General features: G+C 35.6%; 3 protein-coding genes, 7 long non-coding RNA genes and 3 pseudogenes across 21 annotated transcripts; 8 read left to right on the top strand and 5 right to left on the bottom strand.

Moving 5' to 3' along the window:
* Positions 1 to 32,375: 32,375 nt before the first annotated feature.
* Positions 32,376 to 33,319, bottom strand: LOC147483318 (pentatricopeptide repeat-containing protein At1g59720, chloroplastic/mitochondrial pseudogene; annotated as a pseudogene).
* A 5,116-nt stretch (positions 33,320 to 38,435) lies between these two features.
* LOC147483319 (protein FAR1-RELATED SEQUENCE 5-like) lies at positions 38,436 to 40,079 on the top strand. Its single transcript, XM_086579534.1, has 3 exons — positions 38,436 to 38,695; positions 38,970 to 39,739; positions 39,997 to 40,079. The coding sequence occupies exons 1-3, from the start codon at positions 38,436 to 38,438 to the stop codon at positions 40,077 to 40,079; spliced, it is 1,113 nt and encodes a 370-aa protein (XP_086435660.1).
* Positions 40,080 to 45,923: 5,844 nt separating this feature from the next.
* On the top strand, positions 45,924 to 49,480 carry LOC147483320 (uncharacterized). Its single transcript, XR_015206473.1, has 5 exons — positions 45,924 to 46,060; positions 46,213 to 46,251; positions 46,702 to 46,758; positions 47,945 to 48,229; positions 49,189 to 49,480. It is a non-coding gene; the product is annotated as an uncharacterized LOC147483320 (long non-coding RNA).
* A 10,803-nt stretch (positions 49,481 to 60,283) lies between these two features.
* On the top strand, positions 60,284 to 64,075 carry LOC147483321 (acyl carrier protein 1, mitochondrial-like). Its single transcript, XM_086578031.1, has 2 exons — positions 60,284 to 60,520; positions 63,646 to 64,075. The coding sequence occupies exons 1-2, from the start codon at positions 60,338 to 60,340 to the stop codon at positions 63,820 to 63,822; spliced, it is 360 nt and encodes a 119-aa protein (XP_086434157.1). The 5' UTR covers positions 60,284 to 60,337; the 3' UTR covers positions 63,823 to 64,075.
* A 4,301-nt stretch (positions 64,076 to 68,376) lies between these two features.
* Positions 68,377 to 72,322, top strand: LOC147483322 (uncharacterized). Its single transcript, XR_015204599.1, has 2 exons — positions 68,377 to 68,564; positions 71,560 to 72,322. It is a non-coding gene; the product is annotated as an uncharacterized LOC147483322 (long non-coding RNA).
* A 6,891-nt stretch (positions 72,323 to 79,213) lies between these two features.
* Positions 79,214 to 80,222, bottom strand: LOC147483323 (splicing factor U2af small subunit B pseudogene; annotated as a pseudogene).
* Positions 80,223 to 85,922: 5,700 nt separating this feature from the next.
* On the top strand, positions 85,923 to 90,798 carry LOC147483324 (uncharacterized). Of its 5 annotated transcripts, XR_015204969.1 has the most exons (6): positions 85,923 to 86,778; positions 87,821 to 87,949; positions 88,164 to 88,290; positions 89,230 to 89,408; positions 89,650 to 89,728; positions 90,698 to 90,798. It is a non-coding gene; the product is annotated as an uncharacterized LOC147483324 (long non-coding RNA). The 5 variants fall into 5 exon arrangements; XR_015204970.1 differs by lacking the exon at positions 89,230 to 89,408 and having other exon boundaries at positions 90,698 to 90,797; XR_015204968.1 differs by lacking the exon at positions 90,698 to 90,798 and having other exon boundaries at positions 89,650 to 89,779.
* A 452-nt stretch (positions 90,799 to 91,250) lies between these two features.
* LOC147483325 (uncharacterized) lies at positions 91,251 to 95,514 on the top strand. 3 transcript variants are annotated; one of them, XR_015204696.1, is made up of 4 exons: positions 91,988 to 92,987; positions 93,151 to 93,230; positions 93,384 to 93,574; positions 95,400 to 95,514. It is a non-coding gene; the product is annotated as an uncharacterized LOC147483325 (long non-coding RNA). The 3 variants fall into 3 exon arrangements; XR_015204695.1 differs by lacking the exon at positions 91,988 to 92,987 and adding an exon at positions 91,251 to 91,981 and having other exon boundaries at positions 93,384 to 95,471; XR_015204694.1 differs by having other exon boundaries at positions 93,384 to 95,471.
* A 194-nt stretch (positions 95,515 to 95,708) lies between these two features.
* Positions 95,709 to 96,718, top strand: LOC147483326 (uncharacterized). The gene is made up of 2 exons (XR_015204697.1): positions 95,709 to 96,373; positions 96,492 to 96,718. It is a non-coding gene; the product is annotated as an uncharacterized LOC147483326 (long non-coding RNA).
* A 9,393-nt stretch (positions 96,719 to 106,111) lies between these two features.
* On the bottom strand, positions 106,112 to 107,775 carry LOC147483327 (enolase pseudogene; annotated as a pseudogene).
* A 284-nt stretch (positions 107,776 to 108,059) lies between these two features.
* On the top strand, positions 108,060 to 116,204 carry LOC147483328 (protein TRIGALACTOSYLDIACYLGLYCEROL 4, chloroplastic-like). Of its 4 annotated transcripts, none has more exons than XM_086580105.1 (6): positions 108,060 to 108,428; positions 108,508 to 108,757; positions 111,286 to 111,667; positions 112,488 to 112,825; positions 114,165 to 114,384; positions 115,849 to 116,204. In XM_086580105.1, exons 1-5 carry the CDS (start codon positions 108,154 to 108,156, stop codon positions 114,360 to 114,362), a joined length of 1,443 nt encoding a protein of 480 aa, XP_086436231.1. In that variant the 5' UTR covers positions 108,060 to 108,153; the 3' UTR covers positions 114,363 to 114,384; positions 115,849 to 116,204. The 4 variants fall into 4 exon arrangements, with proteins under 4 accessions (XP_086436231.1, XP_086436230.1, XP_086436229.1 ...); XM_086580104.1 differs by having other exon boundaries at positions 115,735 to 115,885; XM_086580103.1 differs by lacking the exon at positions 115,849 to 116,204 and adding an exon at positions 114,494 to 114,599 and having other exon boundaries at positions 108,061 to 108,428.
* A 22,831-nt stretch (positions 116,205 to 139,035) lies between these two features.
* On the bottom strand, positions 139,036 to 140,788 carry LOC147483329 (uncharacterized). 3 transcript variants are annotated; one of them, XR_015205239.1, is made up of 5 exons: positions 140,662 to 140,788; positions 140,242 to 140,294; positions 140,062 to 140,158; positions 139,862 to 139,973; positions 139,036 to 139,199 (listed from the first exon to the last, which is right to left on the bottom strand). It is a non-coding gene; the product is annotated as an uncharacterized LOC147483329 (long non-coding RNA). The 3 variants fall into 3 exon arrangements; XR_015205237.1 differs by lacking the exon at positions 140,662 to 140,788 and having other exon boundaries at positions 140,242 to 140,654; XR_015205238.1 differs by lacking the exons at positions 139,036 to 139,199; positions 140,662 to 140,788 and adding an exon at positions 139,278 to 139,346 and having other exon boundaries at positions 140,242 to 140,654.
* Positions 140,789 to 142,332: 1,544 nt separating this feature from the next.
* LOC147483330 (uncharacterized) lies at positions 142,333 to 143,566 on the bottom strand. Its single transcript, XR_015203548.1, has 3 exons — positions 143,448 to 143,566; positions 143,119 to 143,343; positions 142,333 to 142,435 (listed from the first exon to the last, which is right to left on the bottom strand). It is a non-coding gene; the product is annotated as an uncharacterized LOC147483330 (long non-coding RNA).
* Positions 143,567 to 144,179: the final 613 nt, after the last annotated feature.

Consider the following 144,179-nt stretch of genomic DNA (forward strand, 5'->3'; position numbering starts at 1 on the left):
TGTTACATAGAACCTGACTTTTGCACTCCTACCAGGGTATGAATAAGAACAAATAAAATCATATACCATTCCTGAAGTAACAAAAACTTACCTAACGATTACTTGAAAGCATCTACTCAAATAGAAATTTTAATAGCATTGAATTCATCGACGTCTGATCAGCTCCCAAATGTGTTTTATTATTTGTATATTGCTGCATTACAGCCCTTCTTACGCTTAACGAAAAGACAACTCATAGCTTTTATTGCCTTTTTCAGGTTATGGAGTATTTCAGACCACTTATCATAAAAGCAACGTCTTAACACCAAAATGAGCCTTAATCACACTTATTATGAAAACCAGAAGCTGCTATGAAAAAGAGCTGCAAAAGTCAAAGTCAACAGTCAAAGTCAAAAGTCAAGGTCAAAGGTCAAAGCCCTCAACTCAGAAGACCAGAGATGGATGCCCTTATCTCAAAATAAGACATTCTCCCAAAACCTACCTTGGTCAAGAAGAAATTAATAAAGCAAAAGCAAAAGTGAAGTGTGAGGTGTCTGATTTGTAATGGAGAAAGGCAAATATGTAAAAGGCAAAAGTAGGGGTATATAATCCAAAAGTTAGGGAGAAAGAAAGCATCTATTGTTTTAGGGTCCAAGTCCAAACCATTTGGTTTGTTTAATTTCTTGTATAGTTTTTCAATTAAGTTTTTACTTTATTGTTCTTCATTTCCTTTTAATTAAAACTTAATATTTTCCTTTGTTCTTATTTCAATCTTCAATCTTATCTTGTTGTTCTTATTTCAAGCTTCAATCAATCTTTCTTTCAATTAATGTTTTCATGTCTTTTCAATACCAACAACTAAAGCTTTCATGTTTTCATTAGCTTAAAACCAATCTAATCTATACCAAGAGTCTACCTTTCTTCTTCACAACTCCCACACTCAAACTCTAAACAATTTATGATGAATCTCACTTCCAAACAAACTCTTTTGAAGTTACACACCACTTACACAGCTTCAAATGGTGCCGCCATCATGGATTGAAGGAGCAAAAGTGCTTGGTTGAGAATCTAAGAAGGAAGTATCATTCTCATCTTTCTATTTCTATTTTTTTTTTCAATTTTTCATTATTTTATTTTATTGTTTTTCAGTACTGATCTACTTTCTTGCAAATCAGGGTGCAGGACCAACAAGTTGGAGAGGAGCTAAAGACATAGCCAAAAGATGACCAAACTTCACTCGTGCTGGCGGGCGACCGCGAGCTAGCTAGGGGGCGACCGCCTAGTCACCTCCAGACACGTGGGTCCAATTTTTTGGCAGCTCAGTTGGTTTTTTATGAATAGTTGCACTCCGAGCCTAGATTTTGTAATAGAGTCAGATAAATAAGTAGAACTTGTGTGTAATAGTTAAAGATAAAAACAAAAACAAAAAAAAATTAGGAAAAATTGGTTTTTGATTGTATACTTACCAAAAAAATTAGGAAAAATTGAGTTAAACTCGGTTTAAGTTGTATAATTACCAAGGGATTAGAGTTTTAATTGCCTTGAGAAGTTCAAGTGTGTGAGGCAAGTTGTGGATCATAGCTCCAACACTATGAATCAACTTGGTAATCAACACTCTCAATCCATTTGACTCTTGTTAATCTAGCTTATCAATCTAAAACTAGTTAATCTATTAGATTAGTATAATATTAGTTTAGTTTTAAGTTTGGGCCCTTGAAGGCAAAGTTGTATAAATTATCAAAAACCTAACTTGTGGCCTTTTTGAGTGGGCCTTTATTGTAACTTAAAACAGGATAAAGCTCGAAAGGTTGGGCTGATTCTCGATCACGCTACCAACCGACGCGTCGCTTTCTCAAGCGAAGATGTAAAGCACAGGTTTGAGAGGTAAATTCTAAACCTCTTCGAAGCCCAAGTAAGATAATACCTTGTGTGTTCAAGCATGCTTACGTGATTATTTAAAATTTAATTTCTGCACTGCAATTTACATTCGTGCATAAGGTTGAACCCGAGCCACATAACAACCATTGAGAAGTCATTAAAGTCATTACCCAATATAGGTAAATTGGACATTGCTTGATTCTTGAAAGCCCTATACCAAAAAAAAAAATTAAAATCAATCAACTAGAGCCCAAAGTACTCACGCTCCTCTAGAAAATGACAAAAATATAGCCATGAGGATTTAGAGTAATCAGTTACTATATTTCGGTGGACCAACTACCTTCCTCACTCCCCTCCCCCAGATTCAACGTGAGTGAGATTCTTGGTAGCACACCACTTGGTGAAGTGACTGCCTAATTTTCTGAGACGTGTAGTAGAACCATCCTAGTCTCACTCCTAATTGTTCCTCTGAACAGGGCATAGTAAAATATAAACCAAAAGCAAAATTTTCAAAACTCCATACTTGCAGAAACGAATTTCAAATTCTTGAGCATAAATTGCACTGTTTGCGCATATTAGGATAATTTTGGGGTCTTGCTAAAAGTGTATGATACTTCGTTCAGGCACTTCTAGTATTAGTAAGACTAAAACTTACTCACGTATGAGAGCTTGTCGCTCCTGTTTCTAGTCTTCCATCTCATAAGATGGCTGATGAAGTAGTGCAAGCCGAAGAGCCTCTCTCTAACTTTTACACACCGTTGCAAGATGGGCCTCCATCTTGTATACGACTCACACCGCTCACGAGCGATTTTTGCATTCCACCGAACGTGTTCAATCTTCTATCCATCTTCCACGGGTTAGAACACGTGAGTTACCATACGAGCATTTATGCCGGATACATAAAGTATGTAATACTTTTCATCATCTGGGCGTCACCGACAATCAGGTTAAGTTAATAGTGTTTCCTTTCACTCTAGCTGGTAAGAATCACGCTTGGCTTCTCTCACAGAAGGCCGACTCTTTTGATACATGGGAAAAGGTTGTGTTCTCCTTCATGAAGAAGTACTTTCCACCGAAGAAAACAAAAGAAATAAGAAGCAAGATACAGTTCTTCATACAGAGTCCGAGTGAGACATTTTCCAAAGCATGGGATAGATTCTCCGACCTACTCCATTCATGTCCTCACCATAAACTAGAAAAATCCACTCTTGTCCAATGTTTCTTCAAATGCCTTCTCCCAGAACACAAAGTAACCCTCGACATCATGAGTAATGGTAATTTTTTAGATAGAGGTGCAACTGAAGCCTTAATCTTTCTAGAAAACCAAGATGAAAAGAGTACCCATTGGGGCAATATAAACAATTCCAGAATAGCCCAACTCAGTACATCTAAGGCTAGTGGTATTTTTAAGGTGAAATCAGATCCAGAAATCAAAACCTTAATCAAAACCCTCACAAGAAAGATAGATGCCCTCACAACTAAACAAAAAGACCAAGCCCCTCATCCTGTCATGAACGTAAATACCTCACAATACAATTTTTGTCTAAGCTTAAATCATATAGATGCCACTTGTCCCTTGATCACAAATCTATCATCACTTCAGCCAGAAGAAGTATGTGCTTTCAATGTACCAAATGCATCGTGGAGACAACATCCAAACTTCACATGGACCAACATTCCACAAAACCAAACACCACCAGGTTTCAACAAACCAACAAATACATTCCGACAAGGTCAAGGGCAAGGTACCTATAACAATCAGAACATGGCATTGATTCCATCCCAGTTTAACCAGAACTATCAAAACCTACCTATCAACAACCAAAGAGACCTAATTCCCGTTACACCATCAACTAGTGTCCAAACAGATAAGCCCACCGAAATAATGCTATCTGTCATGCAACAACAAACCAAAATCCTAGCATCCATGCAACAATCTCTGAACTTGTTAGCCCAAGATAAAACCTAGAAAAGTTCATTGCCATGCCATAAAGTTCAAAACCTTAAAACCCAAAAGATTAAAGCAGTCACAACCTTGTAATCTGGCAAAACTGTTGACAACAAAGTAGTCTTACCTGAAGACCTTACACCTGTAGAGGTAACCATTCCAGTACTAGAACCGAAAATTGAAAACCAAATACTTTCACATATCCCTAGCAATGTTCCAATCCCTAAATCATTAATGCTTCTACCTAACCCAGTTAGACAATACAAACCAAATGCACCTTTTCTAGCTCGCCTAATGACATCCAAGGAGGATGAAAATTTTGATGAAATCAGAGAAACATTCAAAAGTCTAACTATAAACCTGGCATTTCTCGATGTCATTAAGCATTTATCCAAGCATGCCAAGTTTCTTAAGGATATGTGCACCAACAAAAGGAAAACTAACATTCTAAAAGATGTCTTCCTTATAGAACAATTTCCATCCCTCATAGAGACCAACGGAATCGTCAAATATAAAGATTCTGGTCGTCCTACCATCCCTTACACTATAGGAGACAAGTACACTACACTGCCTTGCTCGATTTGAGGGCAAGTGATAACCTCCTTCTATACTACCTATTTAAACAACTCGGTTTCCATAAGTGATAACCCATAAAAACTCTACTAGATTTCTCTAACTTTATTCTTACGTTATCAATTATTTTATTTCCCACTCTCACATATATATTTATACAATATATAGAGTACGGATTCATTCCACTCCTAAACTACCAAGACATAAAAGAATCCAACTAATCAAACACAAGGAAACAATGGTGAGAGCAATAATTATGGATGTGAATTTATACTACGAGATAATAATATCAATTGATCTTATACTAATATTAACTAAAGTAATTATTTATAGATGAATCAAATATGGAGAAAACTAGGGAGAGATTGAAATCCAATTTTAATTTCTTAACATGCTAGCATAGATTTGTATAGAAAACCCTAGTCTAGATATTCTCACACAAGGTTAAAATATAAAGACTAGACCTTTAATGATCCCTAATTACTTTATACTATCTCTAGTCATAAACTAATTAGCACGAGAGAAAGCTTGTTCTCATTCTCATGGCAAACTCACTATTATCTAGTTTAATAGGTTAAACTCTTCTTATCTCTAAGTCAAGAAAAACCTAAACTTAAAACCCTAAACAACAAATCTATACTAACAAATCAAGTCCTCTCAAAGCTTCATTCAAACTCCCTCTAATGAGAGTTTAGCTTTGATTTATTGAACTATTATGAACAAAAGAATGAAAGGAAGACATAATAAAAAGAAGAAGTAATTGAATTGAATAAACTAAAGCTTTTATTAATAGGTTCTAATGGAGGCTACAAACTAAACTCATAAACTCAAACTAAAAAAAAGAGAGAAAGAGAGAGAGAGAGAAAACCCTAATTTATTCTAACTAATGGAAGGGAGAGTGAAAGTTTAGGGTTTTAATTCTCTTATATAATGATACAAAATCGTGCATAGGTTTTAAGGTTAGGTTATGGACCTATAAATCAAGTCCATAACCCAATTGGTTGAATCCAAGACTTCTAATTTTGGTTGTATTACTGTAGCACGTGTTTTCACTAACTTATACTACTCTGATCGAGTCAAGGCCTAGACCATTGGAAAGAGCTTTCTGAGTTGGTCATTTTGATATAAAATGGGCCCAAATCTGATGCCTGAGTCGAAAGATATGACCTTTTGAAGTTCTATTGACTTTTCTTCAGCTCTCTAATCCGGTTTGACTTTCACTTAACAGTGTTGACTTGGGCTTTTTAAGGGCTTTTTCTCCATTAAACTTGGGTTTTCTTCATGGAACTTCTCTAGCAATCACTTTAGCTCCTTTTAGCACCTAATTAGTAACGAATTGACATTTATTCAACTCCGAAGCCTGAAATACTCAAAAGCACATAATTAGTGAGAAACATATATTATTAATAACATAATTGGTTAAATAGAAATACTATTAAAGGGTTTAAACTACAATTTTGGGCTCTTATCAACGAGCTTATACCTACCACCATGACATTGCAATTAGCCGACCGATCCATCAAATACCCAAAATGAGTGATCGAAAATATGCTTGTCAAGGTTAAGGATTTTTACTACCCTGTTAAGTTGCTTTTGTCATCCTTGACACTGAAGTAGCTCATGATGCCATACCCATCATTCTAGGGCGCCCATTCTTGGCAACTGCCAACGCCTTCATAAATTGCCGTAATAGATCTATGATCATGTCTTTCGGGAACCTCTTAGTAGAAGTCAATGTTTTCAAGATGATATAGCAACAGATGGAAGAAGAGTTGGATGACAAAGTTAGTATGATAGATAGTGTAATGCAAGAGTACTGTGACTGAATGTTCCCATAAAATGAGGTGCATCAGTTCTTATTCTTTAGAGATTCAGAGTTCGATATGGGTCAGCATAAAGAAGATACCTTGGTAACTTTGGAATCAGTTCCCTTATGCACTTTAAATGATGAGTTACTTGAACATAAAAAGACATCACCAGCCCAGGTGTTTTCAATGGAAGAACAGAATCCTGTAGAGATATTGTTACCCACAACACCTACTCTTGCTATTAAGCCTCTCCCTCCTGACCTAAAATATATCTATCTTGATACAGATGGTACACATCCCATCATCATTTCATCCCAATTGTCAAAAGAGGAAAAAGAGCGCTTAATTAGAGTGATTCAAGAACACCGTTCTGCCATTGGTTGGTCTCTTGATGATATAAAAGGAATTGGTCCAAAGATTTGCACCCACCGGATTCACTTGGAGGAGAATGCGAAGACCTCTAGAGAGCTACATCACCGATTAATTCTAGCTATAAAAGAAGTAGTAAGGGTGGAGATTTTAAGATTACTAGATGCTAGAATTTAACCCATATCTGATAGCGAATGGGTCAGCCCTATTCATGTGGTGCCAAAGAAATCTGGGATTACAATGGTTCGTAATGATGAAGGAGAGTTAATACCAGCACGTGTTCCCATCATGTGGAGGATTTGTATTGATTATCAGAAGCTGAATGCCGTCACAAGAAAATATCATTTTCCCCTGCCATTTGTAGATCAGATGCTTAAACGTTTAGCAGGACATGCTTATTACTATTTCATGGATGGGTATTCAGGGTACTTTCAGATTTTAATTGATGAAGTAGATCAAGAAAAGACTACCATCACTTGCCCTTTTGGAACACATGCTTATGCATGTATGCCCTTCGGTCTCTGCAATGCACCTGCCACATTTCAACATTGCATATTACACATTTTTAGTGATATGGTGGAGAGATTCATGGAAGTGTTTATGGATGATTTTTCCCTCTATGGAGATTCTTTCGACGATTCCTTATCCAAAGTATTGGCGCATTGTCAGGAAAAGAATCTGGTCATTAATTGGGAAAAGTGTCACTTCATGGTAAAAAAGATAATAGTTAAAGTTGTAGATTGTAGAAAGTATACTTCAAAGATTTGTAAGAAGTTGAGGTTCATCCTAGATTGTTTAGAGTTGAGAGATTGGAAGTTTAGGGAAGAAGGTAGACTCTTAGTTTAGGACTTAGCTAGTTTAGTTATGAATGAAAACATTGAAAAGCAAGTTGTTGAAGATTGAAATGACTCAAAACATTGAAAGCAAATGATTGAATGAAAGATTGAAACAAGAAGAACAAGAAAATATTGATTGATTGAAATAAACAAGATAAAATAACAAGATTGAAATACAAGAAAATGAAGAACAATAAAGTAAAACTTGAATTGAAAAATAGGACTAGAAAAGTAAAGCAAACCAAATGGTTTGGATCCTAATACAATGGATGAGTTCTCTCTCTTTTGCATTTTGATTATATACCCCTCCTTTTGCCAATTACATATTTGCCCTCATACATTCTAAACTAGACACCTCACCCCTTTCACTTTTGCTTTTGCTTTATGAGTGCCTTCTTGACCAAGATAGGTTTAGGGATAAGCCTTTATAATTTGAGATAAGGGTCTCCTTCTTTGGTCTTCTGATTTGAGTCCTTTGACTGTTGACTTTGACCGTTTGACTTGACTTTTTTAGCACTTTTCCATAGCAGCTACTGGTCTTCATAATAAGCGTGATTAATGCTCCTTTTGGTGCTAAGACGCAGCTTTTATGATAAGTGGTATGAAATACTCCTTAACTTGAAAAGGGCAGTAAAAGCTATGAGTTGTATTTTTGTTAAACGTAAGAGGGACTGTAATGCATTAATAAAGAGGTAATAAAACGCATATTTGGGAGCTGATCACCACCCCCAAATAGCATCTTGTTTGTCCTCAAGCAAGGATAAGAGAAAAAACTAAGATCACAAATGTGTGATTTATTATCAACTAAACATCTCGTTTCGCAAAGTGCGATTGCATTGACCATATGCAACAAGGCCTTAAACCACTAAGAATTCATTAGTGGACGAGTTTTAAGCCTCGTGAGAGTTTTAATTTCCAGTGAAAGTACTCACAAACTTCTTCTATTTAATACAAAGAGTCTTGTTTTCTTATTTATTCTCAGATGTCCATACATCTCATTAGCGGTGAATAAGGAAAAGCTCCTTTGAACTTAGAATAATATATGTACAGTAATTTAATAATCTAAAGATAAATGTGCAAAACATGAGCAATGAAATGCAAAAGCAGAGTTGTTTTCGAGACTTTTGGAGAGTGTTCTTAAGGTGGGTTCTCACAGGGGTGTGTTGCAATAACAACTCTCTGAGAGATTCACTCAAGTTTTGTTCTCTCAAGTGCAACATGCACTTATATTCCTCACATACTCAAATGACATCCAAAGGAACCAGGGTCGATTGATCACGCTTGCCACTTACTATCACACCATCATATTCCTAATTGAGCTAGAGGTCTTTTATTAGGAGTTACGGGGCTAGGGTGATAGCCTAGAAAGAAAAAAGAATGGAAAAACAAATTTTTATAAGTTGAGAAATTGGGTCTTCATGATACTTGGAGAGCAACCTCGTTTTGTTCTTTGCTTCCGAATTGTGATTAATTCTTTTGGCCCTTTGGCTTTGTGACTCCATATGAATTTGAATTTTCGGAGTTCTATCCTTGCTTTTGTTTCTTTTTGTTTTTGTTTTTCATATCGTCTCCTTTTGATTTTGAACTTTAGGAGATTCTATTTTTGACTATTTTGAATTTTTTTTGGAGTTTTTGGTTTTTGATGGGTCTTTCTTTCTTTTCTTTTAGAAGCAACTAACTGATCTATTTTTGTACAAGGTCTTCTCTTCTCCTTTTCTAATATCTATCCAATTCTCAACTCGTCAGCTGGGTAAGCTTTTTATTGGGTTTTGTAACGGGTTAGGATTTTATGGTGAAGAATAAAATGGCCTTTAGAAAAAGGTGAAGGCTCAAAAAGGGGTAACTAAAGGAAATATCTATCCTTTTGGGTTTTTAACGTTTATTTGGCTATATCGATCCAAAAGAACCTAAATTCTCTCCTAGGATATGGCGTGGTGATCAAGCAAGTGGACGTGTGGTCTTTTTATCCGGACATCCTTTGTGTCATCACTCAATAATCATTCAGATGAGGCTTTTGGATAGATTCTCACAGGATATGGAGCTTAACTGTTCTAACCTTGGTCTCAGAAACTCACTGCTATATACATACAAATATCGATGCATGCCATTCATGAAAATATGAAGAAACTATTGTGCATATATTAATCTAAGTTCGAAGAACAAATCCTTACTCTATTGCTATAATGAGACTTCTAGACTATTTATTCATCATAGAAAAAGGAAACAAGACTTTTAATACTAAAAAGAAAAATATTTTTGGTCTTTTTCAAAAACGTTTTAGGAAGGGAGAAATATACTATTATATATTATATAGAAAATGCCTAGTTTTTGCAAAATATTACTGTACCATCCCCAAAGAAAAATATGCTTTGTCCTCAAAGTATAAAGAGATAAGAAAAGAGATTACCATAGAAACATAAGCAAAAATGGTGATACCTTTACATTTTGTTTTTCATGATGAAAATGTACCACCCCCAAATAGGTTTGGGGTATGGGTTGTTTGATATAGAATGAGAAATACATGGTTTATTATACTAAAGATAATTATTCTACTATGAAAATCTTTTTGGGTTTTTGTATTTTTGAAAATTTATGCAAATGCAGAAAAATATGAAAAAAAAATAGAAAATTTTAGCATGATGTATCTGTATTACCTTCTACTCATATACCAAATTCCTCAAAAGAAATGAAACAAACAGATAATAATATATATAATCTAACTTATACAACGTCATACATGTGAAAAGAAAAATACAAATAAATATATCCAACTATACGGACACTAGAGAGATTTTATAGTCAAAATCCGTGCGTGACTGGTCACGACGTCTAGAAAATCCTTCTCCTTGACGGCGGGTCCTAGCATGTCTATCACTCCGCAGAAGCACATCTCGAATGCTCTGCAGTATTCTAGTGACACTGTGTTGGAAGTGATAGGTTATACACTAAAAGCATTACTTTTGTATTAACTTTAATTCTTCATATTTTGAATGAGAATCATATGGGCAAATGTTATGCATATTATATATGTTATTAGTTATATGTGTGCATCTAATACTTTATGTTGTAGATGATATGGTGTGTGGTGACACACAGAAAATCATATCATCAGTACCTTATAAAGTATAAGTAAACGTTCACAACCTAGATGGATTTGGACAAACCATTGGTATGGTTGTAGTATAATTTGGTATTAGTCTATCTTGACTACAGGATTACACTAGTGCACTTTGTGTGTATTGAACAGGACCAAGTGAGGTTGTTTCTCTTTATACTGACTATATAAGAAAACAAACACCTCTGTTATTATAGATGCTTGTCCTTTTAATCCGGATATAATAACAGGCACTTACGTATATTGTACATTGCTTTAAATCATCAATGAGTGAGATTCATTTGTGAATCAACAAACTCAATGGATTGGATAATGACATTGTATGTAAGGTGTGCTGTTGATTATAGAAGGAATCTGTGACCTGAGGAAGTCGGGTTGATGATGTCCCCGAGGAGCTCATAAAGATTGTCATGTAAACCCTGCAGGTGGATTTAATCCGACATGACAATGAGGTTGAGTGGTACTACTCAAGGACATAAGAAGTTGATTAATGTAGTTGTCAGTAACTTGACTTAATCAATGGGAATTCGATATCTTAACACGGGGAGATCAACAAGCATATAATATGGAGCCCATAAACGTAATACACGTAATTTGGGATTAGGGCGGTAGTGCAACAATGGCCTTTAGTGGAATAAGTCATTTGTTGACGAACTTGGGTCGTGTGTTCTGGGCGAACCTGGGAAACCCAATCCCGTCAGGAGACCTAACCCTAATTTCTCCTCATGGTCCCTGTTGTAGCCTATATAATGAAACCCTTCTTTCCTGGCCAAAAGACTGAGTGATTGCTCAAGAACAATTAGTCCCAAAAATTTGGCCAAGAGAGAAAGAAAGGGCTGGTAGATCGTTGCCCACACAACGTCCATTCCAAGGATAGGAATACAACAGAAGATCAAGAGGTTGCTGATTCGTATTCTCAGAGATATCACAGCTGATCAAAGGTATGATTCTAAACAAAGTCGTGAACACCCTTATTCCGCTGCGCATTGGTTTTCACGGTTTGTAGTCAATGACATGAAACCATAACGGTTCCTATAGGAAATGTCTCTACTCCTGCTGGAAAGACTGATGCTTCTCCCTGATGTTCTACTGAGCTGCCATGATATCTTGCTGTGTATGCCTGAGCTGGCTAACGTGTTGAGTCAGAATCCTCTGGCTTCCATGGAGGAAGTGAATTCCATCCATGGGCTGGGTGAGCACTCGGGTGGCACCTTCAGCGAAGTAGTCCACTCACTCTGTAGGCTGCGCTTGCTCGGCTGCTCTAGCGGCAGGGGGATATCAAAACTTCTGGACATAGTGGGCATAGATATGATGGGATCTAAGGTAGATCCCTGACCTCCACTAAGGCATCTGGTACTTCAAAGCCCCAGTGTTGCATGATCTTCATGACCAACACTGGTAAAGGGGCTGTTTACTTCTTGGGTTTGTAGAGTTGCTCGGAAAGGAAGGAAACGATGCAAAAACCATTCTTATGCTCTTGAAGAATCCATAAAAGATGGAGCATCGCCATACATATATCCAAAGGTTTGGCTGAGCCTAGTAGGTTGTAGGCTATCCACTGAGATATTGGTAGCGTGTTCTTTCGTAGCGAACTCTGGAACGCATAGTGAGACTTGGGGTTCGAGAAGAGTCTCAGCCATGGGCACGTCAACTGTCTTGTTATCTAGGGACTATTCCATCTGAACATAAGCATTCAGAGGAATCCCCAGAACAACACTCACCACCTCCTTGGTGAGCTCCATCATTCTGCCATCTTTAACAACCTCGACACATTCATTCTCCCCTCTAACCATGAAATTATAGAACGAAAGCATAAGAGAAGGAGAATAAACCACTTTTTCCATCATAACCAAAGATTCCCATCCTCTTCTCCTTATCTCTGCCCTGAAGTGCACTTTAAATAGGTCGGAATAGAAGAGGTCTTGAAAATTTTGCTCCGGCACGATTTTTAGAACTCGAGCCATTTTAGAGTAGGAATTGGTTAAATTAGGGTTGTGATTTGGAATGCGGGTTGAAAATGGAGCAGGCTGTGAAAAAATTGAGTGGTGGTGTGTTGAGGCGAGGTCGCAATCGTGAGTTGAATAGGGCGATCACGAGTTGGTGTGGGTGGCTAGGGTTGGGGATTTTTCAATCGAAAAGATGACTATGGGTGGTCGCGAGTTATATATATGGGTTGTTGGCACATGCAAGGCACGTGCCTTTTTAAGAATCTCAAAATGTTGGCCCAAGCCCATATGAATTGAAGAAATTCCAGTCATGTCCTTAGTGCCTTGCCACCTTCAGGAGTCAATCCACACTTTGTTACTCGTTCGATCTTGACCTGTGAGGTACCAAAATGATCAGCATAAAAAATGCAACGTAACAGTATAAGGTACACTCACATCTAACGGTGGAAAAAGAACAAATAAAGGAAGGAAATGTACTGGAACTATGGGGAAATATGTACAGATAATGGAAAGAAAATTTTAATTAATTTTTTTTGGGTTTTGAATAAGTTTGATGAAAATTTAAAAAGGTGGGTCGTTTTAAGTCAGATCCCCAAGACTTGGAAGTTTTTGAAAACTTGAGTCAATCCTAACCAAATGGTTGAATTACTCTCTTAGACTGAGCGTAGTGCACTGGATGATAACACGTGTAGACTTTATAAACAGAATTGTTATGAGGTTGAAGACCAGGCAAGTTGGTGTTTGACAATTCAAGCACCAGCCTTCTCTCATAGCGTATCTCTTACGTGCGTATGAACTCTTACCTAAACTAGGAATGATTTTTGGTATATGTGTCCATATCATAAGCTGTTGTTCTCTAGGAAGTGCTTGCACACGATCATTGAAACTGATCCATCTAGTCTTGCTAGGTAGAGGGTTTTTGTTTGCTACAGAAGACATTTTTGAAAAGTTTTTCAGAAACGAGAGAGATTTAGAAGGGGGAAAGATTTAAATGAGGGGGGAAAGATTTTTAAGAAAGGAAATTTTTGAAATTTTTGGAAACTTTCGAGTCATTTAACGTCAGATCCTCGAGACAAAATAGAGAGGTGGAGGCGAAAAGATAGAATTAAACAGAGAATAGTATCACTTTAGGTTACTCTATTTGTTTAATTCTCGTTTGGAGACACCTCGTCTCTTTTTTTCATTCAAAATATATCTCTATCCATATAAAGGTTTTGCCAAGAAGATAAAATTATACGTTAACCCGGTATCATTTTGGTTACTCTGGACGTATAACATTCATTTTTTATATCTTCTGGTTTTGAAAACTATGGAGAGATATTTAAAGAAACTTGTACTCAAAAGCAATGATTCTATATGTTACTAGTTTAAAACAAATCATAACATATATTCTTAGGCAACTTTCGTGTCGGCTCTGTGGCAAACCCAATCTAGACAGACAGAGCTTCAGCTACGCGAGTTGGGATATTTACTGCACAAAACATGGAATGTCCTGACCCGGGCGAATAGCTCGGTGATATAGGCGACCCTTAGTAAGCAACGCTGATCTCAAACTACCCCTAGATTGCGTAGTTCTAGGGGCTGGTCTGTGTAAAATCCATTACCCGTTTTTGAAAAACCACTTAACTATTGATGTATCGAGAATCTATCATTAATAGCACAAAGAAATCAAATAGTTTTGAAAAAGAAATGTAAAATAAAGAAAAGAAAAATTGTATACTCGCTCCACAGGTTCACACTTACTCAAATGACGAGTAAAAAGTGTTTTACAAAGAATATGCGAGATATACTGTGGACTAAGGCTTTGGCACTTACATCCACGCCTTCCAAATGGAGAGATCCAGTTACCTTATTGATGTATCCCCTTAAAGAAAAAGATGGAATGGAATAGGAAAGGAATACATCAGAAAAGAGGATTCAATCCTCGTAGATGGGATGACTAAGAAAGAGTTTTTAGTGCTCTAGCTTCGTTCACGTCACTTGTTGCTTCAAAAGTTGTGTTTGTTGCTTTAGGGTTCGGGATAGCTTGACCTAGGAACACACCTTTCTGGTTTTTGTCTTGGGCTAACAAGTTTAGAGACTGTTGCATGGATGGTAGGATTTAGTTTTGTTGTTACATGACAAATAGCATTATTTCAGTGGGCTTATCTGTTTGGACAGTAGTTGATGGTGTGATTGGAACTGGGTCTCTTTGGTTGTTGATAGGTGGGTTTTGATAGTTCTAGTTAAACTGGGATGGAACCAATGCTTTGTTTTGATTGTTATAGGTACCTTGTCCTTGTCTGAATACATTTGGTGGTTTGTTGAAACCTTGTGGGTGTTTGGTTTTGTGGAATGTTGGTCCATGCGAAGTTTGGATGTTGTCTCCATGGTGCATTTGGTACATTGAAAGCACACACTTCTTCTGGTTGAAGTGATGATAGGTTTGTGATCAAGGGACAGGTGGCATCTATATGATTTAGGCTTAAACAGAAATTGTGTGGTGAGGTATTTATGTTCATGACATGCTGAGAAGTTTGGTCTTTTAGTTTGGTTGTGAGGGCATCTATATTTCTTGTGAGGGTTTCGATTAAGGTCTTGATCTCAGGATCTAATTTCACCTAAAAAATACCACTAGCCTTAGATGTACTGGGTTGGGCTGTTATAGACTTGTTTATGTCTCCCCAATGCGTACTCTTTTTGGCTTGGTTTTCAAGAAAGGTTAAAGCTTCGGTTGCACCTCTATCCAAAAAATTACCATTACTCATGATGTCGAGGGTTACTTTGTGTTATGGGAGAAGGCCTTTGAAGAAACATTGGACAAGAGTTTGTTTTTCTCGTTTATGGTGAGGACATGAATGGAGTAGGTCAGAGAATCTATCCCATGCTTTAGAAAATGTCTCACTCGGACTCTGTCTGGAGAACTATATCTTGCTTCTTATCTCTTCTATTTTCTTCGGCAGAAAGTATTTCTTCATGAAGGAGAACACAACCTTTTCCCATGTATCGAAAGAGTCGAGCTTCTGTAAGAGAAGCCAAGTGTAACTCTTACTAGCTAGAGTGAAGGGAAACACTCGTAACTTAACCTAATCGTCGGTGACACCCGGATGATGAAAGGTATTACATACTTCATGTATCCGGCATAGATGCTCGTACGGTAACTCGTGTTCTAACCCATGAAAGATGGGTAGAAGATTGAACACGTTCGGTGGAATCCTAAAATCACTCATAAGCGGTGTGAGTCGTATACAAGATGGAGGTCCATCTTGCAACTGTGTGTAGAAGTTGGAGAGAGGCTCTTCAGGTTGCACTACCTCGTCTGCCATCTTATGAGATGGAAGACTAGAAACATGAGATTGTCTAGATTGATGAACTATCCTACGTGAGTATGTTTTATTCTTGCTAATACTAGAAGTGCCTGAATGCAGTATCATACACTTTTAGCCAAAACTTTCCTAACATACGCAAACGGTGCAATGTATGCTCAAGAAATTGAAATTCGTTTTTGCAAGAATGGAGTTTTGAAAATTCATCTTTTAGTCTATATTTTACTATGCCTTGTTCAGAGGAACAGTTGGGAACGAAACTAGGATTTTTGCTCTACACACGTCGAGGGAAAATATCGCTACTTCACCAGATGGTGTGCCACCAAGAATCTCACCCACGGTATTTCTTTATGAAGGAGGGGAGTGAGGAAGGTGGTTGGTCCACTGGAATCTGATAGTTAACTACTCTCTTTGTTCCTGCTAGATGTTTGTCCTGATGGACGTGACTAAATTGGCTCTGCTTTGTTGATTTTATAGTTTTAATTTGGTTTATGTAACACACATTTCACGCAACGTCCGTTCTAAAGTGGGTCTTAACCCTACTTTTTGTTCTTTTAGGGCTCGGGTTCAGCTTTAGCATTAAATGTAAAGACGAGACTGAAATGTAAATCACACAATCATCCAAGCATGCTTAGTAACACACAAGTATCCTCTACACTTTGTAGCGAGGAGGTTTAGAAATTACTGCCCAAGGTGTGCGTACATGACCCTTGGGGTGAAGGCGATGTTGGTTGGCGCTTGATCTGATAATCAAGCCAAACCTTTCGAGCTTTACCCATTTTAAGTTACAATAAAGGTTCACTTAAAAAGCCCACAAGTTGGGTTTTTGACAATTTATACAACTTTGCCTTCAAGGGCCCAAACTTAAAACTAAACTAATATTATACTAATATAATTAACTAGTTTTAGATTAATACCTATATTAACTAGAGTCAAATGGACTTAGAGTGTTGATTACCAAGTTGATCCATAGTGTGTGAGCTATGATTCTCTCCTTGCCTCACACACTTGAACTTCCCAAGGCAATTAAAACTCTAACCCCTTAGTAAGTGTATAACTTAAACCAAGTTTAACTCATGTTCATCATAAGAAATCAATCAAAAACCACTTTTCCTAATTTGTTTTTCATTTTTCTTTTTATCTCTAACTATTACAAACAAGTTCCACTAATTTATCCTACTATATTACACAATCTGGGCTCGGTGTACCAATGTTCATCACAATCCAACCACGCAGCCAAAAAACTGGACCCACATCATTAGAGGTGACTGGGCGGTCGCCCCTTGGCTAGCCAGCGGCCTCCCACGTGGACGTTTGTTGACTACGGCCAAAGTCGATCATCTTCTAGCTACTTCTTCAAATCCTCTTAAGCTTCTTGGTTCAACACCCTGATTTGTAAGAAAATAGATCAATAACAAAATAACAGCGAAATAAAATGACGAAAAATAAAAGAAATAGAAATGAAAGGGTGAGAAGGGTGCTTCCTCCTTAGGTGCTCAACCAAGCTCTTCTCCTCCTTCAATCCATGATGGCGACACCATTTGAAGTTGTAGATTGTAGAAAGTATACTTCAAAGATTTGTAAGACGTTGAGGTTCATCCTAGATTGTTTAGAGGTGAGAGATTAAGAGTTGAGGGAAAAAGGTAGACTCGTAGTTTAGGACTTAGCTAGTTTAGCTGTGAATAGAAACATTGAAAAGCAAGTTGTTGAAGATTGAAATGACTCAAAACATTGAAAGCGAATGATTGAATGAAAGATTGAAATAAGAAGAACAAGGAAATATTGATTGTTTGAAATAAACAAGATAAAATAACAAGATTGAAATACAAGAAAATGAAGAAAAATAAAGTAAAACTTGAATTGAAAAACAATACTAGAAAAGTAAAGCAAACCAAATGGTTTGGATCCTAATACAATGGATGAGTTCTCTCTCCTCTGCTTTTTGATTATATACCCCTCCTTTTGTCAATTACAGATTTGCCCTCATCCATTCTAAACTAGGCACCTCACCCCTTTCACTTTTGCTTTTGCTTTTGCTTTATGGGTGCCTTCTTGACCAAGATAGGTTTAGGGATAAGTCTTCATAATTTGAGATAATGGCTTCCTTCTTTGGTCTTCTGATTTGAGTCCTTTGATTGTTGACTTTGACTGTTGACTTTAACCGTTGACTTTGACTATTTGACTTGACTTTTTCAGCACTTTTCCATAGCAGCTACTGGTCTTCATAATAAGTGTGATTAATGCTCCTTTAGGTACTAAGATGTAGCTTTTATGATAACTGGTCTAAAATACTCCTTAATCTGAAAAGGGTAGTAAAAGCTATGAGTTGTCTTTTCGTTAAGCGTAAGAAGGACTGTAATGCATTAATAAAGGGGTAATAAAATGCATATTTGGGAGCTGATCAATAGTGTTAGGTCACATTGTGTCTAAAAATGGTATAGAAGTAGATAAAGCTAAAATAGACAAAATTTCTACTCTACCTATTCCACGGAACATACGTGACATATGAGCCTTCCTAGGCCATGCTGGATTTTATCGAAGATTAATCCAAGATTTCTCAAAAATTGTTAAACCTTTAACTAATCTTCTTATAAAAGATGCACCCTTTGAGTTTAACTCGGAATGCATGCAGGCTTTTGAAAAGTTGAAAGCCGCCTTAATAACTGCACCTATAATTCAACCCCCTGATTGGTCAAAACCGTTTGAGCTCATGTGTGATGCCAGCGACTACGCTGTTGGTGCTGTATTCTAGGTCAAAAACATGATAAGGGACCTACAGTTGTTTACAATGCAAGTAAAACACTAAATGAGGCTCAACGAAATTATACGACCACTGAAAATGAATTCTTAGCCATTGTCTATGCTTTAGACAAATTTCGTCCCTATTTAATGGGTTCAAAAATCTTAATCTACACTGATCATGCAGCACCTAGGTATCCTCTTGCGAAGAAGGAAGTTAAGCAGAGGTTGATCCGATGGATTCTCCTCCTGCAAGAATTCACCTTGGAAATAAAAGATAAAAAAGGAGTTGAAAATGTAATGGCTGACCATTTGTCTAGGTTAACTGATGATAGTGACAGTGATTCCGAGCCCATTTTAGATTCTTTTCCTAATGAGCACCTTTACATAATCCTCTCTACACCCTAGTATGTTGATATTGTGAATTATCTGGTGACTGAATAGACTCCGCCATTGTGGAATAGAAATCAGAGGAAGAAGTTCCTGGCTCAAGTAAAGTACTATCATTGGGATGACCCATATCTTTTCAAATACTGCCTAGATCATATTATCTGACGTTGCATTCCATAATGGGAACAATCTTATGTTCTTTCCTTTTACCATGAGCAGGCTTGTGGAGGGCATTTTTGTGCCAATAAAACCGCTACTAAGGTCTTACAATGTGGATTCTGCTGGTCAACACTCTTTTGTGATACATTTCTTCATTGCAAGGCATGTGCTCATTGCCAACATCTCGATCGTATTTCTGCACGTAACATGATGTCCTTAAATCCCATTCTCATAGTGGAGATTTTCGACGTCTGGGGCATCGATTTCATGGGACCTTTCCCAAGTTCTAATGGTTTCATCGACATCCTAGTAGCTGATAATCGGGAAAATGATAGTTTTACCTATGAATAAGTGATGAAACTCAAATGTAAGTAAAACTAAAACTATTTTTGTGCTTATATATCAAAGTTATCTACTCTCATTATCAATGCAATATATTTAAAGTAGAGAATTCGTTCCACTCCTAGCTTGTTTAGATGTAAGGTTTCCTAGTTTGTGTAAGCTAACAAAGTCATGAGAGTAATGGAATTGAATTTAACTACGATAGTGAATTAACTAATCAAGATGTGATAAATGAAATGATGACAATTCAATACTAAATTGGCAATATGAGGAGGAATTAAGGGAATTTGATTCCACCTTAATTCAACTTAATAAACTAGCATAGAATACGTTGTAATCCTAATCTTTATGTTTTCACGTAAATATAAGGTGTTTCTAATCCCTAATTATTCATGGTAATCTCTACCAACTAATAACTAGCGGGTGAAGTAATCAAACCCATTCTCATGGTGAACTAATTACCTTCTAGAGTAGAATAGAACATTACAGGTCTAGATATCGAATTGCCTATTTGATAAATGCAAATTTATGTGTAAATTAACTATCTATGCATAAACACAAATAATTAATTAACTAAATAAGTATTTAGATCAATATTCCTACTCTCAATTCATTATGCAATATATAAAGAGTACGGATTCGTTCCACTCATAAACTATCAAGACATAAATAGAATTCAACTAATCAAACAAAAGAAACAATGATGAGAGTAATATGTGATGTAAAAACAGTAAATAAGATGTCAAAACAGTAGATATAATGATGATAAAAGGGTATAGAGAAGATTCAATCCACCACGCAATTCGATTGACCATTAGGTTGATTATCGAATTGCCTATTGATCCCTAGTGAACACCAAGTCCTCTCGGATCAAGGCTTCACTAGCATGAGAGTTTAGCTCCACCACAAATCTCTTTGGTGGTGACTCTAAACTTTAGTTCAACTCTTATGATCTTTATCTCTAAACAATTATAAGAATCAAACTTAAAACGCTAATACAAATCCACAACCATACTAATTACCAATCATCCTTACATGGCTTCATAAACATCCTCTAATGGAGGTTTAGCCTTGTATCATAGGAATCATCTTAACTGAAGATTGAATAGAAGATATAATTTAAAGATACTTGAATTGAAAGTAAACTAAAGCTTTTATTAATAACTCTAATGGAGGCTACAAACTAAACTTATAAACTAAAACTAAAAAGGATAGAGAGAGAGAGAGAGAGAGAGAGAACCCTAATTTATTCTAAACTAAAGAGGAAGTAGCCCAGTTTTGTTTTAGCCTTAACCCTCTTTATATAGGAGATGGTTAGGTTACAATTTCGTGTATGAGCTTTGGAGCCATGTTTTGGACCATGAAATCAAGCCCAAAACCTAATTACTTAAGTACAAAAAGGGTTTCTCTGCTGGAAATTATTGTAATAGACTTTTTGTCTACTTTTGCTCCTCTGATTGGGTCAACACCTAGACCATTAGAAAGCTCTTTCCGAGCCGGTCATTTTGACATATAATAGGCCCAATTCCGAGGTTTTAGTCCAAAGATACGGCCTGCGGAAGTTTTGTTGACTTTTATGCTCTTTTTCTACCCGCGTTGACTTTGACTTTTCAGCTTTGACTGGGTTTTAAAAAGGCTTTTTCTCCTTGAAAGTTGGGCTTTAACCATAGAACTTCTTAGCAACCAACCTTTGCTCCATTCTAGTGTAAATGTGACATGTTTCTTCACATATTTGACTTCATGACCTGAAATACACAAAAGTACGTAAACAGTACTAACTCTTATTTATTATACACATAATTAATCTAAATCTAATATTATTAAGAGGTTAAAACTACAGTTTTGGGGTCTTATCAGTAGCCGTAGACTATGTCTCTAAATGGATTGAGACCATACCATGTCGTAACAATGATAACAAAATAGTCATCGGGTTCATAAAAGAAAACATTTTTTCAAGATTCGGTGTTCCAAAAGCTATCATCAGTGGTGGTGGATCACATTTTTGCAATCGAGTTTTTGAACATATCATGAAAAAATATGGAGTAACCCATAAGGTTGCAACTCCATATAATCCTCAAACAAGTGGTCAAGTAGAAGTCTTTAATCAAAAGATTAAACGTATCTCGGAGAAAACAGTTAATCCAAATAGGAAATACTAGTCTCTCCATCTGAACGATGCACTATGGGCATACATAACTACTTTTAAAACACCTATAGGGATGTCCCCTTATAGGCTTGTGTTTGGAAAACCTTGTCATCTGCCAATTGAACTAGAGCATCGTGCCCTATGGGCAATAAAAACCCTTAATTATAATCTTGATGCGGCAGGTGAAAAGCGTAAACTACCAATAAACAAGCTCGAAGAGATTCGAAATGATGCTTATGACCTTTCAAAAGATTACAAAACCAACATAAAAAGGATTCATGACAAGCATATTTTACGAAAATAATTCGAAGTTGGTCAAAAAGTTTTGCTTTATAACTCTAGATTACATCTTTTTCCAGGAAAACTAAATACTCAATGGATTAGTCCTTTTAATATAATTGAAGTCACCCCTTATGGGACTATTACTTTAAAGAACCATAAGGATAACAGTACCCTTAAAGTCAATGGTCAGTGCCTCAAACATTTTCATGAGTTACGGTCTACGGATGTCGAAGAAATCCTTCTCCAAGATCCTATCTACGAGGATTGACTCCTCTTTTCCAATGTATTCCTTTCCCACTCCATCTTTTCCTTTAAAGATATGCATCAATAAGGTAACCGGACCTCTCCACTTGGAGGGTGTGGTTGTAAGTGCCAGAGCCTTAGTCCACACAGTATATCTCACATATTCTTTGTAAAACACTTTTTACTCGTCATTAGAGTAAGTGTGAACCTATGGAGCAAATATATAATTTTTCTTTTCTTTATTTTACACATCTTTTTCAAAAATGTTTGTTTTCTTTGTGATGTTAATGATAAATTCTCGATACATCAATAGTTAAGTGATTTTTCAAAACGGGCAATGGATTTTACACAGACCAACCCCTAGAACAACGCAATATAGGGGCGGTTTGAAATCAGCTTTGCTTACTAAGGGTCACCTATATCACCGAGCTATTCGCTCGAGTCAGGACATTCAATGTCTTGCACAGTAAATCCCCCAACTCGCGTAGCTGAAGCTATGTCTGTCTAGATTGGGTTCGCCACAGAGCCGACACGAAAGTTGCCTAAGATTATCTGTTATGATTTGTTTTCAAGTAGTAACATCTAGAATCACAGCTTTTGAGTACGATTGTCTTAAAATATCTCCCCATAGTTTTCAAAACCAGAGGATATAAAAATGAAAGTTATATATCCGGAGTAACCGAAATGATACCGGATTAACGTATAATTTTATCTTCTTGGCAAAACCTCTATATGGATAGAGATATATTTTGAATGAGAAAACGAACTAAAAAAAAAATTGATTAGATGCTTATGGGGACCAAGCTACACATTGTAGACATTTTTCGGATTTTAAATACCGACATGATCATGTTAGAGACATTTTTCGGATTTTAAATACCGACATGATCATGTTAGAGACATTTTATGTGATGCATTTTGGAGGGCTGGAGTACAAGTGAAGAAAGAAGCTCCTATTAACTTTCTCACTGATCCGAATTATGGCAGATCAACACTTCGGCCTGCGGATGTCTTGATTTACAGTTGGTCTGAGAGAAAACATGCATGTCTTGATGTAACTGGAGTCTCTCCGTTGGTAGGGTTTGGGAATGGTGACTTTGAGGTGGGAGAAGCAGCTAAGAAAGTAGCGATAGGAAAGATGGAGAAGCATGAGGAAGCTTGCAGGGCTATCCAGCATTGTTTCATTCCGTTTAGTTTCAACACTTTTAGTTTCTTAGAACAACAGTCTGTTGAGCTCCTCAAGAAACTTCAGAAAGTTATGGATAGTAATGTTATGACAGCTGGTTCTAACGAGTTTGTTTTTAGAATGATAGGATTTGTTATTCAGAAAGGACTTGCAACGCAGCTTGTTGCACGTTTGTCTTAATTATTTATAAAATTCGTTATCGGTATCAATAAAATTTCCACTTAAAAAAAAAATAGACGAGGCGTCTCCAAACAAGAATTAAACAAATAGAGTAACCCAAAGTGATACCATTCTATGTTTAATTCTATCTTTTTTGCCCCTCTATTTTTGTCTCGAGAGTCTGACGTTAAAAGACTCAAAAAATTTCAAAATTTCAAAATTTTCCTTTCTTAAAAATATTTCCCCTCTCGTTTAAATCTTTTCCCTTTCTAAATCTCTCTCGTTTCTAAAAAACTTTTTAAACATGTCTTCTATAGCAAATAAAAACCCTATACCTAGCACGACTAGATGGATCAGTTTTAATGATTGTGTGTAAGCACTTCCTAGAGAACTGCAGCTTAAGATATGGACACATATACCGAAAATTATTCCTGGTTTAGGTAAGAGTTCATACGCACATAAGAGACGAGCTATGAGAGAAGGTTGGTGCTCGAACTGTCTAACATCAGCTTACCCCGATCTACAATCTCATAGTGAAAATTCAGTTTTTACGGTTTTCATGTGCCAGCCACCTGCTCATCGAACATAGCTGAGGAGAATAATCCAGCCATCTGGTTAGGATTGACTCATTTTTTCAAAAACTTCCAAGTCTTGGGGATCTGACTTAAAACGACCAACCTTTTAAAAAAAATCAGTCAAACTTATTCAAAACCCAAAAAAATTAATTAAAATTTTCCTTTTGTTATCTGTACATATTTCCCTACAGTTCTTTCCATCATTTTTTTTCATCCACCATTGGATGTGAGTGTACCCTGCACCGTTACGTTGAATTTTTTATGATGATCATTTTGGTACCTCACGTTTCAAGATCGGCCGAGTAACGAAGTGCGGATCAGCTCTTGAAGTTGGCAAGGCACTGAGGACAAGATCGGAATTTCCTGATTTCATTTGGGCTTGGGCCAAAATTTCAAATTCATTAAAGAGGCACGTGCGAGGCCCATATTCCATCTTCTCCATCACGAAAATCCCCAACCCTAGCCACCCAAACCAACTCGCGGTCGCCTCTATCCAGCTTGCGACCGCGACCTCACCTCAACACAGCTCCACCCAAATTTTTTTTTATAGCCTGCTCCATTTTCAACCCCCATTCCAACTCAAAACCCCAATTTTATCAATCCATATTCTAAATGGCTTGAGTTCTTAAAATTGTGCCGGAGCAAATTTTTTAAAACTTTTTCAATTCCGATCTATTTGAAGTGCATTTCAGGGCTGAAGTTAGAAGAAGAGGATGGGAACCCTTGGTTTTGTTGGAAGGTGCAGCTTATTCTCCCTCTCTTACTCTTTCATTTTATAACTACATGCTTAGAGGGGAGGATGACTGCATCACGGTTGTCAAGGATGGCCGCTCGCTAGAGCTCACCAAGGAGGTGGTGAGTGGAGTTTTGGGGATTCCTCTGAAGAAATCCCCAAGTCTCACTACACGTTTCATAGCTCGCCATGAAGGAACCAGCTAGCAGTATCTCAGTGGACAACCTATAACCTGCTAAGCTTAGCTAAGCCTTCGGATATAGGTAAGGTGATGCTTCATCTTTTATGGATTCTTCAAGAGCAGAAGAACAGCTTCTGCATCGTCTCCTTTATCTTTGAGCAACTCTGCAAACCGAAGAAATCAACCACCCCTTTACCAGTGCTGGTCACCAGGATCATGCAACACTGGGGTTTCCAGGCCACAGATTGTAGGAACCGTTATGGTTGCATCGAATGGTTTACAATACGTGAAAACCCATACACAGTGGAATAAGGGTGTTCACGATTTGGTTAGGAATCATACCTTTGAACAGCTGTGATATCTCTGAGAATCCAAGCTCTACGAATCAGCAACCTCTTGATCTTCTGTTATATTCCTATCCTTGGAATGGACGTTATGTGGGCAACGATCTACCAGCCCCTTCTTTCTCTCTTGGCCGAATTCTTTTAGACTAATTGTGCTTGAACAATAACTCAGTGTTTTGCTAGGAAAGAAGGGTTTCTTTATATATGCTACAATAGGAACCATGAGGAGAAATTAGGGTTAGGTCTCCTGACGGGCTTGGGCTTTCCATGTTCGCCCAGAACACACAGCCCAAGTCCGTCAACAAATGTCTAATTCCACTAAAGGCCATTGTTGCACTACCGCCCTGATCCCAAATTACGTGTATTACGTTTATGGACTCCATATTATATGCTTGTTGATCTTCTCGTGTTAGGATATCGAATGCCCATTGATTAAGTCAAGTTACTGACAACTACATTAATCAATTTCTTTTGTCCTTGAGTAGTACCACTCAACCTTATTGTCATGTTGGATTAAATCCACCTGCAGGGTTTACATGACAATCCTTATGAGCTCCTGAAGGGGACATCATCAACCCGACTTCTTGCGGGTCACGGATTCCTTCTATAATCAATAGCATACCTTACATACAATGTCATTACCTAATCTATCGAGTTTGTTGATTCACAAATGAATCTCACTTTTTGATGATTTAAAGCAATGTACAATGCATGTAAGTGCCCGTTATTATATCCGGATTAAGAAGACAAGCATCCATAATAATAGAGGTGTTTGTTCTCTTATATAGTCAGTATAAAGAGAAACAACCTCACTTGGTCCTGTTCAATACACACAAAGTGTACTAGTGTAATCCTGTAGTCAAGATAAAGACTAATACCAGATTATACTATAACCATACCAATGGTTTGTCCAAATCCATCTAGGTTGTGAACGTTTACTTATACTTTATAAGGTACTAATGATATGATCTTCTGTGTGTCACTACACACCATATCATCTACAACATAAAGTATTAGACACATGCATATAACTAATAACATATATAATATGCATAACATTTGCCCATATGATTCTCATTCAAAATATAAAGAATTAGAGTTAATACAAAAGTAATGATTTTAGTATATAACCCTATCACAGACGCCCTAGTGGAGGTCAAGGACGCTATAATAGTTCCTATCTATGCCCACTGCCTCCAGAAGTTATGGCTTCCACCTGAAGCCAGAGCTGCAGAGCAAGCACACCCGACTGAGAAGGTGGATTACTTCACTGAATATGCCACTCGACAGTTCACTCAACCCATGGACGGAATTCACTTCCTCCATGGAGGCCAGAGGATTCTGCATGCGTATCTCCACCAGCTCAGGGAAACTCAAGGGAACATTATAGCGGAACAGCGGACCATCAGAGAGGAGCAGCGGTCCTTCCAGCCCCTTCAGCAATGTTTTCAGCACAGTGTCACTAGAACACTGTAGAGCATCATAGACGTGCTCTCACGTAGTGATAGACATGCTAGGCCCAAACATCAGCAAGGAGAAGGATCTTCTAGACATCGAGATAAGTCACGCACGAATTCTGACTAGGATTCTCCCTAGTATTCGTATAGTTGGATTTATTTATTTTTCTATTTCTTTCTTATGAGTATGATGAAGTACAAGTTTAATTATATGCTTAATATTGTTTGCTTGTTTTATTTTGCTTTTCTTGTGGAATTTGGTATATGAGTAGAAGGCAAAACAGACACATCATACCAAAATTTTCCATTTTTTTTTCTTTCATGCATTTCATATATGTTTTCAAAAAAATACAAAACCCAAACAGATTTTATAGTAGAATAAATATCCCTAGTATAATAAACCATGTATTTCTCGTTCTATATCAAACAACCCACGCCCCAAACTTATTTGGGGGTGGCGTATTTTCATCATGAAGAACAGAATACATGTGAATCGCCGTTTTTGCTCATGTTTATATGGTAATCTATTTTCTTATCTCTTCATACTTTGAGGACAAAACATAATTCTATTTGGAGGTGGTATAGTAACATTTTGCAAAAACTAGGCATTTTCTATATAGTAGATATAATAGTATATTTCTTCCTTTTTAAAAGTTTTTCGAAAAAGACCAAAAATATTTTTCCGTTTAGTATTAAAAAGTCTTGTTTTCTTTTTCTCTGATGAATAAAAAGTTTAGAAGTCTAATTATAGCAATAGAGTAAGGACTCGTTCTTCGTACTTAAACTAATAACGTACAATAGTTTCTGTATCTTTTCATGAATGGCATGCATCAGCATTTGTTTGTATATAACAGTGAGTTTCCGAAACCAAGGTTAGAACAATTAAGTTCCATATCATGTGAGAATCTAGTCCAAAGCCTCATCTAAATTATTATTGAGTGATGACACAAAGGATGTCCGGATAGAAAGACCACACGTCCACTTGTTTGATCACCACGCCATATCCTAATAAGAGAGAATTTAGGCCCTTTTTGGATCAATATAGCCAAATAAACGTTAAAACCCCAAAAATATAGTTTTCCTTTAGTTTCTTGAGCCTTCACCCTTTCTAAAAGCCTTTTTATTCTTAACCAAAAATTCCTAACCTGTTACAACACATAATAAAAAGCTTACCCAGCTGATGAGTTGAGAACTGGATGGATATCAGAAAAAAAAAAGAATAGAAGACCTTGTACAAAAACAGAACAATTATTTTCTTTAAAAAGAAAAGAAAAGAAAGACCCAACAAAAACCATAACTCTAAAAAAAATAATAATAATAAAATAAAGGAGTCAAAAAAATTAAATCTCCCAAAAGTTCAAAATCAAAAGGAGATGATATCAGAAACAAAAAGAAACAAAGGCAAAGTCAGAACTCCCAAAAATTCAAAACCATATGGAGTCACAAAGCCAAAGGGCTAAAAGAATGTATCACAATTCGGAAGCAAAAGAACAAAACGAGGTTCTTCTCTGGTTACAAGTATCTTGAAGACCCAGTTTCTTGAATTATGAAATTTTGTTTTTCCCTTCCTTTTTCTTTCTAAACCATAACCCTAGCCTCGTAACTCTTAATAAAATACCCCTAGCTCGATTAGGAATAGGATGGTGTGATAGTAAGTGGCAAGAGTGATCAATCGACCCTGGTTTCTTTAGATGTCATTTGAGTATGTGAGGAATATAAGTGACCACTGCACTTGAGAGAATGAACCTTGGGTGAATCTATTAGAGAGTTGTGATTGCAACACACCTATCGCACCCATTTACGCTAACATTCACTTTACTTGTATTAGAGCTCTATTTTTTATCGGCTGTACCAACATCTTAGGTTGCCTATGTACCCATTTCGGGATCAAGCCGTCATAGTTCACTCTTTTCTCCTCCCTCTCTCCTCCTCTCTTATGAGCTGCCTCTCTCCCTTCTTTTCGTCCTCCTCTTTTCCTTTTCTCTCCCCCCTTTCTTTAAGTTTACCTCATGGGCTATAGCATGGCCTTGGGCCTATCTCTTGGTCCAATACCTATATGATCCATCTATGAATATGACTACTACATTTGCCCCCTCTCGGGTTCGGCTGCGATAAAGACGGCGGACCCAAAAAGTCCTTGAACGTCCTTGTCTCTCTATTTGAACTTTAGATATCCTCAGTATCCTAAGACTGTATGCAGTCCGATCTTCTCCTCAGGACGTTTCATATCCATGTACTCTGCTACTAGATCATATGTCTGTGAAGTACTCAGTCCCTATTCTCTTTGTCCAGGAACTCTTGAACTTTGCGCTATTATCTTTCTTGACCCTGTGACTTTGTTGGCCTCGAATTGTATTATAATCCTCCACTCGTCTCGCTCTTCTTTCATCACTACTTACCTGAGTTCTTCAACCTCAGCCGATAAACTATGTGTATCACAGATCTCCTTAAGTTTCTGTTATATGTATGTGCACTACATCTCTTCTAACCTCTTTCCTTGATTACGCTTTCTCTATCTTTCTAGCATCTTTGCTATGGTTCTTTCTGGAAATCTCCAATGATTCCACGAGCATCAATAATAAATAATCTCTACTCCGCGATCCCTCTTTCGATAGTCTGGGACTAAAGAAGTCTTACTTCCGCATTGGTTTCTTTGCTAAACGTCCTTGGTCGCGTGACCTGAAATTCTCATTCTCTCTTTACTATTGGCTCTCCTTCATAGAATTCACTACCATTCCATGAAGGGCCTTTTTCCCTTAGCACTCACTCTTCACAATCAATTATCCGTGAAGTGTCTCAATCCATCAGCTCTCGTTCATATAACTCATTAGCATATCCACGAAGGGTCTCATCCACTTCTCTCTCACTTTTCAAAAGCAAAATCTTGTTCGCGAAGGGTCTCATCTCCTCCGTTTCTCTTTCGTAGAACTCATTATTATATCCACGAAGGATCGAAGAATCATCAGTTTGACAACTATCTGTATCTCGAATTCCACGACCTTCCTTGTCTGCCAAATCCTCAATCTATCAATTGTCTGTATCTCGAATTCCACGACCTCTGCTCTCATTCAACTTGTCCTCGGTGCTTTGCATCACATATCTAACTTCCACAGACTCAGTGACCCCTTCTACATAGTTAATTTTCCACCATATTATTCTCGAGTGTGCTCATCTCCTTCGTGATTTGGAATATGTTTTCTATGGCTGCCCCTTGTACTTTCGTGGACAAGTCTCGATCGGCGTATCCTTATTCGTCTCCATCCTTTTGCTCACATATCCACGAATGGTTTCTTCCCATGTATTCTTATTTGTAAAACCCAACATCATATCCGCGAAGGGTCTTATCCCCTTCGCTCTCACTCTTCAAACGCAATCCTCATGCCTACGAAGTGTCTTAACCCCGCTATCAACTCTCCTTTATATAACTCATTACCATGTCCGCGATGCGTTTCAACCCAGCCAACAACTCTCCTTCATGAAACTCATTACTGTGCCCGCGGAGGGTCTATTCCCTTTTGCTCTCACTCTTCAAACTCAATACCATGCTTGGGATGTGTCTAAACCCAGCCATCAGCTCTCCCTCACGGAACTCACTACCATCTCTGCGAAGGATCTCATCCCCTTCGCTCTCACTCTTTAACCTCCATCATCATGCCCGTGAAGTGTCTTAACCCTGCCATCAGCACTCCTTCATAGAACTCACCACTACCCCCACGGAGTGTCTCAACTTAGCCATAAGCTCTCCTTCATAGAACTCACTAGCATCTTTGTGAAAGGTCTCATCCCCTTCGCTCTTACTCCTCAAACTCAACATTGCATGTCCACGAAGGGTCTCAGCCCCTCCGTAGAATGTGGTCTTCAGAAATACGATACTGGAAATTTGATCAAACTCCGTAGAATATCCAATAACAACTTAGTCTGCCCCCAAGTTTGATTCAGACACGAGGGCCCATGGAAAGCTCTTCCCCCTCGCACTCATTTGGATAGCCCCACGACATATCCGCGAAGGGTCTTCTTGATTCCCTCCACTCTCTTTCAGAATGCACATCTAGGAATAGCTCAGCCTGCCGCATGTTTGATTCGAACACGAGGGTCCGCGAAGGGCTCATCCCCCCGCACTCATTTGGATAGCCCCACAGCATATCCACGAAGGTTCTTCTCGAACCCCTCCGCTCTCCTACGGAATGGACATCTAGGAATAGCTCAGCCTGCCCCATGTTTGATTCGGACACAAGGGTCTGCGGAGGGCTCATCCCCCCCACTCATTCGGATAGCCCCATGACATATCCATGAAGGGTCTTCTCGAACCCCTCCTCTCTCCTTCAGAAAGTGTAGCAGGATATCCATTCACGTACATTTGTTGTAGTTTTGTTGTGGTACCACAGGTCTTTCTCTTTCTCTATAACCTAAAACTTTCATGTTTAAGTGTTGTACAAATAACGCGTGAGTTATAATGTAGAACATTAATTCTGCATAAGTATTTGTATGCAAATATAACGTCGGTCATATGCTCAAGACAATGTACAATTCGTCTTACCCTGAAGTGTACGACCATGTTTCTCATTCATGGTCTGTGGCCTCCCAGAGCGAATAGGTTCACGGGAAACCACAAGGTCTAGGGACAATCCCAATCTATCCCGACATACACCTCTGCCAAGGACAGGGACAAGGCTTGCTTGCCCAGTGTAACTCTGGTTGACGGCCGAGTCATTACTCATCCGTCTATTATGTACATGGCGGTAAAAGAAACAAGTTACCTACCGCGGTGTATGTCTCTCCACCTTTTTTTGTAATCATCTTACCATTCGTATTCGGACGCTCCAAGCTGTTGAACTCAGTCCCAACCTCTGTGAACTTCATGATTTTAAGCAGTAAAAGCATTGAAGAACTTTTCTGAGAAGTATGTCCAACTTATGCATTTTCTATGACCCACCCATCCACCATGCTCCAGAGACAATAAGCTTAATCAAATGGCAAGATTTGGCTCTTGTATACTAAAACATCTTCACTAGAAATAAATTTGTTGGTGTTTAAAGAAAATGGATAACAAAAGACTTGTCTGTCCATAGCTCTTCATGCGCATTTCGTTGAACACTCTTTGTGCACTGACTTTCGTTTTGAAGAAAGCTTGGATCTCTCTATCTTATACCTATCTGTGTCGCGGTACGACCTCAGTGTCCTACACTATTAAGGACGTTACTTTTTCGATTCTGTCATTTCCGTTTCTCCATCGTCGATGACCTACAGTGTTCGCTGCCACTTCGATCTTTGCTCCATTTCGCTACCCTTTGTCAAACACCTCCTGTTCCTATCTTGATAATCGCAGAAAAACACCTTTGAATATTCTACAAAAACTCAAGCTATCAAGTCAAATTCCCCAAACAGTGGAAATCAAGTTAACGATTGATCAAAATATATATATATCATGTTCCCTAAACACGGAATTAAGTTCCTCATAGAAGCCCATTAAATAAAACTTCATGGTGACTTATATTCAAGGGAAAAGTGAGACTTATCTTGTTGAATAGAAGTGACACCTCCATCTTCACCAGTCGACCACTAGCCACACAAAGACAACTCTCTACTCACTCACTTGCTTCATCTCAAGCACACACAACACATCACTTTTACCGCACACTTTGGGAGATGTATAAGCAAGCACACGTCACTATTCTAGAACTTCTACACACGAGCACTAACACCACTCAAAATGACTTCAACAGACGGCAGTACCACCACACTTCTAAGTGTCACCATCGTCTACAGACAACAAAGATAGCACCACCTCCATCAGTCACCACTTACACCAAACCAACAGTCAACACACCATTTCTTCCTCCACCACCGACAGATAACATCACATGTTGACCACCACACCACAACAATAGACTGCATCCGAATTCAGAGAGAACCAGTCAAGATCACCACCCTTCTTCAGTCAGCACTACCAGTCAATCACACCACTCATATCCACCATCGAAACTGACCTCTGTATAATGGCAGCAGTACAAGCGTACAATAACTACATAACAATATATAGCACACCCTACTCTGTCGTCACACCGGACTTCCGAAACCATTGCCATGCACTGAACTCGTAAGCACCGCGACCCTCTGTTATTTTGGACCGATCCACCGCTCTAACATTTCGAACTTGAAGCACCATAGCTTTTTGTTGCATTTCTAGAGTGTTTATCTCTTTCAAGCAATTCATCAACCACCTACTGTGGAACTTTGTAACTTTGTAGAACACCTCATTTGCTTACCCGCCAAATGATTAAATAAGATTTCTGCCTCAGCAATGCCACCCTCGATAACCACAGTACTAGTCCAACATCATTCCAACGGTTAGCTGATGCATACACTCTGGACAAGAGCACATAAACACCACTACTTGCACCTCCGTTTGTATCAAGAATCCGTTTAGCAACCTCTTCACTGAGCTCAATACTAACATTTTGCTTGCAACAAGCATCCAAAAGACTCCTCCAAATCACCACATCGGGTTTCACAGACATGAGGGAAATATGATCTAATGCTTCCTTGATAATTCCAGCAAGAGCAAAAAGATCAACAATGCACCCATAGTGATCCACTTCAGGTTCAATCTGGTACTCTTTAACCATCAAGTCAAAATACCTACTACCCTCACTCACTAGACCTCCGTGTTTACACACACTTAAAACACCCACAAATGTAATTGAGTTAGGGCATCAAACCATCAATATTTGACATAGAGGCAAAGGTGTCTAACATTTCCTTGACCTGGCCATGCATTCTGAAACCCAATATCATCAAATTCCAAGAAGTTACATCTCGTTTACTCATCCTTCTAAAAACTTGATGAGCCAAGTCCCGAGACCCACATTTGTAATACATATCCAACACCGAATTGTTCACTAACACATCATTATTCACACTCAGCTCACAATTTCTCAACACATACCCATGAGCCCACACTATGCCATAGCCCACACTCCATAAGTCCACACACTACTTCACCAACCTATACACTTCATCACCAGTTCAATTCCCACACATGATCCACTTAAAGTGATAAGGGCCCAGCCTACAACAACTTAAAAATTGGCCCTACAACTAAACCAAGCCCAACTGCCTAAAAATGTTACTCAACATCTGAGAGCACTAGATAGCAGTCTCTTTCTCCTTCCTCAACAACTTCTGCCACCACCCAATTGGTCACTACCGAACTAGCCACCACACACTACCAATCAGTTGGTTTTTATCACCACTGAAAACCCTATAACTTTAATGAACTCAACATCCCCACATATGTAGGGGTGTAATACGGGGCGGGCCGAGACAATCGCGGGTCAAATAGTGATGGGTCGGGTCAGGTCGGGTCTAGGGGATACAAACCCAGTGGTCACCAATGGAGCGGGTTGAAGTGTCATGTCTTAGTACCATCACCCGACCTGTTGGGTCAACTTACTGGGCGGGTTTTGGGCTGGTCATCCGGGTCGGGTGGAAATTATCATTTTAACCCAATTTCACCCAGAAAGAAACTTTCTAATTCTGCAATTAATATATTTCCAATTCACAACATAGAGAAAAAAAATATAATCAATCGATTAAAAATAAACGAAAATAAAAAAAAACTTGAACTAAAATCTAAAACCATATCTGTAAATTTGAAATTTTTTTCTCGTGATTTATTATCATTTGTAAATTGATTATTTTCCATATCATGATAAAATAAATATGGGAGCAAGGATCTATAGTACAAAATAATAAAATATAAACTAAAAGAATTCGAAATTAATACAAAGATGAATGATTAATCTTCTCCAAAATTCGAAAGTTGAATTTAAACTTTTGTTATTTGCCTAATGTTCAAACTTGAATATTTGAAATTGATGTTGAACTCATAAGTTTGTGTTCATATCTCCCAAATTCCTACAAAAGTTAAAAGAAAATATAAACAAAATACAAAAATATTAGAGTTAGAGTCTTGAAATTGTGCGGGTCAACGGGGTTGGGTCAACGGCTTTTGACACGGTGTGGGTCGAGAGGCTTGACGGGTCGGGTTTGAGCATAGAACCTACACCCATAGCCCGACCATGTAAAAATGGTGGCAAGTCTATTTTCGGGTCGGTGTGGGTTTGGGTGGCGGGTAAAGACCGGATACCCTACCAGATGATGGGTCAACGGTTTTTTTTTACACTCCTACATATATGTATCATCAAATCACTCGGTTTTCATCACCACTGATACACTTGTTGAGGGGAAAGCAAATGCGACTTAATTACCACATAACACCAAAAGACAATCAATCGCAATGTACAATTAGTCCCCACAACATGAATGCTACTTAATTACCACAACACCAAAAGACGATAAAATGCAATGTACAATTAGTTCCATAACATGAATGAGTGTTAAAATCGTTCACGAATGAGGCAATGTCTCTAATCAAAGGCTCATGGACATGAGATATAAAATTGAATTCACCTCTTAATGCATCCTAGTCGATGCATTAAAATGCATCAAAGACAACAACAACAACAACAACAAAACCATAGTTCTGTAAGCATGCTCTGTAACACAATTAAAAAAGGTGAATCCCTTGGCCATAGTTTTGTAATCATATTCTATAACAGCGGCAACTTTATGTATTATTATTAGAATATTTTCGAACTTTAAAATTTTGTCATCTAGATGAAATGGTTAGTCCAAGGCACCTCAGTGACAAGGCATAAGTGTGCTTACTCAAGGTGATAAGCAATTGCTTTGTAGTCTATAAGAACTCCTCCAGCAACAATAACCAAAAGAGCACCCGAAATAAGGCAGAAATAAACATACAAATATACTCTCAAGTCATTACAATCAAACGGACCCAATGCATGTTTAGGACCAATTGCATTTAGAATTTTAAGCATTTTGTTAGTAGATAGGTAAGCAGTATCATATATTCATGTGTTTAGATGAGATTACTCTTTTGTGAAGTTATTTGTACTTCTTGAGTTCTTGTACCTTGAGGATACATTCAGCCATCTAAAAAATGATATCACATCAATGATTTGTATGAAACAATCAAGTAGGCATATATAAAGCAATAAAAAGGTTTTCATAATTGAGTCATACCTTGGTGAATGATCGGCATATTACCCGTTTCCCTCATATCCTTTACCCTGGCCTGGGCTTAACAACGGAAGGATGCATTTTACGTTGGCATAGCTAAAAATAGTTTCTGCGCATGGTACAGTAGTATTAATTAATTAATGTTTCTTCTTATGCAAATTTTAGGAGATATATATTACTCCACTTAATTATTCCCTCAGAGGTCTTTTTCCTGCTGGAGTGTGCTCAGGGCTATGGCGAGATGCAAATGTTCACATATCCAAACATATATAGGATCCCCCAATGCCTTGCCAAACTTCCCATCACCTTTAGCCATAAAGGTAACTGCATGTCTGAAATATCAAGAAAGTGATATATATATTCATGGGTGGAACATATTCATTCAAACCTATAAGAACGAAGAGGATTGGAGGAGTGTAGGTCTACAAATTCAAACTGTTTATTTCAATCCAGTTATTGAAAACTTGAAATGCAAGAACACAATTAGCATGACAAAACCAATGATTCTCATTTGACAATTTTGAATGTCATTATTGTAGCAGGAGTGTATTAGCATTTTGTAAATGTTTTGCATGACACTATTAGTATAAATGATGACTTGGACCTGGGAAAACAATAAGAGGTTAATGGTGCACCTCTTTATCGATGTTTTGGGCTCACTTTTGCAATCACAAAAAATAAATAAATAAATAAATAAATAAAACTATCATTCATCGGGATATTAATTAAAAACGTGTACTATTATAATTCATTTTTTAAAAATGTATGAATTAATAATTCATTTATAATAACTTTCTTAAGTCGACATAGATGCGTATAATAAGATTTCATTTGGTCTATTCTATATAAACAACCATCTCAACGTTAAGATTTATAGGTGAGATGCAAACCTCCACATTGACAAAGATATCAATATGTAAACTCATCAATGAATAAGACTACAGGAGCATTGACGAAATTGGTTCTAGGAAGGGTATGGAAACTAGGTATATTATAGCTCAACTCGCATTTCATGTAGATTATTAATTTTTCAGTATGTTCAATCAAGAAAAGAAAACAATGTTGTGCCAATGTAATCTTACTCACACGAAGGAAATTGTTTAAAATTTTGTTATGCATACAATTTTAAGTAGGGGAGGGATAGACCCACTCCCAGCCCACTTCCAATCTCACCCACTCAACTCCCGAGATCATCTCAAAATCTAACGATCTAGTTTAAAACAAAAGAAAGAACGAACCAACCCTTCGTTCTCCATTTCGCCCCAAAAAATAAATAAATAAATAATTAATTGAACCAAAAAAAATCACATAACAAACAATCACATAGCAAACAATCAATATTATTGGATTCATCTGAAACCCTTAACTAAAAACTAAGAATAAACTCTCTCCACTAAACCAGCAAACCAATTCTTACTAATTCTCTTCTCCAACAAACCTTTAAACTTTGTCTAGAGTTTCACTCAGTCCAGTTTCCCGCCAACTAGAAAGAGAGATAGAATCGACGGCAACATTGAATGATTCAGGTGAGCAAACATTGATTTTTGCATACTTATATTGAATTGACAAAGTTGTTTGCACCCTACTTATATTGCCAAGTTATATTTCGAAATTACTTGATGTTGATTCCGAACTTGTTTTGATGTTGGGGGTTTTCAACTTATATATTCAACTTGTTTTTAACTGGCAGATGAAAATCCTGAAAGATGATTTTGTTTTTTTTTCCTTCTCTAGCTTTCAATTAATTATCTATTGTGTTTTCTATAGAATCAATTGATAACGTCTTTCTTCATAATGGAGTATCTGAGGAAAATGAAAATGAGGCCGCTTCGTCTTCTCATCCAACTCGAGACAACATAGACATAGTCAATAGTGAAAAGATTCCGTATTTTGGGATGAATTTTACAAGTCTAGAAGGTGCGAAACATTTTTATATAGACTACGGAAAAGCATTAGGATTTAGTGCCGTTACTCGAAGTACCCAAAAAAGAATTTCACATTCAGACGAAGTCAGTACTTGTAAAATGACTTGCGAGAGTTTTGGGACTTACATAGAATGAGTGGAAAAAAAAAAGTAGATGAGGGGTCCGAGAAAGAAGTAGGGTCCGAGAAAGAAGTAATAAACAAGAGGAGAAACACGAATACAGTGAAATGTGGGTGTTTAGCAACAATGAGAGTGACAAAATAAGACAGTAGATTATGGAAAGTGGTGAAGTATGTTGGTACGCACAATCACAACCTTGTTAGTCTGGCGAAAAGGATGTGCATGCCTACTTGCAAAAATTTGTCTGTTGCAGCTAAGATGTTGATTGACTCGTTCCGTGATTAAGGCATACCTGTGAATAAAGTTGTTGATATACTTGATGGACCACAAAATGGTTTTTTTGACAGAGATTGTTGGAACCACTTAGGTCCATTGAAGGAGTATAAGAAACCTATCAAAGGTGATGCTACCGCAGTGCTAAATTTTTTTAAGAAGAAGAGTATAGAAGACCCTAATTTCTTCTACACAATACAGATGGATAGCGAAGCACGGGCAATAAATTTTTTCTGGGTAGATGGTCGCTCCACGATGCGGTTTCCAGATATTTTGGTGAGGTTCTTTTCTTTGATACCACATATCGCAAGAACGTATATGAAATGCCATTTGCACCGTTTACTGGAGTAAACCACCACATGCAGTCAATCCAGTTTGGTTGTGCACCCCTATTGGATGAGACAGAAGAATCTTTTGAGTGGGTTTTTCAGACTTGGCTTGCAGCCATGGGCGGGCATGCCCCATCTTCAATTATCACAGATCAAGACATAGCTATGACGGCGGCTGTTGCGAAGGTTTTCCCAAATACACGACATAGATTTTGCCTATGGCACATTTTGAAGAAATTCCCTGACTTCCACATGTTTATTTCAAGAGGTCATCTTTCAAAAAAACTATCAAAATGTGTATTCGGGAAACTTATATTCCTAGTGTTTTCGAAACGAAGTGGAAGGAATTGATGTCTACAAATGAGTTGGTGGAGAATGAATGGCTCATAGGACTATATGAGATTCGAGAAAAATGGGCACCGGTTTATCACTTGGATACTTTCTATGCTGGCACTAATACTACTGGGCGTTCCGAAGGCATGAATTCTTTTTACAAGAATTGTTTCTGTTGAACTACAACTGTGTTAGAGAGTTTGTGTTAAAGAATGATAGGTGTTTGAGTAGAATTTTTCAAAGAGAAAAAAGAGAGGATTATACTACAGAACACTCGGATCGCATCGTCGATAGTAATGCCTTTCTTTTGAAGAGTGCATCAAAAGTGTATACGAGGAATGCGTATGATAGTTTCAAGAAAGAATGTGAGAAAGCTCGAGCTAAGTATGTCTTGGATGATGATGAAAAGGGTAGTGATGGCTACACGACCTACACTTACAAGTCTCGAGTGGAAGGTGATCACCGTGAGTGGAAGGTGAAGTTCAACTCAGCCACAAAACAAGGTAACTGTGAATGCAAACTTTTCGAGTTCCTAGGGATACCCTGTGGGCACCTTATAAAGGTTTTTCAGTGTCGTGATATAGAGATACCCGGTCACTTTATTCTAAAGAGATGGATGAAAGGGGCAAACAAATATAGAGCTGAGTATGACAGTGGACTAGTAAGTGGCCATGAGAGTTCTGAGGTACTGAGAACTACCCAACTTCATATGGTTGCCAATCAATTAGTCTATGAAGCGGCTGAAGCAGATGAGACTTACCAATTGATGTTAAAAAGATTACAAGCACTATCACTAGAGCTCAAGAAAATGAAGAAGACTAACGATGGGATCAAGATTTCAGTTGTCGATTCATACACTGTCAATGAAAACTCACAACCTGCAATTGATGTCTCACAAGTTTTACTTATGAATCCTAACATCTCACAAACTAAAGGAAAGAAAAAGAAAGTGAAGGTTTACAAAAGTAGTACTAGAATAAAATGAGGTTTGGAGAAAGGCATTGCAAAAGCTACCAAAGGGAAGACAGGCAGGAGATGTACTAGTTGTAACCAGGTTAATGTTAATCATGACAAACGAAATTGTCCTCAAAATCCAAATAGGAAGAAGGGGATAAGTAAGTAAAGTGATTTCCATAGTTTTCATTCATTCCTAGTATACTAAATTTTCTTGTTTGGAGTTCACTGTAAAATTGACATTTGTCATCACTTTCTTACTTAACAGTTATTGATGAGGAGATTGAGGATGTGGACGATCATAGAGATCATGACTACGATGAAGATAGAGGTGCCACTACAAGAGATTAGCATTAGCAACGCTTTCAAGCGCGCGTAGCTAACCTTTTCTAGAGGTACAAGATAATTTGCAGTATTGACAACGTTTTTTGGTGCAGTTGAAGGTATTTCATATTTAACATAAAAAAATATATGGTATTAATTTCTTTTTAATAGTATCGGCCACGCTTTGAAACGTAGCTAAAGGTATTTCATGTTTAAAAGAAAAAAAAATGGTATAAATTTATTATTAATAGTATCGGGCACGCTTTGAAACGTAGCAAATAGTGACTAGTTTTTTGCTATGGGCAAATGCGCGGCCAGTACTTCCCCATTTAAGTGTTAGATCTTTTCTACAATAGGTTCGGCCACACTTCATTGTTTTGTTGCAAATGATAAGTCCAAGGAAATTATATTTAATTCATTTTAATAGTATCCGCCATGCTTTGAAACATAGCAAATAGTGACTAGTTTTTTTATGCTTTCTACAGTAGCTTCGGCCACACTTTGTTGTTGTTTCGTTGCAAATGATAGGCCTTTTGCTACGCATTAGTGAGTAGCAAATACTATGCTATATAATTATTTGTTGATTTACAAATAAAGTAGCTTCAGCCACGCTTTATTATTCATTGTTAACTAGTATTTGTTGCAAAAAATCCAGCCCAAGTCCACCAACTTAAAAAGCCCAAAAGGTGTAAAAAGGCCTAACATAAAAGGCCCATCCCAAATAGTTATAGTGTCCATTCACGAAGTGTAAAGGGCCCAATGTTAAAAGCCCAGCCCATGTAGCCTTTGTTGACCAAATGGTTATGGAGTGACTTAACAAAGTTGCACACACCCACCCCACCCCATCATATCATCATTTAGATCCTCCATGTCATAAATTAATCCAAAGGTTAGGGGGAGGTGTGGTTGGTCCGACACCACCCTATTTTGTTATATAGATATAGATATAGATGTTAAATTTAATAAACTCATATCTTTTTATCATGTAGGGTTAAGTTGGTCATCGATCTACTCGAGTCTAGTTTTAGGGTGTTCAAGCTTGGCTCGAGTCAAGCTCAAATTTTGTTCGAGTTTTATTTTGTGCTCAAGCTTGACTCATCGAGTATTCGAATAGTTTAACGAGTCTAGATTTCTTACAATTTAGAATTTGATCATATGTACGTTATTCCAGAGTTTGATTCGACTTGTTTTGCATATAGCTCAACCAGAAGCTACATATTAGTGTGCACAAATAAACACATAATTTTATCTCAAGACCAAAATAACTTGGTAAACCTATCTAACGAAATACTAAAATGCAACTACAATCCACTAATACCACAATAAACCACTATCTAGCAACTATTACAAGGTGTACACATAAGATTATAATAATCAATGTGTTGATTAACTATAATTCAACACACTAACATAAATAATTATTCTAATTAAGTGTTAACATAACTATGAAAAATATAATCTACGAGTAGCTTGCGCGCGGGGTCTAGAGTTCAAGCTCGAGTTTTAAAATGTGATCAAACCCAACTCATATTATATTATTGAACAAGTGAGTTCGAGTCGAGCCCAGAACAAGCTGAGTGAGTTGCTCGATCGGCCATCTACCCGGTTTGATGACTAGCCGTTTATGGACACCTTTAGGGATGTCTAAACAGGTACCCGACTCGGCCCGAACTTGACTTTTCGGGTTTTGAGACCGGTTTTCAAAGGGTCGGGTTCGGAGTCGGGTATATTTGTTGAGAAGTGTGACCAAACCCTACCCTAACCCTATATTTCGGGTAGGTTAAAGCCCGGTATAAATGAAGAAAAAAGACAATAAGAAACTTTATTTGAAATATATATCTATATTTTATTCTTTCTTCGGCTATCCACCAATCCTTCAAACAAAATAAAACTTCTAATGAACTTGGAAGTAATTATCACCTATACACGGACATAATTATTTGATATGATTTAAAAATAGATGGACTCAGAATGAACTATAGACACATGATCACGTGCAATTACTAAAAAAATTAGAAATTCCGACATCAATTTTTTCATAATCCAATATATTAAATAACTCATCATTGTAAACATGAATGAGATCATAATCCAAATATTTATCTAACTCATTCTTTCAGTAATTGAAACTGGATTTGGGGTTCGATTTCGGTTTGATTTCGGTTTCGAGGTTTTTAGCCCTTTTAACGGGTTTAGGGCTAAATTATCGGGTCGGGCTCGGGTCAATTCGGGTTTAGAGAGTGTGACCAAATCCTATCCTATATATTTTGGTTTGGGTTCGGGTTTGGATTTTGTCGGGTTCGATAGGGTATTTTGTTCGGGTTTTGGGCGGGTTTCGGGCTAGATGGACATCCCGCACCTTTCCTTGCGTTGTAAATGATATTATGCAACCTTTGTTTTCCTTCGGCGCTCCATTGCCTTGCTACTTCCCGCTTAGTTTTCATTTGTGTGCTCTTTTTTTTTACGAAAAATCAAAAAAAATAAGGGAATTGCTATATACAGACCCCATATATCTCAAGGCAGACCCCATTTAAAAAAAAATTAATACCAAATATGTCCCCAAATAATCTCTTAGGGCAGACTCCACTTAAAAAGTGAAAACACATAAATTTCAACTTTTGTCTTTTTACTCAAGTTTTGTCTTTTTACTCTCTCTCAAGAAACCTTCCTTAAACCCACACTTTTTTTTTCCACTCCTCTCATTTTCCAATCCAAATAAACTTAACCCACACATATCTTCTTTCTCTACACATATTCATCTTCTTTTTCAAATTCTTTTGTTATATTTCTATTTACAACCCATCTTTTTGTTTTTCATATTTTTTTTTTATGACATTGAGTGAAATGGAATGGGCATATGATGTTTTTAATGTGAAAAATGAACTATTTAATGAAGAGAAATTTCAATCAAGTGACCAAGACGGCGACCAAGACGAGGTAACTCCATATACAACTATTGTTCATAATGATTCCAATATCAATTTATTATGAAATCATTATGAGGACGACTTGTACAAAATGTGATTACAAAGTATTTATGCAAACTCAATCTATAAGGACGATCTCTTCCGTTTAATGGTTGATTTGAATAGTGAGTGTTGGGAAATGAGAATAGTCTTACGTTCGAGACGTCCTAGGCCAACTAACTTTCTAAGACTTTGGTGCCCCAACTGGAGCGACTTATGAAGCATTAGACAGTCTAATTTGGCCGTCTCTTAGTTACTTTGATAGATATCCCATATTTTTCTTGTGACAAATTTTTAGCTAAAATTATAATTCACTGTAAATGTTATAGGATCCTCTATACAGTCACAATGAGGTACCAATTGATGCACTTCGGACTTCACAAAATTCAAATGCATCTTCGGAGGAGCACTACATAGATCAAACCCCAACATTTTAACACCAACATGGTATGCATGGATGAATATATGTTTTGAAACTTACTTTTTGATTTAATACATTCTTACCCATGGATTAATGAATACTTAAATTGATTTATAGGTATTTGATAGTCGCCAAGATTTGATTGATTGGACACAACATAAAAGGAAGTGAAGTGGGAGCTATTATCGCCACCGGAAATCTCAAAATGCAATTGGTGGAAAGGCTCCTAGACTTATTTTGATATGTGAGCATGGTGGTAAATTTCGATCTCATAAAAAGGTAGAAGCAAACGAGAAGGCAAAGTGAAAAGACCGAACAAAAAGATGAATTGTCCTTTTAAATTAAAAGCATGTTTTGAACGTGGTAGTTTAGATAGATGGACACTAAGAGTTGATTGTGGTCGCCATAATCATGGGATGGCAAAACTATGGAAGGTCACTCTTATATGGGAAGGTTTAATAAGATGGAAATGATTCTTGTATCTGAGATGAGTAGAGTTGGAGTCAAACCAAAAGAGGTCATGAATGCCACAAAGCAAGAGATATATTAAACTCGTCCCTCCATGAGACAAATGTATAACGCAAGACACGAATTAGACTTGATGAAATGGAAAATAGAACACAGCTTGCAAGAGTTGGGTAGATTGTTAAGGAAATGGATATGTGGAGTACAAGAACGCTTCGAGAAGGTAGCAATGAGGTTTGCGAATTGTTTTGGTCCCATCCGGGTTCGATCCAAATGGCTAAGACTTTTAACCAAAATTTTCTCATGGATTGTACATATAGGACAAACAAGTTACCCTAGCTATATGCATTAGGCACTTAGGATAATACGAATATGGCTTGATAATTTTAACATAGAAGAGAATACTGTGTCTAAGGATTAACATTCTCACAAAAGAGTCTGCAGAATGCAAGTGCATTTGAAAAAAAATAAATTCTGGTCACCCCATTTGCTTCTAGCCTCAGGCTAACTATAATAATATAGATGACCACTACTAACCAAAATAAGAACCTATAAAATTATCAAAATGAGGGCCGGACTCGTTAATCCATTGTCGAAAGCATGTCCAATTTCCTTCAACAAATGGGTGGGTACGCCTTTGATTGATGGAGGACTAACAACCAAACTTGAACGACATGGTGTCGATCTTAATGACCCTCTTTGGAGTGCCAAGTGTCTTATCGGTTCTCCTCATTTAATCCAAACTGTAATGTCTCTTTATTCCATTGCCATTCACATATGAATAGTTTCGCTTGTAATTATGACCTCTTATGTTACTGGTACACCTTGATTACCTCAAGCAAAGCGGTGCGGATATTATTCTCCACGGCATCTTATCGTAGTTGGGCTAGCTTTGTCTATTTTTTTTTTTCAGTTATGTAAGTAATATATTTTTAAGAAGAAGATTCCATCATCTTTTGTGTGTGACACAGCTACTATTCGGGGGTTTGAATCTAAAGGCTTGTCAAAAGAAGATAGTGAAGCATTGCTTGCAGAGAAGTGTTAAAATTGTATGTGAGGCACGAGATACATACTATGAGAGATGTGCGCGAGCATTTGTCCGGTAGAACAAAAATGGTAAGATTCTCAAGCACCGCCTATTTTGGTTCTGCGACCTCTGTAGGAAGCTATGGGGCATATTTGGCCGATGGGTCTGAATATGAGTATGTTACTCTGTCTTTTTTTAAAAGGTCTAAAACGTTTTCTTCACAAATTCGTAAACACAAACAAGAACTCGAGTAAAAAACTAACTACATAGCTATGAATCAAGTATGAAGATTATACCCATTACCCAAATCTTAAAAACAAAGAATCAAACCATAAGATAGCACAGTTAAACAAAAGTTAAGTTAAAATGGGTAATAAAAAAGTTCTTATTATCTTAAACACTTTGTTTCCTCAAATTATCAAGAGTCTCCTGGTGGTAATGGTCATTCAATGAAGAAAATTCAAATCTTGCAATTGCCAATAAAACATTACCACATATCAGCTAAACACGTTAAAAACTTATATATTACAACGTTGAAATAAACATAACATTACCAGATAACCCAGCCTTTAAACATGATTCAAGGACTTCCACAGATCGCGATTTGGGCCCAAGTGTTCCAACGATTTTAGTCAAATATGGTAAAAAGCTTAACACGTTTTAAAACTCATTTTTCATCATTATAACGTCTTAAACATAGGAAGAAGAATTTTTTTAAAAAAAAGGTGGCTCACAATGTTGTATTTTAGAGGAGGAAGAAAGAGAATAGCGGGAGGTAGAAAGAGAACAGTGAAAAGAGAAAATAAAGTTTTTAGTTTTTGAAGCCCTGGGAGGTGTGCCCAACGATAATTTTAAATTTGGGGTCTGATTTGAGAAAAACTGGGTCTGTATTGATATGGAGTCTGACTTGAGAGATAATGGGTCTGTATATAGTCCTTCCCAAAAATAAACCAGCCGCCTCTCTCTAACTTAAAATAGCAAAAACCAAAAAACCAACTAACTAAAAATACAAGCGCCTCTCTCTCTCTCTCTCTCTTCCAGCCCACCCCTCTCCGTCTCTCTCTCTTCCAACTCTATTCTCTTCCATCATCGCTCTCTATTTTCAGTGTGTGCTTCGGTCCCTTCACTCGTAAGTCAATTGTATCTCTTCTTTTTTTGGTTTGCCACCTAAAGTCCAAAGGTTCATATTTTTCTAATGTTGAAGAATTTTGAGTTTATATATCTAAAGTCTAAAGCTTTTGTATTTGGCATGATTCTAATTTTGTAAAATTTTCTTGATAGGTGGGTTAGTTGGATCCCAGGCTAAGCTTTTGATTTGAGGTATGCATTTCTTTCATTTTATTTAGTTGACTTGTAGGTTGGTGATGAAGTGGGACATTATTATTATGAGAGCGATGATGATGAGGGTCTTGAACTTCACCTCGTCCAAAATCACTAAGAGCAGCACCAGTGTTCTTTAAAGACATTGTGTATATGCAGAATGAGCAACAACAAATGCAGTGCGTGTTGTAACATCTTGATACTGCTTCTCCATTCTCGATTTGATTGGGTATCTCCCATTTTATTTTATTTGGAAATCTGGATTAGCAGCAGCTCAACATTTAAGAAAAAAAATGAAATTTTTATCCTTTTTTTTCCTGTCTGAAATAACTAAACCCTGCTTGACACACTTCCAGCAAAAAAAAAAGACGCTTAACTCAGCACAGCAAAACTGGGTTGCAAACTTGCTGCACTTTTTTTAAACTTTTACATTGCGGGGTTTGATTTCAGGAAGCAAAAGCTGATTTTGGGTTATCTAAGTTGCTCGAGAACTACAAAGAAGATCAGGTTTTGTGTCTTCTTCCTTTTCCCATTAACTTTTTTCTGAAATTTAAATTGATTGCTTTAATGGGATTTGTTTGAAGTTTTAATGGGTTTGGTATGAATTTCTTTTGGAACTGTTTTGATTTAAAAGCATCAAATTTTATAAGTAGTTTGGGATTTTATTATGAATAATGTCGGTACTGATTTCGTAAGTAGTTTGTGATTTAAAAGGACTGAGTTTGTGTGTTGATGACATTTATTTGTTAGACTACAATTATCTATATATGCGGGTATTGCTGATGAAGAAAGGGATGTGTAGAAAATGCATGGTGTTCATCCCCATGGATTGTTTTTCTTTATTTTCATTTCAATATCTGTGCTGTGCCATGATGTTGTTTGCTACACTATGTCATCTGATGAATACACTCATTTTGATGTTTTGAAGAATACAATGTGTTAGATTTAATGGTTGTTAATGTGATGCAAACTTACATGGAAATAATTGCTAGTGTTTTGTGTTTCATCCAATTTCAAGTGGACCTTAGTTACTTAATAAATTGTTTCTTTAGATCTTTCTCAAGCAAAATAGATTTCTTATGGGTAATTAAGTGAGAGGGAACGTTCTCACACTGGATTTCTTTTACATGAATGATTGTTTTGCTAAACCTCTTGGTGGCCTAGAATTACTTGCTAGACATCCTTGTTTCTAATATTGTTTGGTGGTATTTCCTTCCATGATTGATATAATTTGAAGAATGAAAACAATAAGAGATATAGTATATAGTATACAATAAGAGATATAGTATATGAAAACAATAAGAGATATAGTATCTTAAAACAAATCAAGATTTGAACTACTATATAAATATATGATGATCTTGTCTATGCAAAGGTAATGTTGGTTGTGTGTTTAGATGGCACTATTTTAGATGTCCTTTGAGTTTTAGAAGTGGTTTTTGTATGGAATCATATGTTGGTCTACCAATGGTCTGTATGAAAGGTGCATTGGTGGTGGTGGACAGTATAGAAATGGGGTTTTGTAGTATCCTGGAATGCAGCGGCCCTGCCGAACTAGTCTTGACTTATCGTCTGTTACTAGCTACACCTCACCTATCTTTGTTCAAGCCCCGAGTGTATAGAAAGGCTTTGCTAACTTTGCCATTGACTTCTTAATGCATGGGTGGTGCCTCTGTTGCTGTATCCAAAACAGCTACTGCTCCCATTGAACGTGTGAAGCTTCTGATCCAAAACTAGGATTAGATGATCAAGTCAGGATCCAATCTCTTCTTCCTTGGCTTACTGTAATTCTGAAGTGGAGGAGCTTAGGAGAGCAGAGGTTGCTGAAAGACATGCACATGAGTCTGAACAACGTGCCGGGGAGCTCATAGCTCGTTTACTTGATACTGACCTTAGGGTTGAGGAGTTGCAGAGTTGGAAAACTTCTTCTAAAGCCAAATTGGAGTTTCTTATGTCGCAGTTCGCTGGTGCTCATGCGGTATGTATTTTTAAGAGTTTACAACTTAAATGCTAAAGCGTTGAATTCTAGTCTTAGAGCTTATATGGCTCTACATTTTCTGGTCACAATAAGGCGTGTCATTGGACTCCTAAATTTATATAACTTGGACACTTGCTGCGCTATGCACTGACAATAGTTAGCGCGAGGTAGCTAATTAGTAGCCAATATTGATTGATCAGGTTTGTGATCTGAAAATTATGACCAAACAATGCTCATGAAGCCACCATCTAATGGTGGCCAATATTTTGCTGAGGTTAAGCTTTAAGCGAGGGATAGCACCATGACATTCTTAGACTACACATATATATACATTCTTCTCTACATTTGTTTGTTGTGCTATCCATCCCGAGCTTTATTGCATCTCCTTACTCTAGCTGCTTACTGGTTCAAGATATTTTTTTGATACCAATCTAAGACCACTGGTTCAAGTTGTATAGAAGAAATGGTAGTGATGTTGGTATGCTCATAAAATATTTCATTTTCTCTTTTCAATGCAGAGTTTGATATGTGTGATCAAAGTAACTAATGTTTATTCTTCTTAGAAGATGGATGGATTTTATGTTTCTCACTTTCTCTGATCTTGATGAATGAAGTGAGATAAGAAATGCCTACATGGTGTCACATATTAACCAGCCATCAAATCTTGATTGTTTGAGCAGTACATAGTATGGACATACACTTCATTTTCAGTTACATATCCCTGTAAAATAGTTCACTCTACCTTTAATTGAAGAGTGAAGCCTGATATATGATGGTATGATTTGTATTGCATGATATTCATTATTTCTTGACCATTCAAGGTAATGAACTTTTAATATGTTGATGTTTGACCAGTTTAGTATACTGCCTCTTTGTATCCTCATAGTCTTTGTGTTAATTAGTCATTCTTTTATGCTCAAACTAGATTCACTAATGCTCAAATTCTTTTCCAATTGCAGAGTTCAAGTACTGGGGCCTAATGTCTTGGAGATGTGAGGGAGGATTATGGAGTTCGTTCCTGGGAAGAATGAATGCCACAATTTAAAGTTGGACAAAGTTTCTATTACAACTTTAACAAACGTCAACATTTTGGATGATAACTTTTTTGGGTGACATTTTGGACGTAGTGGTAGCTCTTTCAGAGAAGTGTATGACTTCTGTATATATATATGATTTCTGTATGACTTATGTTTATCTTATGAAGTGTGTGAATTCTGATTATTTACTTATGAAGTGTATGACTTCTGTTTATTTTGTTGGATTACATATTTGATGGTACATTTCCTGCTATGCTTTCAAGCGTTGTCAATGCACTTTTATTTGCACCGCGTAACAAAGTGTGGCCAATGTTCTCCCTTTAGCTACGCCCCAAATGGTTGCAGATGGCTAGTTTTAGCTACGCCCCAAAGTATGGCCAATGTGTTGCTAATGATTTTTATTAAATAATTAGTCATTTTACTAAAACAAACTCCAAAATATTATCAGCTACGCTTTTTTATCTTTCAGCAACGCTTTTGAGTGTAGTCAAAGGAAACGGTATTAGCCACGCTTATAACGTTGCCCATAAGCTTTTGCTTCGCCACTATCTGTAACGACCAGGCAACGCCACTTAAGGCGTAGCAAATGAGCTTTTGCTACGGTTTTGTTGGTATTGGCTACGCTTGCAAGCGTTGCTAAAACCCTTATCTCTTGCAGTGTGGTGATGAAGACAACGAAGATAGAGATGGTGAAGAAGTTGAATTTAAAATTTGAAGTTAGAATCATTTGTGTTTGAATTTGAAGTTATGTATAGTGGGGTTTGAATTTGGGATTTGAAGTTATAATCATTTATGTATGAAGTCGGGAAGTTATGTATATGAATTTGGATTTTGGTTATGTGCATTTCAATTTCATATTGAATTTGAATATGAAATTTGAACGTGAATTTTAATTTGAATTTGGTTGGATATGACATGAACTTGGTTTGGATATGAAATGATTTTGGTTTGAAGTTTGATTAGGGTTTCGTTGGATATCAATTGAATTTGGTTGGATATGTGCGTATATGAATTTGGTTTGGATATGAAATGAACTAAAATCAAATAAAAATTTTGATTAGATTTTGGTCCAGAACACCCACCCAGGTCGCACAAAAGCATCCAAAACGATGCCCAAATATCGTTTACAGACGAAACTGGCCTTAACGACCTCTGCAGATCACTAGGATATAGACCTAAACGATCTTATGGGGTCATTTAGAGGGCTGATGAGCGGTCTGAAGAGGTCGCTGGGATATAGACCAAAACGATCTTATGGGGTCGTTTAGAGGGTTGATGAGTGGTCTGAAGAGATCGTTTCTAATACTTCTCTGCGACCTCACTGGGCTGTTTGGACCAAAATTCCAGATATTTATAATTGGATTTCGATTTGTATTTCTCACTTAACATATTCCTTATCACGAAAAGAAACCCAACAACTCAACGTCTGCTTCTTAGAACTTAGAACCCTAAGAATTAACTTTGTTAGAGAACTCAATTGGTTCCTCTGTTAATTCCTCTGTCAATTCCTCTTTAATTAACATAGGTATGTCTGATTTCTCTGTCAATCCAGGTCAGTGTAGCCACATCTCACCTGAAGCTTGGTCCCATCTTGACGAGCTGCGGTTCACTAATGTGCCGAGTCGCACTAATACATTAAGTGATTTTCAACGTTGCAATGAAACGTTGGAGATACTTAATGATCGATGTCAGAGAAATATTAGTCGTATGCGGAGAAGGGAAAAGAAACTATTACAGAGTATTGAAAAATTGAAGAAGGAAAATGATTCAATGAAGAAAAATATTTTTACTGCCAAAATTGTGTTGTTTTCAATTGTGAGTTTGTTGGTTGGTGTCGGCATTGGCTGGATGGTTTTGAAGAAACACCCTTAATTAGGTGTTTGATGTATGTAAATTCTGTTGTCTGTTGATGTAAGAGATCTCTATTTTGTCTGTTGATGTAAGAGATGTCTAATGTTGTTTGTTCATGTAAGTAAGACATCTTCAGATATGTTTTTGATATAAATTTGTAATTAGTGCTTGTACGTATTTTGTTGCGTAATGTTATCTAATGTTGCTTTATGCATGTTTTGATTTGTAAGTTCTATAGAAAATTCCATTGGTGTGGGCATTGGCTTGATGGTTTTGGTTTAATTAGGTGTATACAAAAGGTTTTATTAGCTCATTTTTGACAAAAGGTGGCACCAGCTCATTTTTGACAAAAGCTGACACCAGCTCAATTTTTACAATTTTGCAATCTTGATTGGTTGTTGAACCCTAAACTCACTAACCAATAGGGTTTTGTATATAGATTAAGGTTTGGTTAGGGATTAGGGATTAGGGTTTTGTATATAGATTAGGGTTTCGTTATGAATTTGACGTTTGAATTTGAATTTGACGTTTGAATATGAATATGAATTTGACGTTGAATATGAATTTGTCGTTGAATTTGAATTTGACGTTTGAATTTGAATTTGAATTTCACATTTGAATATAAATTTGACGTTGAATATGAATTTGACATTCAATTTGAATTTGACGTTTTGAATATGAATTTGACGTTTGAATTTGAATTTGACGTTGTTGAATTTGACATTTGAATATGAATTTGACGTTTGAATATGAATTTAACGTTGAATTTGAATATGAATTTGATGTTGAATTTGACATTTGAATATGAATTTGACGTTGAATATGAATTTGACGCGGAATTTGAATTTCACTCTAAACGATCTTGTCAGACCACTCAAAATCACTCTAAACGATCTTGCCAGACCGCTAGGAATCACTATAAACGACCTCTTCAGACCGCTTCAATGTAGACCTAAACGACCCCATCAGATCGTTTGGCTCTATAGGCCAATGATCTGCAGAGGTCGTTAAGGCCAGTTTTGTCTATGAACGGTATGTGGGGATTGTTTTCTATGGTGATGTACGACCTGGGTGGGTCATTTGGACCAAAATCAAAGCAAATTTACTATTTGATTTAGTTCATTTCATATCCAAACCAAATTCATATACGCACATAACTTCAACTTCATATTCATATACATACAACCATATTCAAATTTAAACTCAAATTCACGTTCAAAATCAAATCATATTATATACATCAAACCATATTCCAACTCAAACTCAAATTCACGTTCAAATTCATATTCAAATTCAACTTCAAATTCAAACGCACATTTTCATATTCAAATTCGAAATTCATATAAAATAACTTCAAACATATAAATTTAAACTTCAAATTCCAACTTCAAACCCTAATCCAACCAAACCCTAATCTATATACAAAACCCTAATCCAACTTCAAAGCTCCAACTTTAGACATGATCACGACTGTAACGCCCACCAATAAACTTGCAACGGCTTAAGTTTTCCGCTTCGTGGAACAATCTCCTTGCTTCCTCAGGAATCACAGGCCCACCCAATTGCAGACCTTTCTCAAGCATGAGAGTAGTTTCGTCGAGAATGTTGCTTTATAAAAATAAATGCAAACCTAATTTAACATATATAGTTTTAAAAGAGCAGAACTACAATTCTAAAAGCACAAAACTCACCAGTGGAGTTCCTAGGGAACTAGGAAATGTTTGAAAGGAGAAATGAATAGGAAGCTGAGGATTTATTATTCGAATGTAAGTATTCATTTCATACCATTCCATGTAGCCAAACTCACACTCCCATGGATAACTTGCCGGGGGTCCTCGATTTTGGGGTTGGATCACATGATTCTCCCAGGTGGTCCAATATGCCGAAGCAAGATTCCATTTGACCTCGTACCCGCATCCGTTGGTAGTTCTCATCGCGACATTTGGCTGTGGAGGATTGGCGGGTATAAGCTGCAGGTGACCCAACTGACGGACCGCCCTACAAGCAGCATAAAGCTCTACGACACCAAAATAGCATATAAAGCCCTCAAAATAAACAATATCATCCACCGGGCGTAAAGCTCTAACATTATTGTAGGGCCACCATTCAACCTGTTATATGAGAAAATAAATCAGTAATCACATACTCCAACTATCAATTAATCAATAAAATATTAAACAAGCTCATATACTTACCATCAAACAAGTTGTCTCATCAAGAAATTTTCGAAAACACTGCAATGCATGTTTTGTGTTAACATAGTGCGGAGCGGCAATTGAGTGCCTACGACATCACTAGAGGCTGGGTCAACTCATACTCCAGGTTTGGGGATTGGCCTGAAGCATGGGAAGTACTCGTAGATCCACGTCTAGATTTATATACACACACAATTAAAATACTAATAAGATAGAGGAGATAAAAGGTTAACATATAAATTAAAATACTAAATATTTACCTGAGTGAAATAGCCTGAAATGCCTTTCACTTTGCCACCTGTGGCAGCCCCACACATACTCATTGATCTCGCTAAACTTCAACAACAACCTCAAGTAACAAAAGTAAAGCAGTCCCGGACTTGTCGGGGAAGAGAGTTCATCCAAAAAGAATAATAAATAACCTCGGCGACAAAGATTTGTACCTCTATCAAAGTCGACGCCTTCTTCATACCCCCTTTTAGTTTAATCACGATTATCATGCACCTTCCGACCATGTGATGCTTCAGAATTGTAACTTTACTTTTGATATGAAGTGGTGGCTTCCAACTCCTCTTTAATCGCTCCCAACGATATATTAAGAAATTGATTAAAGAATGTTACGAGTTTGTTCCAACTTCATATCAATGTTCCTTGCCGCGACTCTTCCTTTTTTATCGAGACTCCTAGGAGTTAGAAGACATCATCCAAAATGATAGTCATCTCCCCAAACAGCATATGAAATGTGTTGGTCTCCGGATGCCACCTCTCCACAAACGCAGAGACCAACACTGAATCCTGATACTCGTATACTCCCATCACGAGATCATACAAACCCGTCCTTCTGAGCTCGTTTTCAAATCTAGGATAGTTTTTAAATTCTGACTCCAGATTCCATTGAGTTAACTTGGTTAGGTGCTGACCACACTTCAAAACTCCGCGATCCTAAAACAATAAAGACAACAAAGAGTCAATGAGGAGAAGATTTAATTTCGTAAAAAAAATAAAAATTGAAGTACTAATTAATATTAATATTACCTGCCCCTCCCAAGCATCGCGAGCAATGTGCACAACATAGTCATACAAAAGCTGGTGCTTGACACGTTCTTGCACTCTAGTAAGGCCACCACCATATGTGCCTAGTTGGTACTCCTTGTCTTTCTTTGATTTTCTCACAAAAGTTTGAACATGACGTACCACCGGTGCATCCATTGTTTCCTCCACCGCTTCCTCCTCCTCCTCCTCATCATCTTCCTTATTGTCATCCTCCTACAAATCGTAGTCAACCTCCTCCAAATCGTCATCCTTTTCATCCCCCTCCTCATCGTCATCACCAAACTCTTCACCATCCTCCTCTTCCCCTTCCCCTTCCGCTTCCTCTTCCTCATCACCATCAACATCCTCCTCTTCCCCTTCCCCTTCCCCTTCCTCTTCCCCTTCCTCATCACCATCATCATCCTCCTCTTCACTATCACCACCATCTAAATTCTAAGTAAGAACTACATCGACATCCTCATCCTCATCTATATCCTTATCTAAATCTAAATCTAAATCTACGTCCTCATCTACAATAGGAGCCCTTATTTCTTTCTTCCTTCTTCTTTTATTTTTTTCTACTACCTCTAAATCACCTACACCTACTACATTACTCGGATCGATGGCTTCTCGATCCCCTCTACGGGCGGATACCAACGTTTCCCTTCCTCTTTTTTTCTCAGGCAGGTCAGCACGACCCGAACTACTACTGCCGCCACTAAGCAATTTCTTAGCACCTGTGTAGATGGTTTTCGCTACACTCTTCACATTCTTTGATCGAAGAGCCATTATTACTACAAAAAAATAGTAATAAACAAATATTAGTAACAAGGTAATTTAAAAAGTAGTTGTCGTCTTAGGAAAATGACAACAATTCCTTCTTTGTATGAATTCAAAAGTTCTTTTCTGAGTTTCCCTGTGATATGTATATTCTACTCCTAATTCAATTAATAAAAAACCCAAAACCAAAAATAGGATTGATCGTCTTTGGCAAAAGGAACTGACTATATAACACAAGGAAACCTCATTTTTCATTCGCAAACTTAGTCATGACAATGCAATATAACCACCAACGAAAATCAAGTCATGACAATGCACACACTGAACCAAATTCACAATAGATAGTGTAATCATAACAATCCCATTTCAATATAAATAACATGCATGGATATCAAGTACCTCAGTGTAACTTTATAATTGTTTTCAATACCTTCATACTAAATCAAAACAAAAAATACAGAACAAACAAATTTCACACCTAATACTTAGACAGACTTCAAAATTTATAGACAACATTGACAGTAAATAACCCATATACAATTGACAAAAAATAATTTATGGACAACATTGACACTAAATAACCCATATACAATTAGTTTTCAGTTAAACTAGCAATGTCATACACCCACTTCCTAAAACCAAATTTGCATCACCGAAATAACTAAACTAGCAATACCATACACCCACTTTCTAAAACAAAGTTTGCATCACCAAAATAACAATTAAATATGGGGTAAAGATTAAAGAAAAAAGCATAAGACAAAATTACCTGATAAATGGATGAGCACAAAACAAATCAACTAGAGCCTGAATAAAATAGAAGAACTGCTAGCAAAAAAAATATCCAAATTTCAAAAGACTAAACCCAAAACTAATAGCAATAACTATTAAAACCCCAATGAACTGAATCAATCAATTGAAAAGGGCTGCGGTGGCCTATCGATTATCTTGGGAGTTTATTCAAGTACTCAGCTGGCCATTTTCAGTACACTGATAGGCCACTGCAGGCCATTTTTAGTTCTGACATATTTTTCAATAGCTTAAACAAATCAAATACTAATACAATCAATCATATACAATTTCCTCCCATCCAAACACCAATTCAATTTGTAATAAGCTCCCGGTCCAAGTCCCAATTTCAACACTCTCCAAACAATAATAACTTTATTAATGAATGGGTCTGAATTTAATACATTTACATAATCAAAACAACAAAAACTAGAGCAATGCAAAAAAACAACAACAATGCAAACTGCGAAACCCGAATTTTTTTTTTGTCGGAAACCTGAAGACAACAATGTAGCTTGAACTCTATTTCGTGAGTAGAGAATTTGGTTTGGTTTGAGAATTTGAATTTGGAGTGGTTATGTTTGTCAAACTTGTTTTCGTTTTTGCTAGGGTTGGTAGAGACAAAGGGTTTCTTTTTGTTTTAATTATGTTTTGTTTTATTTTGTTGTTTTGTTTTCATTTGATTTTGCTTTTTGCCAGTGTTAAATTTCGTTTTGCTGGTGTTGAATTTTGTTTTGCTTTTTGCTGCTGTTGGGCGAGATGAAGGGTTTCTTTTATTTTTTCTTTATTTACTTTTATTTTAATTTCCATAGTAAGATTTCGAGATGATCTTGGGATATTGGTGGCTATGAAATGGAGTGGCCTGGGAGTGGGCGTATCCCTCCCCTTTTAAGTAAATTCAAAATGTTTAGCAAAAAAAAAAATCATTTCATTGAAAAAGGGTATGAAATCTAGTTAAGTATACATGTGTATGGTATACAACCCCCGACATTGATGGTTCACTTAGACCAAGTCCAATGGGGGGCTATATGGGATGCTAAAGTCAAATATAGCACCCCAACCACAAAAATGGCATTCCAATGGGGCTGCTAAAAGGGCCTTAAATTTGGAAGGAGTCAAAAACTCAACCAAAGTTAAGACCTTTGCTAGCAGCTGCCATAATAAGTTCTGGGATACGGACGACATATATTCTGCTGTCTGTTGGTTATTTATGTACAGACGACAGAAATTATGTCGTCTGTCTCCCGTTTTAATTAAATGGACGGACAGCAGACACTCTGCCGTCTGTACCTGGCAGACGCAAAAACTGAGAAATCTTATTCTTCTTTTCATATACAAATTCATATCCATTCCACTCCATTCATTCTATTCCACTCACTCCACAATCCATTATCATTCATTTCACAACTCAACAATCCACACATCCATTTAAATAACCAAAATTCATTCATTAAAAAAAACATCATTCAATTCATTCATTAAACATAATCCATACAAACATCAATCAATACAAACATTTAAAAAAAAAAAAAATTTCGAAAAAGAACCCTCGCCAGGTTGCCTCTTCTTTGATTTACTCCCTCGCCGTGATTCTCGCAATGTCATTTCTAGAATCTGCGCTTCTAACTCTGCGACTCTATAATGTGACTTTTGCTTCTCTTCTCGCTCGGCCACCAAATAATGATAGTATTCGTCGGTCGTAGTCATAACCAAATCGTGTATCCCATGCATTATTAGTTGTGACTCGGCACATCGCGCTCTAAGTGTTGCCTACAAAAAAATCAAAAACTTTAAGAAAAATCATCACTATAAACCAAATATAATTCAAGTTTCAAAATATAAACCAAATACTAACCTCATCTACGATTAATCAAATCCGGGACAAGGTTCGGAAGATAACTTTGATCAACATGAGGTATAGGTATGGCGACATGCATTCCTTGAGATGTAACTATGCCATAGCTCCATGGGTTATCCGGATCAGAAGGAGTTGGAACAAGAGCCTCGTAAGGACCTTGAGATGAAGAGTAGGGCTCAACAGGGTGTGGGACGCAAATCACTTCTAATAGCCTTATATCCCACAAAGTCCATGTTAGCAGCTCTGTACATGTTAGCAGGCAATATAGGACCACTTGAGACGCGATCCCAGTAACTATCGTAGTCACCATTCACATCTAAATATAGAGAAGCGTGTGGCCACAAGTCTTCATGCATTCTAAGATAGGACCTCCACTGACTGGCTCATTTTGGGATGAAAGGTGTCCCAACGATTTGGTGCCAACACCTATCGCCTGTACCACCGCGATGATATCTCCAAACTCAAAGATGATTCAAGCATTGTAAGATTATCTAAGCGACATACATGGTGAATTGCCTCATGTAACCAAACATCATCCATGGTATCTCCCTCCACATCATCAACATTTAATTGCATATATCGAGTATGAAACCATGGTGTCCACTGTATCGCCAATGTCAACCTAGTCTCGAGTTGGTTACAATCTAAGTGAATGTTGTGGGTCCTCGACCACTTCAGCGATCTTTAAATTCATTCATCCATGCTCTAATCCGTGGGACGATATCATAGTCCATGTTCGGTCTCAGAAGAGGAGCCATGGTAGGTACGTACTCATGCCACCAATACTATTATAAAAACAAATATCAAAATCAAACTTGTTCGAAATTTAAAAATTATAATACTATCATAAAGTTATAATACTAAAAATTTAAAACTTACTTGTAAAAGAGGGGTGAAGCCACCACATTGACCATCCGCAACATTAGCTGTGACTTAACATGCATGATCCAATACGTAAATCAAAGCTCCAAACATAGCACCACCCCAATCATACTGATGCATGTAATCTAACCAAACCAAACACTCTATCCAACATAATCTCAATGAACTATCACCCGTGGGGAAGAAACACTGCGTGATTAAGTAAAAATAGAATGCTCTCAAATATCTCTCCCGATTATTACTCATCGGGCACCAACCTTCGTCACTCTCTTTCGTCTTCTCCATGAACTCATTCACAAAAAAGGAAGGTTTGATACCACCTTTAGCCCAATGCTCCGGCCTTATATTCGGCCATTTTAGTTGGGCATAATCAAAAGTCGCGAACCGACCTTCTCCAAATATAATGGCCATTCCCCTTCCTACACTCATTCCCGTGAGCATAGTAACATCCATTGGAGTGATGCCTATCTTGCCTTGTGGAAAGTGGAAAGTGTGAGTTGTGTCTCACCACCGCTCGATCAAAGCGTATATCAAACCAAGGTCGGCGTTTTGATAACCACATCGAAACAATGACCCAAACGGAGATTGTAAAATTTCATTTCTTATGCCTCCAAAACAATCTCCTTTGGCAACCATTATCTTCCACCAATTGTTCACGGATGCCCAACAACATCGTAATTTCATCTCCCCCCTCCCTCCCTAAACATTTATTCAAAATATTTACTCATTAAAATTAAAGTAAATACAAATTATGATGTTAAAGAAATCAAATTTAACGATCAAATGCTTACCATATTTACACGATGAGAGATGTGAGTTTCCGGGTTTCTAGCCAATGTAACATGTGTTAGTAGATCGACTGGGTCCGGAAATTCAATTACTGGAGGGTTTTCCAAATTATAGCCTTCGTTTTCATTCTCATCGGCGTTTAGTGTTAACGTCGACTCATTTGTCAATCTAGTAACTGATTTTCGACCGAAAAATCGTTTACCCTTGTTACTCATTTTGCATGGCACCTGCAATTTAATCAATAATATCCTCTTAACTTCAATTCAAACAACACTTCTAACATTTTAATATCAATTCCAATCACGCATAATTTCACACCATTTCAAACTAACATTCTAACATCAATTCCAATTCAACATTCTAACATTCTAACATAAATTCCAATTCAACATTCTAACATTCAAGCATTCAATAAACACTTAACAATTCAATTCAAACATTCAATAAATAATTAACAATTCAAGAATGAAAATTGTCATTTTAATGTTACCTTTGAGTGAGGAGGCCGAGTGAGTGAGAAAGAGAGAGATTTGTTTGAGTGGAGGAGTGAGGATTTGTTTGAGTGGTAGGAGTGGAAGAGTGGAAAAGAGAAAGAAATTCGCTTTTTTAGTAACTGCCCTATACAGATGGCAGAGTCTCTGTCGTCTGTCTCCCGAATTTAACACATGCTAAAATGTGTGATTGGAATAGTTTTTTTGTTTTGGGCTGCTAAATATGGCTGGGCTGCTAAAATGCCTATGTGGCACATTTTAGGACTCGAAAGTGGTATAGCTAGTAACATCATAAATATCGTGACCCGGGACGATACTTTAACAATGTTGGCATGCCGGTATATTGGAATGACATAAATAATTTGTTTCCAACGAGAGAGAAATAGGAGAAAGAGTGTGTGCGGATGGCGTTGAGAGCAGCGATACTGGGGCACATTCGAGTATTACCAGCTGTAACAAAACAGAATGTGACGAAGAGCAGATTGAACCGTTGGATGTCATCACATGACGATCATCTGGACAAAGAAGAAGTAATTGATAGAGTTCTTTCTGTTGTTAAAAGTTTCCCCAAAGTTGACCCATCTCAGGTCTGTCTCTGTAACTAAATTTCAGATCTAGTTGTAGTGCTAATTGTTTCTTCATTGTTTACTTTTTCACCATGCTTGGAATGCACATAAAAATATTAGGTGATAGATGCTATAGCCTCTTCCATGGCAAGGATTAGTGATGTAAATAGGGATTTGCTATTTAGACGTCTCTTCTAGGAGATTATAATTAATGAAAATCCGTCTTGGAACTTTGGAGTCAAAGATACCAAAATGAGATCAGTAACTCTTTGATGCTGGCATGGTTCGAGCCCCAGACCTCTGGTATCATCACCCAAAGGTTTTACCGACTTTGCTAGTCGACACCTGGGTCCTCATTGTCATTTCTCTTAGAAATTTGGTTTTCTTTTGGCTCCATCAGAACAAAGAAACAAGCAACATGTGGAATTTTTGTTGAGATGCATGAGATCGTTGTGATCAAGAATTTGTAATTCTGTGGGTTTGGCATTTCAAGGAGTGGAGTTGGGCAATTTGGATAATTTAATTTTAGAGACCAATAGACCATTCTGGTCTATGGGCATACTACCTGTGTATCAAAAGCGTTGTAGATGTAGACGTCACGGGGAGGCATCACATGGATTTATATGTTATAATTCTATCTAGCAATTCTGAGGAAGTCTATAGATGGACGGAAAATCGGGGGTTATAATTGTGTGTCCAGGTGATGGGAACTAGTTTTTAAGATAATCGACTTTTCTACCCGGAACTTGTAGTCCATTTCATTTTGGGAGGGGAAAAAAGTAGAATTGACTCTAATAAGTAGTTTTAAGGGTCTTGAATTATTTTGCCTCTGAGGGTGTAGCCTCAAGGCTTTTTTCGACCAAAGAAGGGCCCCTAGGCGTGCATCTCTATGCGTTTTTTAAACACTGCATAGAGTGTTTTTTGGCAAGTAAAGGCAGTGCCCTTGGAAGAAGGGTTGCAGTGTCTTGATTTCGGTCTAGCAACCTTGGTTGCTGAGTGGTCAGGTCAGAATTCTTTATTGCTATTAGTATTGTAAGTGTTGCTGGTCTTCAATGGAGTTGGATTTTGTAGGAGTGACATGCTTCTGTCTTTGGTGGAAACTTGGTCAGGTGAATCTCCTGACATTGGATACCCATCTCTGTTTTCTAGTTTTTGTACGAAATAGCATATCGTCAATATAATTATTCAAAAACAATATCAATCCATTTTGGGACCTTTGGTTTGAAGGAATCTAAAAGATTGGGTGATAGATGCTATTTCCCTTGCAATGGCAAGGATTAGTGACGTAAAGTAGGGATTTGCTATCTGTATCAATTACTGACGTCTCTTCAAGGAGATTATAATAAATGAAATCCGTCCTGGAACTTTGAAGTCAAGGAAACCAAAACGATTGGGTTACTGTTAGCGATGACCTAGCCCCCCTTTTGGCACGATCTGTGACAACCCTTTTGTGACACAAAGTGTGCTTACGTGTATTTGGTTTGCACAAGAGAATATAGCATCTTGGGCCTCATTGGGCTTTCTCTTAGAGGTTTGGTTTTCTTTTGGCCCCATCAGAATAAAGAAAGAAGCAACATATTGAGAATTTTTTTTTGAGATGCATGAGGTCATCGTGATAAAAAACCATTTTTTTTTGTGGGTTAGGCATCTCAAGGAGTGGAGTGGGACAGCTTTCGATGATTGTATTTTGAAGACCTTTGAGAGTAGCAGAATGATTTATCTGCTCTTCGTGGTATAAGTAGGCCTTGATGACTCAAGATTCTTTGATTCTTATTTAAAAAGTTAGAGATCATGGATAGGAGAGTGCTCTGGCAAAGACATCTGTTTTCTCCGCTACATGGGTAGAGACTACCTGTGTATCAAAAACGTTATAGAGTGTTGACGCCACAGTTAGGCATCACATAGATTTTTATGTTGGAATTCTATTCTGCACTTTTGAGGAAGCTGATAAATGGATGGAAGATCTGGACTTCTGGGGTGTTAGAATTATTGTGTCCCAGTGATGGGAACTAGTTTTTCAAATAATCGATTTACAATAAGTTATGGATTGGGATAGACTTGAATGAAATAATATTACTTGGACTGTTGAGCTGATCCCAAAATTTGGAATAAGGTGATGTGGTCATCCTAAAGTAGTTATGAAAATATTAAAATGGAGAGAAAAAGGAAGAAAGCTATGGTGCACGGTATGCCTTGTACCCGTGTGACACGGGTACAATACCGATACAGATACGGGCCCGGTATGGCTGCACAGGGTGTTCCCACATAATCTTAAAAGAAAATAGAGATGGATGAGAAGAAATACTGAATCTGCCTAAGAATTTCGACCTAAAGTAAGTTGAAAGAAAGAGAAGGAAGAAAAAGTGTGATTTCTTCTTAGATCTATCTTCTTCTTCGATCTGTCTTCTCGTCTTCACTGACTTTCTTCTATTCTCTAGCTGTTTTGGTGAAGGAGGTGGCTGCTGCTTTCGGGTTTCTCTCCTTAATAGTTTCACACAAGTTAATGGGCTTATTTAAAGTGAAACACGGGCCAGTTTTAAATCAGCTGTAATTGCTAATTGGGCTGGACATATGGGCCACTTTAAAATCAATTCTAATTTCTAAGAGTGTTGGACTACCACTGGAATTGTTATAAGCAGAGGCCCATTAGATGATTCCAAGCCCAGTTTTCTTTTTAACCACATTAGTGTTTACTTCCAATTATTGGAGGATGGAACTGATGGAACAGACTAGTTATTAGACACAAAGTCTTTGACTTCTCCTAATGTGTATAAAGTGTTAAAATGTATATCCACTGATCCACTTCAATGTGTCAACATGAAATAGCTTTAAGAATTTCCTTGTTAATATAAATAGATTTCTGATGCTGGTATGATTCTACTTTGCAAAATACCAAAGGGTACATGCAATGTTTGGAGCAAAGCTGGTGTATTATTTGCAGAATGTCTGATTGTAAATCCTAATTTTCGTCAACTCCCTTTCACATAATGATCTTCCCATAATATTTCTTAAACTCAGTAGTTCATGATTTCTTTATCCTGGGGGCGGGTTTCAAATATCAAATGATAGTGTCTACCTATTTCCGATCCTGCCTGCTCATCTGCGCTCTGTCCATTTTCATTGACAATGACTTCTTTAACTTGCAGGTGACTACAGATGTCCATTTTCAGAAAGATCTAGGCTTGGATAGTTTGGACAATGTTGAGATAGTAATGGCTCTCGAAGAGGAATTCAAGTTGGAGATTCCGGACAAAGAGGCCGACAAGATTGACTCCTGTACCCTTGCTATTGAATACATCTCTAACCACCCAATGGCTGGTTAGTTTAAGTAAGAGCATATTTTCTTTATCAAGTTTCGTACTGTGTTGTGGTTTATAAACTCCTCCTTTTGGAAGACGATGGTTGGATTTCTTTTAGTTTTTTGTTGACTGTGGATGGTTGTAGCAGTTAGATAATTGAAGATAGGCGGGAAATAATTTGAATCTGCTTTGACAGTTGTCTTTGAGATTTCCATGCATGATGATGTAAACATTGTGGCAACTTTTTTTTTTCTTAATTTTGTTTCCATTTGGTTTCCCTTGTGCTTCCCTCATCTAAATGACTCTGACAGTCTGTCCTGGGTTTTCTCCCCTTCATCAATATGTTTTACACAATATCCTGTTCGATTTCCGCGTTTGTACGAGCGTGTTAGGTGTACTGTTGGCCTGTTGTTCATCAACAGTTGAAATCAATTCTAGCAGTTCAAAATATTTCATGCGTATTGCATAATGTGATCTTACCTTAATATTTGTATTCTGGTTCTTCTAGTAAAGTCCACAGAATTAGATTTGACTGTTCTAATTTACATGGATCAACTCCTGTCACAAATAAACTCTTCAATGAACATGTAGAAGTTGGATTATAGGGGACTACTATTAGCGAATTAATGATATACACATTCATGTTTTTGTTTTCTCATTTAGCTTTCCACTCTGCTTTCCTGCACGTTAGAAATGATGTTATCCATTCTGTATCAAGAATAAATATCGAAGAAGTAAAACTCTTGTTTGAAAGCAGTCTCATCTGTTCTGGTTTCAAGTATGATTCATTTAAATTTCTCAAATCAGGATATCTTAATCCATGGTTGGTAGTCCACTAGTCCTGCTGTTATCTACAAATATTTTGTTAGTACATACAATCAGAAGTAATGGGTTTCTGCTTAGGTGCCATTAGGTCAGCAGTTAAAGAAAAATTAATACGAGGCGCGCTACTTCATTTTGACCCCCATTCCTTAAAACATTTCATTTGTTCAACCTGTAGCTCTTGCATATATGTGAGTTTTGAGATTTTGTAGGATACGATTAGAAAGGTACAGGGGACCATTGGAACTAGAATCTAGATGAACAAACATTGCACTCATTTAGGATTATCGAAAAAAAAAAGACATTGCACTCTTTATAATGTGAATGGGAAACCTTAGGGAGTAAAGATGCCCTGAGAGATTTGGACCATTTTATGTACCAACTTGTAATGGATTGCCGCTGGTTTCGTTTTAAAATCAACCCATCAGAAATGAGAAAAAAAGACGTAGTCCAAAATAATATCTCCAGTTTGTACTGCCCAACGCTCTAACCATTCCAACAATCCAACCAAACTCCTACCAAATGGATGTTAAATGTTGTTGTACATGGACTGATGGACGTGTGGTCCATTCCCAGTAATACTCTACATTTGGTCCCAAATATATAAGGGGTCGCAGAAATTTGGCCTTAAGTTATTAGAGCATCTTTAGCAGAGCAACCAAAAAAACACCAAAATTTTGAACAAAAAAAACATAAAAAAAACATCAAAAAAATAGCCCAACTTCTTGGTTTTGCCAAACTTAAAATAAAACTGGCGGTTTTGCTAAAAACTTCACTAACCGACAAACCCCAAGCCCACGGTTTTAGCAAAACCGCTGCGGTGTTAACACCGCATGCTACTTCTATATAAATAGCTCCAAAGCCGCTACGTTCATCACTTTCACTTCTTTTCACAATTATAAAACCCTCTCCTTAGTTTAAAAAAAAAAAAAAACTACCTAAACTCTTAAAATTTGATATGGATCATTTTGAACCTTTCGACGATGATGATTAGCGATTACCATCGGGCGACATTGGCGATGAGGGAGAAGAACCCGAGGAAGTAGAATACGGTGGGGAGAAGACGGTGGGGAGAAAGAACCCGGGATGTCGCGGATATAGACATCTCTATGTCTTTGGAGTATCGGATGAACGACTTCGATTGAAATTTGCACCGGGAGAAGCACTTGATATGGAAGTTGTGTCTTCTACACGTGATACAAAACACGTGTCGAGTCACGATGGCTAATACTTTCGAGGTAATTAATTAGTTTTGATTAAATATTTTGAATATTAATTAGTTGAGTTGGACCAATTAATTATTTATCTTATCGCATTTTTTTTTAATATCGGCATGTTGTTGACTACCGAGGTTAGATCGGCTTTACTTGGTGTTAGAGAGTGGTGGAAGGTTATTAGGAGTTTGGATGAGTTTGTACATATTAGAGATAATATTTTGTATACACCTTTGGGTATTTTGATTGATCTGGATTATGAGAAAGGCGATTGGGCGTGGTCATAGCTTTAGTAGAAAGATGGTGGAGTAGAACTCATACATTTTATTTTCCTTGTCTTGGAGTTAGGGTTCACACCACTAGACTTCACTATGATTTCACGGATTGAGTATCGGTATGAGACCGATACCTTTTCATACAAATTATGAGAATATGAATAGTATGCTTATGAGTTTTCCTCATTTGGAGTGCGGATGCTTATGATTCTTCCGGGATTAAGTTATCTCATATTAAGATCTGCATATATGGAACCCTCTTGCATCCCTGATACACGAGCGAGTTAGCTTTGGATCGCTCTCTTGGGTAGTGAGGGTCTTGTCGATTATATTAGGGCTTTTTTTTTATGTTTTTATTGGGCATGTTTTGTTTCCCAATGGTCATTCTACCGCGGTTGACCGGATATTATGCTTATGTATCCGATTTGCATACTATGAGAGATTATGACACAGGTAGCTCGGTATATGCCACATTGATATCGGCGTTAGATAAAGCTTCACAAACATTCGAAGTAGAAGTCCTCAGATTGCAGGATTCACGGGACTTTTAGAGATTTGGTTTTATGAATACTTTCGATGTCTTTGTCCTAACATAGACATGATTGCTGATACTCACCCTAGATTTGCTAGTTGGTCAGGACCTCACTTGACTCATAACAAAGGGCATATTAGGAATAATATCTGTATGGCTCGTGCTCAGATTGATATTAGATCATTGTCATCTATTGAGTGGAGACCTTGGCATTTGTCTACTGCCTTTGATGATCCAGTTGTACAGCATGCTTGTGTGTTGTCACGTCACAGAGTTGTGTTTGCCGCACGTGACTATATGGTTTGGTACTATGGCGACAGATGACTGGACGTTATGGAGTTCCATGTGCTCCCATGCCAGATGTTAGTGAGGCAAAGTTGTGGGGTAGAATTCAAGTTCATGAAGTTCATGCCAGTGGTGGTCCTTGGCCAGATGCGTCTTCTTTTGTTGTTGAGTAGACTGCTGATCAGTATTATAGATGGTGGAACCGTGTCTCCATGGGTTCGTTGTTGCCTCCTATTGGTCGAGCTAGCAACTTCGAGTTTGTGGGCCTGGAAGGGATGAGACGTGAGCTATGTATTCCTCATCCGCCATGATTTTCAACCCCACCCTCTCGAATGCATATCATCCAAACTCATTAGTAATGCGCGGTAATCCTCGGATGTTTGCCGTGTGTGGACTGATGGGGAGCCTACTTATATTTCCATTCCTCGAGGTGCCTCATGCTTTCGTTTCTCGAGTTAGAGCAGCGTATTGATCGGTATACCATGGTGAGTTTAATTGTTTTATTTATCTTCTTCATTATATATATAATATGTACTCTGCTTGTATTTTCTTGGATTTTTAGGAGGTTCTAGAAAGATATGAGAACCGGGTTCTTATGTTTGATGGGATGAGGGGGCCTGCCCTATCATTATAGCCAAGAAAGAGAGGATGCATATTCTCGGACATATATCGAATCAATCAACGTGCGTATGGCCGAGACTTCGGAAAGCGATATGAGGATATCACGACAAGTGTACACGCAGCAACATCAGGGATATGAGGAACTTCAGGCTAAAGTAGTTAACCTCCGTGCAGACAGAGAAGATCATAATTCTCAAATTAGGAACTTAGAGGAGCAGCTTCGGAACGTCCAAATAGAGAGAGGAGAGGGATCGAGTGGTAAGGGGCGTAAGAAGAGAGCTAAATAAATTTGATGTAATATGATAGGTTTTGGATTATTTTAGATATTATATGATTATATCATAATCATAGATTTTGGACTACATAATCATAATCATAGGTTTTTAATTTTTTTAATTTTTTCGATTTTGAATTACAATTCTTAATTTCTTCAATTGCACAATTGTTAATTTCTTAACTTCTATGCACAACTCATAATTTTTCAAGTTCTATGCACCACGTTCTAATTTTCGGAAAAAAGATGCAGCGGTTTTGGCAAAACCGCCCATTGAAGCCTGAAGCCCACGCTTGTTTTGCCAAAACCGCCATAAAAACCCATTTAGCGAAAGCCCAGCGGTGTTGGAAAAACCGCGCGTCAAAACCGCGTGAGTGATTTGATAGAGCACCAAACCTGGAACCAAATATTGGTCGATTTGGTGTTTGGTTTGGTGTTTTTTTGGTATTTTCATCAACATGTAGTGTACCAATGTGGCAGTACTCGCTACTCGGTAGGAACATATCTAGCTATTCTTACAACAGTATCAGCCTATCAGGGAACATCATCCATCTCACACACGTTTTATAACTGCCCTACTTTTAAGGGATTACTACTACTGAATCACCAAATGCTCCACTCTCATTTCTTCTCCTAAACCAATCTTATTTCTTGGCTGCAAGCTTGTTCTATCCACTACTCAGCAATGGTTGCCTTTTCTTGGGACGTTCAGTCATAAGTTCTGAAGGATTTTAAATTTTTAGGTATGTTTTTTCTCTGCTTTCCTTATTATTGATTATGTTCCCTGGAAGTATTTTTTTGTTAGTGCATTGTTTCTCATATAAATGTCAATGATAAACTACTATCTAATGGTTTTGTCTAAAACTTTACTGTTTTATGGAGATAGTAACTGACACTGTTATATCAAAACCACAAGAATTAGTGAACGAATTTACACCATATCCTGCTCGACTCGATGCTGATAGTATGCAGTCAAAAATTAGGTTTCGGTTCTCCTATGCACGAACTGATGTTACCCTCCTTTGTTGTGGTTGCGGACTCCACATTACTTTTAAAAGACATAGATGGGTTGCATATACTCTTGCACCCCAGACATTGAATCCTGGTTCCGTCCCTGTCATATAGTTTTCACCCATCCAAGTGATAAGGTAGTACAACATTATACGTCGACCGAGTATTATTCATGATTCATGACTTCATGTGAGGCACATGGTTTCACTGCAATAAGTTCAATGGCAATACAGTGTTGCCCATCTGCTCTGTGCAGTGCGTGCTCCACCAGTGATGTCTATATATGTAGACTTACGAAATGCACTGGTCTTGGGTTTACTTCCATTTATATATCAAAGAAAATCTCTACTAGATGTCTAGATGTCTAAAGTTGTAGTCTACTGAAATTATTTTCCTTCAAATTGGATACTGAAGAATTGGTATCAGAGGAGTTCTGGAAACCAGTAAGCATATTTAATTGCTTTTAGTTGGTTTAACTTTTAGATCATAGCTACAATTCGACAGGGCACATAGGCTCCCTCCACATCATCAGGGGAAAAAAAGCATATAGGTTCCGCTTCCTGTATTCGAAAATCACTGAACTAAGTTGGCAGTTCAATGTCAGATGGGACAGATTCCAAGTAATCTGGAGTCTGGACCGCTTGACTCTTTCCTGGTTAGTTAGTATGATCTTATCTAATTCAGTTAGCAATAAAAGGAAATTCATCCACGCAAACCACTTGTCCCGACAGATGCTAATTGAGTCAATCAATCTATCAATATAATGGTAATTAGTGCCAAGATACTTCTTGGGAGGAACACGCTAAGGTTGTGCTTAGTTCGAGAGATGAAGATTCTTGTACAGTAGGGAGTGATAGGGAAGTATATTGCGAAGAAGAGGGAAGATAAAACGATGAAAGAAGGTAAGTAGACTATACAGTATACACACTGCAAAGTAACAGATGTGTAACTGTGGGATCCAAACTTGCAATGCACAACTTGTTCAGTTCTTGTTCCGTTCCTTAGAAATTCATAGACCTGTAAGCCTGTAATCATGGAGGTTCCGGTATTAGAACTTTTGGGGATCGCGGAATTTTTAAATGAAAAGAATACAACAAAAATAACAGGATTGGCACAAAAAATATCCACTTACTCGCTTAGTGATATCATCTCCTATTAAAAAATTGATTTATATCAAAACAAGCACCCATACCGTTGTAGAAATTAGAAACGTATGGATCAATTGGATTATGACGTTGTTGAGGTGCATGGGGATCTTAGTGTTACGTGCGAAATTGCTAAGGGCATGCCTGTCATGTTCTTGTCGATCAATATTATCATATGAGTTAACTTTATAGTAACCCCAAATTTGTTCCTGTTCCCAAACATTAGGAGATAACACACGCGATACCATAAGGGCATTTTAAGCATTGGTTTGAAACTCACCCCCTGGTGTAGCAGTAGAAAAATACGTTATTTTTTATGCAGGATTTAGTACTTTGCAGCCTTGCAGGTGCCAATATACTAACGTAATCTCTAATCCAAAAGGTAGTGTAATGCAGATTCTTCCTTCTGTCGTATCAAAAACGTTTTATTCACACTATTTTGAAGCAATTGAGACAAATAAATGACTAAATACCTGTAGGAATTCAGGAATGCTTAAAGTAATTCTAAGAATAATTAGTCTTGATATTAATGCTTGTAAGCTACATCTTTTGGGCAATTGGGCCAACTATGTGGCCATGTGGGCCTAATGTTTGAGGACAGTATGCAGTGTTCTAAAAAACGCTAGGCGGTAGTCAGGCGGTGGGAGAGCGCCTAGGCGGTTTTTTTTCCTAATATATATAGTAATATACACCTATACTACAAAAAAATGAAGAAAATCATTTACCATAATTCAAAAAATAAACACAAACAAAGATACTTATTACAAAAATGTTTAATAGTTGAAAAATATCAAATTCATATAAAAACATACTCTTTGTTATAGTGACATATAATTTATATTAGACTTTAGTTTTTTAAACTCATTCAAATCTTAAGCCTACACGGGCCTTTAATTTTCGACATATAATCATTCAAAAAAATAAAATAATAACTTTGACTGGACCGCTTTAGAAGCCGCTTTAGCCCGCTTTAATCGGTCGCACTTAGACTCTTCTAGTCGGTCCACTGATTTTTAAATGACTTAGGCTGGCGAAGTCGGTTAAGCACCACCTAAGGCGGCCGCCTAGACCGATTTTTAGAACAGTGACAGTATATATATAATACATTCTAGTATCACAAAAGTAGTGTGAATGTCGTATTTGTTTGTTTAATTAAACTTGTAAACCTTTCCATACCATGGAAATCTGGTGACCCACCTCTGTCATTTCACTCATATGAGAACGAAAAATATTGTTTGTTGATTTTGTCATTCGTTAATAAAGAACAGAAGAGTAGCAATATTTTCTAGGGGTACTTTCTAGCCTGTGATTGCATTTTTCACCTCTCATTTCTCTTTGAACTTGCTTTGAAGGAAAAGAAGCTCTTTTGGTTGCTTGGTAATTTGAATTCACAACTTCACAAGTATCATGCCTTTTCTTTTCCTTTTTATTTTTGTCTATGATTTTTGAAATATAAAGATTCAAGAATTACCAAACTAACCTTACATACTACCAGATAAGATCATCCTACGCTCTTATCTCGCATTATTTTTCTCTCTCTACATTGATTCGATCTTATATAACTTTTTTTTCAAACTTTCAGCAAAGACCCATTGCACCACCAGTATATAGTAGTCACCTGGAAGAAAAACAGAAAGTATTTCAAGTAAGAAAGATTTGCATCCTATAGGAAAAGAAGAAAGAAAAATGACAACTCCCTTTCACTTGTTCTTTTCTTTCTCTTTTCTTCTCCTCCTTCATGTTGCATTTGGCAAGGATCTCATTGACCAAACATGCAGAAAGGCAGCTGAGGGTGATCCTAATGTAAATTTTACTTTCTGCACGACCACTTTCGAAGCAGTCCATATCAGTAATAAGGTCAATCTTAGTGGACTTGGAGTTATCTCAATGAACTTGGCCAAATACAATGCAAGCCATACCATGTCCTACATTCAAAAGCTATCGAAGTCCAGGACAATTAGACCTTATGTGAAGGCTTGTTTGAGGGATTGCTTCGATCTTTATTCGGACTCCATCTCCTCACTGAATATTGCTATGGACGACATAAAAGTTGAGCGTTATGACGAAGCCAATGTTGAGATTAGCGCAACAATGGATACTCCTGTGACTTGTGAAGAAGGGTTTAAGGAGAGGAGAGGTACCAAATCTCCATTGACTAAGAGGAACAACGATTTGTTTCAATTGAGTGCTATTGCTTTGTCGATTATCAATATGTTGTCTCAAAGTAGAGTCTAGCTAATCCATCCATGTGTTTCTCTCTTTTTCAGTTTTATGCTCGTCTCATGTATAAGACAATAATTGGACTTGAACTCTGTTGTTAATCTAAGCAAAATATGTTGAGACTACGTTGTATAATCTGGCCCATAATTGTTTTTATCCAATCCTGGCCTGCAATTTAAAGTGATGCAGCATGTAAATTAGTACATCAGTTGAATTGTAGCATAAGAAATAGTTTAATGCAAGTAAATTATTACATCTAATCTAAGACATTCTGAAATAGTTTAATGCAAGTAAGTTACGCTATAGTTAATTACATCTAATCTAAGACATTCTGAAATAGTTTAATGCAAGTAAGCTACGCTATGGTTAATTCATTAAACAATTATTATTATCCTTTTTTTAAGAAAAAAAAAATGGTTAGGGAGTTGTATCCTGCTACAAGTGATTACTAGTTTTCGAACCCGGCCCTACTTAAATTATTATGAAAATTATTAGTAACTATTTAGAGTTATGAGATATGAATATTATATTTATCACTCATCTAAATTCACTTGTTAAAGTAAGCAAGTAAACTACTTTCATAGGTAATGATTGCACGTGTTATGAGTTTCTCTTCCTCGATAGTAATCTAAGGTATGTATAGATTCTTTTTACTCAATAGTGGCTAAAGCAAGAAAGTATGATCAATAATCTTTTACTAATCCTAGTGTCTTTTTCATCTCTAATCTCATCCATACTTCAAGAAAAAGTTTCACAATGTAAATGTGTCCTTGGTCAGAGTCTTATTTATTAAAAAAAATTTGTTGCTGTATAAACTTGCACTTATTAGGACTTTTGACACATCAGTAGATTTAAATAGTAACTTAAAATGTTAAATAAGTGTGTCGGTGTAACATTATTGCTTTGAAAATAAGACATATTGTAAACACTTGTTTATGAAATGGGCTATGTTATTTTGGTTTGGTCTCTGCTTATTTTAAATTTTGTTTGTTCGGTTTATTTAGTTTATTTCATTTTTCATTGGAAGATCACGTGAACTGATATTTAATTGTTCAAACACAAAAAAAGAAGAAGTTCTGACGTCTGAAGTTTGTTTTGGTGAAAGTGTAGAAGTTCTTCCCTCATCGATCCTTACACATTCAGCCACAAATCCATTTCCCCTAAACTCATAGTCCTCGCTCTCTGCTCTCTTGGTTTTATATTCATTGTAGTCTTACTTATCTACTACAGTAGACGCCATGGATGGGTAAGTTGTTTTAGTCAAATATTGTTTTAGTCCAATTGCTTAAGATACTTAAGAGACAAAATCGGATTAATTGTACATGTGCATGTGTTGTGGACTTGGGTGTTCTCTTTCTCCTAATTTATGTTTTGGCTGAATTGAATATTTTATGTTTGATTCGACAGGTTTAGTAGTAAACCTGCATCAGGAGTAATATTTAAGAGTATGGATTGGGAAGACAAATGTGTGGTTTTGCAAACACATAAATGGATAGCAAAGTCCAAGGCTAAAGCACATATGTTAGTTGTGGATATTGTTAAGAAATATCAACTGTTGTTTTGTTAGTTGTAGAAAGTTTGTGTTAGTTTTTTTGTTTTTGGAGGGCACTTATTTATGTTTAGAATTGTAATATTGTCTTGATACTTTGCAAGTTTGCAAAAAAGCTTATACCATGACATATGCTTATATTATTGGATATAGCTTGGCTACTAATTTTGAAGACGAAACAGATAAATGAGCACTATTCTTGATCTTTAGGCATTCCTTTAGGCCTACATATATTTCTAAATATTTTTTTTTTTTAGTTATTGGCAAATGATGTTCTAAATCCTCGAGTACGCGCCGTTGGATTTACCCATTTAACTACTCCTTATAAGAGTTAATTTTTCATTGCTTCCGCCAATAAATTTGGGTTAATGTTCGTATGTTTTTAGGTTCATTCGTTTCAGGCATGAACTTCAGTGAAATCAGAAGACTTTTTTTGTAATGCTACAGTTCGAATAACACATTAAATACGAATAGGACATAAATGCAAGTTTATATCTATACATTCTTCTTTCAAAACTTCAGACTACATTATTCTTTCAAAACAACGTTATTTTGCTACAAATGAAGTAAATAAATGAAATTAATGCATATATAAAGTTTAAAATAAGGGTTTAACATTTAAATAAAAAAAAAACACTATTTGACCAACATAATAATTTTTTTGTATTCAAGTACTAATCCTCATGTTTTTCTTCTCTTTATTATTAAACTATCTATGTCCTTCATTCCTTTAATTTTTTCTTCGAGACCATTTATCTTATCTTTGTTGTGTTTATCATCAACCAAACAATCTAGCATAATATTTCTGAGGATGTCGAGTTGATTTTGCTTATCATCAACCAAACAATCTAGCATAATATTTCTGAGGATGTCGAGTTGATTCTGTTTCTCTTCAACCTCTTTTCTTTTCTTCATAAGTTCATTGAAATTGAAGTCTTCAATTTCTATATCACGCTCATGCTTTATAAAGCGATATTGGCGTAAAAGCTGCTAAATCCTCTACTTTTGCAATAGAATATGTAGTGCTTCCATAAATTTCTTTAACTACGACGTCTTCATTGTTAAAGAATAAGTCTTTTGGCACCTTTAATTTTACAGTGCTTTTGAATCGTCCGTTCTCTAATTCGGTGTTGTAGACCGGATCTTGTTGAACGTTAAGTCTATTTTCTAGAATTTCCTTTAGCAATTTTTTTTTACATAACTTATAATTTTCATAAGCCATTATCTGCAATATACATAATAAAATTTATAAATTCTTGATCCAATACTCTTTAATATAACAAAATATGAAATGACGTGAGAAAATAATTGTAAATAATGGGGAAGAGGAAGAAAATAAGCTATCTAGTTTTTTGGTTTGACTACGTGATTGGAAGTTTACTTTTCGTAGGATTCTAGTTTTGTATATATCTTAAATTTGGATATTTTGGCCATGATTAGATCTCCACTTCTGAAGAGATTCTTCAACAGCGAGCTTCTCTCTGTTTGCAACCTCCACTCTGTTAGTAGCCACGATTACGACACGTGTTGGGTAATTTGAAATTTAGATTTTGAGTTTTATAGTGTGGGCCCGTGCAAAACGTTTCAAAAGTAGTTAAAGCATTTTGAAAGTGGCAAACTTGGTCAATGACGGTCAACGCGGTCAACTAACGGTAGGGGGACTTAAAGCTAAGAAACGAAAAAGTTTTGATCCAACGCAAATACCTATATTATTGGGAGGAGCTAAAGCTAAATCACCCTATCTTAAATTAGACTTTTTCTTTCAATTAGCTAGAAGTTATTGGGATTTGAAACTTATACGTTTATTATTGGGCCTAGGGTCCAAACTTTTTATAATATATGTTTTAAGCTGGTATAGTATCACAACTTCTATTCAAATTTGGCTATGCTACATCTTTTTCCCACGCATATTGATATTGCTCTTTTTACTACGTTAGAGATTTACTCTCTAATTTGGCGAAAAATGCGAATTCAAAGATTTCCTTACTCACGATTTTTGTGTTCATAAAGTTAAAGTAAGGATTCGAACCAACCTAAGTCTAGGACAACTACAACTTGGTTTTTACTCTTAGGGAACTAGTGAGTAAGTTTAATACTAATACTAGATTTTTTTCTTACACAAACATTAAGATTCAAATTCATGCAACTAAGACACAATACAATTTACTAAAGAAAAGGTGGAGAGCTAATCCTCCTCATGTGAAGATAACTTTTGTTGTTGATTTTAATAAATTCATTTTATTTTTTCTAGACTCATAGACAAGTCCTAATAGAAGAAAACTTGATCCCTAACATGTATGGCTTATCTCTAAGCTCATACATATTAGCAAGTGGAATCAAACAATGACTTATCTCTAAGCTCATCACTTTGATTTCTAACTAGACACTACACCAACTATCATTTTGGGATAGGATGTAGGTCTAGTTGTTCTTCCTAACCAACTTACTAAACCAACAACAAATATTTTCCCTCACATGAGTTGGATTAACTCCCCAAAAGGGAAGTTAGCTCATGATCCTTGGGATAAAGGATGGCAAGTTAGAAGTACAAAAAGAGAGAGAGAAAAAGGAAGAAGAAGACTAACTATATAAACTCACTTGCTTTCTATTTATTTTCTAGAAGAAAACCAAAGTTTCCTCCATTAAAACTATTACAAGCTTTTCTTACAAAACTAAAAACTAAATAATAAAAATGACTAAGAAACTAAAATAATACAAGGTAAGGAAAAAGAAGTCAAGGGAGTAAATGGAGTGTCCCCCTTGTTTTGTTTTTCTTCCCATTTGAGAGAAATCTCATTTCCTCCCATGTGAAACATCAAACCACATTTACTTCATTTTTATCCACCACATTAAAACAAAGTGACACCTTGCCTTTTTTTCACTATTAACACCTAATCTAATTAATTACATGCAAGGTGTCAATTTTGCACCAATAATTTGTCATTTTTGTCTTGACATGCTCCATGATTGATGACTCATCCAATCTTGTGGGCGCGTATAGTGGGTCCTATGCGATCCCAAAGGCGGTCCGGTCTTTAGGCAATTTTACAACTTCCCGCCTATGCGTAGAGTTCATCGCCCTGATTGTCTGAGCAGCTCACTTGTCGCATTCAGAGTCTTGGTTCAAAAGGTAGGAGCTTCGGAAGTTTGATATTTCTGTGCGGATTTGGAAGAATTCATATATATGTCGTTCCTCGTGCTTTATTGCAGGTTTAAATAATATTTCCATGTTTACTGCGAATACCTGCAAAAGTATGAAAACATATTTATTTTATGATTATTAAACACATAATTAACCAAATTTATATGTCTCAATGGGGTTTCATAATACACTTTTGGGTGCTTATCACATATTTCATCCCAAATTGTCAATTTTATAGGATTAACAATGTTGCCGCTTGCTATTTTAATAAAACAGCATCCCCTATCCTCAATTCCCTACTGGGAAGCTCAATTCGAAGACTACGAATCTCGTTAAAATTCTTCAACACTTGTGTGGTTGATTGATGAATCACACCACTTGATGATGATCCAATCTCATCATTTGACCTAGAAGCAGTAGTCGAATTTTTAGAACAACAACTACGCTTTCACCTTTCAATAACTTATCGAGGCATGTCAGTGCATGGGTTGTGTGTTAAATGGGGATTTGAGAAGAACTTGTTTGTTGCTTCGGCATTGGTTTTTGTTTATGTTACTACAGGCAGGATTTATGACGCAAAAAGAGTGTTTGATGGGATGGCTGAAAGAGACATGGTGGTTTGGGCGGTGATGTTTGCTGGATATTCGCAACATGGGGAGCCATTGTTGAGTTTAGAAGTCTATATGAACATGGTTTGTGAAGGGGTGGAATTAAATGGTGTTGTTATGGTGAACTTGTTGTTGGTATGTAGTCAATTGAGGTGGTTGAAGCATGGGAAGAGTGTTTATGGATTGTGCATGAAGATGAGAAGCAACATTAGTATGAGAGTAAGTATATTGATCATATATATATATATATATATATATATATATATATATATTTAATATTTTCTTGTGTGCATAGCTATTGCATTATTTGCAAGACCTCAATATAATAATAATATGTTAGAGTATAGATAAATAAAAAAAATTGGCATAATGGATAAACAAAAATTTGATGGATCTAATACTATGTTAATCCTCATCCAATAGAAAATTCAGCTAAAAAATAACGTAAAAAATAAATTTTGTTAGATCTAACAATAAGCTAATTCTCATCCAATTCTGATAAATTATTTGGAATGCTTAGGTAGTTCATTTCCCAATTTGGTCATCCTATAATCAATGCTTCATTTATTGCCTTCAAATAGGTATTTTCTTTTCTCAAGTGTTCAATATATTGACGAAGTTGTTTTTCTCTAGTATTTGCTTCATGTAGCTCTTCATGTTTAGTAATGACTTCTTTGTGGTTGACGTCTAAAACCTCAAATTTGTATATCTACTGTAGAATTTTTCCTTCTTATTATTACCAGGGGAAAAAATTACTAACCTCCAGTGGAAGGAATTTGGAGTCCTTTCTAGGATGGTGTACCAGGGAAAAACCTTCAGTCTAGGAAAAAAAAAACCTTAAAAACCTTTCAAAGATGGTGTGTGCTTCATGAATATTGATGTGTTTTCTTATGATTTGTTTGGTTTTTGTTTAATGCTTCCTGAATATTGATGTAGGTCTTTATATATAGTTTAATATGACAGCAGTTGTGTAGCATAAGAATTTTGTCGTTGATCTATTAACTAATCCATATTCATGAACTCCATATCCATATCCAATAACTAATACATATCAATTAACTAATCCATTAAGAGTTGGGCAGTTAGTATTTTAAGGTAATATGTTTTGAAAACGAATGAGGCTCCAGCAATTCAAATCTATCGCAGCCTCATTCCCATTTGACATTTGACATATAGTGTAGTTCTGATTCGCGTAGAATCAGTATGTGTGTAATACACATACGAAGGATCTTTGGCACAACCAACCCCTCGAGTCCTCGACCTTTGTAAGGGATCTTTGGAACTTCTCAAGTAATATGGCAGTGTTAATTAACATATGCCCATTTTTCAGCCATCAAAATTCTGATCAAAACAATATTTTGTATTATGGTAGTACGATTGGTATGAAGGTTGAAATGAAATTCATACCCATGTCATAAAAGAATAACACATGGGCTTTAGAGGAGATGGGCACATTCCATGGGTTCGAGTTCAGATATCTAGAGCTTGCAGGCATGCTAAAAAGGCAAGAGTCATGTTCGGATTAGAGCAGAGCCAGAGAGTCCACAGTCATGTTCGAAGTAAGAATTTTTGATTGAAGAGTACTACAAATGCGAAGATTAGTCTTCCAGTCTGCCTAGCTAGCTAGGAGGTTCGCATTTTGCATGACAGCCTGTGCCAACTTAGGTACATAGTGCATGCCATCTTTCTTCATTTTGTTAATGTAACATGTTTGTAACTATGACTTCTCTGAATCGTGCCTCCCTCCCTTTCCCCTGTTCCACTCTTCAATCCTTGCCCTTTGTTCCTCATTCCCTCCCTTGCAGAACTTCCGGTGTGCCTTGGGCTCCCATGTCGTCTTCTCCCACCATTGCTTGTCATATCTACCATGCCTGTCAGGCACTTCTTCGACAATTTCCATAGTAATCCCCTCGATCTCGATAGTCCCCAAGCCCCTCCGAGTGTCTTCTGCGGTGTGGGCTCATACTCTGCCGACTACGACTCCCCGTAGAGTGACGGTGGTAGGATCCATAAAGCTTTTCCTCAAGTCCCCGCCAATCTGTTTGACGTGCATAAAATTACAGTAACCACCTCTGTTGCGGTTGTTCTCCTCAAACTGTCGACATATAGCCTCACGGAAGTCGGTAACGGGGAGAAATTAGCAATAATGGGGCAGCCAGAATAGAAACGGCCCTGCAAAGGCTTTCAAAGCAGTAGCAGCCTGGTCTTCTTCAGTGAACTGAACATAGACATTGCCAACCATGTGATCAGCGAGGTTGTCGCAAATGTTGAGACTCTCAATCTCGCCAAACTTATGGAGCTCCTCATAGATATCCTCGTAAAAGTCTTCAAAGTGTTTCTGGATCTTGCGAGGGTCAATAGGTTGTCCTTGGCCATCGACACCAGGGGTGATCAGGTTGGGGTGCTGGTACATGTTGGAAAGAAGGAGAGTTGGGGACAACTTCCATTCTTTAATTTCAACATTTATTAATCTGGCGCGTGCATTGTATATGTGTTGCAACTTAGAAGAATTATTTGGATCTCGCTCTTTGATGACATTAAGAACCTATTTTGGCTTGACTCCACGTAAGGACATCTGAAACAAAACCTTTTGCTCCTCATGTGTTAGCCTACCCCATATGTTCTGAACACCAGTGTCACTCTGTTTTGAACACCCTCCAGATCTTAAATTCTTTCATCTCTTGTGCTGCCTGGTAATGTGGTGGTTTCCGCGTATTTACATTCATTGTGGTCGCCCAAAGCAGTTGGATTCTGATCCTTTACCCTGTTTCTTGCAAGTTCATTTGTGTCATTGGCTACACTATACCGCACCATTAGGGAATCATCATCCTTGTTTCCAAAAGATGTGCCGGTCTGAGAAGCATTCATTACCCTATGCCTAACATTCACATTATCATAACCCTCATTATCAGAAGCAGAATCGTAGGTTGTACCAGTGTTCCTCTTCTATACTATATGTTGTAACCTATAGAATCGTAGGTTGTACCAGTGGAGTAACCTATGAAGTAGAAAATCCAACCCACGGTAAAAACTAATCCAAGAGCAAGTTCACCAAGACCCAACACCAAAAAGAACACTGACATCATTTTCAAAGAATTCTGATGTCCTCTCTACAACAAAAAAATAATTCACAATCCTCGTCACTAAAAAGGCTTAACAATATATATAATAAATCAAATACCCACAAATCTTGAAAATTTAACTTACTTGCCAATGGTAGGAATAGTTGTAACAATCTCTCCAAGCTTAAGCTTATACAATTTTGTTATGTCAAGATATGTCGCTACAAATCGTGAATAGATTCTATCTTCTTTTAAATTAGTGAGAAAGGGCACTGTGGTTTTATCTAGTAGGCACTGTGGTTTTATCTAGTGCAAATTTGATAGAATATAATTCCAATGCAAATTCATCCTTAAGCGAATCACATCATCGGGAAGGCTGTTCTTATCAATGGAGCAGTCTACGGTGGGTATAAATCATCCTTTTGCTCCAACACCATTTCAATTAGGCTAGCTAGAGTCAGGATGGGGTGGCTAAAGGCAATCTTATAAGACCGATCTCTATCCTATCAAATTCCCGTAAACAGAGAAAAGCATAAATGAAGCAAATCAGCAGTCTTAACGATATTGATAACATCTAGATGAGAATTTCTTCTGAGCCCTATCTGGAATAGAAGCAATTGGTTCAGTTGGGCCTATTCCTTCCCAACTTACTCAACTTCTTCGACTAATTCAACCAGCTGCTGTTCAATCTCGAAATGAAAGGAATGCACCTGCCTTTATCTCTGTTGCTGGGCAAATCCAAAGTCCCCTGTTTAAGCTGGAAAGATAAAACGATATTTAAGGGACAATTTGCAAAAAGAGTTAAGGAGAAATAAGGTTTTGGGGGACTCGTGGGTTTAGAATCTTATCCGCGATTTTTTTTTCACTCTAGTAACTCTCCTGATTTATCGTAATTAGTATGGACACGTGGACCCTCTAGCAATGCTTCCTCAATTGAGGAGGGAGAGCTATAATATATATAGAGATTAGTGTTGTGAGGAGCGACCTCAAATATATGTGAGTACGTTTGTCTGCTTGGCTCTATGATAGGAATTTTTTGTATGAAGAAACAATATTGAGTGGGACAGATGGGTTGCCTAGGACTCAGGCCCAATAGGTCCAACATGCTTGTGAGGGACCTGAATTTCAATGACAACAATAGCCGCTATGGCTAGATGTACTTGGCAGTCTCTAGGTTCAACCACACAACCTAGCTAGATATGAGTGGTTTTAAGATCGAACATTTTTTTTTTTTTTTTCATGATTTTTGTTAACTAAAACTAAATATTTATCTGCTCCCCTACTCCCAATCTAGACAAGCATAATTAAGTTTGATTTGTTACTTAAAACCCACATTTATACTCTAATTTATTTATTTTTTCCTCAACACATCGTACTCTTTTATACAAATATTGATTCATTAAAAATTGGATACTTATTGCTAAACAACTAGCCCATTTACACCCCAATTTAAACCTACTTTTTTTTTCCTTTACATTAAAGTTTTTTTTTTGCTATTTTTTTTTTATGAAAACTAAATACTCATGTTCTACAATAGACGCCCTAGTCAAGCCTAGGTATGATTGATTACATAATAACCAACATTTTACATCCGCAATTAAAATTTACTTTTTTTTCCTCGACAAATCGAAACTTTTTTAGTAAATATTATTTTGATGAAAACTAAATACTAATGGCATATAATAGACTGCAACCACGCTTATGTTTGAATTGATTACTGTATGACACCAATTTAAATATATTTTTCTCTTTATTCACCTACAAACTATAAACTATAATAGGCACCCTGCTAGACATCGATTACTTATCGCCCCAATTTAAATCTAGCATTGTTTTCCTCGGCACATCAAACATGTTTTTTTTTAAAGAAAAAACTAAATGTAATTTTATCGACAACTAAATACTCATGGTCAACAATCCTAACCGGGCCTAGGTGCAGTGTGATTGATTACTTAACAAACAACATTTACGTACACCTCAATTTAAGTCTAATTTTTTCCTCAACATATTGAAGTTTTTTTGTTTTTTGTTTTAACTATATATTGTTTTGTTGAAAACTGAATACTTATGGCCTATAATAGTTCTCATCCATGTCCAGATTTGATTTTGAGGCATTGGATATTTTCGAGGTTCTTTGTGAATTGAATATTTTATACTTAATTGTATGGAATGTTTTTTTCATAATAGATATGTATGATTAGTTTCAAATGTCTTTTCCAACCTTTTCAGCTTTTGCAGGCTGATATGCAGATGCTCTGGACCGACTCTGGGGATACAACTACTTTTCTGCAACGTGTCTAGCGAGGTAGAGTGTGGTATCTTTGGGAGGAGGGTGTGACCACTGGCTCCTGGCTCCCGTGTTTTCTTGACCAAGGTAATAATATTTTACATATTTTTAAACTTTTATTAATTTGTCATATATTGATTGAAGTTTTTTTTAATGTTGTAGACCAAACTCTATCTTTTTAGGAGGTACTTGGACTCTTATGTGAGCAGTCGGGGCTTCAATGTGGGTGAAGTTTGGTTGTTTCACAATCGAGTGTTGTTACAATTGGCCTAGCCACCACTTGTTGTTTTTTACCACTTGGAGGTGGTAGCCCTACTTCGAGCTTGTACCCATTTCAGCTCTTTGAGAAAGGTGTATGCGTGTCTATGTGGCATAGAGGTTGACTCGCTAAATTTTGGTGCTATATTGTGGGTTTTCTTGTGCCACACTCAAAGTGTAGTCTTTAGAGGTGTCCAACTTGGTCTTTTGGGCACTTGGTTGGCCGAGGCACTAGGCGATTCGAGGCGGTATATGAAAAATGTTTTTTAACTTTTTTACTATTATACGAACCATCTAAAAATATATAAAGTAAATAATAAAGAAAACAACTAAATAAACATCACCCCATCATTGGAAGAATATAACAATAAATTTAACCCTAATAAAGTTGAAAACTTATGCACAATGGAGGACCGTTTCAAATGAGAATAGAATGAAATTTGAAATTGTCTCTTTGCAAATTAAAATAACAACAGACCAAAGAAAGCTACCAAAATAACAACGAACCATGAAGCTTGATGTTTTACATTCCAAAACTTGAGAAAAATTCGAGAGACACAGAATTTGAAAAAAGTAGAAGACCAAATGGTGCCACTCATAAGCCATTTCAAGTAGCCTGGCAGGCAGCTACCAAAGGGGTGTCGAAAGGGTCAATAGCAACCACCAATAACAAAACTATCACTTAGAGACTTGGAAAGCCATACTACTTAAAGAAAGTATCGCCAACCATAACAAATATCAAAATCTATTGATGCCAATAATCAACAATATGTTGACTCCTTTAATCTACATGATTTGATAAACTAAATTTATTATTATTTTAGGGTCCTGTTATTGACGGACCCCATTTTGTGTTGGGCAGACCCGTGTTCAATTTGGAATCTGCAATTGTGTTGTACACTACCAAGAGTCCAATACAGCCCCATGCCCAAAACCGATTTCTTAACAAAACTAGAAAAACAAATTAAACTGGAAAAACCCCATTTTCTTCTCCTTCAACGAGTTAAAACTCTCCGACCGAAAACAACTTTTGTTTTCTGATAGTAATAACTGGAAAATATGTTTTTTAGGCCAATAGTAATTTTGTACTAAATTTTTTTTTGGGAGTCTGCTCAACATGGAAAAACAAATTTGGAATCCGCCCAACACAAAATGGAAGGTGCTCATAGCGAGTATCTTATTTTATTTTGGTAAAGAAGTGAATTTGATATTGCTTGTACCTTGTGGTTTCATAGGTTTGCTCCCATTTTAGTAGCCAAATATCGCCAACTATAACTGAAGCTAGCTACTCGCAGTAAAGTCACTACACAAATTTGACTTTATAAACTTGGTTTACATTACAAAGGAAGAAAAAAAGCAAACACTAATAAAGGAAAAAAAAAAACATATGAAGCAAGTCAAAAGAAGGCAGTGGTACGTTTTCAAAGCATTCAAGATATAATTAAGCACCTCAAACAGGTCCAATTGCAATTAATCCACTAACCCTTTGTCCTTTATGCAACACAAAAACAAGAACTACAACAGGTATCAACTCTAACCAAAACCCCCAAATTAACGATGTTAACTCAAAAGAGTTCATAGTCATGGATATGCACCAACTTGTAGCAATATACTTTGAATTCTCAAAGGTCTATTAAAAAATACAAGAAATTGGTCCCAAGGCTTAATTTTGGAGAAAATGAAGTCGAGAGGACACGGTTTTTTGTGAGTAACTCACAAGGACAAATTTTGGGGAAAAGTAACTCACGAACCCACTATTTCAAAATTAGTAATCCTCAAGGACAAAATAAGTTAGCCCCACCTTTTTACATTTTTTTAAATGCCAGTTATACTCTTCTGTGAAAATAATCCTCAAGGACAAATTGCCCGGATTTAAATAAAATATTTTCCGATTTTACCATTTCTGTCATTTTACTATAAACAATGAGTGTTCATACATTCTGCTGGTGTATGAACAATGATTGTTCATATCCAAATAGGTGAATGTACTTTATACAATATATTGATGTATGAACATTGAATGTTAATACCAAAAGGACTATGAACATTCAATGGTCATACCCAATCAATATTCATACCCAAAGACTATGAACATTAAATGTTCATACCCAAAGGACCAAAGACATTGAATGTTCATAGTCCAAAAAGACTATGAACATTTAATGTTCATACCTAAGGGCTATGAATATTGAATGTTCACTATGAACATTGAATGTTTATATCCAAGGATTATGAACATCAAATGTTCATACCCAACGGACTATGAACATTGAATGTTCATACCCAATCAATGTTCATACCCAAGGACTATGAATATTGAATATTTATACCCAAAGGACTATGAACATTTAATGTTCACTATGAATATTGAATGTTCATACCAAAGGATTATCAACATTGAATGTTCATAAGTATGAACATTTGAACATTCAATGTTCATACTTACCAATTGAAAAAAAATTAAAAGTAGTCATGAACAATGATTGTTCATGTTTGATGTATGAACAGTGATTTTACATACTCCCAAATCTATATATATATATATATAAAAGCTCGCGCACATTCTCTCTCCTCACCATATCGCTCCATTTTACACCTCCAGCAATATGATTGGTTCCTAAAAAATCGGATGAAATAATAATTAGTGACACCTCCCTACATTTGTTTAATTCTCCTTCATCTATTCTCAAATTAATATCACCTCCCCAAATTCAAGCATCGTACGTAATTCTAATTCTTTGACAGTTTTACTATAAAAAAAAATCTTTGACAGTTTGCGATTTTAGAAATACTCCCAAAAACCACCAACAACGGTTTCACTCTCCACTCTCTCCAATTTTTTCTCATCTAGGTTTGTATACTATAAAATTTAAAACGGAGAAAAAACTGGCGAACAACTTATATTCGAGTAAACACCTATGCTTAAACGAGCTATTTATTTTGAGATAGAAGATGCATTGGCAACTGGGCGGTCGCTCCCCCTTTCTACGCCGTTGTTTTGCAATTTGCAATAGGTCCTCGAATAATAAGCAGAAGGACCTCTCAGGCTAAAGCAGAGGTGAATACAATTGGAGCGGCATCGCTGAACCAAACCTCATCGTTTTGTGGCTCGATTCGTAGTGAACTCTATCCGTGTCTGCATATGTTGTAACTGGTTGGGAACGGAACTATCAAACAGAAGAGGGCAAGCCACGCAAACAGAGTGATCAAACCTCCTGAGGTAGTAACCAGCCAGTTTTTGCTTTCTCTTTGGTTTTTTCAATTGTTCGCCATCCACCCTGAAAACCCCAAACTCTCTAAAAAAAAAAAAAAAAAACAATCTAAATTACAATATCACGCCCAAAGTCCAAGTCTTTTTAAAGGTTATCATCTTCTTCCCAAAACCCAAATAAAATCTCGCCCCTTCTTTTTTCAGTTTTTTTTCCGATAATAATCTCTCCCCTTCTTCAAACCAAACTTCAACAGGTTTTTTTTTAAAGAAAATATTATGTTTGATTCCGCCTCCTCAAAGTAAGTTTATTCTTCCATTTTATTAATTTGGGGCAATCCGATGTTTTCAAATCTAAATCCTTTATGGATCTGAAGAAACGCTTCTATCATAGTTCTCAACCTCAGCCAGTTGCCGGATCTCGACAATTTTATTAATCCGGCCAAGCAGAATTCAATTTTCTTAAGGTATGTTCTAAATTTCTTTAAAAAAATCAGCTTTCAGTGGTTTGGTTATGATTGTGGAATTCGAGTTGTTGAAGATGTCGAGAAGTTGAAACTGAAAATTGTTGTTGGTGAACAACTTAGGAATTTCTCACGTTTGTTTTCTTCGTATTATGATACTAAATCTGGTAATGTGATAGTACATAAATCTGTTTTAGGTGTCTTTTGGTTCAAAGGTATATTTGAGTCACTAAATTACTTTTAGGTTACTTTTGCTTCAACAGTAAATATGACATGATAATAGTACTAGCAACTTTTTATGCATTGCATAGGTAGGTTCGGATTCAAGACAAATAAATGCTCAAGTCTTGAAAAGTGTATGCCAAAGTTTCATGCAGATTTGCTCTTGAAATTTGAAGTAATCAACAGCTTAACAATGCATCAAATAGAATCTTAGAGCCATTATATACTATATAGTTTCAACTTTTTTTACTTTTGAAAATGCAAAACCATGCATCGACTGACTAAGCTTAAGTGAGTCAAATAGTCAATGAGGAGGAGGAGAACATGTGATGGAGGTGTTGGAATTAGTCGGAATATGACTTGATATTTTGGAACATAATGCACCACAATTGACAGAGATAGTAGTTTTACAGGAGGTTTCAGAACATAAGGTAGCTTCACCCATGGAGGTGGATTTGACACCACAATTGGTGCCTTGACAAGAGGATATTGTTTTGGCACGTATGGTCACTATAAATATGAGGTGTCATAAGTACTGGAAGTGGTGGACATGGGGCTTCATCACTAGATGCTTGGGTATATTGATTTCTTCGTGCACCTATTGTTTTCCCTTTGAGTGATGTTCTAAAATAATTGTATTCTTTTCTTCAGTTATGTTGCAATTATCAATTATTAGTTCTACTTGATTTTTGAATGTGTTTTATTTGAGAATAAACTTACATATGAATTGACGTTGAAGTAATTTGAGATTGTGGCTTATAATTTAGTTTTGGCTTTTCGGTGCTTTTTTGGTGATATTGAAGTTTGGATACTTTTGTTGCAGGATCACTTGGGGGATGTTTCCATTGGATTAGGCAACGGGTAGGTCTATTATATGGGAGCCGAAATCAGTTAGTATTTAGTATTGATCCCAAGCACCTAGCAGGGTGCAACAAATAGAAAACCTAGAAAGGTAAAATTTTAGTGTAATTCATCAGTTTCATATATATTTTTTTTATATGTATAATGAATATATTGGGGTTTTAATCATGATTGATAGTATTTTATAAATGAGTCAGCAACGTTTTGTTTTTTAGGGGTAGTTGCAAGATTCAAAAATTTTAGTAAACATTATATATTATAATTATTAATATTTTTCTACTTTATTTATTTTTGTGGCATTGTAGTTGCTATGAATAGAAGTGAAAGGTGGATTGTGGATGTTGAACAAAGGATTGTGCAGTTATTATCCTGTATTGTTTGCATTGGTGTTACTATCACATCAAAAAGCAAACCAACGGAGATACAAATCAGGTACTTCATCACCGCCATTAAGCAATTTACTATGTTATGAGATGGTATGTTTGTTTGATTTTCCCTAGCGTAGCAATCATCTTCTCCGACTCATGAAATGCGAAGAGTAGTAAGATCTAAAAAAATGGTTAGAAAAGAAAGTTTGGTGCTACGAAGATGATAATTAAATGGTTAAGTTTGGTTGATATTGATGTCTTTCATATTGTTGTATGTAGATGGCCTATATAAAAGTAGCTCACTTATTAGATATATAATCTAAGACTTTCTAAAGTGTAAACATGTCATATTTAGGATTGATATTAATTTTTTGCTCACTCAAATAGTTTACCAATTTGGTGCCGTCCTTTTATTAAGGACAGTTGATTTAACCATGGTTACACATCAAGTTCACTAAGCTGAGAAGCATTAGTACTTTCTTTTTGAACCGAGCTTTTTGTTGTCTCGATATAGATTAACTCAAGCTAATTTGAATGTTACAAGCTAATACATTGGTTACATATACCAAAATTTATAGTTTTTTTTAAAATTAGATAGAAACAATGCCACAAAGGAATAATGACCATGTTTCAAAAAAAAGAAAAGAAAGACAAAGTCATGTAGCAAGTATTACTGTAAGTGCAGGTATAATTTTAAGTTTTAACACCAAGGCAGATTGAGTTGCTTGCTCAGATTAAATTATGAGAATGGGTTGGAGAAGCTTGAATTTAGTATGACACATAAATTATTTATATTACTTTAGAAGAAAAAAAATGAATTTTGAATGATAAGAGTTGATATGTGAGCATAGGCATTCTGATTGTTGGAAGTTAGGCCATAATAGTCGGTCACAGATCACGCCACTGGTAAGATACATTTCTTGATAATCTTTTCATAATAATATATGTTTCTCTGACTATACTCCTAATTAAATGCTATTAGTTTTATTTTACTTTTAATCAGTAACAATAGATATGGATTCCACCACAACTTGAGCCTCAAAAAGTGTAAGGAGATAGAAGTGAATGTGAAGATGGATTCAAAGATTGAGGGTACATGTGCTAAAGGCACTGCATCCTTATGTCCAAGTACTCTCACACTTTCTCGCTCGCTATAAACTTTCTCAAATCGTTTCAATGTCGGTAGGTTTTTTCTCCCTCTTCAAAACCCACTCATTTTCACATCTATATGTCAAATAGATAAACAAAAGTTTTGATTTTTATTGTGATTATTATTTCTTTTTGTGACTGAACTTTGAGTACAATGGAAGTGCAATTGGAATATATTAACTTTTATACTTTATTCTCCTCCGATTATACTTTATTTTATTAATTTTTCTTTAACTAAATGTGTTATTAATTAAGCAAGGGTATTTTGTGATAGGGGCAACACCAAAATCAGTTTTGGAGCTAATAATGAATGTGAAGGATCTAACAATAGCTCATTGAAGAGTCACTTATAGGTTACGTTCTTCGAAGAAACCTTCTTTGATTTCAAATGGATATCTCATTCTTCTTTTTTGGTAAAGTCTTTTATAAGTGGTTTTATAGAAAAACATATAATAAGTGAGGGAACGCATTACTACTTAGCTTAATGAACTCATTGTATTTTTTTATATATAAATATATGCTCATGGTAATGATCTAAGTAGTGCTTCTATATTTTATGTGAAGTGAACGATCTTAAATATGAAATGATCGTAACACAATATATAAGATTCGCGATTCTGGCAATCCAATCTTCCGTGTGTAAGGCGGAAGCAAGTTATTTACTAGAGCAAATATGGTCTGGAGGTCAATCCGGGGAAAGTGTTCGGATCAATTTTTCATGTTAAGCTATATGAATTGTGGGTGCTTTGTACGAAGTCCATAAATTATAGGGTCAAATTTTGTTACTATTGGTGTTTTTCGTATCATTCTTATGTAGCTAATGTATATAAGAATAGCTAGCTCTCCTAGATATATTTTTTAAGACATACCAATAAGTTGTAAACCTGTCAGATTTAGGGAGGACATCCAATGATATACAATGGAGACTTTACAAACTTCTTATCATGCGCTACTCATTGGCCGGCCTACTATTTTGTCGATATTATTGTGCAAGATATTGTTATTGCTTAACAATTAAATACAATAATAGCTTTGTGGCGTACTCTTACCTAGACCAATCTATCATGAGGCTTTTGGAGTCATGTTCTTATGGAAACGTGATGGCCTTTCTTCTTTGTTCTTTATTATAATTAGGCCACTCTTCACTTTGCCTCGGTCCACTAAGGAAATTAAGTTAACTAGATAAATGGCCGAGAACAAGGATTCAAACTAAAAGTAGTGCAACACACTCTTTGTAATATTCTTGATCGAATTTATGCAGTTTCACCGCATTTATATTTTGATAGGAAGCTAACCGAGGTATTTATATTTTTCATTTGTAGTGATGTGCTCATTAAGAACTGGAAGGGTTCTCACTTTCAATGCTGCCAACACAAAGAGCTTTATTGCTACTTGGCCTTAGGATATGGGTTTTCGGGTAACATGCCTCTAATAATGCGTGTTCTATTTATTGTCGGTCGTGTAGATGTGTAGTTTCTCATGGAGTACAATTTAATCTCACTAATGCCTAGAATATGTTCAATGTAGTATTGTAGTAAGATACTTAGGAATTATTCATTTGAATTTATTTTGCATTTTGAAAATTCATTGCTATTGCTTTGAAAATTCATTGCTATTGCTTTTTATATGTAGTCAAAAATGCATTCCAAGTATTACACCTTTTAAAAAAACAATATCATGTAGCAAAGTTATATAACATTCAGATTGCCTTGAGTGTAACTGATTGGTAACTTTTCAAGAGTGAACTACATTTTTTTGGAGTCTGTTTGTGAAGTTTTGGGGTCTTGAAGGTGTCCGTGGCTCACTGGGCAAAGCGTTGGGGGATGGGCCAATTCCCATTTCTATCTAGGAAAGAGGGATTAAGGGGTTTCAGGTTAAAAGGTAAGTTTTTAGGGTTGTAGGTCATAGCTTGAGTAGATTATAATTGACAGAGACTTTGCACAATAACTGTAATATTAGTTACCAAAGAAAGTTAAGACATGGTGAAACTTCACGAATATTTTTATTCTTGGTCAATATAGATATGTTTTTCATTTGTAAATTTCTAATATAGTTATACTCGCAAAATGTATTGTCTTTTACTTTTACATTTTTTTTTTCCTTGAGTCAACACATTTGGAAACATGCAAAGAAGAGACCCTATTGTCGCTAACATAATGATGCCCAGTATGAAGATAAAGTTTCCAACTAAATTTAACAAGCCCAGCCATATTATATTGGGTATTTAGATTTTTGAATTTTAAGCAGACACTTGGATATTAAGACTTAATACTTGCTTGCAGTTGTGCATCGTACTGTACCAAAGCATTTTTGTCCTCGCTTTTACATGTATTTGACGTTGCTAAGTCTTAGTCATTCTATGCGTGCTAGGTATTAGTGGTTTCTTATGTCAATTATTTATTTATTTATTTATTACATATATTTCATAAAACTCTTCAGAGTATAACCTAAGGAAATACAACAATGCACCTGGCAATGGGAAAGTTGAACTGTGTAACCTCAAATGAAAGTTATGAAGGTTGTGGTGGCAAAGGTCAAGAAGACAAACCATAACACACCAGGGATTCAAATTTGAAGAATAGTTGGAGTGACCAAGCTTCCTGCTGGTATGGTCATTATGCTCACTATTTAGTGATTATCTATATAGTATTTCTACGTTATATTTTTTTATTTCAAGTTGGGTGTTATATAGTATTTCTACGTTAAGTGATTTAGACTTCTTCTTTGCATATGCTCTATTAGGTAGTGGCGACGTTGTCTACTCTTTGCTAAATAGATTACATATTGGAAGCTATTAGTAAAGTTGAGTCATTAGTTGAGCAAGTGAGTGTGATAGGCTATTTAATTGAAATTTTGATTAAGAAACAAAGTGGATGGATGTAGACACATGTTATCTTTTTTTTCTTTAGCAATGGTCAAAGGGCAAGGGCCGTTTATTTCTCTGTAGCAATGTGTAGCACAGACTTTTATATAGTTCAATTCTTTATTGGCCCTAGAATGTATGCTATTTCTATGTAGGTTCACGAGGTCCTTTTTGAATGATATGACATATGCGACTGTGCAATGAATCTTTACGTACTTCTTTTAGTTGCTAACTTCATTTATTTTCTTACACATGATATAGGATATGAAAATATGGAATATGGTAAATACTCTTAAGTTTTAATGACAAGTGCCAATTAGACGTGCTCAATATTAACAACTTTTGATACCTATTCACTGTATGCATTGGTTGTGTTTGTTCTTTAGGGCATTGGTTTAGACAAATGGTTCGAGTTTCATAGCATTTCACTGTAAACTTAGTCATAGAAAATAAAAGGTGTCTCATGTGTATTATCCAATAGTATTTAATGCTAGATATCAATTTTTTTCGGACTTTTCGTGTTTGTAAAAATAGTTTACTTGCTATGTAGAATGCATACTAGCTACCTTTATATCATTTTTCTAATTAGTCACTATTTTTTAGTATGACAGCAAGAAGTGTGCACATTTAATTCTTTTAAGTTCATAGTAACTTCTGCTATTGAACATCTACTTATCAGCACTTGCTTCTTCTTTACAACACCCAAAGAGGCCAGTATGACAATATTTTAATCATCGACACCCCATTAGGTATTTCAGACTTTATACTCTTTTCCTTTTTATATCAAGACAATACATAGATTTCTACTTATTATTATTTTGTTTTTTATGACTGAATTGAATATTTTGAATTCATAGAGTCATAGAGATTGCTTTTTTAAAAGTAGTGTAAACTCTTTATAAACATGTGTAGACTCTGTGGTGTATCCAGTTTCAATTCATTGTAAAGAAGATCAATGGTTTCTGAATTTGACTTCCTTTCTTTCCACCGAGGTCAGAACACATTTCTCCCTTAGTTAATAAATATTCCAATAATATAGAGTAATTAAGTGCTCAATAGTTATAGTTGTCATGGCGTTTCTTATTATTTAAGCTCCTTATTCTTATAAGAATATAGCAATTCATTGTTTTTTTTTTCCTAAACAGGTCATCTCTTATATCTTCACCGTGAGAGATCGTGGAAATTGGGAATGATCAAAGCTACAACAATTCAAAGGTAATTTCTTATAAGAATATAGTAATTCATTGTTTTCTTTCCCCTAAACAGGTCATCTCTTATATCTTCACCGTGAGAGATCGTGGAGATTGGGAATAATCAAAGCTACAACAATTCAAAGGTAATTTCAGTGCATCTTTCTTCATTGACATTGGTCTTTCAAGTTTATTGTCTACTACCATAGACCATGAAAAATATGCAAATAGAGGTTTGATTGAGCATAATGTGTTATGGACCATTTATATTTGATCGAGCATGGTTACATGTTGCTTAGTTTTTTACTAGGTTTTCTTATATATGTTAGAGCCAAAAAAAATTTATGAGAAACTAATATAGACAAACGGACAAACTAAGTGGATATGATACCCAATTCGATGAATAGCGGTATCTATTGCAACCTAAAGGAACTTCATGAGACCATAGGTCGTAATATTACTTGGGCCAGTACAACTGATCAACATATAAATTGCTATGACAATCTTTTTGGGTATTATATACAGTATGGGTATTTGTTACTTTGGGCAATTTTTTTGGTTTGTGGTATTGATTGCAACATATTCAGAATAGACGGGTCTTTGGCAGTAAGGTCAAAGACTAGAAAGACTACTGTCACTATAATTAACTTATGTTACACCTATAATGAATTTACAAGTTACTGAAAGTCTGGAAAGTAACAACATGCACCTTTGCACTCATTGGTATTATATAGTAACAACAAACACTTGGTCTTATTTAATTTTATTATATTGGAACACATTCCTTATCCGTAGCTGATTATATAGTTTAAATTGTATGAGTGATAGGAAACACTTTGATACAGCCTAACCCAATGAAATGAATAAGAACAATAACTAACCTAAAAAATATAACTATAAACCCTAATTGTCATAGGGACAATGATCTAACCTCAGAGAATAATTAACGGGAAATATAACTTTGCATTTAAAATGGTGTTTATCATATATCTTTTGGCAATTAAAGTAGTTTCAATATGACTTTTGTCTCATTTGTCTCAATGGACATTTTCACAAAACTTCATTCAAACTTCCTATATCATAGCTATAGCTATTCATAATTGCAATTATTGTTTAGAATAGTAATTTAATATAATGGCATATTCAATTTCAATGCTGACCATCAGCCTCCAGGAAGCACGGTTCATGACTCCAATCATTCATCAATGTCCCTTTCTCTAGCCTTTGCTTTGGATTGTATCTCTTCTGCTGAGATAAGACTAAGATGATCCTCTTATACCGTTTTGGTCATCTGGTATCTGTATGCTTCATGCAGGCAAGTAGGACTGAGGGAGTTCATCGCTTGTAGGTGGCTGCCCTACAAATTGTCATGCTAGAAACTTAGAAAGTCGGTAGGATGGATAGTACGATAGTGCAAAGAAGTCTCGCAATAGATTTATGAAGAAATTATATCTTTTTTTTTGTCACTCACAATTTGTTTTCTTTAAGAGCTAAAGAAAGAAGATGACACTGTAATGTCGCATGTGTCACACGGAAAAACATAGATAGCCATTAAAGCATTAAGTGAGCCTTCAAGCAGCATCCATGGCACGCTCAAGGTTTGTCATACCTAAAGAAATTTATTACCTTTAAAACCCCAAAGAAAGAGAAAAAGAAGCTTTCTTGATTCGCTCATAGATGATGATTACTATTCACAAATCAGTGGGTGTGAATCAGATGGTGATGAAGAAGGTAATTCATATAAAGAAAGGATGCTTGGAGAAAATGAACATACAAGTATGAATCTAAATATATGTTATTTTGATATTTATAATGTGAGAATAACTTAAAATATATGATAAAGTTGCTTATCGTAGACATAGAAATAGGTAAATTCTACTTCGTAATCAACTTAGTGCTAATTTCTTTTATGAACAAATGTCACTTGAATGAATAGTCTACTGCTCTTGAATTTTCCATAATGGTTCACAGGTGCAATGATGGAATTACAACTATATAGGAAGAACACGACGATGTTAAAAAATGGTTTTTGCTATCGGTGAAGGAGGGATTAGCTTTTAGATAGTGTTATGTATATTAAAAAAAAATACTTGGAGATCAAATGGAACATGCATATTCATTAAGGTGCGCCTACACCTTTTCTTATTTCGGTATGTTTAATAGCTTATTTTTGTTTCATCCATGTTCGAGGTTTTAACAATTCACATTGTGCATTTAATTTTACTTTTTGGATTATAATTGAGATCTTCAAGACGTTGAAACAAGTTGTTAAATGAATAAAGAATTTAAGGTAAGTAATAACGAAATCAAGCTTTATGTTGTGGATACTTAGTGAGTTAGTGGTTGAATTTAAGTATCTCTTTATGTATAGATATCCTTGAAGTGGAAAATGCAGTCATCTCCATAGACTCATAGTAGCATTGGTTTTCTATACAAAGATATTAGAATTAACCAAGGAGGCATGTCAGAATGTAAGACTGGACATATATTTGAAAATTGTTATCCAATAAATCCTAATAGTGCAACATTGCCATTAGTGGATTTTGGGGTACAACGTGTTCCTTAGCTAGCACTGCATATTACAGAAAATAGCAGGAGTTATGTATGCATGTCACTGTATTCCATGGAAAATAATGTTTTGGACTCATTTAAAGAAGTGAACTGATTCTTATCTCTCTATATGTTATACACAAATCCTTTGATGGTAACAACCCTTGAATTGGAACAATATATGAAGCCTTTTATCGTCTTCGGGTAAAGCATTATCAGGTAGTTGCACGTTCCAAGGATATTGATAGGAAATGGTTAGTTCTTTCACTGAACTTGGTTCAATGTGCTATTAACAGGGCCTGTTGGCATCATGTGTATTATTATCTTTGCAGGTAGCATTGAAAGTTATTCAATCCAAGATGTCATTGTAGGAATATGTCTACTTTTTTGCCGTGGTAAATAACCAGTGTTTAAGAAGGATTTAAGAAACAACGATTAAATTATTTCAAAAGTTTGTTGTTTATTATATAGTCTCTTTGTGAGAATAATGTTCATATTTTCTTTCTTTTTCAGTGAGCGAGAGGTGAGCTTCTCAACAACTGTCAAGCATGCTATGTCATAGCCTTGCTGCAAGATAACAAGAATTTGATGTCAAACTTTGTCAAATACCTAGATGGTAATTTAAAGATTTGTTTTTCCCCCACTCAAGATGTGTTTAATCGGATGAACAATCGGTGGCCTGCAATAATAAGCATCGTGTTCTTACTAAACAAATTCATTATGGTTATTGTACTTATTCTTACATGCTCTTTTTGTGCCATGGTAACATTTGATTGAATAATGATCAAATGGGTTGATCTCCGAGGATTTCACGAAAAAAGCGACTTAGATCATAGCATTGGTAAAACTGCCATTGTATAACTTTGGAGTTTGGGCGCTCTTATTAGGTTGAACCTCCCATGTAAGAAACGTTTTTTTTCTTTTTGTATCCAAATGTCCCAGTATGTGCATGGTACATATTAAGCAAGTTTTTCTTGGTCTTTTCGCGAGACCATAGGAAGAACAGTCGATGCAATGAATTGTGAAACCGAGATGAATATCCTCGGAAACGTCCAATAATTGATAAAGGCGACTGTGATTAATAAAGGCGACAACACTCGGGGAGAATCTTAACCATCCCATCCAGTGCTACAAGAAGTTAATGTGAACGTAAGAGCAATATATGAAAAATTAATTTAAATCATTCAACCACTAAGCTAAGCTAAGCTAAAGGTGTATAGTTTTAGTGAGACTTAGTGCTGTCGTAGTATCATTGACTGCTATATTTCATTTCATATGTTATTGAGGGGCATTTTCTCATTTGTCGTGTTATATAATTGATATAATCTAAAGGGTGTCGTGTTATGACATAACAGAAGGCGTGAACAATTTTTCAGGTGCATTTTGGGAAAGTTCAAGTTTTGAGCATTCTTTTTTGTGCGAGGAAAAACTGAAAAAGTCATCAAATTCCTAACCAAACACCAACAATCAGAATGTTATTTAAGATGCCAATTGCAGCTATTATTCTAACAAGTCATACTGAACTTTTTGAGTTTTTATTTCAAATGAATTTTTCCCACTTCAATTTATTTTTACAAATTACGTACATATCAATATTATATGCCAATATTACAAAATAAAATAATAAAGTACTTTCATATTACAACATATTACAAACGACACCACAATTTATTTTAAAAATGCAACTAGAAATCGTTAATGATCCCACATAGTGAATCATGTATAATTTTTTTTACGCAATGTTTGCAAGGACACTATAAAAGGATCGATAAGAGTTAACACACCCTAAAATAATTAACGGCAAATTGGAAACTGAATACAAATGCATTGAACTAACCTCAAAGAATTATTAGCAGGAAATCGAAAACTAGATGCAAATCATTAACCTAACTTCAAAAACTAATTAACGAGAAATTGGAAATTGGATGCAACTGCGTTGAACCAACCTTAACCAAAGAATAATTAATGGAAAATTGAAAACTTGATGCAAATGCATCAAACTAACCTCAAAGAATAATTAACATGTTGCAAATGCATTGAGCTAACCGTAAAAAATAATTAACATGAAATCGGGAATTGGATGCAACTGCATTGATCTAACCTCAAAAAATAATTAACAAAAAATCGAAAACTGGATGCAAATGCATAAAACTAATCTCAAAGAATAATTAACAGGGAAATTAATAACTGGATACAAATGCATTGAACTAATCTCAAAGAATAATTAAAGGGAAATCATAATTAGCATAAAATCAGAAAATGGCTAATAATCTTTGATATCCTGTATAGTGAATCATGTATATTTTATTTTTTTTATTTTTTTTAATGTCATGTTTGCAAGGACAATGCAGAAGGATCAATAAAAGTGGGCATTGCACACCACCTTGGATAATTAACGGGGAATCGAAAACTAGATGAAAATATATTGAATTAATCTCAAAGAATAATTAACAATAAATTGTTTACTAGATAAAAAATGCATTGAATTGAACTAATCTCCAAGAATAATTAACAAAAAATTGAAAATTGGATGCAACTGCATTAAACTAACCTAAAAAAATAATTAATGGGAAATCGGAAACTAGATGCAAATCAAACTAACTTTAAATAATAATTAACGAAAAATCAGAAACTGGATACAACTGTATTGAACTAACCTCAAAGAATAATTAAGAGAAAATTAAAAAAAAAAAAAAAAAAAAAAAAAAAAAAAAAAAAAAAAAAAAAAGGTGCAAATGCATCAAAGAACATTTAACAGGAAATCAGAAACTGAATACAATTACATTGAATTAACCTCAAAGAATAATTAACTATAAATTGAAAAACTGCACACAAATGCATTGAACCTCAAAAAATAAGTAACAGGAAATCGAAAATTTGATGCAAATGTATTAAACTAACCTCAAAGAATAATTAACAATAAATGAAAAATTGGATGTAAATACATTGAACTAATCTCAAATAATAAGTAACGGGAAAGCAAAAACTGGATGCAAATGGTATGTATTGAACTAACATCAAAACATAGTTGTATTATATGTAGTGAGAATGTCTTCACAAGTATAGTTTTGCATTTAAAATGGTGTTTATCTCATTTTGTATAATTGGGAATGTCTTGCTATTCAAGTATCTTCAATACGATCTTTGATTCATTAGGTATTCTCACAAAACTTCAATCAAACTTCTATTATTAAACAACAAAAAGAAGTCGAAGGGTTTTTATCAAAAGTAAGTTATTTCTTTTTATGTGAAGTGGGGTTTTCACGTTGCAAGAAATTTGGACAAGTGATCAATATAATTAATATTCATATCTCATAGCTATGCATAGTTGTTAATATTTTTAGAATTTTTTTTGTATAACGGTCGAAGGGTTTTATCAAATGTAGGTTATTTCTTTTTATGGAAAGTGGGGTTTTTACGTTGCAAGAAATTTGGACAAGTAATCAATATAATATTCATATCTCATAGCTATGCATAGTTGTTAATATTTTTAAGAATAATTTTATGTAACAACACCCGTTCGTAAGACAGGTTCGAAACTCTAAAAACAAAAACCATTCATTCTCTCCATTTAAATCTTAATCTCTCTTTCTCAAAATCAATTTTACTTCGTTGTTAGCTTTGTTCTCACCAGTTAAATAGAGTTTGTCGCGTTGGCAATTGATTGACAATATATTGCAGCTTTGGAGTTCTTTTGGGGTATTCTTATTCACTGCAAATTCTGATCGATTATTTGCTTTGCTTGAATTTCAAGTAGTAGCAATCTTACACGTTTATTCTGCAATACTAAGTTCATATAGCCTTTAATGATCAATTGTTTGTACACTCTGGAATCAGTCAAATGTACAATATTATACTAATTTTGAAACCAAGGAATATGCAATTGTACTAATTTTTCATGGGTTTATTATTATGCACCTTGAAATAGTTTTTTAAATTGAACCAAGTACTGGATGCAAAACAAGTTTGTTTGCAGTAGAAATTAATTTTCTCTATAGGTTATTTAACGATAGTGGACCTTCATTAAATTATCTTGGTTTGCATTAGTTCAACAATTGACTTTGGAGTGGCTCTGATGCGACTCTCAGAATGCTAATTACTGCTCAACAACTTCTTAGTAAAAATTCTTATGCATCGACTCTGGAATTTAGTTTTGTTTTTGTGTACTTTAAATATCATGTGGTGGCAATATATGTCTAATAAATTCTTGGCTTCATCAATATATTATGTAATTATTGAGTATTGTACTATTGTGATCAAGGAATTTGGGTAAAAAAGAAGGAAAACGGACTAAAGTAAACCAAGCCAAACATGTTTAGGTATAATAATCCAGTTAACATGAACAAATGTATGATATAGCAATGACCATCAGAAGCTGAGTGCATATCATCCTAGACTATTCCTGAGAGATCATATTAAAAAACAAATGAGGAAGCTCTCTTTCATCCTCCTCTCTGCACTTCTCCTTTCCTCCTTTCGGATTATATTAAAATTAGCTTCCATGTCTCTGTCGTCTTCATCAACGCTAACGTACTTCTAAGGATCATATCCGAATTTTTTTTTATAGATTATTGTTCAGGGATCCTCTTCATCATCTGCTTAATATATTATTGACTTGAAAAAGAGATAAGACATAAACGATCGTTGTGGTTTTGGCAGGGGTCATGGAGGTTTCGGTGGGCATGATTATTCCTCTTTGTTAGGTTCAATTTGTAAAATCTATATTAGCTTAGACCATATTACTATATTACATCATGAGCATCTTGGTATTCTAAATTCTTGGTAATCTAAATTTTGATGTTAGTGAGTACTTTCATTGGGTCGTCACATATTGATAACAAAGAATTTATTTTAAAATTATATAGTTTTAGCTATATATATGATAGTGTTGGATACTTCGATGTGTTATGTGTTAGATTAGAATTTGGAACGTAGGATGAACTGTGAAAGACAATAGTTGGTAGTGCAATTTCAGGTCAACTAATTGGGTATGTAACCCAAGTAGATTGTAGCCACACTAACATTGTTTAGTTCATTATTTTCCAATTCAGTTAAATTAGTTGGTTAGGTTTTTGCTTTTCATTGTGCCACTTTGAACTCTTATATGAATTTGTGCATGATAGTATTTAGAGAAAATCTCGATCAATATCTTTAGTGGAATGTATACGAGTTATGCAATTATTGCTTCAGACATATCAAAATAGTCATAGGGGGAGCATTGTAGATTGAATGTGGCTTCTGAAGCTATTCAATGCAGGTTTTTGAATCTTGAAAAATCCAAGTTATGAACTTTTCGTGGTTTGTGGGTTTTGTTATACATTTGATTTCTTTTCTTCTTCATCGTTCACTTTTATAGATTTTTGGCATCGTTCACTTTTCTTCTTCATCGTTCACTTTTAAAACTACGATTACGTATATTATCAAGGACAGATTCCAGACAGACAAAGGGACATGATGTGATGAGTTGGAAGCAAAAGAGGATCTTCTGAAATATCTTCATTTTCTGATCTCATTTAATTTTGTCTTCATGAAAATTGGTAATATCATAAGCGGAGTTATTTTGGCTCTTTGTAGCAAATATACTGCTTCGATTATTTTCCTAAGCTAAGACTGAGAATAGGTGGATTCCTTTGTAAAATATTAATAATTCAACATAACAATTATATTAAGTTACATAACTTTGAACTCAATTTATTTTGTAGTCAATGTTTGCTAACAGTCTATGTTTTTTGAATTATCATTATTTTGTGTGGATTTTAGTCAATTAAAATTTAAGAAAGTATCAAACCTAGCTGTAATAAACTATCGTGTTCTCTGTCTCTCTTGGGTTTTCAATATATTTTCTTACTTTCTATGTTTGTTAACTGAATTTCACAAAAGTTATGAAGAAAAAAGTGTTCGATGAACTGCAAGGTGGCTTTGATTATTTAAAGTAGTGTAGTTTTGATTATTTGTTAATTAATGGTGTTATATGTGTAGTCTTTTTTTTTTTTAATTGTAGGGATAACTTTACGAAACAAGCACCACTTATGTGAATCAAGCTTGGGGGTTTTCAGAAAAGTAAGAGTTGCTATCACTCTTGAATTCAAGTAACTTCTTCTAATTGTTTCTCTATATTCTCTAAGTTTTGATGGTATAATCAAAGCCACATCCATGCATGCATGTGTGCTCTTTTCCCCCTAAATTCTATTAAAACAATGTCCCCATGGATGGATGGAGAGTTCTTCATCTTTTGCATATATAAATTGAATTAATGAAGGAGACTTTTTTTATAGTTCTTGGACAGCTATAATCTTAGCCCTCCATGGCATGCATATATGCGGCTGGAAGAGTTCATTCGAAATTAAATCATTTTGCATCAAGTCTAATCTGGTTGATTCTATTGTCGTTGTGCTAGCTCATTTTTATATATAGCCCTCCATCTTGACGAGAAGCCACCCAGAGCAAGAACTAACTTGAGACACCAAGACATTGTAGTGAATAAATTCAAAAGGAGTAGAAGCATGGTGATCTATAGAAAGAAAAGAATGACAAGTGAGTACATCTCTCAAGGTTGTAAGAGTTGCAAAGTAAACTGAAAGAGGGGCTCAACAGGTTAGTGGAGACTGGAACCTCATCTTGCAAACTGGCTAAAAGTAGAAGTGATTTGTTTTAGCTCTAGCTGTTACGGATCTGAACTAAACCGCTTCTTGCTTTATACCTTACCTTATCTTATTTTTTATGATACAAGCGCTACAACAAAGAATTCAAATACTGACTACAAAGGAGATGGAAAGTAAAGTTGCCATACAAAATGATAGTTGGCTACACAATGAGAAGTGATCTTTCAAGCCATGTGACTGCTGGTGACTTTACGTGATGTCTTGCGATGATGACCAAATTTTGATCGGCTCACCATATCTCACTACAATCACAATGGTAGCAAATAAAATTATTAATGGCAACCTAGCTTGCAAAGGCTGCCTCTGACATTAACTTGAAACAACCAAAATTTGTCATTGGCCGCAGCTGTACCTGACTATGCGAGGCCATTAGACGATGGCCTTTATCTGGCAATTGTCAATCGACATAATTTTGCTTCATCTGCCTGTACTTGAACAAGTAGGTTTCATTCATATTCATGTTCCCTATGCATGTTATTAGGGGATTGTGAATGCATATTGATAAAGGCACGATTAACTGCTATTTACATTAATCTATCAATAAATGAAAAATCTAGCTAATGGTTGTTCATTGGTAAACTCAATGGAACCAACATCATCTAAATGGACTGAGTAGTGACTTACTAAAAATCAGATTATTTGTCAAGTGGTTAGTATTTGAAAACAGCTTGACGTATATGAGTATTTGATCAGTTTGTAGCATATCCTCTTCAGTGAATTAGATGTCAATTGCTATAAACATATGTATGCACATTGATCGATGCTATAATTCTATAGACACACCCATCGTCCACGAATCCGAGAAGGAATAGTTACGCCACCGGTGTTAGACCGCCAAAACTATCATTAAAACATTGCCCACACTTCCCTCCGAAAGTGGTATACCAAGTGCTTTTTTCAATAGCTCCAAAGAGAATACTTCAATTGCAGGTTTGCTTCCATTGCACACATTGAAAGACTTAAGTTTCTCCCGTATATGCACTCAAAGTTTTTTTGCACATTGAAGAAGGATGTCCCATACTTTTAAAATCACCTCAGTTCAATGGGGATGGCCAAATGCACGGATTTTTTTAGATGCATCTCAGGTGTCAGGTCACAGGGATGTACGTTCCTGCCACCATTGTAATTACTTGATCACTCAATATAGAACAGGTTCTGCACTAAATTGTGCAAGTTATAGTGAGTATGTTTTTTTTTTTTATTTGTCAAGAAACACTGAACAATCTTGAGGGGTAGTAAAATGAATAACATCGTGACATCCGTGCCGAAAAAATCTTCATGTTAAGTCAGTGCAAAAAAATAAAAAAAAAAAGAAAAGGGCGGACAGATCGATGTTGAGCACACCGCTACAAAGTTAATTGGTAATTCTCAAAAGGTTTCATCAAATTTTTTCCCACATAGGTTTGGTTCTTTAGATTAAGTTTACTTCATTCCAACTTAGTGTACTTGACAATCACTTATGACTTCTTTGGATTATAGGAGTTTGCTATTAACTTTTTAATTATTTTCGATAAAAAAAATGGGACTCAAGAACTATTGACCATTGGCGTGAGGGGCATTTGCTATTTGGTTTCTTGGTGTATTTGGTTTTTCAGTTGAGTAGTTTTGTTTCGAAAGATAAAATGTATGACTCTACAAGTATTAGCAAACTATTAAATACACAATTTTAGAGTAAGGATGGGGAGAGAAACTCAGCCACATTGTGACTGAGCGGAGCACATAATTTAAAAGCAATAGGTGAATAACAGTTTTAGAGGATGGTGTAACACTCTTTTCATTTTTCTAACATACATTTGCCTTAGTGTTTTAGGAGTGAACATGCATCCTACTACCCATTCTATTTTGTGGTTCAGATGCGTGTAGCTTTATGGTTTAGTTCAAGTAGAATTATATATATTTAAATTGACAAAAATTGAAAAATCAAATTGGATGTACTGGCTGACATGATTTTACCAATATTTTACTTTTCTAAAGAATTTGTTGAGTGTTGAATTGATTGGATTAGTTTTTTGGTCGGAAGTCCCATGTATGCGGGATTGCATAATCATCTTGGTGAATATGGCATATTTGGGATGTTTAAGAGTATAAATGAGTTTGAAATTAAATATTTGGAGAAGGAAAATTAGCATACATAGACACTTCAATTTCCTTTCAATTCGTAAGGTGCATGCATACCTAATATATGGAGGTCACCATTTGTAAGTAAGCAAAAGAAGAAAAAGGTTAAAAGTATGGCCAATAGGTCACCTAGCTTAGTGGTAATTCTAAGAGGCTTAAGAAAACATATCTAATACGCAGGATAGTATAATATGGTTAAAGCAAAATTCCATAATTGGTTAATCGATTTGATATCAGTAGTTGTACCCTCTTTATATATTCATAGATCCATCGGAATTGATAACATGTTTCTACTTCAATTGATTTTAATTTTAATCACATAGAATATAATAATTGAAAAAATTGGAGTTTGGTTCTCATTCAATTTTCCCAAAAGGATGTGAAGATGGAACGTTCGTTGATGTAAAATAATAAGTTCACACATACATTTATTTAGCTTAAGTTACTTATAACGACTCAAGTGGCTACATTAATTGCTTTCCTTAGTGGGTCAAAATGTTGCAGTTATTGGGGTTAGAAGCAACAAGTGCTATAATGAAATGTCGGTGGAGCTCCTTCGTGCCAGTCTTCCCCTAACTGATGACCAACAACGCAAGTTTTTTACTTTTTAATGGATTTTGCTCAATGTTCTATATTTGTAACTTTGTTTAATAGCCATAACAAATTATTGGCACTGGGAACTTTGATTAATTAATTTGCTGTATGAATTTCAATATAGTTTGGAAGTAAGATTTTTTATACATAATAATAAAATATAAAAAAATTATATAAAAACGGTCCCCGTTCGTTGAACGGGTCCAAAAATCTAGTAGGTATGAATAATCCATGTTCATAAATGGATCAATGTTCATACCTATTGGATCATTGTTCATAGCTCCAATAGGTATGAACACTTATTGTTCATAGCTAATGTTTGTAATTGGGGGTATGAACAATGAGTGTTCACACCTGCTTAAAGGTATGAACAATGATTGTTCATACTAAATACACCATGTCATTTCGTCTGGGCCGGGCCGTTAATTATTTCGTGTCAGGGGTATACTTGATATTTCATCTACCCGATCCGTTTTTTATTTTGCGTCAAAGGTATACTTGACCTTTCATCTACCCGATCCTTATGAGTTACCGAAAAAAAAAGGCATCCCTGAGAGTTACGTTTTCGACAGTTTTATCCTTAAGAGTCACTCTCGGTAAAAAATATTAACTGACATTAGCAAACCTCACCAAATATTATAATTTCAAATAATCTCAATAACAGGGAACTACTAAAATAAATAGCGTGCAGTAAGAAATAAATAGCGTGCAGTAAGAAATAACATAGTGGTCAGAGAGACAATAAGACTCGAGTATTCTTTATGTGAGAAAGGAAAATAGGCAGCGAGATCTGCATGGAGCTCCGGTCTTGATTTGGCCCGTGGGCAGACCAACATAAAGGCCTGCAATAAACGTCGTATCCTCCTCAGTTTCTCCACTGTTGTGGTTTCCCATCACACCACATCCGGCATTCGTAGACATTCTAACAACTTCAATGTTCTCAGTAACAGAACCAATTTGATTAACCTTCAGAAGAAGGGCATTGCAGGTGTTCTCCTTGATTGCCTTATCCACACGCTTAGGACTGGTAACAAGTAGATCATCCCTGACAATTTGTACCTGGCGCTCCGTCTCACAAGTTAACTTGGCATAGTGTTCCCAATCATCTTGATCAAATGGGTCTTCAATAGATACAATAAGGTAATCTTCCACAAAGGACTTGTAAACATTCTTCAAACTGACCCCTGATATTTTTTGTGACCTATCGTTTTTCTCTTCTTTGAAATTCAAACCATAAGTTTTATCCCTTCTATCATAAAACTCAGAAGCAGCGACATCCATCTCTCCCAATCACAACTTTTCCAGTATGTACGTCCAGCCTTTGTTTTTAGCAGTTCAAGACCCTCTTTGCTTTCTTGAAAATTATGAGCAAAACCACCTTCAGTACTAACATTAGTAGCATCTTTACCATACTTCTTCTTGATCATTGCCTCCTTAAAAGAAGATGCCCCCATGGGAAGAATCATAAACTCAGGCATTGCCGTCTTATTGCCTGCATGTGAACCTCCATTGATGACGTTGAATGCTGGTACATGCAGCAGTAAATTCTTGTTACCAGCAAGATTGGCCATGTACTTGTAGAAAGGGATCTTAATCACAGTAGCTCCTGTTTTACATAGAGTAGTAGACACAGCCAAAATTGCATTTGCACCAACCTTCTGCTTCACTGCTTGCACCAACCCCACTCATTGTTTGTTCCATTGAACTGTTGTACCGTGAAGTTGTCAATCTCAGTCTACTTGGTTGGACCCTTCCCAATCAATGCCGTCCCAACATTTGCATTTACATTCTCCGTAACCATAGAGAACCTTTCCCAAGGTAATCTGATCCCCCTTCTCTTAATTCCAAAGCTCATAAATACCAGTTGAAGCGCCACTTGGAACAACAGCTCTTGCTAGAGTTCCAAATCATAAAGAAAAAGGTCCACTTCAACAACACAGGGTTTCCACGGCTATCAAATATTTGTCTAGCTTTAATGTTTTTAATTGTTTCTCCCATTTTCCTTATTTTATTAAAAAAAACGCACGAACGGATCTCTTTTTTTTTGTTAGTTAACTTCTTCCTATAACAATCAGCTGCCAACCCTATTAGATTGATAGACATTCCGGAATCCCATCTAACCAACGAACAACGTATTTTCTCTCTCATGTTTTTCATTATACCAGATGCTAAACCAATACAAGAATGTATGATCTCAGCTGGGATAGAGCCACACTGTTCCAGTAATATGATTTTTGAAGCTACACATGATAGTCTCTTGGTGATAATCTTAGTTATGAGTTTTGAAGCAACATGAATTAGTCTCTTGGTGATAATCTTAGGAAACCGACAAACCAATCACATTATGCATCCACATCTTAAGCTTGTTGCTCCTTCAATTGTAGATGTATCCCAACAACTTTTTACATCATTTTTTTCATCGATAAAGATGTATAACATATTATGCAATAAAGTAATTGGAATCACATCAACACTCTGGACAACTAATCTCCTAGGACCAACTAAGCTATTCCCATTAATACCCACATCCCTAATATATACTCTAAAATAGCCAATTACCTATACACAAGGGGCATTTTGGTCGATATTTCGGCCCCGTTTGAAATAATTGGGCGACACCACATGGGTTGGGTCTTGGTCCATTAAAATTCAAGGGTGGGTCTGAAGTCTGAACTGATAAACCCACGCAAACCCTTTCCCTTTAGACAACATAAAGTAAACAGCCACATTCACTACAAAATATGCAACACAACATAGATAAGAAAAGAGAGCAAACCTGAAACAAAGAAAGAGAAAACAGAATGGCAAATTTGAGACTGGCAATGGACTCAACATTCTGGGACTTAAATATATCATCGCCACAAACACTTGTTGACGGCTCGGCTCGGTTTGTACCTGGTGAGCCTATACCACTTGACGGCTCCAAAGCTAGCCGAGCTCTCAGAACTCAACAGCTCTCACTGTTGAGTAATGGGTTCCCTCTTGGTATCATTCCTGCTTACTCACCTACTTCTAAGAAGGAACTTGGTTCTTTTCTACTCCAGTCTCTCTTGCTTAGACCTTCTACTGATAATTGGTATGTACTGTTATTTGCAACTCTTTGTTTGTGCTTAAATTTGCCAGCTTATCTTGAATTCTTTCTTGATACTTGATAGGTGGTGTGGAGTAATTGGTCAGTTTCGTCCCAAGAAACTAATATCATCAATCAAAGCAGAACTGTTTGGTGGTGCAGAGTGGGAACTACCAGCATTTCGGGATGTGGCAAGGCATTTCGTTGATAAGTCATTATTTGCACTTGGCTTATGCACCCAATTTTCTCTAGGTCCTGCATCATCATTACTTCTAAGCACAGAACAGCATGGGGAGAGAAAGGGACGTCGCTCCAAGGCAAAGTTTTTTCACAAGGCAAGTTTTCTAGATATCACTGATAATGGTATGCATATTTGGTTATTCTCTAATATTTTTTATTTTTCTTGTCATGTTGGGAGGAATGTTTTATATACTTTTGTTGAATAGGACATTCTAGGAACATATTCAGTTTAGGCAGCAGACCTTGTGTCAGATTCAATTAGAGGAAGCACCATTAGCTTATTTTAAGTTTTTATTGCAAGGCACATAACTCGTATGTCTTGATTCTCGCCCAGTCTTTGTTTCATACCCCTTTTAAGGCCTTGGCATGAGGTTAATGCTGCGCTAGTGAGCAATTTGTGTTTGTGGCTTTTAGCTGTCTGGTTAAAACTATAGCACCAGTACTAGTCACGATTAATGATCTAGAAGTGCATTCAATTGAGTCCAGAGCTTTCAAAAGATCCTGTCTTTCCTTGTAGGGAACTTACTTACACTAGCCACCAGGGGTAACTTATTATTTGGATGGACCATTTTACTAATTGCTTATGGTGCTTCTAACTATGCAGATATAACACACCCCCATGAGATGATTATAGCAAAGAGAAAATGATAATAATGACAATAATAAAGCGAGATCATAAGTCCATGACACATAGGTGTATGCAAAAGTCATTTAAAATCATTTAGCCGTACCTAATTCACTATGTCCAAAAGCCAAAATGGAGCACAATAGGGAAAGGGATTATGCTCTTTTACCTATATCACTAAGTTTAAATAACATAATTTAATGTGCAGAGATACTCTCCATTCACTGGCAGAAATATTTGGATTCATTGACCAGCTAGTAGTAACTCACTAGCAATGCTCAACATGTATGCCACAAGCATTTGTGAAATGTATTGTGGTTCCAATGAAAGTGTCGTTGCTCATATTTTTTTTTTCTATTTATATTGTGCGTGAAGTTGCTTTCATTTGGAAGGGCAGGTTTTTGGAAATATATGTAGCTTTTAGTCCAATATGGGGGGAAAAAGATGATTTCAGCACCATATAAAATAAGTCGGTATATTAGTCAAATGTGTTAGATTTATCAAGTAAGTCCAGGAAATATCACCAGGAAGGGAGAGCGAACAAAAGGATGATTCATCAATTATTCAATTTTCAAGTTGTTACTATCAGCCCCTTTTTAGCCTTAGTAACATGAAAACTTCATATTCTTAAAATAATCTGTGTCAGACACACAGAAACACGGATTAAAGTATTTTTTCTGTACTATAAAAGACTAATAAAATTATTTTTTTAACATAGTTACAACTCGATGATATGCTACTTTCATAGTTATTTATTTGTAAGGAGGCGCTTTTTAAGGTATTGAGTCCCATAATTATTTGTGTAACTATAAAAAAGTAATAGTTTTATTTATAGTTAGCTGTATCCATGTCCTATTCATATAGGTCCCTGAGTCAGACACTCCGTATCTGTGTTGGAAACTGACACGCATATCTGTGTCAATGTGACTTAGGTTCTAATCCGAGATGTCCATATGGGTTTTCTGGAAGGAAAGGAATAGCAGGGTTTTTGACAATGCTGAGAGAGATATGCAACGGATCATCCTAGAATCAAAAGGGAATTCTCTTTAGGCTTTTAGTGAGGTTGAGATTTAAGGATTTTTTTTTATATGATGGGAATATTTTGTAATTCATTTAATTTGGTTGTAGGGCTTTCTTAGTGCGCTGCGAAGGAAGCATGCTTTATATTTCCTACATCTATAATGAATGTTCTGTTGTTAGAAAATGTCAAGCAGTTTTTCTTTGAACTTTTTTAAAAAAAAACATATAGTATCAGGACCATGTAACCTTAGGATTTCCTCGCTTTTTCCCCTCAACCAAGAAAGAAAACTTATCAAATCCAGAATATTCTGGAGAAGAAAGATAGACGACTTTGTTGGTCGTCACTCATCAGATCTTTTATCATAACACATCTGTCATCTTGTTACTCAATTGTTGTGCATATTTCTGTTGCTGTCTTTCTCTTACACCATATCTGTACCAATTTCTCTCTTTGATTCTTGTTATATAGCTTGCCTTGCAGCTGTCAGAGGTCTTGTCCTTTCTCTAAATCAGCTAGGGAATTTCAAGTCTCTTTGTCAAAGCTATACATAGGCTAACGAAGTTACCGCTGTTTATCCCTCCTTCTGAATTGCATGCAACACGGCTCTCATTTGCTTCATCATATTTAAGTGGTCTCCTCTCCTTGGTGATTGATCGTATGTCTTTTGAAAATCCTATATGTTTTCAAGAATAAGCTATGGAGAAAAACTATAACAAATCCATAAAGTATTTATTCCAAAAGTGACACCCAAAAGACGTAGGACTTGTGTACTGTCAAGTCTTTGATCCTCCATGGGATGACCAGACGCTTTTAATTAATTTATTTCTTTCTATATTTACTTTTGTGGTGGTGTTGAGGCAAAGATAAAATAATTCTTTCTTGGAACTTTTAACGACTTATGAGCTACTTAACTCCTATAAGGTACTTGTTTATGAAAGATCTACCAGATTGTTTCTCAGAGTTTCTTGAATATGCAGCTACCTGAACATGATATTACACTGGAAGCAGCATGGCCTGAGCTTTTCATTGACCGTAACGGAAAATATTGGGATGTGCCAGAGTCGATCTCATTGGATATGTCATCTCTCATTTCTGATTCTGGATTGAGATACCGGTTTGGTGTGAACAAAAATAGCGGCCATCCACAGGCTGTTAATGCCATAAATGGTGACCAGCCTTTAGCTTTAATGCCTGGAATATGTGCAAAAGCTGCCTTCTCTTATGAGAAGAGCAGTGACATTTGGAGACAAGTGGAGAAAAAAAAAGATATCATTATTACGACAGAGAAGGGTAAATTTTTGTGGCCTTCTTATGATGTACGTCTCAAAGAACCTCATGCTGCAATATCGGGAATCCTTGGTAATTTTCCTTCCTTATGCTCGTATAGTTCCTCCTGTTCCTTCTTGTGAAATGTTGCTGCCTTTCTTATTCATTACTTTGATTCTACAAATTTCTAAACAATTTTTCTGCCGTAAGACTGGAAAACTGAAATTTGGTGCACTTTACCTGTGCTTGTGATGCATGCCTTGTTTGCTTCAGTATGATGCCTGTTTAGTTTACAGACTCTGCGTGCATGGTAAAACTAATTACTTGTTTCATTAGTTTCTTACTTTCTTTTAAAGGTAGGGTAGACTATGCTCCTCCCAAGATACTAACATAAAGAATACATAGAGGGAGAAGGAGAAGAGAAAAAACCATGGAAGTTGTATACAATTTGGCTCTGATAACAACTTGAAGTATTTGACAATAACTAAAAGGGTTGGAGAAACTTAGAGAGATAACAGATCTGAAGGTTTCAGCCCATCTCCTCTTCTTCACATAACTTGAGTAAGTCTGAACGCTCCCATATTACATGAATTTACTCAACTGGTCTATACAGTGAACGCACCGACATGTACTTGAAGTAATCCCATAGGAATTTTGGGACCATGGTCCATCCAAGCTTGTGTTTCTCGTTGTAAGTCTAGATGAATCTGTTGGTAGAACTGTTTGGTTTTCTGTATAGGATTATAACATGAAGTTTGCTGTTCTTCAGTTTTGGTTTTCCCACTGCATAGTTACTGTTAAGTTTTTAAAGTTCATTATGTTGTGGTCTCATTGTTTAGTGTGGCATTTGGTTGCTTTCCCAGAAACTTTCTTTGTTTATCTTTGTTCAATGTTTTCTTTTGTACATTATTAGGCGGTACCTGTACTGCATGGTTTGGGGATAAGGAGAGGTCAGCTGTTGTTAATTTGGCACCATCAGAAGATGGAATGTCTATAGGTTCCTACACCAAGCAAAGAAGCATGTTTAATGCTGACTTTTTTGGCTCCATTTGCTATACTTTCCAGCACGGGAAATTCAGGAAGTCATATGGGGATTTGACCCGGGTTGATACTCGTCTAGACATTTGTTCAGCTTCAGCTTTTGCAAAGGGAGCTGCCCATATAGTTTCAAATGCTTTTCAAAATGCTCACACAGAAAGAGAAGCAAATCCACTCGCTCCTCCAAGGCTCAATGTTATCTTGCAACAGCAGGTATTGTAATTTGTACCCTTTTGGTTCTCAGCACTTTCTGTGTGAAGTGGAGGATTGTTCAGATCATTGCAGGAATTATCCTTCTATTTGAATAGCATTAACATAGCTACAGTTATAAAGTTATGCATTAGTATTAATATATACTGGGTCTAAAGATCCTTTTGGTTGAGTTTCTGACCTGAAAGATGAAAGGTCTGCTTGTTACTTGGATTCAGTTAAAAGAACAGCAGTTTAGTCCCTAATGTCATTCTAAATAGCAAAGCGTAGTATAGTTTTTTGTTTATTCAGTGACAGTGATTCTCTATTTTGGAATCATCTTGGTCTCCATTTGGTTTGAATTCACCCACGTTAATTACATATAAGACAAAATGGGGAGACCTTCCCCACACCCCCAAGCTTTTGATAATGAGACAAACATCGTCAAGAAGCTCCCCACCCAACCCTCAGTACACACACACACACACACAGAATCAGCGTGGCTTAGGCATCTCCCTATGTTGTCAGAAGGAGGCTAGGAGCTAGGTTTTCCAACTGGCGTGTAGGGGCACCCACCCTGGCGGCGCCTTTGTCAACAAGCTGCATCAAGATTCACTAAATTTTCATTAATGTTTTTGTTGAATAGAGGATGGGTGACATCCTAGAGACTTAAGGATGACAATTTTTGGATACTTCAATTTTTAAGGGAATTCCTAAATTTGTAATCGTGTACTTTTGTCATGTTTTAATTTAGTTTCCATTGATACCATTATGGTTGCTACTATTTCTTCAAGGTATAGGCAAACAGATAATTGGTAGTTGAAGACTATTTAAGAGTTCAAAAGTTGTAATAACGTTCTTGGTAACACAAATTCAAACTTATTGTGATTAGTTAAGAGTATACAATGTTTTATAATGTTTAAATTAAGGAATTCCTTACATTAACAAGTATTTCTATTCAGAAATAGTTTATAAATACATTTTCTAGTTTTTGGCACCTCCTCACCTAGGAGGCTGTTGCGCCTTAAAAGTACTTTTTGCACTTAACTTTCACAGCACACATGATGCTTTGCTGGATTATTCAATTGTGATACATAATAAACTGTTAAATGATTATCTAGCGTTGAGATTTTAGAGACTCAAGTTGATGAAATCAAAGAAATTCGAAATTCAACATTTTCTGTTAAAAGCAAATATGAACTGTCATAAATTCAATGAAATAGTTGTTATATAACAAAGTTTGATACCTAGTAGTTATCACTTTTACCAGAAAATAGTAATCATCTGGCATAGCCTTTTGCTTCTGCTGGAAGTCTGGAAGTGACAACTTAATCATATATCACTTGTATGATCATATTGACAGGTTATAGGGCCAATCGTCTTTCGCATTGATTCCAAGATTTCTCTTGGTTCCACACCTGAGAGGCATGGCCCACATTTTGAGGATGTCATGTACAGCTTGAGTTATTCTCTGAGACTCCTACGCTCGGGGAAAGTTGTAGCTTGGTATTCTCCAAAGAGGAAAGAGGGGATGATTGAGCTCCGCCTTTTTGAATTCTAATTCTGAAAATTCTCAAGCTGAGGTACAATTCTAATGGAGCAAAGCTTTTATGGTTTTTTTTTTATGTTTTTTTTAGTAAGTTGATTGACATTCGGGTTCATAAGACTTAGCCCTTTGCTCTTTTTTGGCAGCTGAGATGGAACAGTTCCACCTAATCTTAGAACAAAACTGCACCACCTAAATGTGCTTGGGGACTGAACCATTTTAATGAGAAAATATAATTTCAGTTATGAATTACCTTTTATTATCTCAGTGTACTTATATTCACACTAATTACATGTACTCCAATACAAGCCCTACTGATTTTCAATGTTCTAACAAGCGCTAGGCAGTAGTCGGGTGGCAGGAGGGTTGCCTAGCTGCCTGAGACCACGAGGCACTAGGCGTTGATTTTATGTATAAGTGTATATAATGCTACAAGAAATGAAGAAACATACACTTTTCCCTGAAAGTGCATAGGAGTTCTCCAACCAAACATTTAAGTGAAGTTCAAGTTTAAACACAAATACTTAAAAGGGACAAGAGCTCTCCAATCAAGAATTTTGCATAATTAAAACGAAAACAAATATATGAACTAGTCAGCTAGGACTCTTAGCAATTAGTTGCTTTTTAATAATATTGACTTCTTCACTCAGTGTGCTAGAACGATATTTCAATAGTATTGGCTGTTATATGACATATGGAAGATTAGTGAACTTATCTAGAGGACTTCGTGGTGAGTAAAGTGATATTAGACTCCCTTGGTTGAGATGATACTTTCAAATCAAATCTTGTCATTTGGAGTTTATTAGAAGAAGAGCAAAAAGAACAAAATGCAAATTGACTGGGGGAGCTAAATTTTAGTTTGATTTAGGAATATCATGATTGTTGCTCTTCCTTAATTAGAGAAGAAAAGGTTATGTGTGCCTATTCAGGACTGCGTAGACAGCTGCCTAGGACTTTTTTTAGGACACTACTGATTTTATTGTTCTTTTGTTTAGTAATGTACACCATTTGAACCTGAATCTTACTCCTCAATGCTTATATATGTGATCTTATTTGCAACTATTCTCGACCTCCGAAATTTCAGTGGTCAAAACATATTATTGCTAATGAAGAAGAAAGTTTGGAGAGAAGAGAGAGAAGAAGAGGATATGACCTTAGTTAGTTTCGACCTTCTGTAACTCCAATACATGTAAGAAAATAAATGAGTTTTACATAATAGTCTTCCTAAAATCGCCTATGGAGATGCCCCTTAGAACTCCATTATCTGAAACCAGTTAGCATGTTTATGGTGTTAAATTCAACTGTTACAAGAGATTTTAGGGATATAAGAATGTCTTAGCTAAGTTGATCTCACCAATCAGTCCTGTGTTTGGTTCACTGAATCCAGGTCCCTTGAGAAGCTTCCGCGATATTCTCTTTGTTGTCTTCTCTCTAGTTCATGCAATGTTACGTATTACCTCTCCTCTTTTCTTTTTTTATCTCCTCCATCTTTCTCTCTCAGGCTAGCAGATTAGAAAAGCAACTTCCTCTTTCGTAAGATGCTCCCGTCCATTGTTGTGATTATTAAAGGAGGTAATACCTAACCTAATCAACCGCTACTTTTCAGAAATTCTTGCATTGAACAAAAAACAGCCTTCAGGCTTCATGTAGTATTGAAGTGTAATTAAGTTCGATACAGTTAGACAAGTTCTGAGATGAAAATCAATACTGTGGTAATAAACAAAAGGTCACATATGAAGAAAACACATTTGAAAGTTGTTCTTAAACTGATCCAGATAACAAATCATGTGCTTGTTGGTCATCCATGATGAACAATCCTTAAGAGTTTGATCCGGTTGTATCCCCTATTAGCTGGTTATCACGAGTCCTGATGAGTGTGTTACATGTATCTTAATGTTAATATGATGCAGGTTTCATGTGTCTAACCTTAGTTGGTTAGTTCCATTTTCTCTTCCAATGTGTCTTTAGTTTCAGTTTATCAATGTTGCACTTGTGGTTTATTTACTATGACTACTTGGCGTAGAAATAAAAATTTTGTTTAAGTACTTTGGTTGTGAGCTTCTGCTTGTTATAAAGCAAAGTTTTGTACGTCAGGGCATGATTTTGTTTTGTAGGCTGCATTACTACCGAATTAACAATCACATCTAGCCAAGTTCAAAATAAACATTTGCTGACACTACCAAGTTGCACCTAAAAGTTTTGTAGAATGAAGGAATCAGCTGGCATCCATGCCACGATTTTAAGTACTGAATTATCTATTATGTTACCCTTGATTCGTTCTGAAACGTCAACTGGAAGCCTTTTGGTTTTACATAAAAGGAGCAGCACGAAACATATAAATTTTACGAACTGATGCTACTTGAGTGGACCATATACATTTGAATCATGAAGACGATGCAGGGAATGGGTACTGTCACAGGGCACCTCAATTACTTCAGTGAATCTGTGTGTTGTTTGTTTTATACCTATTTTTTTGTTTATTTATTTGTTACGCATCACCACTACTTTAGAGAATCTGTTGTGGACGACTCTTAGACTGATGACACACTGAGGTCCCAAATAATTAAGAATCACCTCCATCACTTTTCTTTACCAGGGAGCGACTCTAGAGTCACAAGGACCGGGTGGATGAAAGTTCAAGTTTACCCCTGAAGAAAAAAAATAAATGGGCCGAACCAACCGAAACGACCCGGTTATGAACATTGATTGTTCATCCCCACGTATGAACAATCTATTTATGTATGAACATTGATTGTTCATATCCCCAATTATGAATATTAGCTATGAACAATGAGTGTTCATATCTATTTGAGTTATGAACAAACATTATTCATACCTATCAATATATGAACATTGATCCAGTTATAAACATTGATTGTTCATATCTACAATAGGTATGAATATTGATTGTTCATACCTACTCATGTTGAACATCAGCTATGAACATTGATTGTGGCAATGAAAACATGAACCCAAAACAGATATGAACAATAACTGTTCATACCCAAAACAGATATGAACAATCATTGTTATACCCCAAATTATGAACATTAGTTATGAACAATGAATGTTCATACATATTGGACTATGAACAAAACAGATATGAACAATAAATGTTCATACCCAAAACAGATATGAACATTGATTGTTCATACCTTCTTTAGGTATGAGTAATCCATGTTCATACCTAAAAAAAACATGAACCCAAAATAGATATGAACATTGATTGTTCATACCCAAAACAGATATGAACATTGATTGTTCATACATACTTTAAAAAAACATGAACCCAAAACAGATATGAACATTGATTGTTCATACCTAAAATATATATGAACAATAAATGTTCATACCCAAAATAGATATGAACATTGATTATTCATACTTACTTTAGGTATGAACATTGATTATTCATACTTACTTTAGGTATGAACAATACGTGTTCATACCAACAAAAAAATATACCCAAAGCAGATATGAACAATAAATGTTTATACCCAAAATAGATATGAACATTGATTATTCATACCTATTTTAGGTATGAACAATACGTGTTCATACCAAAAAAAAAACATACCCAAAACAGATATGAACAATAAATGTTTATACCAAAAACAGATATGAACAATACGTGTTCAACAGTAAAAAATGAACAATCATTGTTTGATTAGCGTTAAAATTTTAGAGGATCTTAGTGGAATCGAACCACCATCACTTTTGGATAACTCCAAAGTGCTCGACCATTTGAGCTAAAGATTCACCAAGGTTTAATTAAAAAAAAAAGATAAAATAATAATGGTGTGGTATTTCATCTTCGATGTCTTTGATTTTTTGGATAATGGTTGCCATCTTTGTCCAATTTCTTTAAAATAACTAAAACTTTGCACAACTTCGTCTATTTCTCGACTTTGGTTTTGGATTTTCTCTCTCGTAATTTCGTTTGATTAAAACATGGAAGGGATTCGATTTGTAGTTTGATGAGGTGCGTCATAAATCAAAAAGTCTGGTCAGTTGGAGAAGAAAGGGGTTTCGGGTTTTCTCACTTGTAATTTTGTTTATTAACAGGAAAGGGTAAAAGTGGTATTTAAGAAGTATAAAATAAACCAAGCCAACTTATTTTATCCTTGAGCGTTATTAAAATCAAGAAATTGGGTTCGAGTTATTTCTTTGATGAAAATGGTTTTGTGAGTCATTATAAAAAAATTATGTCCTCTAGAATTGTTTTGAATCCAAAATGGGCTTTGGACCAATTTCTTGTTTCTTTATTTCTATTATACTATAACCTGAAAATGAGGTGAATGTAACCAAATTATAATGTTTTTGATAGTGAACTGCATGTGTGCGTATATTGTCTGTGGTACTTCGGGAGAATGCTTCGTTCTCAAGCACTTCACGGACCAAATTCCCGACTTGTTGTCTACAAATTACGGGTGCTGGTATGATTTCGACATCCAATACAACCAATGCCAACAACTCTTGTGGTTCTACTTTTCTACAAACGTCGAAAAAAATTGATTCTCCGTACTTTAGATGCAGTCACTATATGCTTAATGCTAGAATCAGAAATCAGTTTAAGCTAACATGGCCAATGAGGAGAGATATAAACTTAAACGGCACGCTTACCAGAAGAATTCCTTGCCAAAACTCGGAGTACCACTTGTTCTTCTTCTATAAACGCATAGCACTAAATATTTTTCAGACTCTTTCTTCACTACGTAGTTATCCTTTATTAAGCTCTACCTATTTATTCTCACCATTCACCCGTATTCTCTTTTTCCTGGTTCCAAGTGAACAAGTTATCCTAGTTTTTCTCATTTGTTTCAGTACACTTTGTTGACTTAAGTCATAGAAATGCCTTATGTGGTTAATTTGAACTGTAAACAACACGCTTACGAATCTCTTTTGCACCTAATACCACTTGTTATACTTCTATAAATACTTAGCGCAATACGTTTCAGTACACTTTTTCTTCACTATAAAGTCGACACCAATTTTGTGTATATTTCTTATATATACGTTCAACTTTATCACCAAGTTCTTGTACTCTTTTACTATCTTCTGCTTTGATAAACATAAGAATACTACAAAGAACAGAAGAATATTGAGTTCATTGAAGAAAATGAAGTCTGTAAACTTGAGCATTTTAGTTGCTGTGGGGGTGGGGTGGTGGTGTTTTGGCTTTTGTACTGGTTGTGTTGTTGTAGGAGGTTGTTTTGTCGGGTGAGGTTGTGTGGTTTTGTGTGTGGTTGCTACACTAGTAGTGCAGGTACTGGAAAAGGAAATATGGAACAATAAAGGAAAAGATCGGGTTCATATTAAAGTGGCTACTGATGACAGCATTGTCATCACGATGAGCACTGTCAACGCCCAGCAGGCCAACAACACCGCATCTTCTAGTTGTTATAACAAAGGTACTAGTGGAGGTGGTGTCTCTCATCATTAAGGTGGTCATCGTGGTGGTGGTGGTGGAGGAGGAGGAGGAGGGTTCGGTGGTGGTTGCAAATGATGCATTTCAAAAGCTACGGCTTGATGTATACAATTATAATTCTTACATCTAGATTGAAGTTAGTATACTTCCCTGCAGAGTTGGTTTTATTTGTGTTCGTTTGACAAATTAGGATAACTTGGCAAGCTGGTAGGCACATTGCAGTTGCACAGTTTGTTTGGTGTTTGTTTTTCATATGGATAAACGTACTATACATACAAATAAATTGATGAATCTTCGTTATGAACATAGTTGTTAAGAGGTAGTGTAGTATTACCGATTAGTCGATTACAGGTAGTATAAGTCGATATCTTCTATTTAACAGGCCAAGCAAATCATGCCCTTCGTTAACTTTCTTTCACTATTTCAAGCAAAACGGGAATTCAATTGCATTCGTATCATAATCATCTCATTGTTTCAAATTCATATAATAGATAGAATAATAGGCATGCTCGCACTTCTTTGGAGTTGAACTGCGTCTTGGGCATACAACTTTAGTAACTTATTTAGTACAACTTTAGTAAGTTGTTGAACCTCTAACTCAAGCCATTTCTCGTCTTCTAAACCCTTACCATGATCATTATTGCAGCTACACTCCATAATTTCTCGACTAAGGGACTACTTCCAGTACAAATCAAATTGCAAAAATAGAGCGACACATTTGGTGTTGACCAAAAGCTGAAGTAGTTCTCTTCCTTGTTAGTTTTTTAGTTGCTATCCAAACGTTTTTGTGTTACCGGCTAGTAGCTCTAATGTGGCATAGCAATGGAACTCTAACATGCATTCGTCTAATTCTTATGGTTAAGTGTGATGCACGAAAATATGAAACCATGAACAATTTTCGCCCAAAGCAAACGATTTTTAGGGGAGCAGAGACTTGAAGCTAATATTGCTGACTGAAAAAGAAAAATTACCGAACATTTTCAAAGCGAATTATGCATCTTAAGATAGTTTGTTACCTCTACTCACATCCATCCAAGAGTTCAATGAACTTACTCTCGCGGATCGAGTTTGATAAACTCTTTTTCAAATTGATACAGTAAACCAAGTGTTTTAGACAAATCTTCATAGTTTAACTGGAATTCGTTAATCAATTATACCCCAACTACTACATCTACTATCTACTATCTATATACTAAAACAGAGACCTTTAAAGGAGGATTTTCTCTCTCCTATGTGTCACTAAAATATGAGAGTTAGATTTTGCTCTATCCTATGTGGCACTATAATATGAAAGATAGTATTTTCTAATAGCCTACAATCCTACCTATATTGAATCTCTTTGGAGAGTTTGAGTGTATTTCTAATTCTTATATTTGGAGAGTTTGAGTGTATTGTCAATTCTTATATATTTGATAAAATAAAAATAAAAAATTGCTAAAAAATAGGTGATTTGTAGAATGTAATTTCATATTACGAATCAAACACTTTTATTGTTCTAATTTTTATATATTTGATCAAACAAAAAAATTGCTAAAAAATAAGTGATTTGTAGAAACTAATTCCATATTACAAATCATACAATTTTAGTGTCTATGAGACTATGATAAAACACCGACTTATTTCGAATATATCTTTAACACGTAACAATTATACTAAAAATAACATCACAAAATATATAATAGAAAATGAAAAAAAAAATAATAACGACAAAGCAATAATGACAAATATTTTAAAATATGTATAATATTGAATGAAACTAACGTAAAAAAAAAAACAATTAATGGGGAACCAAAAACTGGATGCAAATGTATCGAACTAACCTCAAATAATATTTAACGGAAAATCGGAAACTGGATGCAAATACAATCATTAAACTAATCTTAAAAATTAATTAATAGAAAATCGGAATATGGATACAACTACATTAAACTAACCTCAAAGAATAATTAACAAAAAATCAAAACTTGGATGCAAATACATCAAACTAACATTAAAAAATAATTGTCATAAAATTGGAAACTGGATGCAAATACATTGAGCTAACCCTCAAAGATTAAATTAACAGAAATCGAAATTGAATACAACCGCATTGAACTAACCTCAAAGAAAAATTAATTATAAATTAGAAACATAATGCAAATCGTGGAACTAATCTTAAAAATAATTAACGGAAATCGGAAACTATATACAAATACAACTTTATCAAATAATAAACGAAATCAAAACCGGATGCAAATACATTAAATTAATCTCACGAATAATTAATTAGAAATCAAAAACCGGATGCAAATGCATCGAATCCGACCTTGAAGAACAATTAACGAAATTGGAAATTGGATGCAAATGTATTAAACTAACCAAAAAAATAATTAACGATAAATCAGAAAACCGGATGCAACGGCATTGAATTGATCTCAAAAAATAAATAATGATAATTGGAAATTGGATGCAAACTTACATTAAACTAACCTCAAAATATAAATAACGGAAAATCAGAAACTGGATGCAAATGCATTGAACTAACCTCAAAACATAGTTGGGTTATATGTTGTGGGAATGTCTCGATAAATATAGTTTTGTATTTAAAATGGTGTTTATCTTATCTCTTTTCATATTCAAGTAGCTTCAATATATATGAACTTCGCTTTATTAGGCAATCTCACAAAACATCAATCAAACTTCTATTATTAAACAACAAAATGAAGTTGAAGGATTTTATCAAATGCAAGTTTTTTTTAATGGAGAGTGAGGTTTTCACGTTATAAGAAATTTGGTTTAGTGATAAATATAATATTAATATATAATAGTTCTGCATATTTGCAAATATTTTTCAGAATAATTAATATAACAACACCCGTTCGTAGATAATCTTTGAAGATCGATTCCATATAGTGAGTAATGCATAATTTAAAGAATAATTAACTGGAAATCGAAAACTGAATAATCTTCGATGATCCCACATAGTAAATTAAGCATAATTTACTTTTTATGTCATGTTTGCAATGACACTACAGATGGATCAGTAGAACTTGGTATTACACACCACATTAGATAATTATAAGGAAATCGAAAACTGAATTCAAATACATAACTGAGCTCAAAGAGTAATTAACGGGAAATTAGAAACTTTATACAAATTGCATTAAACTAACGACAGAGAATAATTAATGGGAAATTAGAAATTGGATGCAAATCTTTGAAAAATATTTAACGAAAAATCGGAAATAGTATGCAAATACATCAAACAAACCTCAAATAATAATTAATGGAAAACAAAAACTTGATGCAAATGCATTGAACTTAACTCAAAAAAAAAAAAAAAAAAATAAAACCGATTGCAAATCAGATTGAACTAACCTCATAGAATAATTTGTGGGAAATTGGAAACTAAATGCAAATGCATTGAAATAACCTCAAAGAATAGTTTACGGAAATCAAAACCGGATATAATTGTATCGAACTAACCTCAAAGCATAAATAATCGTAAACTAGATGCGATGCATTGAACTAACCTTAAAAGAGTTATTAACGGAAATTGAAAACTGATCCAAATGCAATGAAGTAATCTCAAAGACTAATTAACTAAACATTGAAAAATTGATGAAACCAAGACCAACTAACCTTAATGAATAATTAACGGGAAATTATAAATTTGATGTAACTACATTGAACTAACCTCAAAAAATAATTAATGGAAAATCGGAAACTTGATGCAAATGCATTGAACTAATCTAAAAAAACAATTAACATAAAATCGGAAATCGGATGCAACTGCATTGAACTAACCTCAAAGAATAATTAACGGAAAACCAAAAACTGGATGCAATTGCATTAAACTAAAATCAGAGATTAACTAACGAAAAATAAAAAATTGGATGCAAATGCATTGAAATAACCTCAAAAAAATAGTTAACTAGAAATCGAAGTCGGATGTAATCAAGATCGCGACCTCAACCTCAAAGCATAAATGTCCACTTTTTTTAGCAATCTCACATGAATAATTACGAGTAATTAGGAACCCAAAACGAAAAGTGAATTTATAAAAAAGACCCTTACATATATGTAAACTGTATAGAAATTGTAAACTATCGAACTAACCTAGAAAACAATTAATAGGAAATCGAAACCGGATACGATGTGTTAAAACTAACCTCAAAGAGTAATTAACGGAGATTGGAACATGGATGCAAATACAATGAACTAATCTCAAAGACTAATTAACGAAACATCGAAAATTGGATGCAACTGTATTGAATTAACCTTAATGAATAACTAACTGGAAATCATAAAGTGAATACAATTGCACTGAACTAACCTCAAATAATAATTAACAGAAAATTGGAAACTTGATTTAACCGTGCATTGAACTAGCCTTAAAGAATAATTAATGAAAAATTAGAAACCTGGATGCAACGTACTATATTAAACTAATCTCAAAGAATATATAATTAATGGAAAATCAAAAACTTGATGCAAATGCATTGAACTAATAACCCTAAAACATATTTGTATTATATGTAGAGAGAATAAATGTCTCGACAAACAGGGGCGGATGCAGGATTCAACAATAGGGGGGGCTACTAACACTAATTCTCACTACTTTTTTTTTTTTTTTTTTTTTTTTTTTTTTTTTTTGAATAGTGAATAGTTACCAATACACTTTTGGGTTTTGAGCAAAGTTAGGGGGGGCTACAGCCCGGGTCAGCCAACTCATAGATCCGCCCCTGTCGACAAATATAGTTTTGCATTTTAAATAGTATTTATTATAATTTTTTTTATTGTGATTGGGAATGTCTTGCTATTCAAGCAGTTTCAATATTATTTTGGCCACATTGGACATTCTCACAAAACTTTAATCAAACTTATATTATTAAACCTAACAATAAAAAGAAGTCGATGAGTTTTATCAAGGTTTGGTGCTTCCTTTTTATAGATAATGGTGCAAGAAATTTAAATGAGTAATTAATATAATTTTTATTTTTTCATAGTTATGCATAGTTGCTAATATTTTTTAGAATAATTTAATATAATGACACCCGTTCATGTGATAAATCTTTTCAAATGAGAGTAGTGTATTTTTTGATGATATGAAAATAATCAATCTGTTTTAGTGATTTGTACACATTAGTACATAAGCTGAATGGTGATGATTTACAGTTAAATCACCATAAATATAATAAAACTATTATACAAGCTAGATTAAGTTTAAGATAATTTTATTTGAAAATTATGGATTAATATTCTAAACCATAAAGTGAAAAGGTTATCTCAATTTAATCCCTTAGTTTCCAAGTACTTATACACCATAATCGCTGCTCATTAACATATTTCGGTTTATTTTCAATAAAAATATATTCTGATTCGAAAATTTGCCGCTAAATAACTATAAATCTAAGAAAACTATTATACAAGTTAGATCGAGTTTAAGATAATTCTATTTAAAAATTACGGATTAATATCCTAAACCACAAAGTGAATATGCTATCTCAATTTGATCCCTTAGTTTCCAAGTACTTATGCACCATAATCGCTGCTCATTAACGTATTTTGATTTATTTTTAATAAAAATATATTCTGATTCGAAAATTTGTGTGAGACATTTTGTAAAGCTTTTTCAGCACACAAAATATTTAATAGATCCCGGGCGATGCCCGGTCCAAAATTTTAGTTACGCATCACGATGAGTCAAGATTTCAATGGTTCTTGCAAGAAGGCGACCGGCCCCCACTCCCACATATTGGAACTGCATGTCAAACCAAATTAGCAAGTGGGCTCACCTACGGGCCTAAAGTCTTGGTAAATCGACCGGTATAGTAGTATGAAATGTCATGCAGTCCAAAGAGTCCAAATTATAGCCTCACGGAGTTTTAGAGATTAAATGGGCCCAAAGTGAAAAGACCGTACCCTCATTGTGGTGGAAGTGTGGTATGTTATAGTACCATTGAGAAAAAACTAGTTTTTGAACCCGTCTTACGAACGTGTGCCGTTATATAAATTATTCTGAAAAATATTTGCTACTATACAGAGCTATGAGATATGAATGTTATATTGATTGCTCATTCAAATTTCTTGTAATATGAAAATTCCACTCTCCATAAAAAGAAAAAAAATTCATTAATGAAAAAACCATTCAATTTTTTTTTTTGTTGGAAAATAGAAGTTTTATTGAAGTCCTGTGCGAATGTCCAATGAGGCAATGATCATATTGAAGTTACTTGAATAGGAAGCATTCCCAATCATATGAAAATAGATATGATAAATACCATTTTCAATGTAAAACTATACTTGTCGAGACATTCCGACTACATATAATACAACGTTGATCGGGTGTCGTTGAATGAAAGTGTTTTATTTGTTTTTTTAATGGCTCGGAAAATATATTTGTAATAATCTTAACATGGCCATTATTTCCCTTTTGATTGTAATTAGCAAAAGATAAACGCTATAGTTGTTGTAATTTAAATTGTTTGCTAAGCAAGTTATTAATTAGATAGAATAAGCTCAAACGCTTGTAAGTATCATTTTTTTTTTGGGCATAATTTTGAAATTTCAAAATTGCCTAAGTGTTAACCTATAACATTTGAAAAGAAGCACCAACTTGTGATCAAGCATAATGATGAATTGTTGCAACCCCTACCAAATTACATGTCCAAAAACTACATATACATTCTGATCAAACGAAAAGAGACTAACACCATTTCAAATGCAGAACCTCCAAAAATATTGTTGATATACAAAAGGGCGCCTTTGTATCCTATTTAAATATTGGGTTAAGAAAAATTGTGATAGAAGAAACAAACAGCGAAGAACCAATTTCATTAGAGGAAAAAATGAGCAAGGACAGGATAACAATAGAAGAACTAATAATAGTCTGATTCTAGCTATGAGGATACGTAGAAGTTTTTTTATTCACAAAATTTTTAATAGTAATGAGGTTTTTATGCAAATAAATACACTGGAAGCCCAATCCATTGAGGGAAAATTATTTTTTTCCTTCAAAATATTCGTTAGTTTAAAGATGATCTATATCCGATTTTCGGTTTCTCATTAACCATTTTTTAAGGTTTGTTCGATGCATTTGCACGCAGTTTCCGATTTTTCGTTAATTATTCGTTGGGGTTAGTTCGATGCAGTTGCGTCAAGTTTATGATTTTCCGTTATTTATTCTTTGAGGTTAGCTCAATGCATTTGCATCAATTTTCCAATTTTCCTTTAATCTAAATATTATTTGAGATTAGTTCAATGTATTTGCATCCACTTTCCACTTCCCCATTTCTCGTTACTTATTCTTTGAGGTTTGTTTCATGCAGTTGCATCGAATTTATGATTTCCCGTTAATAATGCTTTGAGGTATTAGTTTTCGATTTTCTGTTAATTATTCTTTAAGATTAGTCCGATGCATTTGTATTAAGTTTCTGATTTCCTGTTAATTATTCTTTGAGGTTAGTTCAATTCATTTGCCCAGTTTTATGTTTCCTTAATTATTCTTTGAGGTTAGTTCAATTCATTTGCATGCAGTTGTATTCAGTTTTCAATTTCCCGTTTATTATTTTTTGAGATTAGTTCAATGCATTTGGATCCAGTTTCCAATTTTCCGTTAATTATTCTTTGATGTTAATGCATTTGCATCCAGTTTTCAATTTTGCATGAATTATTCTTTGAAATTAGTTCAATTCATTTTCTTCTAGTTTCTGATTTCTCGTTTATTATTCTTTGAGGTTAGTTCAATGCATTTGGATTCAATTTCCAATTTTCCGTTAATTATTATTTGACGATGTTAATGCATTTGCATTCAGTTTTCGATTTCCCATTAATTGTTCTTCTTTGAGGTTTGTTCAATCCAGTTGCATCGAGTTTCCGATTTCCAGTGAGTTATTCTTTGATGTTAGTTTAATGCAGTTGCATCTAGTTTCAGAATTCCCATTAATTATTCTTTTATGTTAGTTCAATGCAATTGGAACCAGTTTCAGATTCCCCATTAATTATTATTTGAGTTAATTATTCTTTGAGTTTAGTTCAATGTAGTTGTATCTAGTTTCCATTTTCAATTGGGTTTTTTGTCGTTTTTTATGGGACATTTTTTTTGTATGATTCAACTTTTTTTTTAATCTTTCCATTTGTAAGTAAACCGAGCATTGAGAGCATAAAAAATGCATCACGACATTAAGATTTCCAAGGTTTAATCAAGGATAAGCTCAAGAGGAACGCATTACGTGTTGTATTTAGTTTGGTATTGCTACCGTGCATTATTTTGAGAGGCGTGACACTATTCTTGAAGAGCATATTTATCAAGAATATATTTGCTTCTCACTTTCAGGTAGTTAGCAATTAATTTTTCTATGTTCTTGCTGGCATTTGTTTCATTTAGCTTGGGCAAGAAAATTTTGAGTCGTCCAGTTGTAGTTGTACAGGACCATTTAAATGTAAGAGTGTAAGACCGGTTGCAATTGATTTGAACTTAGATGAAATCAAGGGAAATCATAAAAGAGTAGAAACAAACCTACACATGTACATTTGTGCGGATACCTTATTCTTAATGACTTCATATGAGCAATAGTTTTCCACAGTAACACTACATTTTTGCGAATTAGTTAGTCAGAAATTAATTGGGTGTACAGGTTGTTAGCTTAACAATATTTTGGATTTAATCAAAAGTTCAAATGCATACCACGTTTTATTTTTATTTTTTTTAAAGCATAATTTCATTAATTTACAAAGAAAAAAAGTCATAAGTTTAAATAACCTCCTTCATACATTTGTTTAATGTGGATCAAACCTGCACTCTACCGATTCCTCACTTGATTATCTAAAACTGAAAAACTAAAAACTAAAAAGACTAATCAGAAGAGCATTTCCCAAATAACTAATTTTTGTGAACTGCTATTGTTGTCATTTTTTTGATTAATGATCAAGTAAAGCTTGTGGAAAAAATGATTGATATTTCACACCAGTACCACTTGCATTAGCGTATGGGTGGCACACTTTGTGATCTTCATGGCACAAATGCCAATATCATCCAATCCCTTACATCAGTATAATAACCTCGAAGTAGCTTAGCTAAGCTATAAAGCCACCATATCTTCAAGGTGGTCCAAGCCTTAAAGAGTTACACTCAGTTTATTTTGACACCCTCCAAGGCCTGCAAAGCTTCGAAACATTAAGGCAAGCTTCGAAACATCTATCATGCAACAAATTAACAATCAATGTATTAGACACATTTCTAAACTTGCATTGCAAGGCAAAATCCAGACTTGAAAGTGAAGAGCTAAAAGTACGTGCTAGCCAGTCAAGAATGACTGGTAGACTGGCAGTAGTATTGTATTTCTATTACATGCATAGAAGTGATAGAACCGACAGATAGCTATGTTCTCACTTACACAGAAATATAGCAAAATAAACAACACAATGCGGTACCCAACAGCCATCACAAACATAAATTTGCCCACTTCGCATTAGTATCAAGAGAGATGTCGTAAGCACTGCGAAGAGCCTGAATCCCAGAAATTGTCCTCACCTGCCCAACAACGAAGGAGGTCCTAACATATTCATTCTCCAAAAGCCTGTTAATTAAGCTTGTGAAAATCTTTTGTCATAAATAAGACATGCCTCAATTAGACCAAACAAAAGGACATTAAAAGTACAGTCAAAACCAAATTATTAGATCTTCCCATAGAAAAATTATTCTAGCAACACACTAATTTGGATGACAGACAAAAAGAGGACGAAGAAACTAACGTGTTTGATCAACTTGAGAAAATATGCCGCTTCTATTGGTAAATTAAATAGCAGTGGTTCATGACATAAGATAACAACTTCCTCTTTAATGCGAAAAAATAAACAAAAGCACAAAGAAAATACACTAAAAAAATCAGAGAACTTGATTGTAGCATGTACCTTCATAGATTTTAATGTCATGTTTAATCGGATACTGGATGTCAATCGATTGAACTAACCTCAAAAAATAATTAATGAGAAATTGTAAACTGGATACAACTACATTGAACTAAACTAAAAAAAATAATTAACGAAAAATCGGAAACTGGATGCCAATACATATCTTTAAAAATTAAGCAATACTCAGTTTTATTCTCGCAAAATAAAGACTACCCAACTTGAACTATAATCACTTTGTCACACATAAAAAGCATATTGGACAAGATTAAGAAACCCACTTTTAATACAAAGAAATGAAGAGTGCCCAATTATCCAACGATTTCATGCATATCATGGCATCCCCCATTTCTTCACTGAAAGAAAATATACATACAACCTTAGCAATTAAAGCTATTGCCAAAAAAAAAAATTAGAGCTTCTACCAAATAGTTCGAAGAGGGTCTTTCTCCACACACACACACACACACACACACACACACACACACACACACACACACACACACACACATATATATATATATATATATATATATATATATATATATATATATATATATATATATATATATATATGTAGAGAGAAAGAGAGAGAGAGAGAGAGAGATCACCTATGGATTGTGTGAAGTTGGAAGACAATCAAATCCGAGCAATACAATACTGTGGCAATGACCAGCCTATTGAAGTAAAAGATGTCGCAGTTCAATGCAATCTGAAAAGATGACAACATAGGCTCCCTTCTGCTTCTAACTCAATCAATCTCCCACTTTTTAATAAACTTAAACGTCCATTAACATTGAATTTGACATAATGAGAGTAACTACTATACAGGAGAGGGGAAAAAAAACACATACCAATAAAGATCAGCTATCATGTTAAGTGCTGCTGCTTGGACTTTCAGACTTGAAGTTTCAGCCACTGAGTCCTCTGAAGATTTAGGAATGATCTGGTATGGAAGTTGTAGCAGGGTTTTCTCATCGCTCAATATAGGCTTATTGGTAAGTGGAGATGTTGTAAGCAACTTCCAGAAGTAGGGGGCGCCCGTCGAGAAAAGAAATCACAATACTCACCACACTCAAGCATAGTCTAATACTCTCCGTATAGCCTAAAAAGATAGAAAATTGAAACTTAAATATGAGCATAAGCACTATGACCAATCATTAGAGATCACAATTGATCATCTAGGTGGGAATTGGAGTTGAGTTGGGGTTTGAACTTCGAAGATTGAGTCATCGCCGCGTTTTTCTTCGTGGCAAAGAAAGATGGGTTTGCATTTTTGTGTCGTAAACTTACTTTCGTTTTTTAAGTTGAAAATGGAGACAGAGTGTTTTAAAACGAAATGAAGGTTTAGTAGGTTTTGCTAATACGCTTTCCATTTTAAGTTGGAGACTTTTTAACTTGTTCGCCAATTTTTTCTCCGTTTTTTTCTTAATCCATCCTAATTTCCCGTGAGTAAAAAGTGACTACTTAAAATTTGCTCACGTGGACACCCTCAGAGAGACTTTAACTTGAATAATATGAATCCTTAGATGAAAACAAAAAAAATAAAAATAAAATAAAATCAATAGAAAAAACTTACCATATTAATAACAGGAAGAGGAGACTGAATTTTCTGCTTAGTCATGTGAAACCTAGGTTACATTGACACTCCATATCGGACACGGATAAGAATTGTCGGACACGGCAAAATATCAAAATTCGAGATAAATTACATGCAATGTGTCCGACATGGACACGTGGATACGTCTCCAACACGGTTTTTTTTTCAAAATATGGCATGCCCATGTAACCTAGTGTGAAACCCATATCCGAGAGAACTAATCTTCAAAGTGATGTTTAGTTTTTTTTATCAGCAAAACAATATTTTATATTATGCTAAAGATAATTCTAACATATATATTATAGAGAGAGAGAAGAGAGAGAGAGCCTTCTTATATTGGTTCTCCTAATAACGATTACAGTAAGATGCGCGCTCATGCTTGCTCAACATATTTAGAGATGAGGGCATAGAGTCATACCTAGGCAGACCAACTTGATGTATAGTAAAATAAGAAAATAATGATTTCCTTCTAATTGACTTTTTGATACAGAAAACTTCTATTTACGTTCTTTAAAAACTACAGGTTTAACTTACCATTTCTGTTAGAACTCGGAGAGCCACTTCAATTGACTCGCCAATTTTCTCATAGTTTCCTTTGTTTGGATTGTATTGTAGCATTGACTCATTGCAAAGGGAAGAACACATAGCAATATGAAGGAGGCAAGTAAATTCTGCAAGAAACTCAAGCTGAAGAAGGTCAACAAAAAATAAGTGGGTTATCCAAGCTCTTTGATTGCTCATGTCAACACAGACTATCATGTATGGAAACAGACATTAAGAATATGTTTATTATTTTATGGGTAAAGTATGATATTATTTTATACAATCGAAAAGGAAATAGGATGGGATACCTTTTGATTTCACAGTTTCGGCAAGGAAAATTTTGAGTTTGATTCTAACTTTTTTTTTAAAAATTATAAAATGGGAGGAAGGAATTCAGAAATAAAAAAAATCATATCAAGCAATATTTTTATTATAGAAGGAAACATTTACCTTCACACTTGCACTGTCAAGAATAATGCCTTCGATGCATATGTTGTTCCGCTAACACGAACTCAGCAGAAATGTTATGGTGCACGAGTTAACGACACATATCCGGAAAGAAGTATCAACGAAATAGTAAGTTAGGAATTGAAATAATTGCTTAAACTACACAAAGAATAGGAAAATCGCTTTCCGTGCATTCTTCCTACTTAATCAATAAAAACTAAAATAGTAATTATATTACTTTCACACTAATGAGTAATGACAGAGATCTAAAGAATGAATTTCCAATACATAATGAATGTACTGAATAACAAAGAACTTCCGAGTTTCAAGTTTACTACCAACCTACTGGGAATAGTTTAAATAATTAAAATAGGTGAAGCGATATGAAATTTGTATAGAGACGTCATCCGATAATCACCTTTGATACAGACATCGTGGTAGTTGTAAGAGTACCAGTCTTGTCACTGCAGATTATTGTTGTGCACCCTAGCGTCTCTACTGAAGGCAAAGACCTTACAATAGCATTTAACCGTGCCATTCTTTTTGTCCCAAGAGCTAGCACCTAATTCAGAAGAAGAAAGAGGCTAATCACATATTAAAAGAAACAAAATAATATTATGCAATAGATTTGTGATACTAATAACTGATGTGAGCATCGAACTATGGCATCTATAAAACAAAATAGAAAATTAGAACTCAAGACTTGTTGTTTTGCTCATTCTTTCAGATAGTTTCCAACATATATACATGCATGAACACAAAGCAATAACAATGATATTAAACTAAAATATTAAATAAATTGGACTAAATCACAGAAGTATCACTGAAGAAGAATATACCTATAGAGACATATAGTACTCACATGTTTCCTTCAATGTGATCACTTCAACAAAAGGTGTCCCTGCATCCAAAAAGTTACAAATACTATTAATCTCCACTTTAAGAGTGTCATTACTACTGTAGGTCCACAAAAATAAGAGTACTAAATGAATTACAAAACCAATATCTTACCACTATATAAATCCCCTCTTCATCGGGTCAGGCTGAAAAGGCCTCGTTCTTTCTTCCAGGAAAAAGGAGTGTACTGTCCTATTCTCCCATTTCAGATGCCTTAGCTGTTTTGTATGATTCATATGAAGCAATCGGCCCGGATAGATCCATATTCCTCTGCTTCTACGAGGGATTCAGATGTGGATTCTGAAGAGATAAGTCTGTGTTAATTTTCGGTCTTAGAGTTTTAGCTGTGCTTTTCTATGTGAATTTAGAGGTGGAGAAAGAAGGATTTGGGGGACTCGTGGGGTTTAGAATCTTATTTGTGGGGACTCACCGTATAATTCCTTATTCCCCGCGAGTTTTTTTCCCCTCTCCTGATTTCTTGTGACTAATTTTGGGTACTTAAAATTTGCTTACGTGGACAGTCTAAGAGACCAGGAAAAGGGACTGCGAAGTCGCTTTCAGAGTCTCCTATCTTAAATAACTAACACTGCCAATCTGATTTCTACCTCATCAAAATACGAAAAAACGATTGTGCAAAATAAGAAGAGGCGGAAATCTTTAGAACCATTCGGTGGAATAGTCACACTCGATTGTTCAATCGTGTCGTCTTGTAACATTCTGATCCACAATCGGGTATGCTGATGAAAATATTTGCAATAGCTATGACATTGTAGTAAACATATACACAATATTAAATAGAACTTTGTTATACAGAGGAATTGGTTAGCAACATGCCAACATATTTAATACAATATTAAATAGAACTTAACAAACACTATTTATAGCCGATGGTGCATTATTTTAAGACTAAAAATAGTGTTTCTATCAATAACAACTTTGAGGAATTTAACTAACAGTTAAAATTTGATTTCGCAAGACAAAAAGAACTGATATCTCATTAACATCAAAGGTGATGAAATAAAAGTGAGATAAAAAATCAACCGCCAATCCTTTGAATCTGCGAATCCTTTGAACCAAGCGCAATGAGGAGCCAAGGTTGATGAAATATCCCAATAAAGCTTTTGAAGTGATTTCTTCTTCATCTGTATATAGAAAAATCTTTTGAGTGAAAGATCTTTCGTGAGGGGAGAAGCAAAGGTTTTGGATGAGAAGAAAGAGTTTTTTTGGTTTAAGTTGTTTTAACGTTTTTGGGTCTACGTAAACTTCCTTTAGAACTCCTAGTTTTTTTCTTAATCCCCAGATTTCTCGTGGCTAATTTTGGGTACTTAAAATTTTCTTACATGGATTCTGTTCATTCTTCCGAATCTCGATCCTTTCATCAAATCATGTCTAAACCATCCACTGATGTAAAGATTGGGCGTGGGAGAGGTAAATTCGACGAAAGAAACTCTCCATGCGATCATCTTCAGGTATAGGGGGAGAGAATGAGCAGATGCAATTTTTTTTCTTTTTCTTTTTTTTTTGGTATAGAGACTGTGATTGAAAAGAAAGGGTTTTGGGTTTTGTTTTGTTGAACTTCCTTATTCACCAAAATCACCAAAAGTATTCCCCTGATTTCTCGTGTCATATCATCCTCAAACCATGACTACAGTGTGCCCACACCATAGAACTTTCTCATACTTAATGAAGTTTACTTAAAGGTATGACAATCCAGCTAAACAAAAATACCCATGAATAGCAAGCTCCTGGAGATATCAAACACCAAATCAGCACCTTGTTACTAATTAGGAATCCTTCTTGACATGCAAGCCTCTCAAAGAATATTTTCACTTATCCACACCAGCCACATCAAGCAACATAATCGACATGACGTTCCAAAGGCAAATCCTTCAAGGTGAAAGCAGTCTGTTATTCGAATGCTTAATCTGCTCTAATAAGTATCCTCAAGACTCATAACAGTCAGGCAGATGAAAGCATTTTTAGTTGGAAAACCAATATTCAGGGTCCAATGACCTGTGGGGTTCCCAACGGCACGCATAAACATCTACCAACTTTAACTTCAAACGCCTTATTTGAATATCCATACTTAGAGTGAGTCGTGCAAGACAGACAACATGAAGTCTTTACTGAAAAGAGTGTTGGGATCTCGACCCCAGCTCAAAGGTAGCACGTCCAATCTCATTTAAATATATAACTGTTCCATCTAACCTTGATTCACACACACACACGCACACACACACACACACACACACACACACACACACACACACACATATATATATATATATATATATATATATATATATATATATATATATATATATATATATATATTTCATTGAACTCCTCCAAAATATGGATTCACTCCCAACATGTGTTTAAACGCATGACGATAAATCTCTTAGCGGGCGATATATAAAAGATCGCCAACTGAAGGAAAAAAGACTTCAGACTCTTTTCATAGAAATTTGGGTCAACCCCATCACAAATTAAAGTGAAGTAAAGCATAAGAAATCGTCAAATTAACACTGAATCACAACATCACTCTATATTAGAAATGAATTCAGACTGTAACACTAACAAAAACAAAAAGTTGGATACGTTTCCTTTAAATATATATATCAGGTGCTCTGTAGAGTCCATCATCAATAACTCCGGCATAGTCAAGCAAGATTTCAATGATAGTAATGAATTTCCGTAGATCTAGATATGGATCAGGCGCAATTTCCGCTAGATAAGCATCAATGAGTCGTCCAGCCTTCAAGACTGAGCCATGACTTGGAGAACCAAGACCTTCAAATTCATACCCAAAATGTGATGCTTTTTTAGATTCTTCATCTTCGATTTGTTGCAAAAGAAACCAAGTGCTAAGAAATCCTTCCTTTTGTAATTGTAAGTGGGATGAAAGTACCAATGAAATAGCTTAAGGCTTGATAAGAGCCCAAAACTGTAGTTTTAACCCCTTAATAATCATACTGTTAGACCAATTATGTGAATAATAAGTAAGAGTTAATACTGATTACGTGTTTCTATGCATTTCAGGCTTCAAAGTCCATTATGTGCGAAAATGTGCCACTTTAAGCGAGATAAAGGAGCAACAGTCGGTTGAGAACTTCCGAATGCCATATCTTTGGACTCGGACATCGGATTGAGGCCTACCTTATGTCAAAACGACCGGCTCGAAAGAGCTTTCCAATGGTTCAAGCCTTGACCCAATCAGAGGAGCAGAAGTGGACGAAAAGTCTGTGGAAGCCAACTGCAGCTGAAGAGGCCTTTTGATCGAAAGAATTGGGTTTGGGCCCGATTCTGCCCAACCCATGGCTCCAAGCCCATGCACGAATTTTGGATCTGGATGTATAAAACAAAAGCTTAGCTCTTTGTTAATGGTAGCTAGTTAGACCTAAATTAAGATATAGAATATAGATCTAGTTTTATTAATTAAATTAAGTTTTAGTTCCATTTAAATTCTTGTTTTAGATTAAATCTCTGAATCATTGTTCTTGATTGATTAGATAAACAAAATAGTTAGTTTGTCAATTTCGAATTTGTCATTTCCATTCTAGATCTAATTTCAATTCTTGTTCTTGTTTCATTCCAGCCATTAAATTAGATTCATTATTGCTAAATTAAGTAATTCTCAATTTCTCACATTATGTTTAGTTTAGATTCAATGGTAAATGTTAGATTGATGACTCAAGGCTAAACCTCCATTAGAGGGGTTGATGAAGCCTTGATGAAAACTTAGTTGTTTAGTATAGAAACGTTGTAGAATCTATTCCACTCTAGAAGGTCGTGTTTCGCCATGAGAATGGGTGGGCGACCTCACATGCTAGTTAGTACTTGGTAGAAATCCCATGAAAACTAGGGATTAGACTCAAATTCTTGCCGGAAAACGTAAGAATCGAGATACCACAATCTATGCTAGGTCATTAAGTTAGATTCGAGGTGGATTCAATTCCCCTCTAATTCCTTATCTAGAGTCAAACAATAGTATTTCCATAGCATTTGTAGTTAATTTCTAGTAATCATCTTAATTAAGTATCGTGAGTATAATATTTAAGTAAAGCTCTCATTGACTTAAGAGCGACTAGTTAGACTTAGAAAACAATCCATGCTAGGGAACTAGGAGTGGAACGAACTTCGTACTCCATTTAGTGCAATTCGCATTGAGAGTAGAAGCTTTGATAATCAACCACGTAAAAGGAAAAGTTTAGTTTACTTACGTTTTGAATTCATAGTTCATTTCGTAGGTAAACTACTCATTTTATAGTTATCAAGGCTAACAAAAATATAGTAAAGCAACGCATGTGAAAGAAAATCAATATTATATTAGATTAATAGCACACCTGGATCTAAGAACATACAAAACAATCAGGTTAGAAAATCAATCAAACGTACCCAACTGGGTCGAAAAACGTAATACCGTCTGCTTTAACTTTAAGATACATTAAACATTAACTTGTGAACCTAAAAATCGGGGAAACTGACTCCCACAAAATTTAAGAAAAATCAAATATGAATTATGTTGTGTTCCTGAACTTCAATTTTAAGAAAATAAATCCATATGCGCATATTACTCATCTATTATGGTACATGATCATAGAACCTTTTGGTTTCCCTCAAGTATCTATATTATCATGTAGGTTTACATCATTTTACTTTAAGTATGCATTTGAAGAATAGTAGTCTGAACGGCACAAATGTTCCAACATAGACATATGTACACAATAAAATTAGTGTGACCAAAAAATTTAGAAGTACAGTTTCAAGTTTTGAATATATAGTCCAACAACTTCACAAAACACAACCTAACTCAATTATATCGTATTAGATTCGCGAGGTTTACTTATGATTATGATTATGATTATTATTATTTTATATATATATATATATATATATATATATATATATATATATATATATATATATATATATATATATATATATATATAAAATCTCCTATTGAAGAATCTCCTATTTGTGTTTCCATGTAAGAATATCCTATTTCTGGCAGCGCCACTTACACTCCCTGAGAAATTTATCTACTACAAAATACCATCGGCATGCAAACTATTAACACACAAACCTTAAACATGTACAAAGTAATTCATTCCCACTTGAGTACACTACTAACACCAAGAACCCCATTCAAAATTTAAACAACGACCATGAACTTATCAGATTATGCAAATATAACCAAATAACAACCATGAAAGTAAGTTTGGTGTACTTCAACTTTTAAAGATATTATGGATATAGAATCATTAATGTCTACCCATGCACGAATTGGTCTAGAAATGCTCTTAGGAAATTAAGAGTACGTGAAGAATAAAAAATAACAACCACATATTGAAACAAATAAAAACAATATAGAATATGGGGGAAAAAACACTTGGTTACTACACCATAACAGGCTATTTGCAACGGCAAAAAACCGTTGCTAATAATTTTCGCAACGCTTTTTAAGTGTTGCAAATATGGCGTGGGTAAAGTGTTGGAAATTTTTGCAACGGTTAATAAGCGTTGCAAACAGAAATTTGCAACGGTTATTAAACGTTGCAATAATGATTTGTAACATTTTTTATAACTATTTGTACACAAATTTAAAACCTTTGCAACGGTTTTTAAGCATTAGTAATTTGTTAAAAAATTACCAACGGTTCTTAAGCGTTGCAAAGTTGTTAGTTAATTTAAAAATCGTTTGTAACGGTTATAAACCGTTCTTGATGGGTTCTCACGATAAAAATAAAAAATCTCATATTTTGTTTCTCCTCTACCGACAACCATTGCCTACATAACTATCAAAGACCACACAACAACAAGAACAATGTTTCAATTTTTAAACACAAGTGACAAAGAAAGAACATATGTTTCGTGAACTGCTAATGCTAAAGAAAACAAATAAACAAACAAAAGTCTCAACTTAAGAATTCAACAAGTTTTCCTTTTTTCCTTGTCGCACAAGGATTCCCTCAGCGGACATTGCGCACTTTTTCTTCTTGTCCTAAACCAAGAGATTTATGACCATTTGCAATGCCTTTCTCATCTGCAAAACAACTCACTGCCGTTATACAAAATAGAAATTCCGTTATACAAAATAGAAATGAAAGAGCCTAAAGTAATGCGCTTTCACATGCATCTGTCTGCACCAACCAGGAAATGCGGCCAAATAATTTGGCCGGTACATTACAATCTATGGAAAACATGCATAGAATGTCATAAACATGCAAACAACAATGACAGATTTGATCATACATTAAGTTACTTGCTTCTACTCCGTTACTACTCAGGGTATTGAGGTAGGACGTTTCTTAGCATTAGGTAAAATGGTTTTTTACGATGAATCAACATAGTATTAAGTCGCTAATTTCTAATAAAATTATAGGTGAATAGAATTTGGGTCAGCATATAGTGGGTGGACTATGGAAGTACGATGGACTATTAGCTTCCTAGCTCAAGTAATTAGCTTCGTTCTTGAAAGCTCGGGCTTTAGAGGAGCTAGCATTTGCTACTTCTTAATAGAAGCAACCACTTTGTCTCTTAACTACCATCTTTATTTTAACACTACCATCCATGTAAGCACAAAGCTACATCCACTATGATTGTGAAGTTTGTCTCCGACTACCATGGAACATCATATTTGTTGCCATATACTGTAGTTCACCTAAGGAACACAATATTACAAGTGGAAACTTAAACTAAACTTACCAAAAAATTGGGTGAAAATGGAAGTGAAGAAGCTCAAATTACGCGAAACATTGTATGCCATAACGGGCGGAAGAGGTTTCACAAGGGTGTCAATGGTAAACACACGTAGAAACTGCAGAAAACAGAATGAGCATATAAGAAATCACTCAGGAATAATTCAATTCTGAAATATTATATGTATTAAAAGGGGGGAGATCGACCTGGTAGTTCCTTTGGAAGTTGTATTTGAGTTTGGGGTCAATTTGAGAGAGAGATTGAGCGTACATTTTTCAAAAACTGAAACTCACTTGGGCACTCCTGCATCAGGACAACATCTCAATATTAAGTACAAGTGTACAACTACAAGAGAAAACATAGTATGGGGGGTGGTGAAACCTCACCCCATCGTCATCCTCCCTTAAGGCGTGTATAAGCTTCTCAATTGCAAACTCTCCTGAACTAACAAACAATAACAATTAGTTATGCACAAAAATCATTCAAATGTATACTGAATACCCCATTACAGCAAATTAATTAATATATACTTTGATTTTCAGCGTATTTTTTCCTTAGTTTTTTATCGTGGGTTTTATTCTTTGCAATGCAAAGGAAAGAAGACGATTATTTTTACTCAAAAGACAAGCATATGTCTGGAATCACTCTTGTGTGAATAACTACTCGTCTCTATGAGACCTACTTAGTTTTATAAATTATGCCATAAAAGATAATAGAAGAAAAAAGTTTCAAAAATATACCAATATGACAAGAAGTGAGTAAAGGTGCAACAAGGTCGGTATTCACATAGGTCGATATTCACATACCAACAATAATTGGTAATAACCAATCTCCTTCACAAGCAACTTTAAGAAAAATTGTTGGACTTTGAAAGCGACGAAGAAACTCATGTCCAACGGAACTAAAATTAGTTTTGGAATCCTTTGCTTGAACCGAAAAGGAGGAAGTAATGCACCATTGTTCCATCCTATCTCCTCTACAAACCCGCGACTCAGAATGATAGTGCCTAATAGTTTCTCGCAAACAATTAGGGTAATCGGGCTAACTAGCAACCATCTAAGCAATTAAGCAGGCCGAGATAGTGTAAACACAAAATCCCTTAACTAGTTAAAATCCAATTCAACTTTCATCAGAAAAAAAAAAAAAAAAAAAAGGAATGAAGGATCCAAACAAGGGAAAACTGTAACTTGTAAAAGTATTTCTATTCAAGTGCAACACAAAATTACAACAATAAATAATTCAAAAAACATAATTTTTGCATCTAACTGGGATGTAGCTGCATACATCACACACACAAATTTTCTGTGTGGTCCATACCGTTTACTTATGTTTTCCAACTTCCTATTCTTTTCTCTCAATGCACCATATGAGGTGCCAGAGATATCGTAAATTATAGCAAGAGAACATAGTTTCCACGAAAATATGCTATAGAATCCACGAAAATATGCTATAGAATCCACGAAAAATAGATTTCGCATGGGTGCAATACTTTATATGGTTAATTAACTCTATCCCCACCACGAAGTCTTTCAGTACAATACCAACTTAACTAGTTCCAAAAACTTTATCCACTAGAATTCACCACTACATACAAAGTACTAAACCACAGTTCTAATGAGAAGCTACAAACTACAAAAGCTCATATCGGAGACAAGTTCAAAATGGTATCTAACAATTTGGAGGTAAAGAGTAGACAAAATAAATAATATAGTTTTAGTCCAAAAACACCGATTTATCCTTGAGAACCTGAATTTGTTCTAGTCACCCTCAACTATGAGCATATTGGCTTCCATGTACTTTTTTCTCCCACATACGAACCAATAAATCAGCGTTTTTTTGGTAAACGATACTAAAGGTGAAAAACATTGCGAAATATGTATGAATTTCTAAAGGAAAAGGAAACAGCTTAGAAGATGAAAACATACTTGAACCCAATCATCGCCAGTTCAAAACTCCCCGGCCTTTGAAAGCGATTAGTCGGATATAGTTCAACTACCAATATTCTAACAAGAGGCATTGGCTTTTTATTCCATTTATCAGCAGTCCAGTCCCTTACCACCAGAAATTATCTTGTCGAGTACTTCGCTAATTGCAAATCTTGGAAGCCCTCTAACAAATTGATGATCCTCGGATGTGTACTACCACCATTTTAGCTACAATCGGGTATGTTAGCTCTTCCAACCAATAAGTATCATAGAGAAAGAAGTAGCACTAAACAAACCTCGAAGTCGAAAAGCTTCCCCAAATTGCTTGAACCCTTCCATTATCATCGGTTAGCACACCGGAGAATGTACTACCAAAATCTGGAACAAAAAGAAAATAAGAACAATTTGAAACTAATCATAGAAAAGAAAAACATAAAGTGTAACTACCGTAGTAAATCAGCCACCTAGATAAATCCAAGACATGGAAATATAAGTACCAGATCAAGTTCAATAACTTCCATGTTTGTTGCTCTATAACGTGGGTAGTCAGTGAGAACCAATGTTCAAAGCAAAGATAGGGATTTTCTAGATATAGCCTGCAGACTTCTACTTAAACCCACAAGATAGACTGAATCTCCTCATCTCAAAGCAGGTTCTCATCATCCCAAAAGATTTGACGCACATTAAGACACGAGGAGATGGATATGGTCCATAGAATCATTTCATTTTAAATAATCACAACAGACATCCCGGTCTTACTCTTTCTAGGAATCTTAACTAAGATGCACATTTGGAAAAGCTAGTCATCGATTTAAGTGTTCTCACCACTATCTCACTTGCTATCACAGCCAACCGAAATAACTACACTGGTTGGAAAAAAAAAAATGGAATGACAATATTAATCTTTCTCGGCAGTCATGTCAAGCGAAACAATTGGAGCAAACAATTTGGGAACAAGAAGCTTTCAGCAGAATTTGTCAAGCACCGAAGTTTGGATCATAAACTAAGTTGCCTAATAAAAAGACACGCTAGACCCTTACGAAAAATAATGAAAGAACATAAATCGAACCGGATAGGGCATATGATATCCTCGGACAAGAGCATCCCTAACTCGATCTTCGATCCTCTCGATGAAGGAATAACTATGTTCATGACACTACCAACATTTACTTCAATTGATGATATAGAAAAAAAAAATTTAAAAAAAAAAAAAAAAAAAAAAAAAAACAATTGAATTCAATTCGAGTTCGTTCGAATAGGGCTCCAACTGGAAGGAATGCACACAACGAGCTCTCGTGCACTTACAAATGGCGAGAAGAAAGAAATTGGGTCACTGACCTCATCTGCAGTCCTCTTTGTCTTATGTAGTGTAAATGCTGAGAACTTTTGCAATGCAACACCTGCATTGAACCGGAGCGTATAATTTGAAGGTGCCAAATGGATGGCTCTAAGCAACGTCTTCTTGCAATCTTGCCATTGATCAGCTTCATAATGTGTACAAGCAAGATAAAGAAGTACTTGAGTGTCGGTGTTATGGTAAAATTTCCGCAAACAATTTTGATACTGTAAAAGGCAAAAAGCAAATAATAAGTGTATGCCAAATAGCAATAAATGATGAATAAAATATACATAATAAATGAAAAGAAGGAATCATAAGGTTGACTTGCCATTTTGACAGCTAAGGTAAATTGTCCCTGAGCAAAATAAACATGTGCTAAATTTATCCAAACATCTGGCATTTGGACAAAAATGCTTCCATTAGCGACTTCTTGAACCTAAATTAACAAAGATTAAATCAGATCTCGAAGTTCAATTAGACATGAATGTTCAGAATTCTATCGGGATCTTGATAACTGGGAAAAGTCGACTTCAGCCAACCTGCATAAAAAATATCTTTGGAAACGTCAAACCATCCTTTTCTCAACCAACCACCGCAATGCGCCATTGGCGACATATAAATTTGCTGGGATGTTGAACCGTAACCTACATCATAGCATTAAGTGATATTTGAGGATCTTTGTTGATTTTTAAATACCTCAGCAATTTCTTCAAATGAATTACCAATAATAAAAACCTCACAAGTGGTAAGGCGAAAAATAACATATGATTAGAAGAAGTGACCTACTGTTTTACAAACTTGAGCTCCTAAGAAAACAATATAATCTTGATACGTTTTTGTTTCTTTTTGGCAAATGGGTTCAAATGATGTATACATAATAATGGTGGTAGTTAACCTGCTCACAATGTAATAGTGTGAAAGAACAGTTCTTGACCTAACTTCAAGTGGTATCTACACTGTTTTTCCATTTCACGTCTTCACAAGAAGGAAATCGAAACGCACACATGGGATATAATACAATAAATAAAAACTTAAAAATATATGTTTAGCACCAGATTTG

This window comes from Coptis chinensis, chromosome 8, assembly GCF_015680905.1.
Source record: "Coptis chinensis isolate HL-2020 chromosome 8, ASM1568090v1, whole genome shotgun sequence".
NCBI lineage: Eukaryota > Viridiplantae > Streptophyta > Magnoliopsida > Ranunculales > Ranunculaceae > Coptis > Coptis chinensis.

Excerpts from the sequence above, each read along its gene's own strand:
- LOC147483319 (XM_086579534.1), top strand. The coding sequence starts at position 38,436 with ATGCCATTTGCACCGTTTACTGGAGTAAACCACCACATGCAGTCAATC. Across the intron at positions 38,696-38,969 it reads AAATTCCCTGACTTCCACAT|AGAGTTTGTGTTAAAGAATG; the intron begins GTTTATTTCAAG and ends CAACTGTGTTAG. Across the intron at positions 39,740-39,996 it reads GAAAGTGAAGGTTTACAAAA|TTATTGATGAGGAGATTGAG; the intron begins GTAGTACTAGAA and ends CTTACTTAACAG.
- LOC147483321 (XM_086578031.1), top strand. The coding sequence starts at position 60,338 with ATGGCGTTGAGAGCAGCGATACTGGGGCACATTCGAGTATTACCAGCT. Across the intron at positions 60,521-63,645 it reads CCAAAGTTGACCCATCTCAG|GTGACTACAGATGTCCATTT; the intron begins GTCTGTCTCTGT and ends TTTAACTTGCAG.
- LOC147483328 (XM_086580105.1), top strand. The coding sequence starts at position 108,154 with ATGGCAAATTTGAGACTGGCAATGGACTCAACATTCTGGGACTTAAAT. Across the intron at positions 108,758-111,285 it reads AGGCAAAGTTTTTTCACAAG|CTACCTGAACATGATATTAC; the intron begins GCAAGTTTTCTA and ends TTGAATATGCAG. Across the intron at positions 112,826-114,164 it reads ATGTTATCTTGCAACAGCAG|GTTATAGGGCCAATCGTCTT; the intron begins GTATTGTAATTT and ends TCATATTGACAG.